Source organism: Hevea brasiliensis, chromosome 5 (assembly GCF_030052815.1).
Source record: "Hevea brasiliensis isolate MT/VB/25A 57/8 chromosome 5, ASM3005281v1, whole genome shotgun sequence".
Taxonomy (NCBI): domain Eukaryota; kingdom Viridiplantae; phylum Streptophyta; class Magnoliopsida; order Malpighiales; family Euphorbiaceae; genus Hevea; species Hevea brasiliensis.
This window is the reverse complement of record NC_079497.1, coordinates 802,856-923,403: the sequence shown is the minus strand read 5'-3', so window position 1 is coordinate 923,403 and position 120,548 is coordinate 802,856. Positions and strand designations below refer to the sequence as shown.

Here is a 120,548-nt window from a genome sequence, read left to right as displayed (position 1 = left end):
CATCAGAATGACCATGTGACCTCTGGCTATGGGTCTCAATCCAGTGCATTTAATATCACAGTTAAAATTATTATTAAAAAATTTAAATATATTTATTAAATTATATTTTAATTATAAAAATTTTAAATCCATTAAACAATATTTTTTAACATTACATAATGCTTTAAAAAAAAAAAAAAAAAAAACAACCTCTCAATCTTTAACCTTAATGTCCCTTTAATAAATTTTCTTGTTGAGAGGTTGAAATTCAATAAATTTTTATGAAGAAATTAATGAATTAAAATTCTTTTGCAGATATTTATTTGCATTAAGAAAATGACATGTGGAATCATCGACATAAATATTTTTTCTTATTTAAAAATAAAATGTGAGAGATAGATTGTGAATAATAAAATTATATTATAATAAGAAATTAATCATGACAAACCTTTTAAGATAATGCTTCTCTTTATCAACTTCCTAATTATACATTTGTAATCAAATATACACCTTCATGGCTTTATCATAAGGAGATAAAGAACAACAACAATTGATATGGCAGAAACCTTGAACAGAGAATTCAACATTGAGTATATTAGATATATTGATTAAAACATTTATTTAAAACCCCCAAAAAATATTTTACAGTAAAACACTGATTAAAAGGATATAAATCGAGTTTTATAATTTTTTTTTTTTTTAAAGATGTGAATCGAATTGGCCACAAGCCCAATTCCCCGATTTTGTCATTGTGCCAATTGGGTTGATTCGGATAAAACACTGTTCAGATTTAACTTAATGGTTTCAGTTCAAGTGAGTGGCAGAGTGGGCTTATTAATACTGTATTAAACGGGCCGTTTGGTGCTGGTAGATTTTATTCCGCTTACTGCGCAATTGCTTGGCCCATGGCCCATCAGCTCCATGGACCCCTAAAATCCAGCCCAAAGCAATTAAGGAAAGAGACACACGGGAATCCAGTTCCGTTAGCAGTCTCCTTTTACGTTCGGATGGTAATTTATAGAAGGAAAATCAGGCATTCTATTACCAGCGGAGAAGTATAGTATTCTTATCTGCTCGCTGCTTTCCATTCCAGCTCAATATTCTTCAGAGAAAACTCGATTCTCCTCACACAACCCGTCAAACCCATTCAGTTATTGTCCTTCATTTATCGTAGCTGCAGATCTTTGTCGACAGAGAGAGCGTCCGAGAGGTTTTTTCGCTACTAATTTACGAGCTTCGATCTTCTTTCTTAATAGGTTATGTTAATTCTACTGTTATAAAATCTTACTTTAAATATGAATTCCTCCTGAAAATTATTTCTGTAATTTATTATTCCAGGTAGAATCCCGATATAGGTATTTAGGCGATAGATTTGTGCAAAAGAAAAGGGTTTGAATGATATGGATTTTTGAGTAATGGGCATTTATTGATTTTTCGTTTAATTAGCTAAGAGAAGAATATGGGTCACCACCACCACCATCACCATCATGGAGATAGCCCATACGACGATCCCTTCTTGGCGTGTTGTTGCTGCCCTTACTTCCTTGTATCTTCCATTTTCAGCGGAGTTGGGAGATGCATATACGCAGCTTGTTACCCTTTCTTGCGGTGCTTCGGGTTGGACGAGATCGGACACCACCGCCGCCGCCACCACCACCACCACCACCACCATTTCAATTGATCTTTGTAAGTGCAGGGATTCATGAGTACAGTTTTTTCTTGTTTTCCATTTCCAGAATTCCTGTTGGAAAGGAAATTCCAAAAAATTTTCAGTGCATGCAAAAGAAGACTACGTACCATATCTTTCTATGCCACAAGTTAATTTGTGCAAGTGATGGATGTGTTTGGGTGGTCCAATTCCAAGATGAATTTTCATTTTTCTGGGTTTCATTTTGCAGCGTCTTTATTCATTCGTCCTTCTTGTGTGTTTTGCATTTATTTACTTAGAACCTGACATATCGCAGTCGACAACTTTTTATTGCTGCATTGAGCTTCACAACCTTTTATTTTTGAGGAAGTACGTGTATGGATAAATTTAAAATAATTATTTATTAATTATATAAAATATTTAAAATACTCAACATAAAGGATTATATTTATGTTCCTCACAACTGGCCTGTCGAAGTTGTCGGCTGGAATCTTCTTCACCCTGGCACCATGGTTATGGCCTATTTATTTCATCTCTTATAATTATAAAAATTTATTTTTTTATTGTAAAAAAATTATTTTTTTTATAAAAATAATATTATTTTTATATGTATAAAAAATATTCTATAATATTTCATTTATTAGAAATTAAAATACCTCCAAAAAAGTACACGCATTATGACCATGCACGTGTCCCTTCCCTTTAAATGCACGTGACATCCATGCCCTCGTACCTTATCAATAAATATTTTATTCCTTCCTATATACCAAAAAAAAAAAAAAAAAAAAGACCATAACCAACCAAATTAATTTTTTTTCTCCCCTCAACCCCTTTACAATTTCAAATTATATACAATTTTAATTTTTACAAATAAATTTAAATTAATATAAATATAAGAAAAATTTATGTTTATATTTAAATTCATATGAATTTTAAAATAATTCCCATTTATAAATACATAATTAAAATACAATACAAAATTTATCAATTCTTGCAAAATAATTTTATATAATAAATCTGATGTAGTATATAATTTTTTATTTATTAATAATTTATCTAATAATAATTAATAAATAATAAATTATTATTTTATTAATAAAATTTATAATTTTATAAATAATTTAATATTATTGTATTAAAATTTATAAATAATAATAATAAATAATAGAATTATTAATAATCAGGGTGTGGATAAGATAATCTTCAAGGTTATTTTATTCTTTTGTATTTCTATTTTAATGAATATACCTAATTGTTTATGGGCCAGTGATGAGAAAGCCCCATCATAGGTCCATGTCTATTAGCACTTTCCTGAAAAACACGTGGATTTCATGCGAAGGTATCTCTATCTTGGGTCCCACATAGGTCCATGTCTATGCAATCTGAGCCGTGAAAAATAGCTCGAAGATCTCCGATAAACCTGTGTGATGTGTTTTCTGGATCCGCGAGAATGGAAACAAAACAGTGTTATTAGTTATCGATTAGGACTTAATCAATAATTAAGGCTGTTTAAATCTTTCCCAGTACTGTTTCCAGGACCAGGAGACGGTGCCGTTAGTTACCTATATTCCACAAAAGAAGCCACCGCTTTATAGATTCCTGTACCTCCTAGAAATATAAAGCTATTTGAGCGCTTCCATGAGAAAATTCTGCTGAGACCCAGAGACTTAGAACCCAAGAAAAGGTTTTCCTGATCAAAATCTTCGTGTTTCCCATCTGGGTTTTTAAATTTTCGAGCTTTCGTCGATCAGAACGGCTCGCTTTGTTCAATTTGTTGTTTTCACCCATGTTTTTATTTTCAATTCTTAATCTATAAGTTTCCATTCCTATTTTTTACCAATTGACTATTTCACTACCCAGGTTTTTCGAGGCGGAGGTGTTAAATCTGGCCTTGGACCTTTTTTCTTCCAATCGGTTGTATTCGATCTGAAGCTAACTAGTATAGCGTAAAGATGAGGGAAAAGCTATGGTTTTTATTGTGTGTGTGGCTTTTGCTGTGTGGGTCTTGCTTGGGTAGGTTTGTGGTTGAGAAGAACAGCTTGAAAGTGACTGTTCCAGATTCAGTGAAGGGGGTGTATGAATGTGCAATTGGCAATTTTGGGGTTCCTCAGTATGGAGGGACTTTAGTTGGCACTGTGATTTATCCAAAAGCCAACCAGAAGGCCTGCAAGGGATTCGATGAGGTTGATATCTCCTTCAAATCGAAGCCTGGAGGTCTACCCATTTTTCTCCTTGCCGATCGAGGAGGTGAGCATCTCCAATTTTGTGTCTTTTAACGGTTTTATGCTTCACGTTTGGATCTTTCTTATTTTACATAGGGATGGATATGTCTGATTCTTTTGGGTGGCCTTAACTTTTTTTTTTTTTTTGGAATTTGCACTTTCTATGTCGTCTGTGCTGATGAGTTAATTTGCTAAGTGTTTGATTTGTGCTTTTTTGTTCTGTAATTAGTGTTACTGGTTTGTTTGATTTTGCGGCCATCTAGTTGACCTGCTTCAATTGCTCTTGTAACAAATATTCTAATAAATTTCCTAAAATTTTCAATTCTAAGAGGAAGTATGTAGCTAAATATTCTTGAACTTTAAATTTTAGTACTGATTTTCCCCCCTCATATTGTTATAGTGTTCATGAAATTTGGGGCCTTGATGTTCTCTTCTTAAATGTGAAATTTGTACTTCAATTGATATGCAAAGTACCTTAAGTACATGTTTAGATGGTGTAAGGAAAGTTGTAAGGTGATTTTGATGGAATTATGGTTCTAATAAATGTGATAAATGATTACCCAATGTAATATCATTACATTAATAGTTGCAATAGTAGCTGACTTATTATTGGTTATATTACAATGAAAATTTTCTTAGATATTATGAAAAATGCTAACATAGAAAAGTGTCTTAAAAATGTTTTGACAGCATGAATTAGTAGGAGAAAAAAGAAAGAGACAGAAAAGGGTTTGTTCTTTAAGTGCTATCTAGAATGACAATTCACCTTGTTTGTGGTATTCTTATTTTATTCTGCAAGGATAAGCAGCATCTTTTCATTAATAGATACAAATAGAGTGCAAAATTATCAAGTTTTGATAGGTATTAGTAATATTCGACTTCCATTTTGCCTTTTTGTTGGTCACATTAAATATAAGCAATCCCACTACATTAACATAGGAATAGAATGACTAACTCTATTATCACCTCATTTCTTTCTCTTTGACTAAATTGCAACATACCAAACATGACACAAATGTATGACCTTTCATCAATATGCGGGCTCAAGGCTGTCTTCTGTGGTTGATATTCCCAGGTCACCAACCATCTCTATTGTTTTTGGACATCCCTGGGAGTAATTAAATCCTTATTGCTTGCTTTCTAATGCAACTTCTCATTGCTGAAATATCTTTGTTTGTAGATTGTTACTTCACCCTGAAGGCCTGGAATGCACAAAATGGTGGAGCAGCAGCTATTCTGGTTTCAGATGACAAGAATGAACAATTGATTACAATGGACAACCCCGAAGAAGAAAATGCAGATGCTGATTATCTGCAAAAGATAAACATTCCGTCTGCTCTAATCAGCAAGTCCTTGGGAGACAGTATCAAGAAGGCTCTGTCCGGTGGGGAGATGGTTAACATAAATCTTGATTGGACGGAAGCTCTTCCACATCCTGATGAGCGTGTTGAATATGAGTTCTGGACAAATAGCAATGATGAGTGTGGGCCAAAGTGTGACAGCCAGATGGAGTTTGTCAGGAACTTCAAAGGTGCAGCTCAGATACTTGAGCAGAAGGGTTACACTCAATTCACCCCACACTATATAACATGGTATTGTCCGGAAGCATTCATTCTGAGCAAACAATGCAAATCCCAGTGCATAAACCATGGTAGGTACTGTGCTCCAGATCCTGAGCAGGACTTTAGTCGAGGATATGATGGAAAAGATGTTGTGGTTCAAAATCTACGTCAAGTTTGCTTCTTTAAAGTGGCCAACGAAAGCGGGAAGCCATGGCTCTGGTGGGATTATGTGACTGACTTTGCAATCCGTTGTCCAATGAAAGACAAGAGATACACCAAAGAATGTGCAGATCACGTAATTGAAGCTCTTGGTAGGTCACTAGTCCTATCATTTTGTGGAGGTTAATTTATCATTTAGGTAAATGTTGTGACAATATTTTTCTGCCTTTTTTTCTTTTTGGAAAGGGGGGCAAGGGGCGGGCTCCTTGTCATTTTCCCCAAAGATTTCCTATGATATGTTTATACCAGTTACTACTTTTTTTTTTTTAATTATTATTTTTGTGGCATTTTCATTTAGATTTTCAGACTTGTGTGATTACGGTGCTAAATATCCTTTGAGATCTCACCATGATCTTCTCTGCTCTGTTACTTGACTAATTTTTGAAATTTCACTGATACCATGGGGCCATGCATAATACTGTCATCATTTTGATACCTTGTTCATGTTACCTTGTTTCTTTTATTTCTTATTTTTAATCATTAATTTCAACCATTTGCCCTTGCTGATAGCTAACAATTTTTTTTCCTGATTTGTATTTGTGGGCTACAGTAATATCTGAAAATTGCATGATTTTCTCTTTTATCCAATGTTTGTTGCATTTTATTCTTGATAAGAAAGGTTCAGTTATTTGATTTTTTTACTGATTTATCGACTGCTGATCCCCAAATTTTTTGAATAAAGGCTTAGCTTAGTTGAGTTGAGTTGTATCGACTGCTGATGCATACTGTGACTGAACAAGATTCTGATTAGAATATAATATTTGTTTTTCGCATTTTACTTTAGGTGTTGACCTCAAGAAGATAGACAAATGTATAGGTGACACTGAGGCAGATGCGGAAAACCCAGTTCTTAAAGCTGAACAAGATTCCCAGGTTACACTTAGAAAATCTAATTGTTTCAAAATTATGTTGGCTTTCTTTGTTTCAATCCTTTTGGGTATTCTTTTTTTTTTTTTTTTTTTTTTAATAATATATATTTGGGTTTAATGATTCTGACATCAGATTGGAAAAGGCTCTCGTGGAGATGTGACTATACTGCCAACTCTTGTCATTAACAACAGACAGTATAGAGGTTTGAAGCAGATATATAAGCTGGTTAGCAATGTAATTGCATGAATTTGAATTTGTGATCTATCCTTATTGCTGGTTTCAGGCAAGTTGGATAAAGGAGCAGTTCTTAAGGCTATTTGTGCAGGTTTCCGAGAGACTACAGAGCCAGCCATATGTTTAAGTAAAGGTTATTATCTCCTGGATTTTGATCTTTCAATTGAGTTCAACTCCTGGATTTTGATCTGTTAATTGAGTTCAACTTCTGTAATATGTTTATATATATATATATATATATATATATATGGCTCTGTAGTCAGCAATTGATGACTAGCCCAGTGGGCTATTTCACTGTGGCATAGGATTTTCCTATCTTTTTTCCAACACAGCATAAGCATCATATTGCCGTGTATCCCTTTATATGTGACCTTTAAATTTGAAATGTTTGAGGTCAACTAACTATTAGAGAGGTCGCGAGATGTCACAGCTGATTTGTTGGATGGAAATTGTATAGATGGTTTTAATTGTTTCATTACGAATGATCATTTGTAGACATAGAAACCAATGAGTGTTTGGAGAACAATGGTGGGTGCTGGCAGGACAAGGCCGCTAACCTTACTGCATGCAAGGTATATAGATATATCAAAACTCTTGCATTTACTATGCTTGCGGTATGTCTTAATTCCAACTTTTTTGTTTTGGTTTGGGCCTAATGTGTTGTAGGATACTTTTCGGGGAAGAGTATGTGAATGTCCTGTGGTACAAGGAGTGAAGTTTGTTGGTGATGGTTATACCCATTGTGAAGGTAAATACATTTAATGCAGTTTTTAAGTTAAAAACCCATGAAACCTGGAAATCGCATAAACTGCAGGGAGTGAGAAGGCAAAAAGGTCTTTCTATACTAAACATGGTTATGGGTGTTTTTGAAATGGATTTTAAGGTTTTATCTGTTTGTTTTGGAAGTTAATACTCCAATTATGAATACAAGCATTAGCTGAACACTTTCGTATGAAGATTTTTTTTTTCTTTTAAAACACGTAGGAAACTACTGGTTTTAGCCGCTTTGTGATATGAATTTGTTAAGATAGAACTTGATAGGGCATTCTTTCTAACTCAACAGAAATCTCGAGTACATGGGTTAGCTATAAGTGTTACTGAAAGTTTTCAAGCTTTTACAATCACACCTACGTTTTAGAATCAAATACGTTTGTTTGCCGTACATCATGTTTTGCTTGTTTGATTCAACAGCTTCGGGTGCTTTACGTTGTGAAATTAACAATGGAGGATGCTGGAAGAAAACCCAAGATGGCAGGACATTTTCTGCTTGTGTTGTAAGTGGTCCAACTTGAATTTGATGTGCTCCTTTATAGCCCTTGCTTACCATTTTTAATTAATGATTTATATTGTTATTTTTGTGATTCACATTTAATAGGTTCTCTGATTTTTTTTAGGAGGATCATTCACAAGGTTGCAAGTGTCCTCCAGGATTCAAGGGTGATGGAGTCGACTCCTGCGAGGGTACTCTTTCCTCCACTTGGTTTCTATACTTCCTGTTGTAACCATCACACTCCTTGGTGTGAGAATTTCTGCAACAATCCAAATTACACACATTCTTTTGCATGCAAGTACTAGAACAGTTACAAAATTCATGTTTCAGGTTTTTGAAAACATGTTTCATATATGTGCGCATGGTTTCCTTCCAAAAGATGTGTTGGGCCTGCTCAATATTCATCTATAATTTCTTGACAAAAAAAAAAGGTTTAAATGTTCTGAGGAAGCATTACCTTTTTCTGGTTTTTTTAATTGTTCTGAGGAAGCATTACCTTTTTCTGGTTTTTTTAAATGTTCTTGCAGTTTTTAAATAGCACAAAAAGATTCTCAGCTATCTAGGAGCAGGACATAGGCTACTTGCATATCGCATGTAAATGTTGGTGAAATGACATAGATGATAAGATACTTTTTCATGGGAGTGTATATTGATTCACTTGAGATTTTCAACTCTTGGTGTGTTTCAGATGTGGATGAATGCAAAGAGAAGACGGCCTGCCAATGCCCAGAATGCAAATGCAAAAATACATGGGGCAGTTATGAGTGCAGCTGTGGTAGTGGTTTATTGTACATGCGAGAACATGACACTTGCATAAGTGAGTCTTCTCGGAGCAATTTCATCACTCTTGTTTGATAAATGATTATGGTGAACTCTTGCTGATAGAATTAATTGTTCCTTGTGCAACTAAAATTTTGCTAGACGCTAGTTGCCAATCTCGTGAATTTTTATCTTCGAGTTACCAATTCTTTTTTCATACTTGATGAATGATGTAATGGTAGGAAATAGATGATCCTCTATTAACTAAGCAAATGCACTTGGTTTATTTTGGAATTTTTTGTACTACAATTGCTCCTTACACCTGGCAGGCTGGCACCATTTATAAAATGAATATGCCATTTGAAAATATGGTTATCTCGAGTAGAACCCATCTTTAAGTGTTCTAATTTTAGGTTATGTTGGAGCTGGGGCTCCTTGTTTATTGGTCTGTTTGAGTTTTTGATGTTACTTGGTTATTGCTAATAAAAGTCTGTTGCTCTTGTGTTTGCCACACTGAATCTTTATCATGATAATTCAGGTAAAGATGCCAACACAGAGGTCAGCTGGAGCTTTGTTTGGATTATTATTCTTGGCTTGGCTGCTGCTGGAGTTGCTGGATATGCTATTTACAAGTACAGAATTCGGGTATGATACAACTTTTTAAAAACATTTCTAATTATTTGGCTGACATAGACGATCATAATGTTTGAACTGTCAACATTTTGATCAAATTAATGGCATGAAATCACGAAACAGAGTCCCACTCTTTTTTTCCTCTCTTATATATATATATATATATATATATATATATATATGATACTAAGGAGGAGTTGTTGAGAGACCAATTGGATCGAGTATAATTTGGTTATTGAGGGATTATTTATATGGAGACAAGTGAAGTGTTTTTGCTTGCCATAGTGTGACATCTATTGAGCGTGTAGCTGTGATAGTGAATTAGATTTGAGGCTAGCACTGAATCATTTTTGAAGGATTCTATTACCCCAGTTTTAGACCAGCAACTTAGATTGAATTTATGGGCAGACAACAGGTATTACTTAAATGTAGCTAACACCAATGAATTCATGGAACTATTTGTTTCTCCAGAGATACATGGATTCAGAGATACGGGCTATCATGGCACAGTACATGCCCTTGGACAATCAAGGAGAGATTCCTGTACATCACGCACACCGCGGGGACATCTGATAACAAGGATCATATATTCAAATTCTGAGGTGCTTTATCAGCTTATTTAATCGGTGATTGTAAGGTGTGTTAAGTTCAGTCGATGTTTTATCATGTAGCTTCTCTCATGCTTATATGTAAATTTAAGTTATATAGTGGCGCACATAATTCCAGGACCGCTGTAAAAATTTTCCATGGGATATTGTAAGATTACTTGGTTCTGCATTTGGACTACTTTTCTCACTTGCATTTCTTATTTGGATTCGTTTTACGCTTATAATTTTGTTAATTTAATCGTTTACCTTTCATTAAAGAAAACTAGACCAAGATAACTAAATTTTAAAGATGATGTTATTTGTTACCATGTTTGGATTATGGGGGAAAGGGGAGGCGTTTCTCTCGTGGAGATTTTGATAGGAGAAGATTTTTACTTTGTATTGTATGTTATGCTTGAGAAACTATTGAGTATGGTAAAAGGAAAGAGAAATATGAAATATGTATTTTTAGAAACTGATTCTGTTTATATTTATAAATTAAGTTTTTTTTTTTAATTTACTTTTATAATATCCTTTCATTCAAAATACTTGAAAACTATGACCAAGAACAGGAAGCTTCTGCATTTACTTCTTACTAATTAACACCAAGAACTGGATAAGCAACCTTGAAGAAATGAACACCTGTAGCATACAAGGGCAAAAACACCATCAATTTTAAGCCCGCATGCGGGAGAAATATCCATTGGATTATTCAATTCTTTTTCCATATCATCGTACTTGAAAACCCACTTCTGTACTCTAATGCTCCACAAACAAACCATCACCTCTGAAACTTCACTCTGTTCTTCACAGCTAACATAATCTAGAAGCCTTCATCTGGAGGAGGCATACAGATGTTAATTAGTTTATGCTGATATTATCGATTTGTTCAGAGCATGTTAGTGAATGCTAGTTCCGCAATTCTTGCCTTTTTCATACAGGAAGATAAAAAGAGTTGCTCTCTTTCCTTTTCCTGTTCTTTTATTTATTTATTTATTAGTTATTATTATTATTTGGTGGTGTGTGTTGTGTATTTGTGATGAAAGCTTACATTTTGTGTTCATATCTCTATGGGCACATGTCAATCCAACCAACCTGCAACAAATTCATCAATTTTCAGCTCCTTGTCCCATGTCTGATCCTTCGTTCTGCTTACCATTCACATTAATTCTATAAAGAAAGAATGCAACCATTGCGCCACTGCAAAGCACAACAAGTTATCAGATATACAAACTGACATATTATAAAACAAGCAGCTATTGTATAAATATGAGTAAGTTCTATTTAGAGAATAAAACATCCATCACAGACAATTCCTGCAATCTCAACCTTGAGTGCAAATTCTTTTAACTTCTAGCTCTTATCTCCCAATCTAAAACCTCCTGCATCTTTAGTCCTAATAGCTACTTTCACACTTGAAAATCCTACTATAAGCTAAACTTGCCATCAGCAATCCAAACACCAAGCAAGGATTTGCTGTTTGAAGGTAGTAAATTGACTACAAGAATGCAAAAATTAAGAAACATGAGAGAATTATAAACCTGATGACGGTTGAGAAAAAGGTCAAAATAGAAGCTTTCTGCCAAGAAAGAAAGAACTAGAGGTTAAAAGAAGATTAGTGTGCCTCAAATATATGATGTAGCGAAGGATACATGAATAATAGCATTTCTTGTGTAAGTGTTACCTGAAACAGCAATCTTATCTCCCTAAGAAAGATTAGGGCTGCTATTCCTGTGGGCAAAAGAAAACAGTAAGAAAACTTTCAGTCAAATATATAATAAAAGAAATAAATATCAATGAGATATAGAGATCACTGAAACAAATAAAAATATAATATCAATTCCAGCTTCAGTTTAGTTGAAAGTAGCAAGCATGATAATCAGTCTTAGGGCCAAGCATACAATTACCTAACTGTAGATGATAATCCACATATTCTGATAATCATGCAATGATCCTAAATAATATCCATTGTTTCATATGCACAAAGGAGTTCCAAGGGAAGAACATATACAGAAAATAGAAAAATACAGTTGGCCTGCCTCCATAACAGCAAAAAATTTTAAGATACATATACTGTGGATAAATACATAATAGACACTAAAGACCTATATAGAAAGAGCTAATTATGAGTTGTTTACTAGAACTATGCAAACACACTGTGATTGATGATTTAATGCTGAACATCATGTATTGGGAAGATGTGAAGAGATCAAAACATTTAATTCTATTTTTAAGGTCATTCTAAGCGTGAGTCAGAATTTTCAGAGGTGCTTCATGCATATTTCTCAACTAACACAACGTGTTAATAATATTAACCATCTTTTTAGCTGAAGACACATATAATCAAATGGAAAATGCAATCTATTCAAAACCTTATCACAATAAATTATTATAACAATATAACTGATAAAACCAGCCTATTCAACAAGAAAGCTAGTCATCAAAAAAGTATAAAATAGCACAAACATATTTCCCGTTTAAAGTTTTACAATAGAAACAAGCCATGTTCTGACCTGCCTGTCCTTTCACAACTGAAGTACATGGTTGTCCCTTTTTGTATGATCTCAAGCTCAATATGCTTAAAGTCAAAAGAGCACCACCAAGAATGACACCAAACCTAACAGCAGAAATGCTGCCCATCAACATAAAGGAAAGAAAGCCACCAACAGAAAGAAGCAAACCTGCAGAGCAAAAGCAATCCGTGAAAAACATTGAATTCATTTAACGGGGAAAAATTCATAGAATCATATATTTCTTTCATCTTCATGTTAACTGATGAGAAGCATCTAAACAGAAGAGCTTGGACATGTCTTTGAGGCTCAACCAGTTGGGTGCTCTGTAAGCTTTGCCCTACATCAGATATGTGGGAAGTGTAGTGACTTCTAATTCGTCACAACCGAGTAATCACAAATTAGCAAGACCAGTGTGATTAGATATTAGTGTAAGTTATTCATACCATAAGGTATTCCAAGATGGAAGTCATGAATTCCAGAAAAATCATTCAGATCATCAGTCGAGGAAGCAAACGTTTCCACAACCTCCTTCACTGGTTCAGGGGAATTCTGAGCAGCTATTGATAGGAATTCTTTACTCTCTTCGGTCACCTCCTTAGCTAGCACGGCCAGATCACTTTTAGCCTTGTCTGCTTTAATTTTCAACTGCTCCGATGTTTCTTTCAAAATAACCATTGCTTTCTTGGAGTATACGTCGTATGCTTCTTGAGACACACTTTGCATCTTCAAGGCTTGTTCTTTGAAAGAAGCTAGCGTCTCTTTCCAAACTTCTTGTGATTCTTCGGCTCCCAACTCATCACCATAGTTTTCCTTGTCCACTTCAATTTCTGAATGCTTCTAAAAATTTAATTCAAAAAAAAAAAAAAAGATAATCCTTTAATATGTTCTATACCCCTCAGAGAATTTGAAAACCGTATGAGGCAAAAAGGCCAAGTCTAGCTAAAAAGCTTATTCATATATTAAAATAACAAGTTCATTAAGCAAGAATGTTGCTTCCACACAAACGCAGTTCAAAGCCGAAACAATCCCCTTTACCCCAAAAGAATTTGATGAACTAAATGAAAATTTAAATCTGCCGATGTAATTTCAGCTGAATCCAAAAAAGGAAAAACACGCACAAAGAGTGCGGATGAGCACACAACATAAGTAAGAGCATACCGATTCTTCGTGGGAGGCAGCAAATGACACAATCGATCGGTTCAACGAATTCCTTCGCTGGAGAGAAGGAAAACCAATCCCAATCCCTAGGTCTTTAGGAGTAAAAACAGCAGGAACTTCAATCGCAACTCTGTAACCCCTAGGTTTAAGCAAACGTTCGAGCCTTAGAGACGAAGAAGGACACAAGGACTTTGAAGAAGATAAAGAAGCTCTCTTTGACTGCAAATAGCTAAGGTTTCGAGTAGCTAACAATTCCACTGCAACACTCATTCTGTTTCTTCTTCCAGAAAGAAAGCCGATGAGCAAGATGGGCAGACAACAGAAGCGATGCGAGGCGAAGCGCACGAGGGGAATGGAAGAGGGGCACGAGAGAGAGAGAGATAGAGCTTAGGGCTTAGCTTGGACACTTGACTCATTGCGCTCTTGCCTGAGAAGTGGAGAGGAAACTTGTGGTACTTTCTTGACACGTAACCAACAAGTTTATGCTGGCTGACCCACTGAATCCTCTTTGACGGGGAAGTTATGCCAAACTTGTTCGCTCTTGCTTACAATCATTAGACTTTATTCTCCCTTTATATTCACCTATTTAAAATATCATTAAAAAATTATATAAAAATATAATTCTCTGCATTTTGATTAAATAAGTATATAAAATAATAAATTTTAATTTATTTAATTTATACACTTTGATATAAATAAAAAAGATTTAAGCAAAAATTTTAAATCGGATGAATTGTAATTTCATGTAAAAATTTATAATTAATAAAGTAAAAATAGTAAATAAAATTATTTAAATTTTAAAAATTATAATTGAGATGAAGATTAAAAAAAATTGTTTATTTGCAATTAAATCATAAAATTTTATTAGATAAATTATTAATCACATATTAAAATAATATTAAATTATTTTATATAAAATCATAATTTCATTATATAATATATGCTATGATGATATGTGTGGAGTGTAGTTAGTTCCTTTGCTAAGTTTAACTTTTAAAATCAGTCTCATTTTACTTTCTTTTTTTTTTTTAAAAAAAAGTAAAATTATATCACAGTTTAATAAAAAAAAAATTGCATTTATTGGACTAGCCCATTCTTTTCCTGCAGCACTAAGATCCATTTTGCCTTTGTAGAGTTGCTTGTCTTTGGGCCAGTCTTCACCAGCCCAGCCCTTGTTTGAAGTGTTTACTTCCTTAGCTTGATGGCTAGATTTATCTATTCACTTGAATATTTTTATGAATAAATCAAAATGTGCACAAAGCTAACTCAGACATTATCATACTGTAAATACTACTTACAAATAAAATGTCCAAGTATCTCCAACAATACTAAATACTATATGTTATGTAAAGAACGAAGCAATGAGTTGTATTGTATAGATCTAGTCTAGGTTTATCCATTCTAAGCTGCTCTGAATCTTCTATATATATATATATATATATATATATATTAAATTAAACCAAAATCAAGTAAAACCATAGCCGAATAGTTAAGTTCTAGAGTTCATCCCCTGAGCAGATTCAAAATTCCAGACGGATGGCATGACCTACTTGGGGTAAGCTGGGCTGAGGACTTTTGAGGGTCTTAATTCGGATTAACCAGAAATTTAAATACAGCGGTGGAGCGCCATTTTAGTCACTCTGCAAACACATTTTCAATACATAAAAATTTTAAATCAAATCGATTATCGAAAAGAGAGATTATTAAGCTGTAATTAAACGAACTAAAGGCATTAATAAATATAACATTCACTGACAATAGAACTAGGAATGGGCGTTTATTTAATTTAAATTGAATAAATTAAGATAAATTATCTTAATTTAGTAATTTAAGTTGGTTTTTAAGATAATTCGATTATTTTATATTATAAAAATTTTAATTATTTTAGTTTAATTCGATTTTAAAGAAAAAAATTAATTGAATTGAATCGAATCGAATAATTTTATTATTTTTTAATTAATTTATTTTTGTAAAAAATTTATGAATTATATGTAATTATATATATAAATTATTTAATTTCATTGATTAATGTTTATTAAGTTCAAATCAAGATTAAAATCAGATCAAATAATTTAAAAATTAAATCTAAATTAAAAAATTAATTAAAAATTAAAATTAATCAATTTGAACTGAATCAAATCGAATCGAAATAAAATAATTTGATTTGATTTAATTTTTTAATCATTTTAATTTGACTCAATTTTTTTAAATATATAATTTAATTCGATTCGATTTAAATTGAATGCTCAACGTAACTCAAAATCTCAAAGTCGGATCTCAAAGTCATATCTCATCTCGGCGCAGCTTCAACTGGACAACAACTCGAAAACAAGTCCCTTTTCCTTGCTTATTTTTCATGCCATTTCTCCAACAAAACCATAATAATAATAATAATAATAATAATAATAAAGAGAAGAATTTGGCCACTGACCCAATGGAGGTGACAACTTCAACATGGGATTTGCCTGTTTTATTTTTTTCCTTCCGACATTTCACATTTGTTTTTGTTTTAATTACAGTATTGATTGTGTCTCCAAGTACGACACAGCAAGGGAATGGGGTGTGTGGTGCAGGAGTTGTCGTTTTACGTTCTTATAATAATATATCACTGTTTGTCCAACGCCCAAGTTTTCCCTCTTAATCTCGGGGAAAGTACAAAAGACCTAGTTTTGATTGAAGTCTGGAGGCTGAGAAAATTGTTTTTTCATAAAGTATTTAAAGATATGTAATTTTGACTTTTGACATCTCCATACGTCTGTTGAAATATTGTATTTAGAGGATTAAAATTATTTTTTTTTAATAAAAAATTATTTTAAATATTATTAAAAAAATTATTTTAATATTTTTATTATTAAATTTAATTTTTAAATTATTTTTTTAATATTATATAATTAATATATTTAAAAATTTATTTTTTTAACAGTAATTCTAATAATAATAATAATAATATCAAACAGCTCTTATATTTAAAATGATAATGAATTAAATATATATATATATATTTTTAATATTTTATTTGATTTAATTTAATTTAATTTAATTAATAATGTATTCACATAAATTACAAAAACACTTGAAATGAATATTATACTTAATCCAATACTTATTTTATAATAGATTGATCATAAATATTACAAGCAATAGAATCTAATTAAATTGAACTAATATAACTACGCCATATTTAATTAGAGTTATATAAATACATAATTTATATGAAAGTAATAGTAAATAAAAAGTTGATATTGGGTATGATTAGAGGAGATGTGAAATAGCAAATGTAATAAAGATTTTTCTTAGCTTAGCTGTTTCCATTTTGGTAATATGGCTTTTAAGCAAGAGTTTAGTAATTAGTTGTTGGTGCTTCAATTCATAATTATTGTTTATTAATCATCATTTTTCATTCTACCATGAGCACCACAACATCTAACTATATATAATTCACAATACATTTCTTAAGTTATTCTTTATATTTCTTTCAAGGTAAGATTTGTGACCATTTTATTTACCACACCCTATATTAATTTCAAAGAAATTTAAACTATTTTAGATGTATTAAAAAATATAAATATATAATTATTTTTTAAAAAATATTAATAATAAATTTCATATACATATATGAAAGATGATGTATTTATTTCAAAAACATTATTTCTGAACAAAAAATTATTCAATTTTTTAAGAATTTCCATCTTTAAAAATTATATATTACTACATTAAAACGTGCATTTAAAATAAACATAATAATTATTTTAACTACAAATTATAAAATATTTACAAGATGTGAAATTTAAATATATTTTAATTTTAAATCATTACCCATCTTGTACAACCATTTCATATAATAATAATAATAATAATAATAATAATAATAATAATAATAATAATAATAATAATAATAATAATACAGCCTTAGCTTTGAAGACAAAATGACATAATTGAAAAAAAGGGGTAATAATATAAATAATTTCCATTCTTTGCATTTTTTTAATTTTTCATTACAAAAATTCTTTAATATTAATCATACAAAATTTTAAAAAAATGACCATATAAATCATATTTTTTACATATAAAAATTATATTATTTATCAAATCTGCATAAAATCACAACGGAAATATTTTGAAAAAATTGAGAAATTACCAATATCACCAAACTATAATTTCAAAAAATATATAAATAAAATAGATATTATAAAATTATAATTATCCACTTTTATATATTAATTTTTAATACAATTATTTTTATATAAATATATAATTATATTATTTACATATTTGTTTTTATTAAATTATCATTTCATATAACATATTCACATAAAATTATGGTAATAAAAAAAATTTTAAGGGATTATTTAATATAATTAGAATATTAAATAATAGTATTTTTATATTAAACTGTTTATTAATATTTATATGAATAAAATAGTACTCCTTTAATAATATATTTATTTATCTAATTATCTATTTATATTATAAAACAAGGTAAAAAGTTGGCGCGTGGCACTTTTTAAGAGGAGTTTAGTTCGTTAATTAATTTGATTATATAATATTTTTAATTAATTATTTTAAATTTATATTAAAAAAATAAAATAATAAATTATATTAAATGACATTGATTTGTAATCTATTTATCTTTTATTTATTTATATTATAAGGTAGGTCAAATGTTTTTCTATTAATCACTCTGTGACAATTGCTAAGAAAAACTTGACTTGTTAATTAATATTAAAATATTAATTTTTAATAAAATATGTTAAGTTTATAATTTAAAAAATAAATAATAAATTATATTTAAATTGATAAAAATAAAATTTTAATAAAAAAAATTAAATTGATATGTAAATGTTAAAAGTAAATATTAAATGAGAGTATTATAGTTTTTGTTAAAAAGTAAAATATTAAAATTAAAATTAATATTATTATATTAATATATTAATTTTTAGTTATATTAAATGCATAATTTTAAAATAATAAACTATATTAAATGACAATTAATTTATAATTTATGATTAATATTTTATAAAGATGATAAAAAATAGAAAAAAAAGTATTAAAGGAGAGTGTTATAGTTATATATTATAAATTTTAATAATTAAATATAAAAATATTAAAAATAATTTTAATAAAAATTAAAATATTAAAATTTAAATTAAATATAAAAAATTAATTTTTATTAAATTTGCGCATGGACAAACATTAGCCAAGTTTCTCCATCATTCTTACGGGCAATCAACTAAAAATTGAGAGAAATGCCACCTGGACCACACATCGGATTCTCCTTTGACCAAGATAATAAATAAAAAGAAAAATCATAAAAAAGGAGACTCCCCAGTGTTGCTCTCTGCATCGCCGTTTAAAGAAAGGTTTTAAATGCTTGCTCTGCCACTTTACTCTTTAGTTCTTCCCTCTCGCCTACTGCTGCCACTGCTGCTTCTGCTACTACCCATTACCCTCTCCCATAGCCACATCTGCACTATTATCCTTCTTCTTATTCCTCTCTCTGATTCCATCATTAATGCTTCCTAGGGTTTCCAGTTTCTAAATTCTCTCTCGCTTCTTTTCTGGCGATTCCCCCGCCCTGATTCCTTCCCACGATCTCTGGATTCAACATGTTTGCAGTTTTTTATTTGAGAAAGTAAAGGGAAAGGGAAACTAATTGGTGGGTGTTGTAGGTATTCTCTTCTTTCACATTAATGTGAGTTTCTGTTGGAGATCAAGGAGTTCTGTAGTATCAGTGAGTATTTCCACTTTTTTTTTTTTTTTGACGTTTGAGGATTTTATTTTTCAAATGCGAAGGAGAAGAAAAAGAAACTGAAACAAACAGTTGAAAGAGGGAAGTGGGTTTCCTGTGGATTTTGTTTGTTTTCTTCCTTTGTTCCACAACAGTGAACTCATAGTCTTTTCGAATATATCTCTCTCGGGGTTGTTGGGCCTGCTAGAATTTTGATCTTCAATCATTTGTAACTCTTTTTTCAATCCTTTTCTAAAAATCTCTGTTTCGTGTCATCTTCTTGCCGGTCTGCTACTGCAGCAGCTTCGGCGCTCCACGATCTTCAGCTTTTGGCATTTGTTTGTACGGACACAAACTTTCTGCTCTCTCCCTCTCATTTATCCCGGAAATTAAAAAGTACAAAAATAAAAATACAGTTCTCTTCTCTACCTCTTTTAGTTGTAACCTCTGTATCAGTTTGCGTGTGAAGGTTCCTTTTTCTTGGTTGCGATTCTTTTGATACAACAAGCGTTTGTTGCCATCATGGGTTGTCCAAGCAGCTTTGCTTTTTTATGCCATGGCTATGGTATTTTTCCTCCAAGTGCTATATCTGCTTATTTGAATTCTTTCATGGAGGCCTTGCATTTTTGATTGGAAAATTTTGAAATTGAAATTCAAAATGCTATTCGACATCTGCTTTTTTCTTCTTTCAGTTCCTGTTTTTGTACAGTCTTTGGACCCAACATTCAACGATGATGTTCTTGGGTTGATAGTCTTCAAGGCCGGTCTTCAAGACCCAGAGTCTAAACTCGCGTCATGGAATGAAGATGATGAGAATCCCTGCAACTGGGTCGGTGTCAAGTGCGACCCTAAAACCCAGCGGGTTACCGAACTGGTTCTCGATGGCTTCTCTCTTTCTGGGCACATTGGCCGCGGCCTTCTACGCCTGCAGTTTCTTCAGATTCTGTCACTATCAAACAACAACTTCACTGGCACCATAAACCCTGATCTTGCTCAGCTTGGGGTTTTACAAGTTGTCGACTTGAGTCAGAACAATCTCTCAGGGTTGATCCCTGATGGATTTTTTAAGCAATGTGGATCCTTGAGATCGGTTTCATTTGCTAAGAATAACCTCACCGGGCAGATTCCTGAATCTTTGAGCTGGTGCACGTCATTGGCAGCAGTTAATTTCTCATCTAACCAGCTTTCTGGGGAGTTACCATCTGGATTATTTTTTTTGAGGGGGCTTCAATCCCTTGATTTATCTGATAATTTGCTTGAGGGAGAGATTCCCGAAGGGATCTCAAATTTGGCTTATTTGACAACCATTAATTTGCAGAAGAACAGATTCTCTGGGAAGCTTCCAGTGGATATTGGAGGTTGTTTGCTTTTGAAAGTGCTGGATTTTAGTGAGAATTCTCTGTCTGACCTCCTTCCAGAGTCATTGCGGAGGCTTAGGTCGTGCACTTCTCTTAGATTGCGAGGAAATTCATTTGCAGGAGAAGTTCCTGGTTGGATTGGCGAATTAACAAATCTCGATATTTTGGATCTTTCTGCCAATGAATTTATGGGTCGGATTCCAACTTCAATAGGAAATCTTAATATATTGAAGGAATTAAATCTGTCCAGGAACCATCTTACAGGAGGGTTGCCACAGCCGGTGACAAATTGTCTTAACCTTTTGGTTATCGATGTTAGCCAGAATCGATTGACAGGAATTCTTCCTCCGTGGATTTTGAAGATGGGCCTTAAAAGTGTATCACTTTCTGGGAATGGACACAGTAAGGGTGTGCAATATCCTTCAGTGGCCTCTTTGGCGAGCTCTCTTCAAGGTCTTAAGGTCTTGGACTTATCTTCAAATGTCTTATCTGGTGAAATTCCATCCGATGTTGGGGTAGTTAGCAGTTTGCTGGTCTTGAATATATCCAGAAACCGACTCTTTGGTTCTATCCCATCAAGCATAAGAGAATTGAAGATGATCCAAGTTCTTGATTTGAGTCATAATAAGCTAAAGGGAAGAATTCCTTCTGAAATTGGAGGAGCAGTTTCACTTGTTGAACTGAGGTTGGAAAAGAACTGCCTAACTGGGAATATTCCAACTCAAATAAAGAACTGCTCATCTCTAAAATCTTTGTAAGTCCTTTCTTGTTCACGTGATTTTTGCTCCGAAAAAAATTTTGTTTCATTGATTCTTTCTAGTGCTATTAAGTGTTTGATAAATTATTCTAAACAATTTCATTATCTTATTCTTCTCAAGTAATGCTTATGTGGCAATGGCATGTATACTTTGGGCAAAGACTGGAGATGGTTATATAGAGCATTTAACTTTGTCTGATGCCTGGGTTGTTCACAAATTCTTAAATTTATTATATGAACTGCTGAATTACAAAAGTTTTGTGTGTGCTCTAAGCTGAGTTAATTGCATTTTGGATTTGAACGCTTGTTGCTAAACTTTATTGTAGTAGGACTTGATTAAGAAGGTTTTTTTTTTTTTTTAATGCACTTTTGGGTGCATTTTTTAATCATACTGTTGGTATTGCTTGTTATTGTATTTGGAATGAATCTTGAATTGAAAAACGTAGTTCAGAAATTAGAGGCAATTTAAAATATTTATTCATTTTCGATATTTGTAAATTGTAACCTTAGTTAAATGGTTAAAAAGTTGAAAAAGAAAAGTGGAGGAATGTGGCATTAACAAAATCAGGTGCTATTGCATTGTTTTCTTTTATTCTTATTTTATGGATCAATGATATTATACTGATTGCAATCTCAATCCATAGTTTAGGGACCCTAACAAATTCTCTTTTTCTGCTTTTTTCTTGAATTGTTCAGAATTCTATCGCAGAACAACCTCACCGGTCCGGTTCCTGCAGCCATTGCAAACATAAGCAACCTCCAATATGTGGACTTATCTTTCAACCACCTCTCTGGAAGCTTGCCAAAGGAGCTGACAAATCTTTCCTACCTTGTATCCTTCAATGTTTCCCATAACAACCTGCAAGGTGAGCTGCCAGTTGGGGGTTTCTTCAACACCATTTCCCCTTCAGCTGTCTCTGGTAATCCATCTCTATGTGGTTCTGTTGTTAATCGTTCCTGTCCTTCTGTCCATCCAAAGCCCATTGTTCTGAACCCCAACTCTTCTGCCTCCTCCAATGGCTCTTCTTTAAATCACAATCATCGGAAAATCGCACTCAGCATCTCTTCTCTCATTGCTATTGGTGCAGCCGCTTTTATTGCCCTTGGCGTGGTAGCTGTGTCTCTCCTCAACATCCATGTACGATCTTCCATGACACCAACACCTGTTTCACTTGCTTTATCCGGTGGGGAAGATTTCAGTTGTTCCCCAACTACTGATCCAAACTATGGCAAACTTGTAATGTTTTCTGGGGACACGGATTTTGTTGCTGGTGCCCATGCATTACTCAACAAAGACTGTGAACTTGGTCGGGGTGGGTTTGGGGTTGTTTATCGAACGATACTTCGAGATGGGCGTTCAGTTGCCATAAAGAAGCTAACAGTTTCAAGTTTGATCAAGTCCCAAGATGAATTTGAGAGGGAAGTGAAGAGACTTGGGAAGATCAAGCACCATAATCTTGTGGCACTGGAAGGTTATTACTGGACTTCATCCTTGCAGCTCCTTATTTATGAATACATATCCAGTGGGAGTTTGTATAAGCATCTTCATGATGGACCCAGCTCAAACTGCCTGTCCTGGCGGCAGAGGTTCAACATAATTCTGGGGATGGCAAAAGGTTTGGCCCATTTGCATCATATGAACATAACTCACTACAATCTTAAATCAACCAACATTCTGATAGATGATACTGGTGAGCCAAAGGTTGGAGACTTTGGCCTGGCAAGGCTGTTGCCAACATTAGACCGTTGTATCCTAAGCAGCAAAATCCAAAGTGCATTAGGCTACATGGCTCCTGAATTTGCTTGTCGAACTGTGAAGATAACTGAGAAATGTGATGTTTATGGGTTTGGTATCTTAGTTTTGGAGGTGGTGACAGGTAAGAGACCAGTGGAATACATGGAGGATGATGTGGTGGTGCTATGTGACATGGTGAGGGGAGCTCTAGAGGATGGCAGGATGGAGGATTGTGTTGATGGAAGGCTTGGAGGAAAATTTCCAGCAGATGAGGCAATTCCAGTAATAAAACTTGGTTTAATATGTGCATCTCAAGTGCCATCAAATAGGCCAGACATGGAGGAAGTGGTCAATATTTTAGAGCTGATCCAATGTCCTGCAGGGGACCAAGAGGAGTTGGAATGAGTAAAGATACAAAAGTGTTTGTGCTCTCCGGCGAAGTAGAATCCGGTTTTGTTTGTTCAAAGAAGAAAAAAAATATATTGTTGAATTTACTTTTTTTATTCATTTTTTTCCTCAAATGCTTATTTGTTGTCATTGTAAGGGTGTTTCTCTTATTCTGCTTTTATCACAGTTTCCGGATTCTTTTTCACCGGTTGGATATGGAGCACTTGAAATATCGTATCAATGATATATATATATATATACTGGACTGAATCTGTCTTTGTTTTATTACAATGTCTGTTTCAAGTTTTATATTCCAGGTGGGTCTCTACATCTTATTGTTCAATTCAAACAAATGGAAAATCTCCAGTGTCTTGCCCAATCCCCACGTGAGGACTGAATTGATGGAAGTATAAGTTGACAATTAACATATAAACAATACATATATCAGCCAAGAAGTTAACAGCCTCAAAAATAATGAAGGGAAAGATTTTTATAAAAATGCCTGGGCATTTTCCTTTTCCTTGTTGGTTGGGGACCAATGACTTTAGGCAAGGAAATTAAAGGAGAATAAAAATAATAAGCTTAGGCTTAGCAACACCTCCAAGTTAATATCAGAAAGAGCACAAGGACTGACATTGACAAGCTATTCTCTTGCTTTATTTACCCTTCTAAGCTTGAATTTTGAGTAATACTTTTTGCTTTCTGTGAAATTTATTGCACACCCTTACGGCTTCTTATCATTTAAAACAAGAGTGATGCTCACACTTGTGTCTACAAAGTACACCAACTCATGCTAACAAGTGCTAATTATACTAGTAAAAGAAGGCGTCTTTCAAAGTTTACCAAAGAGATGGTGTCTTGTTTGCTATTATAATATAAGCAACCAATCTGTATGTGCGAGTAGGGTTAATTATTAAATCTTTGATGTTAAGTTTGGTCTAATCAAATGGCGTTGGACCCAAAGGGCAAAAGGGCACCGAATTAAAAATGAGTTTGGAGGATGGACATAATCAAAGCAAGTCACATGGGTGTCCTACAAAAAGCAACCATATATGCCCTTTTTAAGTGGAGATATTAGTGCATGGCAATCATGTTGTATTTTTGGAGTGGGAACTTTTCATTGCTTATTGCTTCTGCCTTTTGAAGGAAAAAACTTGACACCTTCTCCTCTAATAATGGATTAACAGTCAAGTAAGTGGAAGGTTCTGAAACCATAGAATGAATGTTCCTCTTTTATCATCTTTTTCCTTCGTCCTCCATTTAATTTAATCAATGATTTCTTCACTTCTTTCTCTTCTTATGTTTATGTAAAGGCCTTTTTTTTTATAATTTTTAAATTTTGCAAAGATTTATTATATTTTTAAATTTTGCAAAAATTTAAGGGAAAACTCAAAGATGAAAGTAATAAAATTTACCTGCATTTAGAAAATAAGCATGTACCATAAATGTATAGGCATCATTTGAACAACTTATATTGGTATAAAGAGGAAGAGTAAAGTGCAATATGCCAATTGTCAACCAAATGATCGAGGTTCCTCAGATGTGATGTCTTGTAATAATCAATTTTGAGTTTAAATTTTGATAAAAATCAAAGAAACTTAAAAAAAAAAAAAAGAATAATTATGTAATGAGTCTAAATATTGCAAATCCATCTTTGCATTATTATGATTTTTCAATGAGTTGTTTATTATTAGCATTTATGATCAATTTCTTCTTAATTTTAACTAGATAAATAAAACATTGTTAGGTTATTTTTTAAAACAAAAAAAAATGTATATAAATATTATATTTGCATCTAATATATTTTACATATATTATATAAAATATATATTATGTACATTTTTATCTAAAAAATTAATAATATATTAATATCTAATTTCAGATAAATTAGACACATATTTATATACAATAATGTTATATAAATGTGTATATATATATAAACGGAAATAAATAATAGATAAAATCATCTAAGATAAAACCATTTATTCGGGTTGGATAAGGCAAGTACCCATTGGGAAAAAAAAAAAAAAAGCTACAAAATAGTAGAATCAAAACAAATGAATTAGGGATGGCAAATGTTTCAAATCCTGATTCAATTTATTTATTTTTTTAATTTTATTCTGCCACAAATGAGCGGGAATGAAAAGAAAATCTCTCTAACTTGAATTTTTAAAATTAGTTTTGATAATAATATATTTATTAAAAAATAATTTATTTTTATGTATTTAAATACATAAATATTATAATATATATATATATATATATCATTAAAATTAAGTTTAAAATTTATATTTTTAATTTAAAATTTGTTTTTTAATAAATAAATTTATATTGTACAATAATAAATTAAAATCAAAAATAAATTCCATGGAAAACTCGCCCTGTTCTCACGCCTCCAATCTACGCCGTTGCTATTACTACAATAAATTATCAAAATAATCTAAACATTTTATCATTTACTTTTCGCGCTTGTTAGAATTAAGCCATGTTAGATCATATTCCAATTCGAAATTGCCGATTTCAATTCCAAGGTTAATCGAATTAAATACTTCAATCTATTTTTTATTCACTTCAATTTTAATCAAATTTAATAATTAAAGTTTTATTAATCCTCTAAGTCAATTCCAATCCCACACCAATGATTAGTTAGAACACTTGACGCCTCAAATTATTTTTTGGATTGAAGCATTATATATTGGTTACCTTCAAATTCAATGGGACGAAATGATGGTTATTTGAATAGTTAGCATTGTACCAAGCATTGTTAAATATTGAACGTTTTGCAGAAAAGGATGAATCAAGTTTTGACAATGGCATAAACTTTTTATCCGGGGTCCGATAGAGGGTGCAGTAGAAAACACAAATTTGGATAGAAACTGTTCTTTGATGCGACCCCAATTCATGGGAATTGCTGAAACCATAACCAATTATCAATGGGTGGAAGCAGACTAACCTGAGTGGGAAGCTAACATTTGGGTAGAGAAATGACAGCCACCTCTGCTTGCTTCCGCTTATGGGTCCCGAGTCCCAACCTTTATAGTGGAATTAAGTTCATACATCATCAAACCCCAGCATCCAACAAACAAAAAGAGATCAAAATCCTGTTTCAAGTGGCTTATGAATTGACCCTTGTATTTCACAAGCTGGCAGCCATCATATATGCGGGATAAGAAACCCAATTAACAATTTGTATTTCACAAAAAGCAGAAAGATACATCACCTCTGTTTTTCAGAAATGAAAACCTCTCTGGACTCGCTGTTACATGAAAACTACAAATGTTAGCATGACAAGAGTGAGAATGATTTACAACCAATATTTCATCACCTAAATTTCGTGTATCTATTCTTTTTCTTGTTTCTCCACCCTGTACCCTCATGGGTAGAAGTGTCTCCCCTTTTCAACTGCAGAAGTCCTAAGCATCCCAATCATTTTCCCATTCATCTTTCTTTTGTGACCTAGAAGTAAGGCCATTGGCTGAAATACTTCCTGAATGGCCTGCTGCTGGTGACTTCACTGCATTTTCCCCATCCCACTCATCATCCCAACCCTCATCCCAACCTTCTGCTGTTTCGACATTGTCTACGAAACTAGATTCTGGCAAACCCATCTCAAGTTCTTGATAAGGAATGCCATTCTGTTGTTTCCTCTTTCTAAGCAAGCACCAAGCTGAAATCCCTCCAAAAATTAACACTGTGAGAATTATGAAGTAGGCACCATTAATGGGAGTAACAAGTTTATCGTAAGAAGGCAGGTGCAAGAAAATGTTTCCCTTAGATTCTGGAAGATCAGTGTGTAGGACACATTCCCCATGTCCAGCTTTTAGTATCACTTCATTGCTGTTACCAACAGTTAAATTGATCTGAAAACAAATAGGAAACTCCGCTTGTAAAGGTGCCAACAAAGGTACTCATGAATTGCAAGTGGTGAAGTGCATGTACTACAATCTCATCTAAAGTGAGTATTTGAGTATCTACTTCTACTCTGCATGCATTGTTGCTGTCTGCAACTCCCCAGTCCACAAGAAAGTACCAGATATATATATAAACCTAAGAAGAAAAGGGCCCACCTCTAAACAAATATAATTCTTGTTATTTATTGATCAATAGCCTTTTCATTACATTGCAACACTCCAAGCCAGGGCCAGGATCTCCATGATCAAAATGTCAATCAACATTTTTGGTAGGAAAATAAAAAATTCTTCGTGTCCAAAATGTTCCCTAGTCCACCTGGCCACTCGCAATTTCTGCTAAATCCCTCAAATCAAATAAATATCGGTCATGGCTTTCTAGGTATTATTACTCAATTACACACATTAAGTTACTGGAGATCAGGAAGCCGCAAGACATTGCGAGTCCTCACTGACTTTTGAAACATGCACTTAACATCAACCAGAGGCAAGGTTCCTATGTTCCAATAGCCACAACTTCCAAACCTCATGCCATGCTATCATATATTTCATGAAAGTTCCACAAGGATTAAAGAAATATGACTAACAGAAATATGGTCCATACCTTTTTAGTTTGGTGTTTGGCTATTCTAAAGGAAGTATTATCAATAGGATTTGGAGCAGAAAGATCCACTTTCAGATTGCTTTCACCTTCATTCTGAACTAGAACCACAAATTTTTTGTGCCCTACAAAGGAGAAAAGAAATTGAGATGATTCGTTATGTGAAATGATGCATATTATAAATGTGTATGTTATAGGAACTTTTACATTCCTGAATAAAAACCTTTGGCAATTTTTCAATACTTTATTCATGCATATCATGAACATCAAATTTCACAACAGTTCAGGATATAGTTTGTGTGTGTGATTTTTTTTTTTTTCTACACTCTTCTAAAAATGATCTCTTCTCTAACAAAAAAATTGAACTCTCCTCTAACATAACATGAATAAAATTATCATAATAAATGGAATGTTTGCATATACTAATTGACTTTAAGAATTGATGCAAATGATCGACATGGATAGGATATCAATCCAGCAGTTGGTTTATTAATAACCTAGGCCTTGATCAGTACGGTTGCCCTTTTTTCTCTTGGTTTTATTGAAAATAAGAAATGGTCTTCAAAAAACAGATTTCTCGTTATCATTATCTGTTTTCTTCTTAGAACTTTTTTAATCATTTTTAAGTAAATACATAAATAATTAGAAAATAATATCAAAGAATTTAATAAATATATTTATGTGTAAATTAGTACATACTACATAAATCATTTTTAGGTAATGCATAATTGCATTAAATTATGTGTAAATTAGTACCTCCTAAACACTCATTTTAGTAGTACTAAGGTTAGTTATTTACCATCTACTTGGTTTTTTTTTTTTAAATTGATTAATATTAATGATGTATATAAATAATGAACTTAATATCCTTATTGGATATATTTATACTTATTATGCAATTGTGCATCTTAGTTTTAATTATATCTTTAAATATGTATTTATTTCATGAACTTTGCAAATTTTTCAAAAAAATTTGCGTGGCGACAAGCCGTTATCGTTATATTATGGTTATTACAGGCCCGTTTCCGTTACTCGCAGCCGCGATCGAGATTTAAAACCATGTATCCAATTGTAAAGGTTAAGTTTTGGGAAGAGAGGAGAGAAGAGTTCAAATCACACCCAAAGGTCACCATTATTGCTGAGCCCAAACTGAGGAGGCAGAAATTGTAACTGCATAAAAGAGAAATAGAAGGAAGGAAAATAAAAAGGAAAGGAAAATGAAAGAGAAACAAAAAGTGTCTTCAAGATTTGATAGGAAGAGAGAGAGAGCTTTACTTGAAATCAGCAAAGGAAAAGAGAAAGGCCATAATAAAAAGGGGGAAAAAGTCAACTACATGAAATAAGCAAAGATTTGTGAGTACTTATTTTTGTTTATGTTTTGAAAACATTTATGAAAAAAGGGTAAAGAAAAGAAACACAGCTAATCCAAACGAACAAATTGTGCCCTTTTTTCTTAATAAAAAAAAAAAAGAGAAACAGCAGTGATAATGAACACCCCTTAACTATCCATTTTCAATAAATACATCTCAGTAATAACAGCATAATTTTCCAAGTCAGACAGCTGTGAATGAAGTTCTTTCACAGCAAATGTTACTTTGCCAGTGCACAGTTAGGTGCCAGAAAAGCCAAAAAGGCAGATGAGTAAATGAGCAAACAATTGAAAATAAAAACACCTTTTTAAGCTTATTGATAAAAGATGGCTTATGAACCACTAAAGATATAATGGCACATGATTATCAAGAGATCAAGCATATGAATAGATAATTTCAATGAGCTTAATGTAAAAAATTTAACAATGAAAGTAGAGATGACTTTGCTTAAAAAATAAAGAAATGAGTCTCCTAGAAGGAATATGTCAATATGTATGTAGACCAAGATATGCTCGAGGCAAAGATTTTAACCATCAATGTCTGAAATAAAGAGAGGGATGGTCCTACAATCCAATGAATCCATAGAACTCCTTGCTCTATGGTGACACTAAACTCCTCTCACAGGAGATGATGTCCATCTCAGCCTAGTTGTCTAAGTACTATCACTTATCACGGAAATGTCAAACTATCCCATACTTATGAAAAAGTATTGATACTACAACCCCAAAAATGGTATTCACGGGTGAGTACCCGAGTAACTGACTTATGGAATCATGATTGGGGAGCCCGGATACTGCCCGAGCAATCTCACATAGCTCGAGATATACCCTATTACTCAGACAAATCATATTAAGATAAGGATTTCCAAGATACTTTCCATACAGACTTTAATGCTATCTGGACTTTGAGTCCCATTTTAACACCAACTCCTATTAGGAATAAGAGTTAATCTCAAAGCCTATATTTGGTTGACAGCTATGGTTATCTTAACTCATCAAAGAGGTTGCCAAACCAACCCGCCTGTATCGCAGGTCCAAGACCCGTGGAGTTGTGAGAACAGCATCAAGTATCCCATTTATATTTCCTAATCAATCATTGTATCGCCCTCATTTCACACAAGGGTCACGTTCACACCGTGAAAATTAACTCCTAAAGTTACCTGGTCTCGCCCTAAGGGTCTGTTTGGATAAAGGAGGGTGAGAGAGGGATAAATAAAGGTAAAGAGAGATAATTAATTATTTTACTCTTATTTTGAAAAGTGAGTTAACGGAAATAAGGGTAGGCCTTGCCCTCCCTTACCTCGCAAATCTCAAACATAATTGAGGTGTAGGGAGGGGTAAGAAGGGAGATAATATAGTTACGAATATTTTTATTTCTACACCTCTTAATTTTAACTCCTTCGCCGCTTCCCAAACATAAAAAAAAAAAAATGTTTCATCTCCTTACCTTTCCATTAATTCACTCAAACATAGAGATTTTTTTTTATTGTAACTCTTGTTAACCTTTCCCTTCCTTACCCTTACTTACACTTCTATTGTTTACCCTTCCCTCACCTCACCAAACAGACCCTAAGGGGCATGGGAATGAAATCCGCATGAGTCAAGGCGGCCTAAAATTTACTGTCTTCAGCCTATGAATAATGCATAGCACTTTCTCTACCACCAACTCTGTCAGAGGCTTGAATTACAAATCGCAACTAATGCCAACTTCACATAACCTTTTGATTAGTTTTGAAACAGATCACGGTCCTAATGAAAGCAGATATATTAATTCACATTAATACTTGAAACAAAAGCTGTTTCATTGAAAGAGAGGTGAAAATTACCAGTTTCAAAATGAAGAATGCAGGCAACCAATTTATTCTGATCCTTGCACCTTCTGGTCATCGCAGTACAATTTTGACCAACCTCAGACTGTGAATCCGTTTTATGGTCGTTTCTAGTTGTTGTTCCATTGTTTAGAGGATGCGGACCCGCCAACGAACCCTTTGAACCAGAATCAACCTTGTTAGAATCATCTGACCTTTGGATCCTTTGAGCTTGTCCCATTTGACGCCGTATTAAGAAGAGGATCTGGACTTGGCGATGGAGAAATCTTAAAAACAAACAAACAAACAAATGTAAAATATATGATTAAATCATCGTCTCTCTACAAAATAATTCAGATAGAAATTTACTTGATTGGTGCCAGAGCTACCCGTAGAAGCAACGGTTACGAATCTTCGAAACGTCGACAGCAATGAAGCATTGGAAACATCGGCAACAATAAAAACCGATAAAAATACTGCCACAATTCCATTCTTATCCATTCCAAAATACAATTCCAGCTCCGACCTTATGAAATCAAATCCTAAAATAAAAGCCCCAATCCATTGTCATAGAATTTTCTACAATCCAGATCCTATATCTCAATTAAACAAATAGAGCGGACAATGAAAACAATTTAGAATAGTTCTGGCAAAAGCTTAGATTTCACGCAGGGAAACAAGAGAAGAAGTACAGTACATTGAGATGAAGCAGCCAGACGCTTGAAGCTGCCTAAACACTGCTGCAAGCCTGTGTCAGCAAATCGAGAGTACCAATGGTGCATGGGCCGCTAGCCTTTCATATTTAGGGCCCGATGATGCCTCTCTGTTTTAAGATTTTTTTTTTTTATTTTACTTGTTATTATTATTTATTTATTTATTATTTTTTTTTTTTTTTTTGTCTAAGCTGTGTTTAATATATAATCGAGAAAAACACTTGGTGTGGTAACGAAAGGACCGAAAAACCACAATATCATATCTTCCTTTCTCTCTGGGTACCAATGCCGTCTCCATATACTCCGGCCCCCCAACATCTTCTTCAATCTCCTTCGCTTGGCAGCACTTTTTTATTTAACAACATCTGCAAAGTCAACTGCATCAAATTCCCAGGAAGAAGGCTTATTTCTCTTCCAAAATTATCATTATCCACTGCAAATCCTGCATTCCCAGAAGGGTTATCCCATTTGATTGACAAGAAAGAAATCGGCTTAGTTGAGAATTATAGTGGCCTGCCCATCAAAAAAGAAAAGCCTGAAACCAATAGATTGCAGGTGGAGAATTTCGTGGATGTAATTAGAGCATTACCCTGTAAAGAAAGAAATGATATTCTCAACGGTTTTACAAAAGATGACCAAAATTGGAACATATCGGACTTAAATGATTTTCTCATGGCTTTCCTCGTAGCTAATGAGCCTAACCTTGCCTTAAAACTGTATTATGATATATCCTCTCATGGTTTGGCACCAGATTCTTGCACATTTTCTATCATAATCAGGTGTCATTGCAAGATAAATGATGCTGATGAAGCTAAAAGGGTTTTAGACCGCATGCAAGAAAATGGGTTAAACCCAAATGTGGCTACTTTGACAACGTTGATCAATTCATTTTGCAAGAGGGGTAAATTACAGAAAGCTTTCGAAGTCCTTGAGGTCATGGAAAGAATTGGGTGCAGACCAACTGTGCAAATATACAATTGCTTGTTGAAAGGATTATGTTACGTGGGGAGGGTGGAGGAAGCATATGAACTGCTAGAAGATATCAAGAAATCTTCCTTAGAACCAGATATTTATTCATACACAGCTGTGATGGATGGTTTCTGCAAGGTAGGCAGATCAGATGAGGCAATGGAGCTGCTTAATGAAGCTCTGGAGATGGGATTGACACCAAGTGCTGTCACTTTTAACACTCTGTTTGAAGGTTATAGTAAAGAAGGGAGGCCACTCAAAGGAATTGGTGTGTTAAAGAAAATGAAACAGAGAAATTGCATGCCCGATTATATTAGCTATAGCACGTTACTACATGGTTTGTTGATATGGAGGAAAATCGGACAGCACTGCTAATATATAAGGAAATGGTGGGGAATGGTTTTGAGGTGGATGAGAGGTTAATGAACGGTCTCTTGAGGGGTTTGTGTAGAAAATTCTTGAAGGAAAAAGACCTACCAGAAGATGCCTATAAAGTGTTCGAGGAAATGAATAAAAGAGCATATATTATTGACCATAGCACATACAGTCTAGTGATCCAAGCTCTTTCCATGGGAAAGAAAGTGGATGATGCTCTGGCCAATTTGCACCAAATGATTAGATTTGGGCATATTCCAAGAGTTACCACCATGACTAGCGTAATTCGAGCATTTTGCGTGGAGGGAAAGTTCGACAAGGCGTTTCTGGTATTAGTTCTGATGTATGAAACTCATAAAATCCCTAGTAGAATCTCCCACGACCTCATGATTCGTGAATTGAATAGACAAGGAAGGTTTTTAGAAGCTTGTAATGTCTATGGTGCAGCGTTGGTTCGAGGCGTAGTTCCCATCAAGAAGCCCCGACAATAAGGAAATGCTTGACAACAATTATTTGCATTCATTCAATTGCCTTAATACTATCGAAGTTATCTTCATGCATAAATGAATTCTGTAATGGCATTAGTTGCTGTCTGCACTTCAAAAACACAACATAATTACAGTAGATCCGATATTAAATTTTCCATTTCCATATAGAATTCTTTTTTGCTGTGCCTGAAATGCAAAATAGCATTTCTTCCCACCATAAGAAGATCCATATGCCACTATGAAAATTTTCGGATGAATACATATGCTCAACTGATTTTCCTATTAAATATAGTTTACAACTCTACTCCAATAATGTAATTGACCCAAAAAACAAACTAACTAAATCCTACGCCCGGCTCATATATTGGCCAGTTCTTGTGTCTACCAAGATTTCATCACCAGCATTAATGAATAATGGAACATTAACTACAGCACCTGTGTCCAGAGTAACTGGTTTTGATCCACCTGCCACAAGTTTATCCTCCAATTGTAAGGCCAACGAGCAAAAGAAAGAAACATTAATTCATATATAACTCCACAACAATGACCGTATGCTGCATAAATGAGCCCTATTCCATTGGCATACATAATATTCCATTAAAGCACATGATGAGTGGGAAGACGTCAGTTTAGAGCTTTCTCTTCTTTTTCTTTTCTTTTTTTTTTTTTTCCTCTTTTTCAAACAAAATTTCATAAGAGAAAAAGAAGTGACCTTGTAATAGTTCTACCAGTGCATTAGCAGGTGTTTATTACAGTTAAAACCTGTGCTTAAGTGCACATCTGACTCCATAATGAGCAAGTTAATCAGGTTTTCAAATATGCTCTAATCTTGAGAACACATTTTATTCCATCCAGGTAAAGTTCAACACATAATCACGACCCTGCTTTACTTTTATGACTCTCCAAACAGTGATTAAATAAGCATTTGTGTCTAGAGAATACAATGGCGCCTTGAGTTTCCATAAATGAAGCCAAATGACATTACCTTGAGCAGTGTCACCTTTGAGGCCAGGATCAGCGCCAACTACAGTCAGCTTTACTGTGATTGGAAGTTCAAAATCAATAACCTGCAAGAACAAGAGCAAGCAGATTGCTAGGCATTAGCAGCATAGTAGTTTTCATTTTGACAAATGGATGCCAACCATGTATCAGTATCACAAGTATAATATCAAATGAATGTATTCCAAGAGCACACCTCTATGACCATGATAATTGCAAACACTTGTCAGTTTTCATTAAATGGTGATGCCACCATGTAAGCCACAACAGAGCATTATTTAGGGGGGAAAAATAATAATCATCTTTGTAAGCTCAAACTTCAGAAGACTCCCTAATGAAAGTTCTTAGATGTGATAATGCGTTTCTATATGAATGTAAAATGATTTAAGATACAGCAAAGTTAAAAGGAACTGAGAAATACTTTCCCCCTCCAAAATAGCAAATTACAGTCCATTCCCTCTTTCAGCCACTTTGTCTTATCTCCAACATCCGATTCATTGAGCCGAAATTCTTCATATGTATTCTGTAAAAAAGTCAAACAGGAAAAAACATGAGAAGGGAAAAAATATGAGAATTCGTTCAATACTCATTAATTGGGATTTGGGACTAGCTACCATTGGATTTTGACCTCAAGATTACTCACAAGTTATTCGTTGCTATCATTCAAGAATGATGGTTATAAGTTATAACTTATGATGTGCAGTACAATATATTCATCCAAATCCAAACGGTATCATAAAATCCTTTAGTAGTAGACAAAAATACAAGACTGTAATTCCGTAAAACAAATTATGTTGTACAGATGCTGAGCAATACCAGGTCCATGAAGACAAATTGAGCACCATCTTTGTATGTGAACTGCTTTGTCTCCTTAAATACATCTGCCTCCTCAAGCTGGAGAAACAACAGTAAAAAGTCATTGTTGTGAAAAAACTGAACAAACATCCTCTAACATGAGAACTATCCTTTGCAAGGTCTATTACAAGGAAATTCAATTAACATTTCACCAAATTAACAATAATTGTGCATAAAAAAAAAAGGGCAAAAATGATTTAACATATGGGAAATGCTACGTAAAGTGAGAAATATAGTACATCCATTTTTTATGTTCAAAAAAGAGATTACCGCACTTCCAGCACGAAAAGTTTTCTCAACAGTGTTTCCTGTTACATAATTCCGGATTTTGGTCCTGACAAATGCTGCTCCCTTTCCAGGTTTCACATGAAGAAATTCTACTCAATCCAACATCAACCACAATAGCAAAAAAATCAAAGATCTTTGTTAGCAAAAGGGAATTAATATTGTAAATGTATATGGAACATAAATGGAGAACTAAAATTTCTACTAAAATTGTAGATAAATCATAACAGCCACCTAACAAAAAATGAGCTAAAAGAAGAGGTAAATAAATAGGATAAAAACCTAAAAATACCTAAAACCCGCCAAGGAGCACCATCTACTTCGATGTTGGTACCCACTTTGATATCGTTGCTAGACAACGCGCAAATCCCTGAAACAACAAAAAGAATTACAATTAGCAATGCCCAAAACTTTGAATTTGAGGAAAAAAATGCTGGATGAGAATGATGAAAGATTGAAATCATTACTGGGAAAAGTGGGGCGCAAATGCGTTTTGGGGAAAATGGACATTGAGAGAATGGAGAGTTTAGATGAGATGGACAACGATGAGGTTGTTGCTGATGATAATGGTGAAGTTGGTAAGATGGAATAAGCAGAAGAGAGACTGATGGTTGAAGTTCCCGCCATATTTGTTCAGGAAGCAGGAAAATCGAAGAAATGAGCGGAGGAATTTTAATGCTACTCTCCTCAAATTTGAAGTGCCGGAGAATTCCTCTCCTTAGATAAGAGACGTTTTGGATTGGGCCTGAAGCTGCTTGTTCAGCTTGTGCTAGAGAAATTAGTCAGCGCAAAGGCCTCGAAGACAAAAAAAAAAAAAAAAAATGGTATTTTTGAGTAGGAAATTGAGAGATGAGACTGGAATCTGTTAATCATGTAGGTAAAAAAAAAAAAATTATTTTACAGGAAATATAAAATAATTGGATTAAAAATTGATTTTAAAGTTTTATCAATTATCTTTTAATATTAGTTTTACTTTAAGCATAATATTTTTATTTTAGAATCAATTAAAATATTATTATTTTAATATATATTACTTTTATCTCTTTATTTGTCCCTTCCTTAAATCTTCTTCTCTCCTCCCATCACTTTATTACATGAAATGAAATAGCTAATAATTATTGTTTAGACCCTTGTATTATTCCACAACTATCAACTATTTTAATGGAGATAGTGACTTAACCCATGTTGATTAATAAATTATAAGATAAGTTTCTCTAACGAGTGGCTTGGGATAATTAAGGAGTAATTAAATTATTTTAATCATTTATGTTATTATATAATCTTATCAAAATTAAGAGTGAATTACAATTGAATGTCAATGATTTATGGTAAAATTTTCTCATGATAAGTGAATCTTATAACAATAGATATGAATATTGGTTATATTAATTACAACGAAAATTTTCTTAAATATTATGAAAAATGTTATTAGAACACTCATTATTAAACCCTTATAATATTATGATAGTTAAACCAATAGACAATATAATCTATTTATTTATAATAATAATAATAATAATAATAATAATAATAATGGCATGGCACGAGTAGCATGACCAAATTGAAAGAAAATCTCATTAACCATTTATTTAAAAAAATATAAAAACAATCAATTTTCAGTAATTATAAAAGATAATACAGGAATATTGAATAATTTAACATGAAATTAGGTAAGGAGAATTTGCAAAAGATCTCTGGAATGATCATGAGAGGAGCAAACATTGATTAACAAAAGCTTGGGCAGAAAGAAAAATAATAAAAATGAATCCAATGATTAGGTAGCAACTATGAAAGAAAATAAAAGGTTAGGCAACGCATCAAAATATACCACTTGGGTGGCCCTGCCAGCGCCAGGGATTGCTATGGGCATGGCGTGACAAGACACCACTCTTATTTTTTTATATATATTTGTATAAGATATATATATATATATATATATTCTAGTTCTAAATTCCATCCAATTTCATATCAAGTCGTTGACCAACACAAAACATTGTTCTATCTCTTTAACTTAATGATAATTCATGAGTTATTATATGTAAACAAATTTTTCATATGGTATTTTATTATTTTTTTCCTTCCAAATTTAATTATTGATAAAACATTGATGCTTAATAATAATTGTTATTGAATAAATACGTTCATGTGTTTATATGATAATAATTATCATTTTAATAAATACAAATTAATATTATATATAAAATTAATTTAAAAAATAATTAATTATATCATATTGTATTTTTCTTAATATAATCCTTTTCTGAACTAACTTTACATGTTGAATCATATACGAGTTTGTTTTGAACCGAACATTCCCTTGGTAGCCTTTGTTTAAGTCAAGGGCCAATTGTTTCGCCACGATTAATTACAATAAACTAATAATTAAATACCAAACGCATCCAACACGCGTGCACGGACATGCCAAGTCACTTGCACATGCCAAGTCACTTGCCGGACATGACTAGTCAAGTCATTGGGCCCGTGGGTTAGCGTTTCCCGTTCAGCGTGGTATGTACGTACCGCAATCCTAGATCACCTAAAATCATCACCTCATAATATGATGTCATTAATTTTTTTTACTCTAATAAAATTAAAATTTTAATAAAAAATAAAGAATTATAGATGGAATTCATATTGAAGAAACTGGGGCGGATGTGGACCCTACCACGATTTAAATCGAATAAAAATCAATCCGATCAATGGTTTAAGGTCGGATGGCCAAAAGTTGGCAAAATTTCAGAGAAGTAAAATTTGTGTTCATTCTAATAATTTTGAAAATTAGTTTTAGTTTAGTTTCGATTTTAATTTAATTTAATAATAAAATTTTTATGTTCTAATTTAAAAAAAAGTAAATTATATTTAGCTTGAAATCAAACCAGTTAATATTAGTCAAATTCAATTTTAATATTAATCAATTTAATTTTAATTGATTTTTGATTTAATTTAATTAACTTAATTAAATTTTAATTGATATTGATTCATTTAATTGACTTAACTTAATTTTAATTCGATTCTATTTTATAACTATCTTATAATTTAAGGACTTGAATCACATAAAAATTAAAATTTCAAAAGGTAAAGTTTATTTTTTTTTAACTTTAAATTAAATCAAACTGAAATTTATGTTTACTTTTATAAATTTTTTCAAATAAATTGTTTCAAACTCTAATTGAAATAATCTCTGCACAAGATTTATACGGTCTGATTTCTATCTTTCTAATCATGAATCAAAATAATCAATTTTTATTAAAAATTGAGACTACATAAATGATGGGAGGGATTGTTGTAGACCTGGCTATAGGCTAATCTGGAATTGAAATTGGTTTGGTTTGAATCGAAATTGAAATAATTCAAAGCTAAATTCAATATAATTGATATTAAAGTAAATCAAAATCCATTAGTTTGATATTGGGTCAAACTGAATTTTAAAAAAATTAAAAAAAATATTAAATTTGATAAAATTGAAATCAAACCAAAACTGGAATTGATAAATTCTGAGAGATCAAAATCGATCTTCTGAACAAGAATGGCCGATTCAGGCCTAAAACCGGCCCTTGGTCAGGCGGTTGGGCTGGCATACCACCGCGAGGAACTCCACTATGGGTATTTTAGTAACTTCATGTCCAAACTCAGTTGCATGCGAAATGTGCTATTGGATAAAAAGTAGCGACTAGTGGCGCACTTTACGGTGCTGTCCTGCCGCCGTATCAATACTTTATCTCTAATTCTGTATTATTTAAAAAAAAAATAATTTGGTATATTTTCTGCCGTAATCCTATCCGATCACACTCGACAACCTTCGGTAAATAAAGCCCCTCTTTGATTTTTAATTGGCCCAAGTTTAATCTAACCAATCAAAAGGCAGCAGTGAGAGTTACACGCGTATAACAATTTAGATATTTAAATAAAAAATATATATATATATATATATATATTTATTTATTATATATATATATTTATTTATTTTGGTATTAAAAGGAAAAAATAAGGGGCGAGAATAAGAGAGTAGGTGGGAGAAAAGGAAGGTGGGGGAGTTCGCCGAGTCTTGAAGTATCATCGTGCATGCATTTTTATTGTCAAGTACCAAACTCTTTCTCTCACCTCCGGTAGACTGTTACTTTGCATGCACATGTTTCTGTTTTATCTTCTCTCGTTCGCTGATTTCTCTCTCCGGTAGCCGGAAACCGTCTCCTATACGGATCCAGGTACTCCACGGGCTTGATTTTCCAAGAATTTCTTTGATCAAAAGCTCAGTAGTTGAAGGTCAAAGGTAACTGATGCGAAGAAATCGAACATGGCGCCGTCTCTGTATAATAGTTATGGAAATTGCTGAAGTTGCCTTTCGTATTGTTTGAGAGATTGTGATGAGAGGTTGGCTTCTTTAATGCTCTTCTGGCTTTTATATATTAGTTTATATACTATATTTTGAGGAGTTGTACTGCTTTTTAGTTGATCAATTTACGAGTTAGATTTTATTGAAACGGGAACTGTTAGGGATTTGTTTTAATTTGGCGATTTGAATTGGCCTTTTCTGGAAATTCTAGAATTGATATTGAGATGGAGTCGAAGACTTGCATGAATGCATTATGCGGAGCCTCGACGTCGAGCGGGTGGAGAAAAGGTTGGCCTTTGCGATCTGGCGTATTCGCCAATCTCTGTGATAAGTGCGGGTAAATTTATTCCTTTTCTTCTATTCTTCGTTTTTTCCAATGCGTGAGTTACAGTAGACAATGGAGCCGTACCTTTATGAATGGCTGAGATGGTACGGGTTCTGCTGGAGTTTTTTCCTTCTGCTGATTTCGTCGTCGTCCATTTATTTATGGTTCCTTGATGTTATTATTCATAAACGGCTTGTATTTTCCAACCTTCTTTTTTTCGGTTTCTATGGAAATTTCACCGTGGCATTGTTGTTTTTGGGACATTACATCAATTTTATTTGCAAAGGAATTAGATTTGTGAAAATTTCGTTCCAAAAAAAAATTTGTGAGAAGAATTAATTCAAAGTAAGTGCCTGAAATTGTTTCGTGCCCAACTGGACAATGAAGTTGTTTCGTGCCCAAATGGACAATGAAGTTGTTTCGTAATACTTTAATGTACTGTATAGTTTTTTTCATCCTAAATCTTAAACTTTGTATGGTTTTGGGAGAGGTATGGCAACAACTAGAATCAGCCGTTAAGGCACAACAGTTATTAACTGTTAGTTATGAACTGATAAAGATAATGGGATGATGTGGCTTCACCATGGGAGGGAGTTGTGATCCATAATTTTAATTGGTGGATGTTTTATTATGACTGTAGGTCTGCATACGAGCTGTCAATTTTTTGTGACATGTTCCACTCAAAGGATTCTGGTTGGAGGGAGTGCGCTTCGTGTGGCAAGGTACATCCACAATTAACAATCTATTTCTCCATCCTCATCTCTCGTAGACTTCCCATACCTTCCACACTGAATGTAAGTAATTGAATTTGGCTCTGGCAGCGTCTTCATTGTGGATGTATTGCTTCCATATTTCTGCTTGAGCTACTTGATCATGGTGGCGGTGTAAACTGCATGAGCTGTACTAAAAGTTCAGGGGTTAACTCTGTAAGTTCAGATTACTTATATTCTGGTTCATCTTTTTCATTTTTAAAATTTTCACGTCTTCTAGTGATTTGTCTACCGCATGGTGTTTCTAATGGTTTCAAGTGACTTGTCCTTGATGCCTTTCATCTGTATGCATGTCTTTGTACTATAATTGTAACAAATGGAGTACCAATGTAAGAGTATAGTCTTTATAAACACCAACAACTAAAGCCTTAATTCCAAACTAATTGGGATCAGTTATATGAATTATTTTTCGCCATTCTACTCTGTTGACACCAGGTCCACCTCAACATCCTGTATAGTCTTTATAAAACAAATTAAAAAATTTGGGGTCAAAGATTGCTTATATTGGTCAACATTTTTCTTGTATCGGTTTATGAGACAAAATGGTTCTTTATGTGTATTAGATTTGTGCTAGACAATGCTTGAATTGGAAGCTTTTTAGTCTTCATTGTCAGAGTGGGTATATTTTAAGCATATAATAAAACATATTTACCCAGGTGATGGGGGATGAAAAAACTAATGGATTTAGCACGTCAAAAGTTGATGATATTTGTGAACAGTTTGCTGACCAGTTGGATGGAGAAAGGAAGCTTATGCAGTTCGGCCGCATTACTGAGGGTATTGGCACGAGACACTTGCTCCAATTACAGAATGAGGAGACAAGTGGGTCTTTTTGGCAAGTGAAACAGGACGATAATGCACCTCCCATGGGAGAAATTGGAAGTACAAGTTTCTCAAACTTTAACCGAGCATCAAATGGAGCAAAACCAGAGATTCATAAAACAACTATTGCGACAAAAGAATTATATGAATCACTGGCACAAACAAACTTGAGCATTACCCTAGGCTCACCTTTAGGGAATCCAAATCCCTTTCCTGCTGCTGTTGTTGATGAAAGGGTTCAAAATAAGGCATTGTCTCCACTCCAACAGGGGCCCAGGTCTCGCCATCTATTGCCCAAGCCTCCAAAGTCAGCCCTTGCTACAGGTTTAGAGTCCAATGCAGGCATGGTTTCACAGATACGTGTTGCTAGGCCACCTGCTGAAGGGCGGGGACGGAATCAGTTGCTTCCTCGTTATTGGCCAAGGATTACAGACCAAGAGTTGCAGCAAATATCTGCAGAGTATCCATCATTTTTTTTTTTTTTAAAGTAACAAGCCTATTAGTTTTTTGTTTGCAGAAGCATGCAATGAATGTTATACTTTTATGATTTCCTTGCCTATCTGTTTATTAGGATTGTTATATCCTTAACCATGCTATGATAAAGTTCAAATTCCACAATTGTGCCGTTGTTTGAAAAGGTTCTCAGTGCAAGTGATGCTGGTCGCATTGGTCGTTTAGTTCTCCCTAAAGCGTGTGCTGAAGTAAGTTTGTATAGTTTTTATTCTGTTGTTGAAATGAAATTCACGCCATTATATATCTTTGAAGTCTTTTTGTGAATGAGCCTTGCCGTATATTAGTAGAAACTTGAACTGCTGTGCAGGCTTATTTTCCTCCTATCTCACAACCAGAGGGCCTTCCTCTAAGGATTCAAGATGTGAAGGGGAAAGAGTGGGTGTTTCAGTTCAGATTTTGGCCTAATAATAACAGCAGAATGTACGTTTTGGAGGGTGTAACCCCCTGCATACAGTCCATGCAGTTGCAAGCTGGAGATACTGGTACTTTTAAATCCAACCACTCTGAAGATTCTGATTGTAATGGATATTTGATAAATTTACATGTCTTATGGACTATTCTCTTCTACTGGAGAATCCCTGTGTAGTTCATCTTGTTTTTGAAGTCTATTGCATTACTGTTACTTGTAAATTTGCTCCAAGAAACGTACCAACGTATTTCTGCCATTTTATGTAACTGCAAAAGAAAATACTGATATTTATGAAATAATCCATACATGAGAATATTTTAATTTCTTGTTCCTAGATTTTTACCAATCTATGAGTAGGACGTTATATCCCATGAACCTTTCTACCTCACAGCTCAGGTGTAGTGCTTAATTGTCATTAGTAATTTTGGGAAGTGGAGGTAGATTCAACATTATAACTCACACAGTTCTATCATCTCTGTTACAGTAACATTTAGCCGTATGGATCCAGAAGGAAAACTTGTTATGGGCTTCAGGAAAGCATCAAACAATATGGCAATGCAGGTACAAAAATGGAGTCAGTTTCATTATTCGTAAAATTGATCATATAATATTAATATGTAAATTATTAAATAAACAGGATATACCATCTGCCATTCCTAATGGTGTTCATTCAAGTGAAAGTTTCTTTTCGGGTGTTTTTGAGAACCTACCTATAGTAAGTGGTTACTCTGGCCTTCTTCAGTCAATAAAGGGGAGCACCGATACACATTTAAGTGCACTGTCCAAACATTTGCATTCAGCTAATGGTGATATTAACTGGCATAAATCTGAGAAGCATGAGGAAAGGACGAGGGAGAGCTTGCTGTTACCATCATTGCTGGTTCCTGAGAGAAAAAGAACAAGAAATATTGGGTCTAAAAGTAAGAGGCTTTTAATTGATAGCCTAGATGCTCTGGAGCTCAAACTCACATGGGACGAGGCACAAGATTTGCTCCGCCCACCATCAAGTGTCAAGCCTAGCATCATCACTATTGAGGATCATGATTTTGAAGAATATGAAGTGAGTAGTCATACATATAGAGAGAGTGATAGAGAGAGACAGACAAATACATAAGATAAATAAAAGACATTCATATATGCATATATTGTATGATATGTCTGAAGATGTTTTGGCTACATTCTGATGAGAAAAGGTCTCAAGAGATTCTTTTTCATGTATGGTTAGTGCATAACTTGATAGTATTATTATATTTCGCTTTACACAAAGGAGGACATGCTGAGCAAGCAGAACATGTATTGAATATCATCTAGCATATTTTGTATTGATTCTGAAAGAGTTTTTTTAATGGCAAGTCCATTACTGCCAAAAACATGTATTTAATGTTGGGGAATCATGGATTCACCCTCTTGTTCACAACTCACCTTCTAATGTGGACTTTTACACACACAGGCAGCACATCAGAAGAAGTAAAACGAGTTGATTCAGTCTTATGACTAGTGATCTTCCAAAACTTAATGAATTTTTTGATATATTTTTCTCATGTAGGAACCTCCAGTTTTTGGGAAGAGAACCATCTTTGCAGTTCGTTCAACTGGGTAAGACTAATCATCATTTACATTTTTAATTTTATTCTACGAAATAGTATACTTCTAGATATATTCAACTGTCCTTGTACAAGAATCTACCACCTGGATTGTAATGTATGTACTAGAATTCATGCACTATAGGGAAACTTATATTTTCTGGAATCTCTTTTTTAAACTCAATACCTCTTAAAGATTACCTTTTCCTGCCTACTGTCAGACTCAACTGCAAATCACTCTTATCCTGTCTTTGCTTTTTTACATGCAGTTCCCTCTGCCATTTTCATGTTGTTTGTTTCTTTCTTTACCTTGATGATATGCTGGATACCTTAGCAATAGAGAAGAGGCCAAAACAAACAAGAGTAGAAGTTAAATCATTTTTGTGGAAGGAAATCTACAATTTGTGTTCATTGCAATGTGCTAGTTTCTTTGTGGCATTGAACTTGTTAGTCCATATTTTACCTATGAAGAAATTCCTGTGATCATTTGCCTGAAGGATCTATTCCGCACAAATTACATTGTGTCTGAGATCTTTATTTGGACCTATGCTTATTCTAGTGCTCGTATAGTCAAGATTTAGGACTATAGCCTCTTCCTGCTTTTTTTTCCTCCCCAAGATGCAATATATCTCTGTTATAAGTTTAAGAAAATCCATCTAATATTGTTAAGCTTTATCATCAGGGGACAAGAGCAATGGGCTCAGTGTGATAGCTGCTGTAAGTGGCGAAGGCTGCCGGTTGATATTCTTCTTCCACCTAAGTGGACTTGTGTGGACAATGCTTGGGATCAAAGCAGGTAACTAACATGTTTTCCATAGCAATGTGTGTTTATGTTTTGGTCAGTAAACCACTCTCCCCATAAATCTATCAGTTAATGCTATTTTGTGTCTTTAGGTGTTCGTGTTCAGCTCCAGAAGAATTGACCCCAAGGGAATTGGAAAATCTTCTCAGACTCAGTAACGGTATGAATTATAATACTAGCATTGTCCCTGTTAACAGGAAGTTGCATGGCCATTGCAATGTAGAGTGTATTTATCATCAAAGGCTTTTATGATTGCATTAAATTTATAAACTATATTAGAGCTTATATCTAGAAGAGTTTAATATCATACTCGTACAACTTACTATGGTTCTGAAGACTTGCATTCTTCAGATGCTGTTTCGAAAGTTAGTGCTACAGTATCATGTCTGGTAATATGGATGTATGGTTGATTGTCTTGTGCAATATGATACCTTTGTGTTGCTACCTTGTTCTTCTACTTCATATTAGGTCTAGAAAAGGAAGAAGAGACCCTCTAAATTTGACTCTCATGTGCTTAAACACAAACCTAACTTTAAGATCTCTCTAGCACTTTGTATGATTTTTGCATTTGCCAACTTCATGTAGTGGCATTTTAATAAATTAGCTAATAATTAGTTGCACACAGAGGAACTTTATACAAGATAAATGCAGATGCATCAGTTTAGTGAATTGAATACAGAAGAATAGTCTATGCCAGTTTATGTCTTCCTATGAATTGGTGAATGCTTTTTAATTGTATTTATGCATTGTGAACCGGTAATCATAAATAATCACACGCTTTCTATTTTTTTGTGTAAGTTATGTTGCATGAATTTTCTTTTTTATAATATCATGGTCTTTCTTATAGATTTCAAGAAAAGGAGAATGACAAGTATTAATAGGCCATCCCAAGAAAACGAGCCCTCTGACCTGGATGCTTTAGCTAATGCTGCAATCCTTGGAGATGAGGGTGATCCAGGCACTACAGCAGTTGCTACCACAACCAAACACCCCAGGCACCGTCCTGGTTGCTCTTGCATTGTGTGCATTCAGCCCCCAAGTGGTAAGGGCAAGCACAAACCTACCTGCACATGTAATGTCTGCATGACAGTTAAGCGTCGTTTTAAGACCATGATGATGCGCAAGAAGAAGCGTCAATCAGAGCGTGAAGCAGAGATTGCCCAGAGGAATCAGCATGTGTCAGGTCCCAGAGATGAAGCAGAAGTGGAGAGCAGCTCTAAGCATGTGTCAACTCCCCAGGATCCTTCAGAGAATGAGGCTAGGTCAGCGAATGAGTTTGAGTCCAAAAGTCAAAGCAACAATCTTTCAAACAAAATGGTTGACACTGGGAAAGGACACATAGACTTAAATTGTGATCCTGATCGTGAAGAAGAATCACAAGTGGGGTTAAACCATATGAGCATGATGAGTCTTCTTCAAGTAGCAAGCCTTCCATTGGACACATATCTGAAGCAGAACGGTCTTACAAGCTTGGTATCTGAGCGACAAGGAAGTTCAGCATCACATGTGCCACCTCAACCGGGAGAGAGTGAAGGACAACTTCCTGAGGATTGTCAATTTGGTACAGTTGTCCAAGAGCAGGAGAAGCAGGAGAGTGCAGGTGAAGAGAACTATGGACCTGGACCAAAGCAAAGCCAAAATGACCCTGTATGAGGTTTTATTTTGTCTTCTTTTCGTTGTTTTTGTACAATTACAAGTTTCTGGGTCTTCTTCCAGTGGGATGGGCAACATTTTTGTTTCTTTTTAGTTTGAGGGTGCATGTCTTTATTCATTATATAATGTGTATAATACTGCATGATTTTTTTTTTTTTAATAATCTAGGTTCTAGAGGGGGAATTCATGTGAGTACTTTTGAGTTGCTAGGTATGATCATACGTAAGAAATATTTGAAGTATAGAGAACACTGAACCAGTAGTTGGCAATGTTTCATGTGATGTATATATAACTATAGTACTGCTCAGCTACTTGAACTCAAGTTTAGGCATTATACTCTTGTTACTCATGTTTTTAGTTCAAGGCAACTAAAAACCAGTTCCAGAATTTGGACTAGTCACCAAATAGAGTCTAAAATTGGCTATCTAGATGCTTAACTTGGGGATGATTTGTGGCTTTGAATTTGTTCATGTTGAACAGGAAAAATGATATGAAACCTTGGAAAAAAGCTATTGCTTTAGCCCAAAAAAAAAAAAAAAAGAACAGGCCAATTCAATGCATTTATTATGATAAATGAATTATGACATCTACCAAAGACTTCTTCTCTCTTTTAGAAATTCAATTTAATAAGCCAATTTTAAGTTAGACTGCAAATATGGCTTTATCTTAAAAAATACGAAAAAGTTAAAACGTGACAAGCTCTTTCAATGCCTTTGGAAGCTTTCGCTGAAGCACTTCCTCTAAATTCCCATAATTTTCACCAACATGGAGAAAGAATCCTGAACATTAACATCTCTTATTTCAACTTTCCTGACGTTATCTCTTTCGTTATTAGAAGAATCATTTAAATCCCACAATAATTATTCCAAGCATTCCTCCATGTGAAAAGTACGCTCAAATCCTAAATTCTTTAGTCAGTCAGTCCCAATTGAATCAAACCATTCAAAGCATTTCTTCATTTGAAATGTCAACTCTTAACTCCTGTGAGCTTGGTTTCACACAAATCATTTGAATTGAACCTCCGTCTTATTTTACCAACTGTTGTGTGCAAGCATGGAAAATAAAGCTTTTATACATAAATATGTACTGCCAAGAGTATGATTTCAATACAATCTGTTTGTTTCTCGGTAATAATGGCAATAGAATCCATCCACTAAGAAATTAGGAAAATAATATGTTAGTTTTTGTGTACTGTGTTAATATAAATATTCAATCTAATTAAATATAAACCTTTCATATTGAGATTAATATAAAATGGTCTGACTCTAAAATTAATGTTTTTATTAATTAGGTGGGAAGCAAATCCATTGATCAACAAAATTAATTATGGATCTCACAAGGCAAGCAGTATGGTTTTGCAACTGTTAGGATAGAACAAGATTTAAGATTTTCTAAAGTTTGGATGAACATAATTTATAATGTAAATTTAAAACCTACGACTCAGATTTTGGGTTGAAAGACAAGACGGTGTCCAATGGATGGTATAGAAATGCCACATCTACTTCAATGGTAGGTCAGGAATAGAGTCTGTTTTTGCCATATTAGCCATTTGAAGTATGCAAGCACCAATGGACAACCAAATCCAAAACAGCATTGGTATCTCGCTAAAAAGATCCTTTCTAGCAAGTAAATCAAGTTGATTTCATCTCCAAAGAATGTATGCAACGCACTCCCACCATAAGGTGAAACCACGCACAAACACAGTGATCATTTCATTTCGAATCAAAATCACCAAGAATAGCCAGTGGATTAATGACATTGTGGATTACAGGAAATTAATAAGCCCAGGTGGACCAGGCTTACACTATCTACAAAATACAATCCTCTCTTATCATCTTCAGGGATTCGAAGGTGGAAGAACCACAATTTTATCTTTTCTATATATTCTATTGAATCAACAAAAGCGTTGGGGAAAAAAAATGAAAAAATGCATATTGACAATCAAAATCCTTCAACACTAGCCCTTCGAACAGCTGAAGAAGACGATTTCCGGCTTTCCTGCAGTTCAAATTCCTCGAATGAGAGGGTTGAGGAACAGGCACGGGGAGGAAGAGACATTGGCAAAGCAGGCGGTCTTGTGGGTGAAACAGATGGCTGAGCTCTTGATGGTGGTGATGGTGAAAAACTTAACCTGGGTTGTGGGGTAATGATGCCATTAAGACTCGGTGACCTAGACATCTGTTTTCCAGCAACTGCTGCTGGCTCTTGCAATGGAAAGCGAGTGGAACATTTCATGTCTTGTATTACTTTAAGATGTTCGACAATAGTTCTCATAGTTGGTCTTTCCAATGGGTCCTTCTGAAGGCATCTGAGAGCGATATCAGCCAGTGTCCGGGCTGCCTTCACTGGGAAACGACCTTTTAGCTGAGGATCCATAATTAGTGACAATCGACAGTCATCAGCGAGGAAAGGCCGGCTCCACTTAACCAAGTTCCTCTCTTCCTTGGGATGGCGATTATCAAGATTCTTCCGGCCAGTAAGTAATTCAAGCAGAACAACTCCAAAACTCCATACATTGCTCTTTGGAGTCAACAGCCCTCTCTCCAGTGTCTCCAAAGAGAGATTTGCCACAGCCTGCATAACAAGTAAATACAATGGAACATAATTAACCTCTCAAAAACTGAAAACAATTACAGAAAAAAAAAAAAAAAAGGTCTGAGGAAAGCAACTAACAATTGCAAATTTAATTGAGATTATGCCACCCTATAATAAATTTTGAAGGTAGAAGAAACTGATATCAATTTATGTGGAGCAAGACTAAACATAAGGATGCAAGGCAAACAAACTTACCACTGAACTATTAGAGATCTCTGTCTCAGGAATTTGACCAACACAGCCATATCCTGATAGCTTTGCACTAAAATCTTTATCGATCTGTATGTTTCCAGTAGAGAATTCATTGTACATTGCCTGGAAAGACAAGGAAATGCACTCAGTGAACATGGTAAGTTCTCAATTAACTTCAACACTCATGAAAAAGTAACAAAGTTTGAGCATTGTTCTTTCAAGAAATTTTCCTTTGGAAATAATCTAAGGAATGAGTAGTCAATCACATTCTAGGGAAGGATGTGGCAGACACAGATTCCAATCATTGGAGGGGGAAAAAAATTAAAACGTTTAACACAATATTATCATCATTGGGGGAGCATTACCCCAGTCTATGACCAACATCCAACATTGTTTTATGCCTTGCATCATTATTCACTTCCGGGCATCTAAACCAACAGTGCAAATCAAAGTTGTAGTTACCTGGAAAGGCCCTTCTTCATGCAAGAAAGTAAGACCTTGTGCAGCACATAAAGCAATTTTCATTCTTGTATTCCAATCAATGGGAGGCCCATCTGATCTCCCATACAAAAGCCGATCCAAGCTTCCATGATAAAGCCTCTCGTAAACCAGCATCCTCTGCTCTGAAACATCACGTGCATGGTATCCAAGCAGTTTACACAGGTTTGGATGTCGCAAGGATGCAAGGGTATTAACCTCATTTATAAATTCCTTCAAACACTGGATGACCATAGACATAGTTAAACTTTATTGCCAGATTTGGAGACATCTAAAATATTTGAAAAGAAGACTATTCATGAATGGATACACACACAGATATACACGCTTGTACATATCTCTCTCAAAAACTCATATAGAAAAACCCAACTTGCAAGCAAATAAAGGAATGCAGTTGCCAGTTGCATTACTTTAGCAGAAATTCACATTGACAGGTCAGGAATGCATGAATTTGTCAAGAATATCTATAAAATGGAAAATTTATGTTCAGGAGTAAGTTAGATGCAATTCCAATCGAAAGTCCAAACAGCAGGATTAACCAATGGTAATATTATTTTTTTCTTGAATCCATGCTAATCTATAGCCAAAGTTATCTTTTCTAAGCATAGTAAAAAGGTATCAAATTTTTGCACATCTGTATAAGTCAGGAAGATTATAGTCTAGGAGACATTCTCAAAGTGTGAATCTATGAACTTATTTTAAAGCTTAATTACATCTCAGCAACCAAAAAAAAGGAAAGTTGACTCCAGACCATAAAGTAAACGCAGTTTCTCCTAACTTACCAGAGAGGATGAATGAAGGCGAGTAACACTGGCTTCAAACTTCTTTGAACTTGAAGATTCATCCCCAAAGGAAGCCCTGTATATAGTGGAAGAAAGACCTTCTGATACACATCGATCTGAAGAGAAACTGCGGCAAGCAGATACAATTTCTTCATATGAAAAGTTCCTTAGTGTTCCACTGTGTGTTCCACATGGTGGCAGTGGCAATGGCCCAGAAGCAAAGAGAGGGCCACTGCTATTTCCAGCTTTGAAACTACCAACAGGCTTCAGAGCAACAGCAGGAAGAGGAAGAGGCTGTGGACTTGGGTGGTCCCTTGTTAAACCAACTCTGCTCTTTGACTCTTCATGCTCATCATATTCAACTGCAGCAAGATCATCTTGTTCTGCAGCATCAAGGCTTTCTGGAGCTGACAATGCTCGTGCTCTACTGTTAGTTACTCTGTTATCTGGTTGAACAGGCTTCGCTCTTGTCCTAAAACTAGGGGGCGCTGACTGCAACGTCCGAGTTGGTATCTGGGGCTCAGGTAGTGTGGTTGGTGTTTGCTCCTTAGGACTGACACGCTTGATGGAAGCTGATGGCTCAGGCTTTTTCTTCTTGCTCTTCAAAACAGTGAAACACCCCATCTTACTACATACAATAATACTTCAAAAATGGAAGCGCCTCCAAACTTTCTGCCAAAAGAAAATGACAAGCATACATATTAATACAAGCTTAAACTCAGAGAATTTCAGTACTTCATTAATGCAGAGGCTCATGTGGAAAAGGACAATGTGTTTGGATTGAAAAATCTTAACGTTTAGAATAAAGTCACTGAATTGACAAATAACGTTGAAGCAAATTCCATATATAACAGTGACACTGAGTAACCCCAATTACCTCAAATACACAGACACACATTTGCAAATTGGCATCGTGAATTTGATATATCCAAAGAGGCGTAGACGGCTATAAATGGTTCAATAAACATTCAATCTTTTCAAATGAAGAACAAGTTAAATTTCGTAGTCGATCAATCAATTGGAAAAGCCAATTATATAGAAGTACACTTATAAAGGAAATAAGTTACTCGACAGATGATGTTAGAACAACTACTGATCACTCTTAAGGTCAAATTCCACCAAAATTTAAGTAATCCATGCACAATAAAATGTTAATGAAATTATCTACTACAAATTTCTTTCCCTAATCTACAATGCCAATTAATCAAACACATCTCCCACCAAATGACCCATGCTACTAAAATTACTAAATGATCGAAAACTGAATGGCATATTCAATAATGCGCTTTCAGAAGAAGACAAGAATCCCATAAAACAGCATCCCTTAACTGGACTAACAAAACCAACTCAGATCCAAAATCACCCAAATATTTCAAAACCAAAACCACACAATTCCAAACATCAGCCGATCAGCTGGTTTAATTTTCACATCATAAACTTCCACAAGCAGACAATACCCATTAGTAAAAATGGAATATTAGAGGGATTTAAAAACAAATCAAGCCAGCAAAAAAAAAAAGTTTGCGAACAAATCCTACAGTTCTCCTGAGATAATCCCCTCCAACAAAATTCTAATTCTAAAAAAGAAAAAGAAATCCGCCTCTAAATTTACAATAATTTCTTTCATCATTTCAAAAGCAAAATAATAATAATAATAATAATAATAATAATCATAACTGAGGAAAAACAAAAAACCTGTTCATGCAAAGTTTCACTTAGACGGAGACGAATAGAGGCAAAATGGCGAAATGGGAACGTGCGTCCTTGATTCGATGAGAGGAAACCACGAGAAAGGAAAAACCCTTAACAAGCCAAAGAAAGCAAATGAGAAAAAGCTGAAAGTAGTGTGTCGAATAGAGAGAGAGAGAGAGAGAAGCGAAAGGAATATTAGAATCGGCGAGAAGAAAGAGAGTGAAAGAATAATGAAACCCAATGAGGAGTGGTCAAACCTACCAAAACCCTGATTTAATTTAACAATTAATTTATGATTTTTTTTTTCTTAGCCTCAAAAAAAAAAGTGCCTCTTGCAATCTTTTCTGACACTTTTGCCCTTTGCTTCTTCCCTACTTAGAACCGGCCATTCAATTCAATTTCGGTGCAATAGTTTAAAATTATACTTCCTCTCCATTTTTATTTATATCTTTTAGAAATTTTTTATTTAAAATTATTTATCAATTTAGAATAAAAATGAATAATAATTAATTTTTTATTTTTATTTTTATTAAATATAATATCTATTTCTATAATTCTCTAAACCTCACCTTATAATCTCTTCTTTTTATTATGTGAAATAAGTATAATTTAATGAAATTAAAAAATATTTTATCATAAATATAAATAATTTAATTTTTTTAATCACTATAAAAAAAATTTTAAACAATAAATAAAATAAATAAATGAATAGAGAGAGTGTTAAATAGTATGCTCTCGTTTTAATTTTAATTTAATTTGATTTTAATTAAATTTAATAATTATAATTTTTAATTTTATTTTTTTAAAAAATACAATTTCAACTTAAAATTGAATTGAATAATTTTAATTCAATTTTAAAAAATTAATTTGATTTAATTTTAAATCTTAATTAAAAAATTTAATTTGATTATAAACTTAAATTGAAACTTATAAGTATGAGGTAAACCAACAAATCTCGTTAAAAAAATATGCTGTGGTCAAATAATTATGTTTTATTGAAAAAAATTAATTTAGTAATTTATTTTATGATCAAATTATAGATTTTTTTTAATGTAAAATTTTGTTATTAATAATCATAATTAGGGAAAACTCAAACTATTCACGGGTCAATAAACCTCCTTAATGCACTTAAAATAGGACCCATAATATTAAATAAAAAAAATCTGATGCAACCCTAATTTTAAAAACATTACAAAGAAAGTTCGGTAATTCGGACCATAAAAAAAAATATCACAAATTTTTCAACAATTAGTTAAGTAATAATCGGATAAAGAAAAACCAATTTAAATCATTTTTTAACAATCAAATTTGAATAAATTTTCAACAATAATCAACTATGAAAGGAAATCACAATTAATTATTTTAAATTAAAATTCATTTTTAAATGGGATTTAATTGTAAATAAAATTTAATTAGTTACTACTATTTTCATAATTTAATTATAGTCAACTCAACTCAACTCAACCAAACCTTTATCTCAAAAATTTAGGGTCCACTATATGGATTCACTTTTTTCACTCTAAATAATTTTGGGTTAAATTTTCAAAAATATATAATAATTATAAGTCATATTGTTAAAAACTTTTTTTTTTTTTCATTCATTGACTTGATAGCTGTGAATTAAGAACATAGGGGCATGCTTGCTAATAACAAAATAGTGGAATTATATTTTCCATTATGTATATTTTTATTCTAATTGATAAAATATTTTCCATTTTATATATATGTAAAAAAATTTCACCTCAATATTAATGGAAAAATTCCGTTATGTGGAAAAGAAAATGAGATAATCAAAATGTAAAAGAAGATGAATTTAATTAATCCAACACTACTAATTATTAATAAAAATATTTAACTCTAAAACTTTGATTGCTTAATAAATATTAGTTGTTGTATTAAATAATTTATTTTAAAATTTAAGGCTCTATTTATTTTATAAAAAATATATTTTTATATATATATTTTTAACTTTTAAAACATTTAAGAAATGAATATAGTTATTTTTAGAAAAAATATTATTTTTTATTTTTTAAATTTTAATAATATTATTAAAATGTAAAAATATTTATATAAATATAATATAAATATATATAATTAATGTAATACATAAATTGAGTGTTTATATAAAAAAAAAAAATTGAAGGGAGATTTTGGAAATAGTGGAGGGTAGATATGGAAAAGGGGGTTTATGAAGATCCAAGCCCATAATGGTAAATTAACGATGTACCTCCAATTTCAACGAAGAACGGCTGGCTTGAGGTGACAGCTCAATCAAAGTTTGGAAATTTATTATTTTAAATTTTAAAAGGCAGGGTCAAAGAGACCTATCGAGATTTGTCTTTGACTCTAAACTGGCACCGTCAGATTAGCTCTGGCCGCACCAACGGACGGTAAACATTTGTCCATTCAAAGCCTCATATATTAGGTAAGCAGTCTTTCACGCGCCAAGTACGCGTCTAAAGAATTTTCCAGCATCAGCAGACAATTTGGAATAGTGGGACCCAGTGGATTCCCACGGCACCCACCTAGCCCTTTGTACTGTTCATTAATTCCTTTTTCGATGAATGAAAAAACAATGCACTTATAATGAGCTCAAAAATATTAAAATTATTATAAAATTCAATTAAGACATCATATTTTACATAATTATAATTTAAATATTTATAAAATTACTAAATTTTACATAAATTCATATGAATTAAATAATATTTTAAAAATATAATGAAATTTAAATTGGATATAAATAATTTAAAATGAATTTTAATTAAATTTGAAAATATTGCAGGTATATCATAATCCACCAGTCAAGTCCCAATCAGAAGCAAATCTCTCACTGTCTCCTCTGTTGTGTACCTCCGAAGCTCAAAGCAGAACTCATTAAAAGGCGAAATCGGTTGGATTTCACTCGAATTTCTTCATTCTTCGCGTGTTTGATGTCGATGTTCAGTGTCTCATTGGAATGGATTTGATGATCTGCTGGTGTTTGTACTCCTCTGTGTCTCTGCATATTACTCCAAATTGCAAGGCATCGCATCAAAACCCTAAACCTTAATATTTCTTCCTTGCTCGCTGGGAAAACGACGCCAAAAGAACGAAGATCAATAAAGCCAATTAGTAATTTCACTTCGGTGTTATATGTTTGTTTTGTCTTTCAGAGATTGATTCTCTCTGCAAGTCAATTGGTCTTTTCAAATTTTCAATTGGGGTTGTTGTCCTCAGATTATTGTTCATGATTATGATGCCAGATACCTTCTGCTTTGCCTCTGTTTTTCATTACGTAAGCTTTTGTTTGTATTCCCGGAGTAGAATTCATCATTACAAATTTACAATCAACATGGCCAATTAACATGGCGGATCGGATGGCTGTATAGTAATGTACGGTAAAATTTTCAACTTATTAGGAATCTTGATAGTTATGAAAAATTTCTAAGCGCCTGGGTAGGTTTCTTGACTAAGTTTGATGACATTGATAACATTCAGCAGTTTTTTTTTTTTTTTTTTTTTTTTTAATCTTTTGGAAGGTAGCTAGTACACTCTGAAGATAAGTTACTTTGTGTTTGCCCCTTTTGAGCTTGTTTTCTTATTACTCTTCCGTAAGGGCTGGAAGGAGTCCTCTGTCATCATTAGTGGAGATAAGTGGAAAAAGGCAAGCTAGCTATTAAATTTGAGATCCATCAATTTTCAATTCAGTCGTTTTCTTTGGAAAACCTCTTCTTGGCTAGGGTTACTTGCAAAAAAAACAAAAAAAGAAAATCAATGTTTTGCTTAATTGTATCCTTACTATTTAAAAGTTGGCAATTTTGATATGTGGTTTGTGAATGACTCTACATTTTAGTTCTTTTTATTCTAAATTTATAAATTTTTCATTCACTTTAGTCACTAACATTTTGAATTAAATTGCTGTTTAGTCTCCAAAATTTTAAAATTTAATTGCACTTTAATCCGTGAATTTTTGTATTGTAAAGGTACACTAATCCCTCAAAAGCCTGTTATTATCCACTTAGGGAGCATTTGGTATAAGGTTAAAAAAATAAAGGTTAGGTGCCACTCCTATAAGTTTTAAAGAAGTAATTGTTAAAGAGGTACAAAATAATTAATGATGTAATAGTTAATGGTGTTTGATAGAATGGGATAAATAATTTATTGTTTAACAGTTAATAGTATGTTGGGGAAAAAAATTGGAAGGTGTCTTATTAGCATCTGTTAAGCCTTGTTAACCTAGTAAATTAATATTCCTTAATCTTTTCAAATATTATTTCCGTTAAGCAGTCTAGCTTACAGCTTAAGTTGGCTCAACATCTGAATCAATGATAATAGTATCCACATTCTTGACTGTTATTGCATCTGTGAGGTGGAAGCTTGTTTTAATCTTTATACTGGTCTTTAATACACTTTATTTTTCTAGCTAGACTACTCCTTTGTCCTTTATCAAGAGATTGTTTCATCTTTTTTCAAACAATCTAATCTTTATATAGAGACAAATGACACAACAGGCTTTCTACTTGATTATTGACCTTGAAAGACGTTCTACTTCCATTTATAGAATGAAAAACCCAAGATAGATATTATTGTTGCAGTCACATTTTTCAAGCCCTTATCACAGTGCTTATTGAAAAAATTTATTTGTGATTGCAGTGATACTATATAGTATCACTCTACCAATTGAATCTTGGGACAATACTGGTACTGTAATTAAGGGATTTGATCGTGACTTGAAGGTTCTTGCCTCTTGGGATCACCACTGGTATTGAAAACCTTTTCTTTCTATTTCTTTGGTTTATGCAGTTACAATTATTTTTTCCCTGTTCATTTGACCATGTGTGTTTTATAATTTCAAGGCCAATTTACATATGGGTATTTGCTGCCTTCTGATGCAGTGTTCAATGACTTGCTTTGTATTTCTCCATTACTTGATTAACTATTTTCCATCTCATCTTTTATCATGTTTGTTATTTGTTTTATCTAAAGTATATTCAGAAAATTATACAACTGTATTTCCATAATGTTGCTCAAGCTTAAATTTTGATGTTACTGGCATTCTACTCACTAAATTGGTCAATAACCATTGATAGAAGTTTAATGCTCAACTTATAATGGACTTGATACAAGTTTACATAGGATCCATGGTTGATGAATTTGATTAGGATTTGTATGGCTAGGAATTGCCACTTTTTATAGTTGGTCATACTTGACTGGGAAACGTGACCGATTGGTATTCTTTTTGTAATATTTTTATTTGCTTCCTCTTCTCTTCTTAGTATTGTGGTTCCAGAACATAACTGGTCAATTTCCAATCACTATGCTTGATAGCAAAGATTCAGGAGGAGAGAAGAATTGCAGAGGAAGTCATTGATCATCTGTTGCATTTAAAGGAGGGGGATGATCCATATTTGAGAGGCACTCTGCTGTAGGTGATGAGAATCATCCATAAATTTCTTGAAATCTAGTGATGAGAGTTCACGTAATGAACAGCTTTTACTCAATTGGAAAAAGCTTATGTTGTGACAGTATATTATTTTAGGGATGGGATGTTGTGCCAATCCCATAAACACAAGTGTCCTGAAATGATATCTGGGAAGCCTGATTTATTTGTGCTGGATAATGTGTTATTGACTTGAATCCCGGAAAGAATGATGTTTCACTCCATATTTCACTAGTATTAAATTGTTCAAGATATGTTCTTGAGTTAATTTTGATACGATTTATACCGCATAGGGGTTCTTGTTTACCTGAAAATGAGAAATGAACGAGAAAAACATATGGTATTCCAATTTGAAAATTCTATTTCTAATGGGGTTTCTACTATTTTAGCAAAGTACACATTATCTTAGATGATAGAAGCAATTCTCATCTTGTGAATAGAAGATTAAGTAAAAATAAAGTATTAAAAAAATTAAAATAATCATAGAAGACACCGATTTTAATTGAGGAATCAACATTCCATTTCTATTTGCGAGTAAAGTCATCATCAATACAAGTCTTCACAGTAATCCCCTACTATTCATTGGGCGAATGAGATTTTCTAGCAACCCAAATTACATGGTTCCAAAATTGACACCAACAGATTGTCAAAACCTTGTGAAGATTGCCTGGGAAAAAGTACCTTGTAAGCTAACTAGGGGCAGTGAACTTAAAATAAGGTAAACAAGAAGGTTTGAAAAAATACCTGGGAAAGCACATACAAGCACCCAGAAGAGGCAGCATAGTTCCATGCCTTCCAAACAACTTGGAAGACATAATCTTTACTCCTGTAATAAATATACTTGTCGAAAGGGAGCTTCACAGCACAAATCACCAGTACAATTGTCAAGAACAGCGGCAAAGTCTTGGCCTTTCCAGTTACATATTTCTTGAAAAATAAAGCCAGAAATGACATGATAAACAAACCATGAATGGTTATTCCCTTTTCATCCTTCTCAGAGATTGATTTTGATAACAACGCAAGACTTCCAAAGAACAATGATCCGATACAAATTGGCTCCTACAAACATTAAATCAAAAGCTTCACTATCATCCTTTGGATCTAAACCATTAGAAAAGAGTAGTCATACCTCATTTGAGGACCTTGTCGGTGGATCTGCAGGAACTTTGCTTTCTGGGTTTTGGAGAATTGAGGTTTTCTCTGGAGCAATTGCCCTTTTCTTAGCTGATGAAGTATTGAATTTTCGGAAAAATTTGAGGAACTTAGATTTCAGGGTGGTAGGTGGTTGCCTGGGAGTTGAATCAGTTTTCACTTGGAGAAGAAAAGCGTGGAGCCTGAGAAAGAGCGAGAATTTGAAGAATTTCGAAGTTGGATCAATTTTTGTTGCTTTGAATTTGAAATGGAATTTGCTAGCTCTGGCATTAATGTTGATTTTCCATGGTAGCTGCTTTCCTTTTCCTGCTTGCATTGTATCCAGAAAAATATGGGTACCCACTGGCCGTTGAAGCAGCGTGTGATGGGATTTTGGGGTTAATAACTTAGGGTTTTGTTGAGAAAAAGAGAAGGAAGTGACAAAAGTCAAAAGGTAAAGCAGCAATAATCACATTAATTTATAAGATTGATTCTTTTTTTTTTTTTTTTCCTTTAAAATCATTAAAGCCAATTTAATTTTATTATTGACATTTACTTTTCTCGGTAACAGATTTTAATAAGATTCAAACTAATCAGATTGAATTGAATTGAATGGATGAATTGAATTCTATTCAAACTGCCCAACTCCAAGCAAGGACATAGAAAGAAGTAACCTCAAACTAGATGAAGCCAACAGATCAAAGGCCATAGGTTTACAAATGAAGAGTTAGGTGTGTGCATTAAAAAGGGTGGGTGGGTGACTTACTGATTCTTAAGAGTGGTGGGTTTAGCAGGCTCTCGAAGGAAGGATTCAATCACCTAAACAAAAATGTTTCAATTCTTCTCTTTCAAGTCGGAATCAAGTATGTTCCAAAATTCATTGCCACCATTTCCAATTGGTCCATCTATGCCTTAAGGACACTTCACAATTTAATTAATAGATAAGGTCTTCCGTGGATGGTCCAATCCGAAAATTAATATGACATGACCCCTCCCTTGTCATCACTAATTAAAATTTCATTTTTTTTTTTACTTTAAATATCCCATTCTTAGATTAAATTATAACTTATTTTATAAAAAAAAAATTTCATTCAATTATGTGATGGAGTCCATAATTAATATTATTAATGGCAAAAATTTATGATTCATCCTTATGATATAAGATAATATGAAATTTATTTTATTGATATTATTGCTTTTTTTGGTAAAAAAAAAATCTGCTCCCATTTCCGTTTTTTAAAGTGATAATCTAAAACTTTTCTGAATTTGCAATTTGGCCTATAAATCTTTTTATCATTATACAACTTAGTCATCATCTAAAACAGAAAACTCAATTAGGACTTCCTCTGCGTTGTTGCAGTATTTCATCAACTTGGCCCTTCAACAACAACAGCAACACTAGCTTGCCGTCGGTCATCATTCTCCGGCTGTGGCCTAGCTGCACCTGAACCAGCCGCCGTGTGTTCAAGTAATGAAAGTCGGCAGTTGGGGCATGAGGAGTGTGACACAAGCCATGTGTCTATGCACCTCACATGGAACCTATGATTGCATTTAGGAAGCACCCGAACTTTTTCTCCATCAGCAAACTCCCCTAAGCAAATTGGGCACTCCGTTGCCGGGATATTCACTTCAGTGCCGTAAACCGCCACTGGAATCTGGCGCAAATGGCGTTTCTTGAGCCCTGTGGCGGCCAAACGAGCTGCAGCTTGCTCTGGTGTCTCGAGAGTAAACCTACGGCTACAACGCAAAGCGCAACGCAGAATAGAGTTCAATCCAAGCGCACCAATCAGCGCACACAACAAGACAGCCAATATGATCACCATGTTTGTGTCGAAATTTGTTTCCTTAATGTAGGAATCACCTGCTCTGTTCCCATTTGCCGGTGCCAAGCTTAGCTCTGTATCGAGCAGACGACGATGCATATTCACCATCTCTATCTCTGCTACAGTTGAAAGAGTTGCCCTTTTTCTTTTCTTTAACCGCTAACGGGCAAAGATTTTTGATGGGTTTTGAAGTAGTGAAGGGATTTCTGTTTCTCTTTTATGTTTGAATGGATTGCAGAGACAGAAATGTGGTGGTTTCTTTTGAGTTCAGAGAAATGTTGTAAAGATTCCAACTATAGAAAAAGATATTGAAAGAGCATCTTCTTTGTCTCAAAGATAAGGAGAAAAGCAAGAAAAGAAACGGTAAAGTTGATGTTTTGTGGGAACTGGGGGACCGTTTTCTCTGACAGGATTCTAGACTTTTTAATCAGATATATGGTCCTCTACTCCCTGCAAGCCAAAACCCAACAATTAGTAAAGCAATTGAGCTTGGTATTTGTAGATAATCTTATTCTTATCAGCTGATGAGCTTTTATCTTTGGAGGGGTGTCAAGTTGGCTAGAGACAGACAAAGATATTAATTATGATCGTTGGTGAGATATAAACTAAAAGATATTTATTGCAAAGTTTCAAAAAGAATTAAATTATATACCTACTTTGCCTACTTAATCATAATTAAGCAAGTGGGGTTCAAGGAAACTGGAAAACTTAGTACCAAGATCCCTTTAACTTACCCTTGCCCATTTGTAAGTCCAGCGTGGGTTGGACCAATTACAAGCTTGTTGCCTGTCTGATCTATATATGAGTTAAAGATTTAGAAGGGTTAGTGGGAAATTTGTTGCCACCGTCCCATTTGATCACTTGCGACTTTTGACATCCTTGAAGGGCAGATAAGTAGGATAATCATTAAGGGTTAAAAAGATCTACAAAAGATCTTTTTCTCTCAGCCTCAGGCCACTAAATATCGCCCAGCCTTTATCCCATCAAAGCTGAACTGATGCGACCCCTTTGATGGTGGCATTTAGATCAGAAGTTGCTCATCTTGCACCATTGCAACAACCTTTCCAATGATAGAATTAAATAGATTTATACTAAACATTTACATGCAGAAATGTTAAAAATATAAAATTATTTTTAAGGCGCTTACCTGTAAAATAAAGTTTAAAATTTAATGGTTTCTTGACACCAGACACTGTAGTATGCTGAGAAAGGTGTAAAGCGGTGATTCTCCAGGACACGTTGATGCGTGCAATTAGCTGGGTAATTTTGTACGCAATTGCCATGAGAAAGGAAACGTACGTCAGTGAAACTACTGGTCTTAATTTATGGAGTTAGCTACTCTAGGCAGTTAGAACTATCCCTTTGTATTCATTTTTAACCCTTGTTTCTTCGTTATAAATAATGACATTGGTCGCTCCAAAATAAAATGTATTATATGATTCATAACAGGAAGCATGTTATTTCATCTGTAAAAATGAGCCGTAAAAGCAAATTACCATAACCGCCTATTGATAAATAATAATAATAATAATAATAATAATAATAAATCTCATGTTTTGATAATTTTATCAAATTTTTTAAATCTTAGTAAAATTAGTCAAAATTTTAAAATATACAAAAATTTTATTTAAATTTTTGAAATTTTAAAAATTTCTTATAATTTTATCTAATTTTTTGACTTATTTTTCCATTTTATTTTATAGCTAATCCAACGTTATTAAAATCATTAACTATTTTTAAATTTCATTTTAATATTCATAATACATCAAAATTCTTAATCATTTAATCAAATTAGATAGTTTAGTCATGTACTCTCTCTTTATTATTATAAAATTTCATTATGGTCAATAATTATCAAAATAAAATTATAAAAGAGTTGATAAATATAATATTAAATTTTTAATAATATCTAAAATAAGTAAAAAAAATAAAAAATAAAATTTAATTAAAGAAAATTGAATAAAATTGTAATAACTTTTAAAATTTTACTATTTTTTATTAAGATTCATACGTTTGAATTAAATTGATAAAACGCGAAAATATTACGTGAAAATTTGGCTATTATAATGACATAAAAAAAAAATGCATTACTCAAGACATGTTGGCCCAAACTTCAAGGGTTGATGTCTGACTCCAACGGACAACGAAGAATGAAAAGGCCCAACCTTGCATAATGGAGAGGAACAGCCATTGTTTATTGTTGATTGATGAGTGTAGGCCCATGGCCACGTGTTGTCAGCTTCCCAATAGTTGTCAAAGTTGGATTGACTGAAACCGATTGATTCTGAATAAGAAATTGATTTTCTTAAATAACTATATTCAACTTGCTGAATTGGTAGAAGCCATCTCTTTGGCCAGTGGGAGATACAACAATCGTCCTTGAAACAGATTCTCAGGTCTTATTCTCTGCTCTAATTGCACTCTTGGAAGACATAAGGTGGGATATAAAGGCAACTGTTCAGGCCATCAAGGCTTCTTTTCCTTCGTACTCGCAGATCTCTTTGTCAAAGATTATTAAGAATGCAAATCAAGTAGCTGACTGCATTGCAAAGTTATGTTTGAAAGGAAATCTTCCTTGTAATTTGGTCTCGAATAGTCCGTCGGAATTACTGAGATTTTTGTACTCTGATATTTTTTTTTAGCTAATTTAATGCAATATTTGGCAGTTCAAAAAAAAAAAAAAAACTTGCTGAATTGGTCGGATAGCCATTTAACTAGTCAATTCTTCTAACCATTGGAGCAGCGTCTCACGGACTCTTGACACCTCCGAACAATGGTGTCATTAAAATTAATTTTGATGCCCCAATCAGCAGGAATCGGACTTAGCCATAGCGAGGAATCATCAAAGCCTCCCTAGTGGTTGGTCCTTCAAGGTGCATAAAAGCGTTTCCGATCTCCTTATTTTTGGGAGTCTTGCTTGCAGAGAAACAATTCTTTTAGCCAAAGCCAAAGGTTTTAGGAACATTGTGTTAGAAGGTGAGTCCCAAACAGTCATCAAATCTCTCCAGGGTGCGACTGGTCCTCTATCCATTCAGAGCATCATTTTAGATATCAAGTCTTTGTTAGTTGCCTTCAACACCCTCTCCTATTCCTTTGTCAAAAAGACTTGATTAAGCGGCTCATACTTTAGTTGTCCAAGCTCTCCATGATGCTTATTTATTTGGGGAAATGACCGTACAAGTGCATTTTAACAAATAAATTATTGAAAAAGTGTGCCATTTCAGTTATTTATCAAAACGGTGTAAAAATGAGTGACGTGGAAAGCGAGGCAGAAAAAAAGCTAGTATTAGTAGCATCCAAAGGGTGATTTCGTGAGTTGAACAACGGCCACAAGAAAATGCGAGTATGAATGGCGTCCTCGCACATAAAAACGCCAGTATAAATGGCATCCAAAACGTACAGTGCCAAAATGCCTCTAATAATGGCGTCCAAGCCCAGGACGCTACTATTAGTAATGTCTCAGGCGCCGCCACCCTTTATTTATATTTTTAAATATTTTTTATTTTATTTTTGTGAAATGTTGTATACATTATAAAAAAAATTATAGATAAAAAAATAGATTAATAGCTTATTAGTATTGTAAATATATGTATTTGAATTTAAATTTGTGAAAATATGTAATTTAATTTGTTTTTTAATACCCATTTATTTTTTAAATAGTAATATAACATTTGTAAAGTTTAATTATAATTATGATTATACATTGTTAAAAAAAATAGATTTACAGATAAAAAAATATTGTGTTAGAAAGATTAATGGCTTATTAATATATTGGAAAATTTTTAAATATTATGTAAAATATGTTGTCTTTATTGAATAAAAATATAAATATATAACATTTAAATCAGTATATTTTTTATGAAGAATATTTTTTTATTTTAAAATTTTAATATTTTAGTATGATAAATGAAAATTTTAATATTTAAATTTTTTATAACCAAATTAGGTACACTACATAATATGTTCTGCACGTGACTTTTAGTAGCGTTCTCATAAAACATTCGTACAAGTAAGAAGCAAATATTGTAGATATAAAAGGAAATTTGAAGATATGAATTGAGAGAAATATATAAAATAGCAGAACGTTTAAAACATGTAATATAATAAAATAAAAATAAAAGTAACAACATATTTAATATATTAAATAAGACAAGTATAAAAATAAGTCATGTGCCACAGCCAGGTCTCTTTATATGTCGCCTCGATCGAAGAACTCGATGTTGTCCCCCTTGTTCTTGATCCGGTGGATCACCATGTGCATCTTGGGGTTGGTTAGGTTCTCCTTGTTCTTGTCTTGATGATTCTCCTCATATAGCAGAATGCAAACAACTTTGTTCATAGTTTCCAAATAATCCCGCGCCAGAAGGAATATGGCCTAAGAAACCAGAATGATATGGTGCCAAGTATTGTTCTGAACCATATGCACCAAATGGATGGGAAATATAATGTGATGGGCCAATACTAGATGGTCTGCCAAATGGAGCAAACAAGCCACTAGATGGTGTTTGCGGCTGTTGACTCTCAATGAAGTCAAATGTGGTTCTGTTGTGCATGTGAGATTAGTATGACATCCATGTAGCTGTTGGGCCAGGGACTGATGGGCCAAACACCCAACCACTGTATTGTGTTGGGATACTTTCTGAATATGGTTGGAAGGACGGACCAGGATCAGACGGTGCAGGTGGCATGGGAAAAAGGATCAGAAGGATCAGGGCAATAGGGGTGGAATGCAACAGGTGGGGGCAAAACATCATGAGGCGGCGATTGTGGATGAACTGGCTGTTGTTGACGTCGAGCAGGACGTGATCGACGTCGTCTATGTGAAGCCTCAGGCTGCTCAACTGGTTGCTCCTCTTCTAATTCATCTATGAAAGTTGCTGCTTGAGGTGCAGGCTGAGGAGGAGGCATCTGACAAAGGCGACTTTTTTGCTCTAGAGCATTCATCATATTCCTCAGTGAACGCCTAACTTCCTCCACATTTTCAATTGATGGGTTCTGTAATTTTAGCAAACAATCCTCAATTCCATCCTCCTGTTAAAAAAAAAAACATATACGTAATAAATAAAATTTTATTGCACCAAATTATTTAATGAATAACAGTAATATGTGTTCGAAATTATTACCACAAAACCAATAGTAGCTCCAATAATTTAGATCTAACGTCTAGCAACTCAGCGATACCACTTCATAGATTCAAAATGATGGTGTAGTGATTGTACCATTTGTTGCCCTTGAATAATAAATTGTTGTCGCCTATTCCAACGATTAATGTAGGTGGCATGGTGGTGCTCCCAATTACTCTCACTCAATCGGAGAGTAATCTCGTGCAACTCGTCTGTTTGCATCGGTGGTCGTGGAATAGGTTGAACCAATCCAAACTGGCAAAGTACCCTATCAGGCTGGTGCCATTCAACAATATGAAAACAAACTAATGGCACCACTGCCTCAGATGGGACGGCCTTGAACACAAATTTCTGAAAGGTCATCCGACAATTCATCAGTATATGGTTCCCATGTATTCTGCAAGTTAATGGTCACAACACATTAAGTAAGGATAAATGTAAAGAAAAATATAAATGAATGTTTTAACTATAATTATGGAAGTGTAGTTTACATCTTGAGGGCGCATCCGGTCAAGGTTGTATCGGATTTGTGGTAGTACATGGGTTGTAACTTCAGTAATTTGTCGAGCCCGACTCCACCTGTTAGTTGAAAAGAAAAATTGAGATGTAATGCAATAAAAATGAAATGAAACCTTTCTTAATTGTTATTAAAATAAAAGCATAGGGACATACCTTGCAACTAGTGGTGCATCATCAGGTGCTGCTGGATCTCTTAATGATGGAGATATTATTTTAAATCTCTCCTAGGCCCAGATCTGCAACAGAAAAAGTGGCCCTGAAATCTCCTTTGTTTCAGTGACTGCAACACGACATAGCTCCCAGTAAAGAAAGGCTAAGCATGCTCCCCCCCAACTGTATGTTGCAGCTTCCCTCAAGTCTTCTAAAAGTGAAAGGAACATCAAGTTCACATGTGAGTTTGTTTTATCAGGAAAAATGGAATCGATGAGTCGCAATATAGAGGCTCGTGCATGGCATAAGACAGTTAAGTCATCTGCAAACTGTGGAATATCTCCAAACTCATCAGCTGACCATGATAATTTTAGTGTATGCCCTCTGATCATAGCCTGGGGTGGTCTAACGCCCAAAAACATCTCACAAACTGCTGGCCAGTCAGCCCTTGACCTCCCAGTAACTGGAGAACCATCAACTGGCAAACCAGAAATAATGCCTACATCTTGTAGAGTGATTGTAAACTCACCAATTGGCATCATGAATGTATGGGTCTCTGGTCGCCATCGCTCTACAAAGGCACTAATTAGGTGCTAGTCAAGAGTAGAGAATCCTAGTTGAGTAATTCTAATAAATCCAAAATCTGTTCGATGGGGAGCAATTCTGTTGTCAATATTAGCATGTAAGATATTCCCTTGCCTCCTACAGGTAAGCACTTCATGCTCAAGTGTACCATTCCAAATTGCTCTAGAACGGTGCTGTGACTGGAGACGAAGAAGTTATGGATCAATTGGACCTGGCATTATGTAATCTCTACTTTGTTGTTCTCTTGCCATACCTATTCATTATGGCAAATATACATTTAAAAATATAGAATTTCACAACTATATTAATGCATATATTTCTATTGCACAATGTTTCAAACATTTAACAAAGGAATTTTATAAACAAATATTTTACTTCATGCCTTAATTATAACAATTCAATGCATAGGTAATACAAACATAGATGCAAAATATAGTTTCATACATAAAGAAAATATGTACATATTGTTCATGATATTACAACTAACTAGGTTAGCCTAACTATTTTCTTCACCGGACATGATTTAATTAGTTCATCATAAAGGTCTTTGTCTAATTTATAATCGATTTTAGGTAACATAGGCTTCACTATACTATATCTGTTACTATAATGCATCTTTATACCAGTGGACTGACACATAGTCCTGTTGGCAACCCAAGTAGTATACTTTTTCATAAAGTGTTTAAGTAGTAGTAAATATGATGGGGTACGGTTCGCTTCCAATTTTCGCCATACACGATCGAGTGTATCCTTATCTTGAACAGAACTAAATGCTAACCTCAAAGCCAAATATCTAGATTTATCTGTTAATAGTTCTCCTTCCCATATAATTTGTTGAATTAGCCCGTTCACCCTTATCATATGCATCACAAGGCAAAGTAGGTAATCCCCTATGGTTGAGATTGTTATTTCCATAGGTAGATCAACCAAATTCTTAATCATAGCATGCACCCTTGCCTGCTGTGCTCGACTGACTATCCTTTTAGGAGTTTGCATTATACGAGCCATTATTTAATGTAACACGACTGCAACACGTAAATAAAAAAATAAATAAATTACTAACAGTCAATCAAAAACAAATACATCAAAAGTAAACAAATAATAATTAAAAATCCCTTACATTTATGTCACAATAAGAAATTATAAAGATTAAGTTCACATTGAATTGTACTATATCTAGCAACAAGGGGGTAAGCAACGAGGGAGATAATGTACAAAATCACGATCGTCATCGTCACTGAAATCAGAAATGTCATCATCCTCAATGTTTAAGATAGCTTCACCTATGCTATTAAATTCATCCATATTTCTGAATGTCATTCGTTGTTTGTGAAACACTTTCAGACGATTATTCATTATCTCATTCTCAACACACAATTGTGCTTTAACTTTCTGGATACCATCAGTTGAATTCCTTTCTATCTCAGCTGATCGAACCTTTGGGATGGGTAAATCATGAAATGTACAATACGCTTCCAATTCACAATGTATCTCCCATAATCTATCCCATTCATACTTTTCAGCAATTCTAACTTTTCCAAAATCTGAAATATTCCTTGAATGCTTACCTATAAATATATGATTTGTGAATCCCTGTTGTAAACATGCATAATACTTTTGGTTGACAAAAGCTCTTTTATGACCATACCATGTGCATCCATTAGGGTATGTATATTTATCCACAATATTTTTGTATGATTTTTTATTTGAAGTGTTTGGATGTCTCTCATGTGATGATACACAATTCATCTTCCTTTGCATTAATCCTGTTACATTTACACACATACAAAGAAAACATAATAATAAACAATTTGTGCCAAAAAATATGGAAATTACAAATAATGAGATGATTTGTTCAATACAACGTATTTTAAAAAATATATAAAATTAATTATTGATGGTTTGTCCCATAGAACAACTCTTTTTTTTTTGTGCCCTTGTTGAAGACAGAGTGAACATTTGATTTTAGACGTCTCTCCAACTTTTCCACTAACTGTCCAATCCATTTCATTCTTCCTTCTTGATGACTTTGGTCTTCCTCTCAGCCTTTTATGTGCTGGATCAGGTACTAGAATTGGATTATTGTTTGTCGGCCAATCATCATGATATCGTGGATGAACTTTCCACTCATAGGACTTAAGCGTTCGTTCCAATGTATAATAGTTTGAAATGTATTGTTCATAATCAATAGACATTGATTGGCATGCTGCAATCACATGGACACATGGAATTCGATACTCTTAAAACTTTCCACATGTGCATGTCCTTTCATCAAGTTTCACTATATACTTATTTCCAGATCCACCATTCCACACTTCAAATTCACCACAATCGCTGTTAAATAACCAGACATGAAGTGAGTTTGCTACATTTAAATTTTCAATTAAAACTTGATGACATGCTGGTGTAAATTTAAAGCCAAGTTATAGTTGCTCGTGGAACGCCATGCGGCGTGTGTTAAAATATTTGACACACTGGAAAAATATTTTCTCAACCATAACAGTTATTGGTAATGCACGGATCCCCTTTAGCATTCCATTTACCGACTCAACGATGTTAGTTGTCATCGAGCCATACCATTTCCCCCCATTATGAGAACGTGTCCATTTTTCCAATGGTATCTTTAAGGCCCATTCATATGTGTCTGAATGCTCGCTCTTGATTGCCTCCATGGCCTCATAAATTTCTTTTTCTGAATTTGATAGGCTGTGTAAAAAAACAATGTCAATTATTTATAGTACATAACATTGATAATTCAATGTTAGTGAAAAGAAGTAATAATCTTACACAACTAACCTGCTTTTCGGAGAGCTTCTTTCATGTAAGTATTTTTAAACTTCGTGTTATAATTACTGAGGATATGTCTTAAGCAGTATCGATGATGTCCATTAGGAGGCTGCCACCAATCTTGTTGCATTGCCTTTTTTATAGCAATATGCCTATCCGATATAACACAAATACCTTTCCGATTTATCACAAAAACCCTCAAACAAGACATAAATCAATCCCAATTCCTTATGTTTTCACAATCAACTATTGCCCATGCAATTAGGAAAATATGATTATTGCCATCTAGTGCTGTTGCACAAAATAAACACCCTTTATACTTTCCATATAAAAACGTTGAGTCTATGAAAATAACCAGTCTACAGTGCTTGAATCCTTCAATTGTTTGTTTATATGCTCAAAACATTCTATCAAAAATTCGATATTCGGGATTTAACTTATTATTAACAAAAAGAGGGTCATCTTCAATAAGAAACGAGCACTCAGGGTTATGTTTGCACAAGGCATTCATGAATTGCCGCAATCTTCCATAAGATTCCTCCCAACCACCAAAGATCTTAACAACTGCATCGTGTCTAGCCTTCCACGTCTTTCGATAACTCGGCATATATCCGACCTTCTCTTTAATTTTCGCTTGTAACACAGCTATTTTGACACTTGGTTATTCGCGTACTATAGCTTGGATGAACTAGGATATAAATCTACTATCCAATTGCACATGATCTTGTGATAGTGATAGATTAACACATGTATGGGGTCCATCATATCTGGTAATTTTCCATATGTCGCATCTCTACTTACAATTGCTCCTTGTATCTTTGCACCTGATGGCATATGTTCTACTCTTTTGTCTCATTTGTACAAAACTCATGCTGCCTCCGTAAATTATATTCTTTAGCAGCTTTTTGGATAACATGTCTAGAAGGGAATATCATTCCAACTTCAAACTCCATTGATGGATCCCACATTGACGTACATGGTGGTTTTGACCATGGATCAACAGTCGGTAATGAAAAATCTATTTCAGAGTAAGGTGGACGAGGGACAACAGACATTATTGGGTTCGCAATATGAGTGTTGTAGTACAAAAGCAAATCAAATACCATGTTAATTTCATGATCAGCATCATCAATTACGTTCGTGTTGTCACTGTCAATCCAATCCCCATTAGAATCATCTTCGGTCTCATCATCATTTGGACAATAATCAGTGTCAGTACATTTTGAATCGTTCTCCAATTGACTTTGACAATTTTATGCAGCATTTGATGGTCCCACTTCATCACCATTGCATACGGATGCATTCGGTCGAAAAATGTCAACATATAATTTAATCGATGACATTCCTCCAATTTGATCAATAAAATTAAACATAATGTTGACATCATCATCGTTAGCCAAACCCATGCACTCCCACTTGACAGAACCATCCCCTACAATGAGTTGTCTGAAACATATACTCGATATAAATTCACGTCCAGCTTTAAGGCCAGTTCCCCTGACCATTTTCATACCTAAATTATCAAAATCCATGCGTCTACAAATAGTAATGACTATTGATGAACCCCCACAATAGTCATAACCTTCATCATCCATAATAATATCTCCATCCCAATATACAGTAACAAAAGCTGAAATTGACATTTTCTGATTAAAGAACAAGCTCAATTACTTAAATGGCCTTCCAAAAAAATTATCATTAATAGTATTCACTAAACATCTAAAAAAACAAAAATGATCGAAATTAAGATCTAGTTTTGTTTAACATTATATTTGTTGCAACAAAAAATTTTACATTAATCGATCCAGTTCGATCCGGTTCGATGCGATTCAATTTTAGATTAAAACTCAAAATTTTCATAGTAGGTTTGAATCGCTACAACTACCAACATCAACAGTTGGCTTCACGAAAAGCATTCAATTATATTTGTTGGAAAACTAAATATGCAGTTCGATTTCAGATCACAACTCCAAATTTTCAAATATTTTTATTTAACTAACTAAAATATTATATCATACTTAGAATTTAATTAATATACAACTTATTTTGGACCATAATTTACTAACTTTTTTATGACAAAATATTACATTTTAATTAATATATCTATTACTATTTTTCAAAGCATTATGTAATTACTATATATATATATATATATATATATATATATATATATATATATATATATATATATATATATATTTAACTAATTATTTTTATTTAACTTATTACATTATTATGTGAAACTTAGAATTTAATTAATATATATATAAGGGTTATTTTCGACCTTAATTTATTTTATTTTTTATGAAAAATATTACATTTTAATTAATATAAATTTTATTTTCGGACATTTATTTATAATTTTTTAATTTTAACTTATTATAATTTCGCTCCTTAACTTTTTACTAATTTTTTGAAAATTAAATATTATTTTCGTTAAACTAACTTTTTTTTATTAAACTTATATTACTAATGTTGATTAAATTTATTGTCGTTGGTCCATAACTTTTATGAAATCATTTTATAATTTCTCAAAATTGTTTACTATTGTATATTTTAGATTTTTAATAACTTTTACTAATTATCAAACTATTTACTATATTTCTTTTATATATATATATATATATATATATATATATATTTATTATTAACATTACTTTCTATCATTTTTCATTTTTCGGCTAACGTATAAATTATATTTCTTTTTTACTCCTATGCATATAAAAATTACCCTATAGTCTAAATTATATATAAAAAAATTACATGCTAAAACAGATAAATATTTAAACAAATTAGCATATCTAAAATACTAAAATATAAGACACTAAATATAAGACACTAAAATATAACAAAAACATATAAAATATAACACATTAAAATAGATAAATTACACACTAAAACATTTAAAAAATATTTTTTATTAGCTTCATTCAAAAAAATTAGCATATTTCTATAAATAATGTACGATGTACCTGTTTGTAGTAATGCACAAAGTTTTTTTAGTCTCCTTCTGGTTGTTGGTCCACCATGATTCCCTTTTGGTTGCTGGTCCACCACTTGGATTCAACGAGCAACACTCCACACATGACAATGGAGAGGGACAATACAATGGAAAAGAGAGGGATGAGAGGAATGAGAGAATCACAGGGTTTCAGAGGGTAAGTGAGACAGATGATGAAGGTGAAAGCAGGCGGGAAATATGAAGTGCCTTAGGACGCGATTATGAGTAGCGTCCCAGGAGTAACGGTCGTCTCTGACATGAAGGGATGTGACACGAAAATTTTAATATTAGTAGCGTCCGAGCTGAGGATGCCACTATAAGAAGCGTCCCGACTGGCTGACGCGATGTCTCCCAAGCAAATCTTTGTCAAGCGGCCTCCAACACATTTGCATGCCACTTATAGTCGCATCCAGAGCTCGGCACGCTCGTATAAGAAGCATCCGGATGTACAGGCTCCCTCACCTCCTTTCGATAAATTAGTTGCTGATTACCTATTCTGCTATTTTTTTCTTTTGTTCAACACTAGTACGGTAAAAATACCTCTTTATTTGTTAATCCTGTGGAGCAAGTTTTCTTTATTTTTTCGTTGTTAAATTCAAGAAACAAAAAAAAAAAATTGTGGCACAATCACTTATTTTGCAGAAGGATAAGGGACTAAAGAGGAAATGAAGGAAAGGGCACAGAACCCAAAGCTGCATTAATTGTTATAAACAGATTAGCGTCATGCAGAGGACTGGACGAGAGAGAGAAAGTAAAAGGGAGCCTCATTTCAAAAATTTTAAGTTTGCAAGTCAATAAAAGAGAAAATTAAGCAGGGGAGTACACATCAATAACCCACAACACAGTTGTTGAGACAAAAGAGGGAGAGGATACTAATATGATTAATTCGTTGGACACTTGAGAATGGATGAAGGGTTTGATACTGATAGAGATGAACACTAAAGTATCTCTTCTCACTGTTATGATATCTCTATCATGTCTATGCGCTATATTCAATTTAGGGTTGGACCCTAATGGGTCCTTAATGCCCTTAGACTACATATTAAAATGACTTCATATATCGACGGTAGAAATATTAATATTAATTTATGACGTTATATGAATCAAAACAAAAATATCAATTAGTCATTTTTTAAAAAAAATTGAAAAGAAAAAATATTGATTATATTAATATTGTAAATAAAATGGACAAGTACCATATGCCAGCTATATATTTTTATGAGAGGAATTGAAATGTTGTGATTATGGAAAATAAAATGAAAGAAATCTTATAGAAATAGGAGTAAATTGAGATTTAAAATAAAATTTATATTATTAATAGAAAATTTGTGTGGTTTATTTTAAATTTTACGCTTTATTAATTAATTTCATTTGTCAGCTTCAACACTGACTAAATTTATGTTCCTGCATCTGTTGAATAGTTACATATATAGAAAATAAATGCATCAAACAAGCGAGAAGCTAAATGTTAAAAAGTAATCTTTTTATCAATGAGTTTTAGTTTAATAATGTTGATGTTATTTTCAGAATTTATTCTAAATTAACTTTTAAAATTGTTAGATATTCCATTTAAATTTCAATATGTAGATGCAAAAGGCAAGAACTTGGACCAAGCCATAATGATTTGATAGGTAATGATGTAGGAAGATATGCATACAATACAAAAAATACTCATCCTACCTATCTGTCTTACAGCAAAATACTAGATTAGTAGCTACCAATGCCTGAACGGCACTACAAAGTACAAACAGCAGGATCGATCAGAGACTTCCTCAAGATACTGTGCGAAAGCCTCGCTTATTCTCCGACTACATATAGTAGATTCTTCAAGATGGATCTATTTATATATCCTCACTTAACGCTGCAATGGCAAAATAACCAATTTCAGGAAATGTCAGAATCAAGAAATTTCTACTTAAAACGGATAATTATGGTTGTGTAGAACTATACATACATGTCACAGTTGGTGTTGGGGTCGATCTTGTAAGGAAGGTTGACGTGGCATTTGGCAGGGAGTCCGGCGGCCAGGCCAAGGTTGTAGCCTGTGTAAGGAACTCCACTGCTGCTGATTGCTGATTTCAAGCACTTGCATACGGCCTGGCGGTCAGGTGTTGTCTGTGCAGCGCTGTAAAGGGTCTTCATCCCAGTGCAGCACTGTCCAGGAACGTTCCCTCCTCCAAGAACGTAGCTTACGCATGGGGACAGGCTCCTCACCACCTGTCCACATGTTATTTCTGCTCTGGAGGCCTTGGGTGCACCCGCCACAAGGCTCACTAGCACCAAGCATACCAAATACTTAAGGACTCGAGAGTTTGCCATGATTTGATTACTTTATACCTATGACAAAAGAGAAGGCCATATGCAGAATGGGAGGGCTGAACCTTGGTGTTTATACAAGCAAAATCTCAGCATTAATAGGAAATAGTTACAGCACTGTTTGGTTGTTGAGCTGTAGTAAGTGTTGTTATGGGCCTTTGTTGTGCGCTATAAATGCCGTAGTTAATCTACCCATATTGTAATGCCTTCATCGTAGTCCGTACATTTTACTATTTAATGTCTATTCGGACAGTTAGTATATCTGAAACTACATTTAAATTATAGTGAAAAGACATAAATTAATAAAATAAATATTAAAAAAATATAAAAAAAATTTTGAGAAATAAAATAAAATTTAGAGAATTTGTTAATTGATATAAAATAATAAAAATAATCCAATGAGCACCATGAAGGACATTTTGATTATTTTACTCCTAGAGGTGAATTTTAACCTAAATATTAAATTAAAATTAAGAAATAAAATAATTAACATAAATTAAATTTATGAATTTGAATTTGAATTTGGAAAATGAGAAGAAAAAGAAGAAGAAAATAAAAGAAAATAAAAGAAAAGAAAGGAAATAGACTTATGAAATTTAAAAACAATAAAGTACACATAAATGTATATATATAAATACCCACAAGAGACAAAACCCCACCAACCATCTTTTTCTTCCTCTTCTCTCTCTCTCTTTGCCGTCTCCCTTGGTCTCTCCCTCCCCACCATTGTTATCAAGCTTAAAGCTTGATTTCCTCTTCATTTACCCATCAAAACTCATAGCTCTCTTCACAAATAATTATTCCCACTTCATAAGGAAGTTTTAGATACCCATTTGAAGAAGAGAAATTGAAGTTTGCAAGTTGGGTCATAAGGTAAGTGCAAAAATACCACTCCCTCTCTTCTTTAAATCTTGTAAGAATGATGTGATGAGTGAGTATTCCATGAAAATGAAAATAAATAAAAAGGAATTGAAGAAACCTAATTTTGGCAGCCATGAATCTTGTGAGATTTGTTATTTTTAAATGATGAAAAATAGTTTCATAAGGATGTTTGAATAGTTGATATGATAAGAAGTGTAAAAGAGTTCAGTTTGTGTAAATTGGGTGATTGGAATTAGGTTTTATGTATATGATGTGAGGACTTTATGTAAATGCTTGAAATTGACTTGGTTGAGTTGAGATTGTTGCTTATAGAAGTGCTATGCATGCCAATTGAAGTAAGGAAGATGGAGGAAATTGAAATTGGGAGTGCTTGTTTTCTGCGGGTTTTGGGTTTCAATGAGTCCAACATGAGTTTTGAACCATAACTGAAAATATGTGACTCCAATTAGTATCAGGCCAATTGGAGGTGAAACTAGACCCAAAATAGCCCATTTTCTATGAAGAAACTATGCCCAAATTCTATCCAAAACTTGACCTAAATACTGCCCAAATCCGGATTACACTGTACCAAACCCAGAAAATGACCAAATGAACAGAACAGTGCATGTTCATTTGGTCATAACCCCTGCTACACTGGTCCAAATGACCTGAATTTGATACCATTGGAAAGCTTAGATATAGGGCTATAATTTTCATGAAGACCACTAAACCCATAAATACCAAAAACCAAACCAAATTACTGGCCCAAGTTGGGTCACAAAACTGCCCAGAATTAGGTTTCCCAGAAACTGCTGGACCTAACCTCACCAGACCAGTTTTGGTAAAATGACCATAACTTGGTCTACAAGAACTCAAATGTTATGAAACCAGTGGCAAAATGTCCACAAGACATAGACCTACAAAATTGGTGTTTTCACCAAAACCCAGAAAACAAGAAAACTAGGTCAAACAGTTAGAATAAGTCACTATATCAAAACCTGCAATCTGACCAAACTTCACTTGACCCCAGAATAGTCTTTTAGTCATAACTCCCACTAGAAAAATTCAATTGAGATGAGCCATGCCTTTCCAGAAACCTAGGAAATAGGGCTACAACTTTGTTCTAGGAATTGTCCTCAAATTATGAATTTAAGAATCTCAAAAAGTAACCTGTAATCACTGTCCTGAACTGAGCCCCTGTTGGCACAGGGTACATGAACCTAGGTCAGATAATTGGCCATAAATAATTCCACAAAACTTGAAAAAAATTGTGATACAAATTTCTCAATGATCATAAGAAATAGGGCAATAATTTTTATGAAGATCACCATGCCTAAAAGTGACTGCAACCTGCTCCATTAATTAGGTAAAAATTTAAGTCCAAAAGCTGCCTAGTTAAGGAATCAGATTCTGGGAATGAGTCAGTTATAGTTATATGACCATAACTTGAGTTCTAAAAGTCAAATTGATATGATTCAAAAGGGAAAATAAAGATAAAATATAGAGGAACAACTTCCATGAAGGAAGTGTAGCCAAACAGTGGCTACAACCTGATCATATAGATAGGTAAAAATAAGATACAAAAACTAAAACTAAAGAAAGGTCCATGAGATAAATTATCTTATGGTAGGAATTTAACCATAACAAGCCATTAAATACTAAACCATATGAAATAGGTATGTGGAACCTACTTTTCCACCACAAGGTGACATGGAATTAGTTGATACATAAAATGTAAATTTACCTAAATGGTTTGCTAAACACACAAGTCATAGGAAAATACACTTGGAAACTATGTTTCCATCATATATAAAATAATAATACTATAAATATGTATAGTACATGACATAAAATAATGAGAGTGATAAATACATAAGTTATACGAATAAATACTTAGGACCTATGTTCCCATTATGATAACATGGAAATGGTATAAAACATAGGTAGTACATGAAGTGAAATAAAAATATGTTATGAACCCTTAATAGTACATAGCATGAAATAATAAAACTATAAGTGCTTAATAGTACTAATTTGCCCAAAGTATGCCTAGGCTTATATGTATATAGTTGGATCAATTGGTATACCAATTAGGGACCACAGATAGCAGTATTGCTTACAGAGCAAATCATGAACTGACAATATATATCTGATATGATTGTTCTACAGGCTATATGCCTACCCATTGGCCATTGTGTCTAACTTTATTTATGACTCTACAAGCCTGACAGCAGGTCTCATGCTCGACAACTAGCCTCGTGCCTGACAGACGTATACTGGACAGACATATGGCTGTCTAACCAGTATACATCCGTGCATCCAGCTTTTATAATTTGTTATAGGTTTCTTGGGCACTGATAAAAATTAATTAAGACTTAAAATATAATAAGTAATCATAAAAGATCCCGATAATGTTAATTGTTTTCAAAGAGCAATAAAAATGTAAAAGACCCAGAAATTATGATTTGCAGATATAAATTCAATTGTTTAATTATTGTTATTATAAATTATGCACCACTATGCGTTATGCTTAGCGCGTTGGTTTTCCATCGCATAGGTACTGAAGATCAGCAGCCGCCACAGTAGTGTTCGGACAGAGTTTCGACTAGATCTACCACCGACCTGAGTCACCTCATTAGTCTTTTGTATTTTGATAGGGCTCATGTATAGACTAGTATTTTGGTTCATTATGTCTAGTCATGATGTATTTCATTTTGGACTTGTAATTAAACTTGAGATTGAAATGAAAACTTGTAATTTATTATCTATGAATTTTCATATGAATGCAATAGATGATACTTCATTTTGAGATCTCATAAATAGTTCTGAATGATATGATAAAAGGGAATATGATATGGAAATGTGTGAAATGAATATGGACATGTTAACAGGTGATTAGTGGAAACCCGCCAGATGCTAATAAAACAAGGGAGGATCTGTCCGGGTCTCCACAGAAATAAGATATAAAAAAAAAAAATTTACACATAGAATACATATTTTAAATGACATCAAAAATTTATAATAGATATGATAAAACAAGATAGGGTGCTCTGACACCGAATGTGACACTTCTTGCTCGGCTATACAGTAAACGGGTAAGGGGCATCACACATATCTTTTTCTTTATGGATGTATTCTATGGAATAAGAAAGAAAAGATGTCCATGAGGACTTGATCTAATGGTAAACACTAAACAAGGTTGACGTTTTGGCCAAGAGGAGAGATCAACTCTTACCATAACTAACTTAACAATTATTATATTAAATATTTATACGATAAATTTATACATTCATTATATATATTTTAATTAATTTTACATAAATTTTAATATAAATATTTAACCTAACAATTATAAAACTCATACTAATTTGAGATTTAGCATGTATTAGATGTAACCTTATAACAATAATCTCATAAAAAAGAAAACAAGCTTGAGGAAAAAGAAATTAAGCAAAAAAAACGCGATTTCTGTTATCTTTCTTGATTTAGTTCCAAGCACAACTTATATACTCATACTCATCTATGACTAATGAAAACATAACCGTGTTCTAAGAGAGAACCTCAGCTTACTAACTAATACTACTTAAACCAAGCATAAAACTTCTGCTAATAGCTATATTTTTCATCCCCTCGCTCTCAAGTTGGAGATAGATAAAAATCAATCAATCCCAACTTAGAAGTCATCAAATGATATGTTAGGAGAAGATCGCAAGTGGCTTGGTAAAGATGTCAGCTAGTTGAAGCTAAGAAGAAACATGCTTTTGCGAGGTGAACGCAGCTTGCATTCGATCACAAACAATGTGGTAATCAATATTCAAGTGCTTGTTGCGTTTGTGCAAAACAAGGTTAAAAGCAATATGAATGGCTGCTTTTATTGTTGCAATGTAAAGGGATAGGGAGCTTAACTGGAACTTGCAAATCTCAAAGGATAAAAGAAATCCAATGAAAAAGCTAGTCTGGGACAAGAAATAAATTGGCTAAGATATTGAACAACGTACTGGTCTGGTGATATTGACATACAACAGCAAGTCAACAACCTATCAATTAATCTCTTATATGAATGTGGATCATCAAGCAATTCCCCAGTGTTAGGTCTCAAATGGAAACCCTGACGAAGGAAGAGGAGATAAAGTTGGTTTTTCATCAGACAAGCCAACATCTTGTATCAAATCAAGGATAAACTTCCTTCGACATATAAGAGTATCAATAGAAGAACATGCTACTTCAATGCCAAGAAAATACTTAGCGTAAACATTTAATTTTGAATTTTGCATCTAAAATAGTTTTAACTTGAGAGATAGCATTTTTGTCTATACAGGTGATAAGAACATCATCGGCCTAGAGTAATAATGCTAAAAAATAACCATTTAACTTTGATTAAAGAGAGAATGATCGTGTTTAGATTGAACAAAGCCTAACTGCTTCAAAAAAGCAATAAACTTGATGATCCGTTGGCGAAAAGCTTGCTTCAAATCATATAGACATGGGTTACGCAAACAAACTTCTCCTAGTTGTTGGAATAACCCGCAAGTAGTTGCATATAGACTTCCATTTCTGAGAAGTCATGGAGAAAGGCCTTATTTGTAACAACCCAATTTTTTAAATAAACATATTTTTATTAATTTTCTTTTATTGAACTAATAATTTATTGATATTTTATTCATGAATTTAAATTAATATTTACAATGGCAATTTTTATTAAATGGCTATTATTTTTACATGTATTATTATTTTTATCATTATTATTATTTATTTATATGACTAGTCTTAAACATCCATATTAAATGTTTAATAAAATATTATTTTATATTATTAACAATTGATTTAGTGGTCATTAAATTACTTATTATTATTATTATTATTGACATTGTTATTATAATCAATTTAAATATATTAAAGAAAGATTAGGGACCTATGTGAACAAACAAGAAAAGTTCATGGATTTCAATAAAATTAAAAGTTAAAAAAAAACCCAGAAAATTAAAAAACACAGCAGCAGCCCCCCCCTATTCCTCCTCTCCCGCGTCACCCCTCTCCCTCACTTTCTCCCTCTCGTTTTTTGGCCAACCGGCTAGCACTAGCACCGGTAGGACTACCCTACCGCAGGATGATGTCAGGCAATGGCAGCCACGGCAATAGGTGGCAGGGAGGAAGAGAGAGAGAGAGAGAGAAGAAAGCGAAGGAAAAGAAGAGAGAGAGAGAAATTCAGGCCGTTTTTTGGCCAATTCCGGCCACCAGAACCCAGCTCCATTTTCCGATTAGCCATGCCCGAAATGATGAAGTTTCAAGCGAAAATCGAAGAGAGAGAAAGAGGAGAGAGAAAGTAACAACAGTGGGCTTTCTAGCTATTTTCCCGACGATCCGACCAACGGATCGAAAATCCGAGACCACCAATGGACTTAGGACGGTAAAATCTTCGAGATAGGATCGATCCCGCTCCGATTGGATACTGTTTGAAAAAGACAATAATCGAACGGTCTAGATCGCTTGGTGAGATTTTTGAACTTTTTTTATTTCAAAAAATTTAAAAATAATTTAATGACAATTATTAACAAAATTTTGACTTAATTTAGGTGCAATCGGATCGATGATAGCTCACCGGCGTCGGGACCGCATTTTCAGTCAGATCCGACTGCCCAGTAGCCTGTCTCGGAACGTGGTCGATATTATAGTCAATCCTAGCGTTTTTAGATGTTCTGGACATGTTTCAGGTATCAGATTTGGCATAGGTAAATCCAAACTCTACATTGCTCAATTTTTGCCTTGTACTGGATTAGAATAAAATTCATAAAATATTCGTGGATGATCAGAAAATTACGATTCCTTCTACAATAGCCTTATAATATTGTTAAGGACTGCAAGACAAAATTTTAGAATTTTTAGGGCTCGTTTGAGTGTTTTGTGCAAAAAGGTTAATTTCAAGGAGTAAAACGTAAATTTTGATTTTGCGAGTTTTTGCTTGGATTGGAGGGCCCAGGAGGGGCCCTATGTTGTCGATGAGATGTGGGTTGAGATATGTGATTTTAGAAGTGTAATTTGAACCACTTTGCAGATAGGTTAGGTCCTAATTATAGGAAAAACTCTGTCGAATTTTCAGCATAAATTAGGATTACCTCTTTAAATTTATTTTTATTTGAATTAGCACTAATAAATTCACATAAAATTATGTAGGGGATCAGGGTCAACCATCTTCCTTCACCCAACCTCTACAGTCATGTTTGATGTACAGTGAGTAAAATATTAATTTTAATTATAATTTCAATATTATTATGTTCAAGCATGCCCATGCATCACTTAAAAATATGTATCTATGTAGTTAAACACTAGGCACATTTTACAATGCATTCTTAATTGATGAAGTGTCATGGTTATTGTTTATGATAATTTGGAGCAGTGTGCGTCCGTTGGCGTGTGTGTGGTGGGTGGCATTAGATATGGATAGGACAAGTAGACGTGAATTGAGAGACACTCGCTGAGACCCGGTCCTTTATGGATAAGTCAAGGTAGGCACGGATTAAGAGACACTCGCTGGCCCCCGCATTTGGTTCATTAAGTGAAAGTCCGGCTTGAGAGACACTTGCTAGCGGATGTTGGATTAAGAAAGCTGTATAGGGGATCAGCTCCCGTATATGTACAGTTTGAATATTATTGGGTGTGTGTGTGCTCCAAATCACTTTTTGTTGTTATAATGTGTCTTGTATGGATATGTATCATGGTGTTACATTTCACTGTTAGGACGCATTAGTTTTAGATAGCTATAGAAATTATACTTAGAATTGATATTTTACTCTCTGAGTTGAACGCTTACTCCTGTTCACCCTATTTTTTCAGGCTACAAGAGGAGACTTTTTTTAGAATAACCTGTTTCTTTCCTGACATGTTATCGATAATTACTTAATTGTATTATTATTCTCTAAATTTATAATTTAGAACTCCCCATGTACTAGCAGTAGCATTAATCTTATCAGGGACTATATGAATTTAAGTTTTTGTATTAATAAATCGAACATTTTTGATGATTTTTAAATAGTTTATAAATGATGTAACCGGGTTAAGCTGGACTCCCCTAATTTGAGTTTCTGATAATTATTGGGATAAGTTGACCCGAAAGAAAATTATAATATTTTAATTTAAATTATTTTTATATGCATGTTGGGCCTAAATTATGGGCTTGGTCATAGGTTTATGAACAATAAGGCTTACTATTGGCCTTAGAGGCTTTATGCCGGCCCAGGTCTTAGTGCCGGTCCGGCCTATAAGTTAGGTCGTGACATTATTAATATTTAATTGAAAACAGAAGCCAATTGTTAGCCGTGACTAAGCCAATAAAAATTTGGACTATTGCCAATTTATTTACAGGAGAAAATGAGAATTTATAATTAACCACTTAATATGGTTTTGTAACATTTGGCTAGCATAGCGCTTTATAGCTATCGACACCATATTTTGGCTGACCCCCGAAATCAGTAGACTTTGAAACCAATCCCCAACACCAAGTCTCCATGTCCCTCACTTCAGTACCGATCTCTCTTCAAAGAGACCAAACCAATGCCAAGTCCTCATGTCGTTCACTTCATTATCGATCTCTTTTCAAAAAGACTAAACCAATGCCAAGTCTCCATATCGTCCAATTCATTACCGATCTCTCAAACCAATTATCAAGTCTCCTGGCCAGTCAATCACATTTCTGATCTCTTGTTAAACGAAATCAAGCCAACATCAGGCCTTCGTGTCATCCAGTCTCATTTTTTATCTCCCTTTTTTTTTTATAAATTTTGTGAATAATCGTTTAATAAAATTAAGTTTCAATCCGGTTTAATGGTGCTTCTGATCTTAATTGTTCAAGTCAGGTTTCCAATTTTAATAATCTTAAGTTCCATTCGGTGTTTGTTCTCGGCTTAGGCCGATCTGATGCTTATAATGTTTTTCCGATCTCTCATACTTAGATTAATAATCGCTTTTAAGTTTGATGTTCTAACATGTTCAATCAATTAGGCGCTTGTACAACTTAGATGCTTTCCGATCTCGTCAAGTCATTAAACAAAAGAGAGAATTTCATTTCATTTAAAAAAAAATACAAGTCATTCGGCTGGAGGATCACCCCCAGCCTGTTCTACATTTCGCTCACTCTCTCTATCTCTCTCAGCTTCCTCCTCGCTCTCCTCTTCATCTTGGGGAGCCAAGTCGACCATCCAGGAAAAGTCCTCTTCATGATAACGATTCTTGAGCTCGGCCAAAAGATCCCCATGGGCGTTCACATAAGCACCGGCCTTCCTCGTCACTGCCTCTTCTTCTTTCACTCTAAGTTCTTCATTGAGGCGAGCGACATCAGTAGCTCGAAGGGCCCGAGCTTCTTCAAGAGCATGAGCCTGCTTAACCAATTTATCCTCATAGAATTTCATCCGCCCCTCAATTTCAGCTATATAGTCCCGGGCAGATGAAAATTGAGCTCGTGCGTAAGCAGCCTCCTGATTCACTTTTTGGATCTCCTGCCTTAAATGATGAGCCTTTTCTCTGATGGTATGCTGGTTCAACAAACTCTCCACACTCAAGCTCATCGTCTGGGCTAGGAGATCATCGATATTGCCCTGGGTCAGCCTGTGCCGATCCTCTTGGAGGCATATGGAAGCTCCCAGAACCTTTGCCAAACCCGGATTCTCCCGAACAGATCAGTTCTTCTCCAGGGAGTGAATCAGGACCTGACCGCTGCGGGAGAGGGTCCTCGAAGTGGGTTGGGAATGACCCCCTTCCGCACTCGAAGCAACTGGTGGAGGTGGTGGCGGCTCTTCATGTCGAGGAGGAGACCAAACCACTTCTATTTCAGGGATCGGCGGTCCCGAGGGTCGGGACGAGCCTCCCTGCATCTCTCCTGAATCATGCCTTGGCGTCTGTGAAGCCTCGGCGCATTTCATCTCCCTTACTTTCCTGGAGACCTCTCTCTTCTGTTTTCGGCTCTCTTTGAAAGCCTCGCCGCTCGCCATTCTTGCACAAAGAAAAAGTCAGTGAGTTCGCTAAGGCCCAGAGATCAGAGATATAGAAAGTACCGAGGCTGAGGTCAGAGAGCTGAAGCCCGCGTTCTTCACCGGTAACCAGCTGCATCATCCAATGATGCAGTTCGGCTGTCACCGCATCTAAACAGGAGAACTTCTGATTGGCCGCCTGATCCTTTAGCTCCATTACCATCGCGCCCTCTTCCCTACTCAGGGCGATGTGCTTCGGAAGTGATGGGCCCAGATGCAGCCAGCTACGTGGAAAACCCTCAAAACCGTTCGGAATCTTGCTCCTCAGAATAAAGAAGCGATTCTTCCAATTCTTTAGTGAGGAGGGCAGATCGTTAAAGAGCCCGCAATGCGGTTTCACCTGAAAGAATCAGTACTCATCGTCCTTTCGATGAGTTAGCCTATGTAGCTTAGCGAACACCTTCGCTGTAGGACTGAGTCCCTTAACTCGGCAGAGGCCTCTGAAGGCTACCAGGATCCGCCATGAGTTTTGGGCTATACATACTTGATGGAATTTCAGAACTTCCTTGAAGAAGTCATCAAGAGGGAACCGCAGCCCGGCTTTAATTGCTCTTCGTACATCATGATCATATCATTTTCTTCGAAGAAATGATCGGCTCAGAGATCGCCATGGCATCTGATAAGCTCGTATGAGTCAGTCCGAAGGTTGTATTCTTGGCTAATTATCTGCAGATCGATTTCTTGAAGGATTGACGGCAGCTCATCCACGAGAAGGCTTTCCCTCCCTGAGGAATGCGTTCGTCTTAAGTGTGCCGCTTAACCACGGGCTGAAACGGAGGTCGTAGGAGGTTCAGATCGCCCACTTAGTCCGACCACTTCAACTTCATCTTACGACCACGAGACATGAACGAAAGGGGGGCTTGCCGCTCTCTGACCCTCGGCGCCGCTCATTTTCAAAGAAAAGAGAAAATTTAACTAAAAGAAAAATCAAAACCCTTACCGGAGCGTGATCGGTGTCGGAAGAACTTGAAAAAATGAGAGAATTTTGGAATCGCTCGCGAGATGCTGAAAATGACATAAGGGAGCAACTGGTCGACTGACTTGAGATTGACACGATCGATGTTCTCGATCTAGATCGGTGAATTAGTCCGTTTCTCTCACTATCATCAGATGTAGTTATCATGATTTTCTGATCACCGGGGTCGTAAATTTTCAGCCGGGAGCTAAGAGAATAGTCGGAAAAAGGTCAAAAGCAGTCACCATGGCCAAAATGATACCGGAGAAATTTGAACGGAAGAAGAGAGAAATGGAAGGAGGAAAGAATGAATTGTGGGAAAAATTCCCCGATTGAGGCATATATATATGGGGGGGGGGTCTGAGCATTTATTGCTAGCGAAAAACGAAGCGAATGCCTCGGTAACCGAATGAATAAATGCTTTGACTGAATCAGCCCGGATAGAGGAGAAGATTCTGGAATGGAAGAGATCAGGAGAGGGGCCCGGCATGAGAGATCAAAAAAGGATCGTAATAGAAAGATCAGAAGGGACGGGAGATCGGAAAGCAAAGAGAGAATGAGACAACTTTCAATAACTGTTGTCATAATCAGAGCCTAGGTAGTTAAAGCGTTGCAGACGAGATCAAATATCCATCGCATGCCTCATTCGCAGAATCGCCCATATTACTGACAGGTGCCAGGACATGTCATGACAGTCCTGTACATCTCGATCTCCACCATTGATCTTACTTGTAAAGACAAGTCCGGAGCCCTTGGATCAAAGAGAATACGATAAGACTAGCGCCTTTTATTCCTAGCCCTCGGATCTCCCTTGACAAGAAGATTTTGAACCATTGGATTAGAAAAGAGAAAGGACGAATATTCTGAATAAGATCTCAGCCGTCCATTTTGATTCTCTCAGGCATCAGATCATGTCCTTTAAAATCCAAACCTTCCATCTCCATCAGAGGAAATCCTGACCCTTCCTTGGGAGCACCCATTCCCTATAAATACCTGCATACAATACTGTCAAAGGGAGGGAGAACAAAAAAGGGGTGGTGATTATAGTGGAAAGGCTCTGAAACTTGATTCAGTCTTGCTACTCTGCTATTTTTAAGCTTCCAAAATAGAGAAACTTCAGAAACCAGTTTTCTAAAGTATTCCCATTGAAGGAGTGTTGGACACTGAAACTCTTCATTTTCAGTTTGTTCATTACTCTGCGATACCATCTCTCAGTTTCAGTTTTGTCTCCAACATCTTTATGTCCACCTTTTATTCTCCAAGCTCAACCTCATTCCAACTCGATTACTGTCACTTCGGCTCGACTGCACTCTAACTTGGTATTCTTTATTTCAAGGCAAGCATTAGTCCTCAGACTATTAGCACGCAGCTCTACAATATTTGTGACTCCATAGTTAGTTCAATAGATTCAACTCCCCATAGGTGAGTGTCTAGACCGTTGCCTTATCTAGTGTTTGTTTTTATTTTCTTTGTTTTCATGGTCGTAATTTTCGTCAAATTTATATTATGTTAAAAAGCCCCACGTAGGTGGTTATTCTCTTGAGATTATCTTTTGATTCATCAGTTCATGATATTTATTTATTCTTATCCTTTATTACCTCCAAATGTAGATGTTTTGGTTACGGGTAACATATAAGTAGTTTAATAAAATACTGGTAGCTGCATCTTGACACGGGAGTTCCTTTAAAATAATAAAAGTTTGGATAACAAATCAGAGGGAAATTAAGAAGTCGAATCACTAAACTAGCTCTGAAGATAAGCTAGTATAGTGGGGGATCGAGGTAAGATCGGATCCCAAACTAGTAAATGAAAGAGATTGAATATTGCCTGTCAAAAGGTACTAGTAAGGCAATCATAAAAGAGATCGGTAAAAATTCAGTCTAATATTCCCTACCTAGTTATAAGGTATCTATGGGTTAAGCCTTGTTCGGGTTCCCAGCGTTTTGGATGCCAGAACCTTTAGTTTAAGGTTCTTACGATATACGATCGTAATTAAATTTTAAGAGGTCGGGGGAGAGTTCTTACCCGATCCTCGTTCAAACAAAAACAGGAGATCGGATGAGAGTTCTTATCCGATCCCCAATAAAATTTTAATAAATACTTAAAGAGATCGGAGGAGAGTTCTTATCCGATTCTCAATCAAAATTTTAATAAATACTTAAAGAGATCGGAAGAGAGTTCTTATCCGATTCTCAATCAAAATTTTAATAAATACTTAAAGAGATCGGAGGAGAGTTCTTATCCGAGATTCCTCACTCAAACATTAAACAGATTATCCCTAGAGATCGGGAGAGGTTTTTACCTGGATTCTCTCAAATCCAAACTAAAATAACACAATATGCAGAGTAACCCTCTAAACAAAAAAACCGCTACACAACACCAACTCACTAAGAGTCGTCTCATTTACTTATGTATCTGGGTAACCCGAAATAGTGAAAAATCAAATATTCCCTTTTATCAAAGGGATTGACATCATCATTCTAACCCCCTAACTTCCGATTTTAACTTATAAAGAGCATAATATTAAATCTGCTTACCCTCATGGAGGGACGAGGCGGGGTGCCTAACACCTTCCCCGCCCGTATACGGATCCCGAACCTAGAATCTCTATTTTCGAAGTGGTTTCTTTTAATTTATCTTTTTTTTTTGTGCACAAATGGTTTCATTTAATTTCTCTCAAAATTAAAGTGGCGACTCCTCACTCTTTCCCACTTCGGTGAGTGTTCGTCAAGGCGACGGCAAAATACCTTGCGACAATAACAATCAATTTAAGTAATTGAGTTCAGGTGCCATTTTTATCAAAAGCTGCCAATTCTTGATTCGATGACTCAATCCACTGAGAACTTGTTGATGCTTGAATGTCATCCGTGTGATATGGGAGATCTAACAAAATTATATATAGTACACCAAACAAGTAGCTAGATTAATAGTAGAAAATGTGGACATATATTAATGCACACAGCTATTTATAGGTTTCCACGTGATTTTAAATGTGATGTTATGGACTTACTGAATTTCTTGTCCTTTCTTCCTAAGTTATGGAGATCAGACGAGGTTGTCTCATAATGCTTCACCCTATGCACTAGCCTACCGTCTACCCGAAACTAAATATATAGTAATGCATCACATCTGCATCAGCTTAAACCATCACAATATGATTTCATACACATAAGACTAGTAATGAGGTGCAATAGCTTGAGGTTGCCATGCACTTGCCATGTGACTGCAATTTATTTGCCTTAATTTAGGTTGTATAGTGTATGTATATTGTTAATGTCCCATATCAATTTAAAATAGAGATAATATGTCTCTTATAAAATTTTAGATATTTATTTTACTTGAGTTAACTTTTAATAATGAGTTAAACTCGACTCATTTTTTAAAGATGGTATTAGTGCCTCTTTAATTGATATTGGACATGCTCTAAGTGTTTCATACTTTGGGTGTTCAACTCTGAACGTGCAAAAAATATGCTAATATCTCATATTAATTTGAAATGGGGTAACGTGTCTTTCTATGAAAGTATTTTACATATAATTATATGTGTACACAGATTTTATTATATACCTTTGTTCCAAGGGATTTTTGTTTGCATTCTAAATCTCTCTTGGTATTCCGAAATAAATTATAGAATGAAAATTTTGTTTTGTCTCATTCATAGTGCTAAAAATGAATTCATGAAATTTAATAGGGTTAATTAAGTTTGTAGAACTAGAGTTATCTATCGAGAGCACTTCTACTGTTCAATAGTAGAGTAATTCATTAATTTTGCTTTTTTAATTCCAAATGATATATAAACCCTAAACCTTTACAACCCTTCCCTTGGAGAAGGGTAGCTCTTCATCATTTGTCTTTAATTTAGGCTCTAATATCTTTTGTAACATAATGAAAAGAAGATATCCTATTATCAGAGTATTATTTTAAGTTGCATATAAAAAAAATGAGAATGCCACTAACAATCTTTATAAGGTAATATTATTATGAAAATTTTTTATTTAAATTTAGTCTAGTGTATATTAAAATATAATATATAATACTCAACTCAACTAAGCCTTTATCTCAAAAATTTAGAATCGGCTATATAGATTCGCTTTCTCCACTCTAAACGATTTTGGGTTAAATCCTCAGAAATGTGTAATGCTTCTAGGTCATGTTGTACTACTCTCCTTCAAGTCAATTTAGGTCTACCCTTTTTTTCTTTCTATCCACTAAACTAATGTGTTCTACTTGTCTAACTGGAACCTCCATATGCTTACGCTTCACATGACCAAACCACCTCAATATCCTTTCTCTCAACTTATCCTCAATTGGCACCACTCCTACCTTTTTTCTAATACTCTCATTATGGACTTTATCTAGTCTAGTATGGCCACTCATCCACCTTAACATTCTCATATCTGCAACTCTTATCTTAGACGCATATGACTCCTTCAGTGCCCAACACTCAGTACCACAGTAAAATTTTCCTATCAACTTATTGGGAATCTTGTGATCACATAAAACTCCTGTGGCACGTCTCCACTTCAACCATCCGGCTTTAATCCTATGACTAACATCCTCCTCACATCCTCCATCTACTTGAAGGACTGAGCCGAGATATTTAAAGTGATTACTTTGGGACAGTACCACTCCATCCAAACTAACTCCTTCCCTATCACCTGTTTGGCCTTCACTAAACTTGCAATGCATATATTCTATCTTCGTTCTACTTAATTTAAAGCCCTTTGACTCTAGAGTACTTCTCCAAAGCTCCAGCTTTTTATTGACTCCTTCTCGCGTCTCATTTATCAGAACAATATCATCTGCAAACATCATACACCAAGGAATACTCTCTTGTATATGTTTCGTCAATTCATCTAAAACTAATGTAAAAAGGTAAGGGCTTATAGCTGATCCTTGATGTAATCCAATTGAGATCGAAAAATCTCTTGTGTCCCCTACCACTGTGCACACAATAGTACTTGTTTCTTTATACATATCTTTCAACACTTGTATGTACCTAATAGATACCCTCTTTTGTTTTAACACACTCCATAAGACATCTCTTAGAACACTATCATAAGCCTTCTCCAAATCAATAAAAATCATGTGTAGATCTTTCTTTACATCTCTATATTTCTACATCAAGCTTCTAATGAGAAAGATCGCTTCCATAATTGAACGACCAGACATAAAGCCAAATTGATTGAGAGAGATAGAAGTATCATGACTTAGTCGATGCTTCACAACTCTCTCTCACAACTTCATAGTATGGCTCATGAGTTTAATTCCCCTATTATTTGAGCAACTCTGTATGTCTCTCTTATTTTAAAAATAGGTACTATAATACTCCTCCTCCATTCATTAGGCATTTTCTTTGAGTTTAGAATCTTATTAAATAATTTAGTTAACTATGCCACTCTCATATCTCCCAAATACTTTCACACTTCAATTGGTATTCCATCGAGTCCACAGGCTTTACCCACTTTCATTCTCTTAAGTGCTTCCTTTACTTCTAAAGGTCTAATCCTTCTAGTATAATTCGTATTCTTTTCTATTGTTCTATTGTTTATATTCAAGCTATTACCATTTTGATTATTATTAAAGAGATCATTAAAATAATTTCTCCATCTTTCTTTAATGTCCTTATCTTTCACCAACACTTTTCCTTCTTTATCCTTAATGCACCTAACTTGATTGAGATCTTGACATTTCCTTTCTCTCCTCCTTGCTAATCTATAAATATCTTTCTTCTCTTCTTTAGTTCCAAGTTTTTCATATAACTTTTCAAAGGCCTGTGCTCTTACTTGACTAACTGCCTTTTTTGCCTCTTTCTTTGCTATCTTGTACTCTTCATATGCCTCATTATTATCACATTTAGTTAATTTCTTATACCATTCTCTTTTTCTTTTCACTGCCTTTTGTACTTCCTCATTCCACCACCATCTCTCTTTTGAGGGTGATCCATGTCCTTTAGACTCTCTAAGTACTTTTCTAGCTACTTCTCTAATCTTTGATACCATCTGTATCCACATATCATTGGCCTCCATATCCAACTTCCATGCTTCAGACTCGAGAAGCTCATTTTTGAACTTCACTTGTTTTACTCCTTTGAATTCCCACCACTTTGTTTGAGCTATACTATTTCTTCTGAATTTACTTGAATTGTTCCTAAACTTGACATCCAAGACCACTAACCGATGTTGACTTGTTAACGCCTCTCCTGGAATGACCTTGCAATCCTTGCATAGAGCTCTATTTGTCTTCCTGGTTAAGAAGAAGTCAATTTGACTTCTATGTTGCCCACTTTTAAAAATCGCTAAATGTGACTCTCTTTTTATAAAGTAGGTATTTGCTAGTATTAGTTCGTATACCATAGCAAAATTCAGGATGCTTTTTCCCTCCTCATTTCGACTGCCAAAATCAAAACCTCCATGAACATTGTCATAACCTTGCCTATCACTTCCTACATGTCCATTCAAATCTCCACCAATGAAAACATTCTCTTCATTCGGTATGCTTTGCACTAAATCATCTATATCTTCCCAAAACCTTTGTTTACTCTCACTATCTAGTCCTATTTGTGGGGCATAAGCATTGACTACATTTATTGTTTCTCCTTCTAGTACTAGCTTTACTAGTATAATTCTATCTCCTACTCTTTTCACAGCTATTACAGCGTCTTTCAATATCCTGTCTATGATTATGCCCACTCTATTATTGTTTCTCTCCTTTCCAGTAAACCATAGTTTGTACCCTGAATTACCCTGCTTTTCTCTCCTACCCATTTAGTCTCTTGAATGCAAGCAATATTCACCATTCTCCTTTCCAAGGAATCCACAAGTTCTATTAATTTTCCTGTAAGTGATCCAATATTCCAAGTACTAACTCTGATCCTCCTCCTATCCTGTTCCTTTCTAATTGGTCTCCTTCTATGATATCTTCTATTATTTTTTATGCCTATCTTGTGTTCTGTTTCACTATCTGTTCTACTATCTGTCCTATGGACTAACTTCTTTACCCACACCCGTCCATGATGTGGGAACACTTGCTCACTTAACACCACACCGAGGCGCTGGTATGGCGCGTTGCTTTCAGTAAACGCCCTACACCCTTGCATATTTCTCACTACACTCGGACTCCGATGTAGCGCGTCGTAAGTAGAGGACACCCCAACGTTTAAAATATAATATATAATGAGATTAAATAAATAAAATTTGTATATTTATATTTTAAATAGAATTTTTTCCTCCCCATATCTGAATTTCAGCTAGCTACATACGCGAAATTCGTAGGGGCTAACCAAGGCATTATTGTCATAATTTTTTTTTTTCGAAAGAGATGATTAACTGATAACTAATCACACTGATTATTAATTGCACCGCTTGCATAGGAGCATGCCAAATTAAATAATGAATTAGTATTACAAATAAAATTACTGTAAAATATCTTAAATTTTAATATCAATGCAAATCTTATCTTTAATTTCTTTCAAAGAGTAAATATTAGCTAGTCATTTTTTTTTGTTTTTAATAATTTAATTATATTAAAAATATTAATTCAAAAGCTCTTAATTTAAAAAAAATTAGTCGATATATAATTTATATATAAAATTTTTTTTATCTATACATAATTTATTATAGATAAAAAATATAAAATATATAATAAAATTTATTTATTAAATATATAAATTTTATATAATCATACCTTAAATTTATAATAAATCGCGTCTAAATAAAAATTTTACTAAACATATATGAGTAATTCATCATTAATCAGCTTTTTTTTTTTTTCTCCTTCAGATCACTCTTTTGAAGGGTCAGTAGTGAGTTTCTCACTGGTGCATTGATTGTTGCCTCCAAATTTTCTTTATTTATTTTATTTTTTTAGTTTCTTTCTAATGAATTCTTATATTTATTTATTTATTGTAGTATTACAATTGGCTCTAATTTGACAGTTTAAAATATAAAAATATGTTTTATTAATTTTATAGTTTTTATCAACAAATTGTGAAATATTTTATAAATAAAAACAAATAATTATGTATATTGGATTCTCGTAATTGTGATTCAACGGGATTTGCGTGCAGAATTTTCTAAGAGCCATCATTACTGTGAATTTATCTTATAATAAAGTACATACATATAAGGAGTGCAGTTTCTACAGAAAAAATAGAATAAAGTAGCATGTATATATATTATATATATATATAAAAAGATAGACTTATATGGATCTCATCTATGACACAGGAGGCAGAAAGGGCCCAAAGACAGCCACACAAAAGAGACTAAACTGAAAAAATTACACTAGGTAAGAAGAAGGAGCCTCGCTAAAGTGGAGACAGAGACTCGTTCTCAACTGAACTACACACAGCTGATGAGCCTTTATTATTATTCTTCCCAAACTATACCATCTCTGGACCCAAAATCCCGCTCTATGCACCTCACTTGACGCTGCAAAACAAAACAAGTACCAAGCTTAATTTTGATTAGAACTGGGTTTTTTCAAAACTAATTTCAACTTCAAATTACATGTATACATGTAGACATAGCTACTTACGTGGCACAGTTTGTGGACAGGCTGATCTTGTAAGGAATGTTAACTCCGCATTTACCAGGGAGACCCGCTACGGTGGTGGGGTTAAGCCCCTTGACGCTGCCAGCAGCTGATTTCAAGCACTGACAAGCAGTTCGGCGGTCAGCGGTGGTTTTAGCAGCGTTGTTGATGGTCCTCACCCCATTACAGCATGTTGCCGGAGGGGTTGGCCCCGTAGTCTTGAGGTAACTAAGACATGGGACGAGAGCGCTTTGTACTTGACCACATGTTATAGCTTGTGCAGTCATTGGAGCTGCCACCAACATGCATAGAACAAGAAAGCTAACCATCTTAAGTGCGGCCATGATGATAATTGTAAAAGACACAACAATTTCTTGGTATATATGAAGGTTTTCAGTGTGGGTGAGTGTGAAGATTGCTGAGCAGGTGTTTATATAGACTCCTAGGACACTGTGAACGCGACGACCTATGGTAGAGGGTGATGCTTAATTAGGTGGGCGTTAAGCTTATTTAATGCATAATTGGTCGATAATTCTAGATTCAACACGCTCATTTCCCTTGTGGGCCAGATTATAATTTACCATGATTAGCATTTATCAGTAAGAAAAACTTGAATTTTTTGATTAGCAACATGATCGAAGGAATGGTAGACCACCTTTTCAATCGAAATTTCAATTAAATATAAAGTTTTTGTCAGTGCTAAGACTTGAAAGAGAAGTATCACATTTGAAATTCTAAGGTCAAAAAGCTGAAGTTTGAATGATGGAAAAATTTACCTTCTGGTTCAGTCGAAGAGATGCAAGTGAAGTCACTAATTCAATAAATTCGTTATTCTTGGTCTCCCTGAAGATTGATCTCTTTTCTGAATATGAACTCAACCTCAATCCATAATCATTAAAGAGATACATCCATCTCTCTGATGAGTTGCAAACCCAACGTTAGATCATCCTATTTTTGGAAACTTACTTATATGTTCCAAATACATGTTCTTATTGGTGTCAAAATATCATTTACTGATTTGAAGGTGCCTTCTTTTTTGGCAAGAAGGTGCATCATAAAAGGGCATGGCATAATTGATTTTGGAATTCATATATACACAGAAGAATGTGCATTATTATGAATACTAATTATAAAAGAAAAGTTTATTTTAAAAATACATAAAAAATTATTTATTATTAAAATTTTTATAAAATATTTTATAATTAATCACAATTACGTTAAATAGATTTAACATTATTTTGATAACAGGTAAGATATTAAAGTTGGAATTTTTTTTTATATGTGAAAAAAAAAAAAAAGCGATTTGTAATCTGTTAGCCAGCCACGTTTGTGTCAGGACTATATGTAAAAACTTTATTAAGATGTTAATGGCACTTGGAAGTTGGATTTCTATTCAAGTAGATTGCCGCCGCTAACCACACATCTGTTTCGCGCGAATTTATATTCCACGTGGCAAAACCAGCAAAGTCTTTTTATTCGTGCAAACCGTGACGTGCCCCAATCAAACAAAACCACGTGAGCAAGAGGTACATGTTTCAAATCGCAATGAGAACAGCCTTACAGAATTGCATGAGGATGAAAGGATCAATTATTAAATATATTATATTGAGATTTTTTTTTTATAAAAAAATAAATTAATTTTTGTAATATAAAGCGTGTGTCTCGCGCGTGATGTTGAAAAATAATATGAAATGGAAATGATATTAGAGTGTGGAAGGCGATAGAAGTCGGACACGGCAGCGCACAATAACAGACGTTACTTACTGCAATAAGCGGAGATGTGCTTACCTGCCAACTACTGGCAATTAATGGGTGCGGCAATGCCTACCCTACCTATTAATCCACTACCACCCAGGCGTCGGCTTCAAATTTCTATTTTCTTTTAAAGCGATGGATAGTCACCATTTAAATCTAATTTTACTGTATGAATAATATGTATTTAATTATTAAATTAAATCACATTAAATTTCTTTTAGAATTTTTTAAAAACTCCATGAAATCCGATTATAAATTGCCTCCCATTTTCTACTGTTTCACCTACTGCCTTGGTTATTATTTTATGTTCATTCATTCATGATCAGTTGAAAGAAGGTTTTTCAAAGACAACTATGTAGGGAGGACTCCCTCATTTTAACTCAAGCTCTACAAGGCTGTTCTCCACCTTTACAGATCAGAGGAATTATTGAAGATATTCTAAGCTTACGTGTTTAAAATGCATTTGAAGTCATTTTATTTTTTTTTAATAGAAACAAAGTGTGAATTTTTTTTTTTTTAATAATTGTTTTTCATATAATTTTATTTATTGAATATGAGAATAATAGTAAAATTTAATAATTTTTTTCTTCACTTTTCTTTTCATCAAAATATAAAAATAAATAAATTATTTTTTTCCTACAAAAAAAAATAATATTTATTTGTAATCGTATGACTTGAGTTACGTTTGTATCAGCATATCCTGGTAATACAATATCTTTGCCCCAAAAAAAAAAAAAAGAATTAAAATCAAAACAATGATCATGTCAAAATAAAAAATCAAAACAAGAATGGGTTTGGTGACCAGTGGTTCTGGCCACCGACATCTAAAATATGCATAATCCGGGCATAAAACCAACGGTCTCCAATTTCCGATCTACTTGAGGGAGATGAAACTGGGGATGGGTTGAAGTTGCAGTAATCAATAAAAGTAGGGTGATACGTGTCCTCAAATTGGAAAGAGTTCGGTGGGCGTCGACTGGTGCCGTGCGTCAGTCTTTATCAGCAATTTATTGCGTGGGACGACGATAATAGGTGCATAGATATCATGGCAGAAGTCCGCACAAGAGTAGAAAAGTGGTTCAGAGGCACATGCATGGGTGACTCGAGTTTCTCGAAAACTTGTTGTATTCCTTCGTGAATGAATAGTCTCAATGCCTCGAGCTTTTTCTGGCATGAAAGTGTACCATGAATTTGCAGGCCCCAGCATGCAGCAAAGTGTGACCACATCTTTCTTTCTTACCGCAATGGCTCCAACTTCATCCTGGTAAATTTTGATAATTATTATTAAATTTATCTAATTATAATATTATAATTTATTAATATTAAAATATAATATAAAATATCATCAATTTTTAAATTTTATATAATAAATTTTTTTAATATTTAATTATTAATTTTTTAATTAGATATTAACATAAATAATTTTAATATAAAATTTAATCATTTTTTTTTCTCAAATCATATGTAAATTAAAATATTTTTTTTCTCTATAAATATAATAATTTTTTTCATATGAAAAGAGAATAATTTTATATTTTGTATAAGAGAAAAGAGAGAAATATTAATTAAATATCATGTGAAAGTTATTCACATTAATTTTAAACTGAAAAATTAATAATTAAAAATGAAAGAGATTTTATTATATAAAATTTAAAAATTTAAAAAGTTTTATATTATATTTTTAAATTAAAAAATTATAATATTATAAAAGATTATTATTAAAATTTATCCAACTCCATCCATATGGCACATCCCGTGCGGCACTGTCATCTGTCGGTGCTCACTGCTTGAAAAGTAATCAACGAGAGTAACATTTGATTCCCAGGATGAGAGTCCAAGGCCTCTCATTTCGATTTTGATTTATTTAATTTTTAAATAAAATTTTTCATACTACAGCCCTAATAATTAGACTTATTACCGTTTGATTTAAAATTATATTGAAATTAAATCAACTTATTTTGAAATTAAAACTAATTAATCAAAATTCATTAAAGTTCGCCATGAATTCAACCATAACTAATTGGTTCGAACCCATTTTTTAGGCAAAATCTGATTTTTTACAAAGGAAAATTAACCATTAAATTTAATCAAAATTCAAACTAGGGGATCATGTAACCACCCCTACCTATTATTAATAATGCTAAACAAATTCTAAGTGGGTGAGGGTTACGTCAGACAACTACAGTTGCATTGAAACGACATCATTTTACAATTGATCTTCTCTTTCCATGCACACATCATCAAGGCTTTAATTTATAGAAAGTTGAGTAGAAGTAGCCATACCTATAAATTTTGGGGGAGAAAATTACGTACAATAACGCATGACGCACGTACTGCCTGCCCGCCTTTTTACCTACAAGTACTGCTCCTTTGAATTTTTCCACTATCAATATTATCATGCTAATATTTCTAGTTAGATTATATATATATATTATGTGCTACAACATAACATTTTTTTTTAGCAATTGTTATGTTATAAAAGAAATTATATATATATATCAATGAGCTTTAAAATTTAAATTAGTAAGTATTTTTTATAATTAGAATTAATAAAGATAATTTTGGTATATTAAAAAAATAGCAAGAGTAATTTTGGAATAATAAAATATCACTAAAATTTATCATTTAGGTAAATAATAAGACTTTGGTTCGAAAGGGCATCCCTTGCATTAAATAGAGTCCAACAACCAACTAAACAATCGTTTGAGCCATACATCGTTGTGTTCGCACTCCCAGTGCTTCTATATAAACACCAACCCTGCAGCCTTGATACTCACTCACACTCAAAAGCTTCAAATCCTTTTTAGATACGACAAAGAAAGAATATTATCTTTGCGATCATCGCCATGGCCGCTCTTAAGATGGTTAGCTTGCTTGTTCTATGCATGTTGGTGGCAGCTCCAATGACTGAACAAGCTATAACATGTGGTCAAGTAACAAGCGCCCTCACCCCATGTATTAGTTACCTCAGGACTGCCGGGCCAAACCCTCCGGCACAATGCTGCACTGGGGTGAAGACCGTCAACAGCGCTGCCAAAACCACCGCCGACCGCCAAGCGGCTTGTCAGTGCTTGAAATCAGCTGCTGGCATGATCAGTGGGCTCAACCTCAACACCGTAGAGGCTCTCCCTAGTAAATGCGGAGTTAACATTCCTTATAAGATCAGCCAGTCCACAAACTGTGCCACGTAAGTTGATATGATTATATATGTTAATTTGAAGTTGGAAAAAAGCTTAAGTTCTGATTAAAACTTGGTATGTACTTGTATTGCAGCGTCAAGTGAGGAAGATAGAGCAGCGATTTTCTGCCCCGAGATAGGATAGCTTGAGAAGAAGAAGAATAATAAAGGCTCACCAGTCAGCAGTGTCTGCGTAGTCCAGCTGGGAAAGGGATGGGTCTCCACTTTAGCGAGGCTCTTTCTTGTCCTTAATTAGTGTCGTCGTCTCTGTTTTCTTACTCTTTTTCTCCTTTGTGTTGCTGTCGTATTTGGGTCCTCTGCGTTCTACATGTTCTGTGTCGTATATTTATGAGATCGATCTATCCATATATGTTTATTTTCATCAATTTTCTTCTACATTTTAGTTGAAGAACTGACCCCATTATTAAAAATCTTCAAAAAAAAAAAAAAAAAAAAAAAACAATTGGCTAAACCTGAAACGAGCATAGAAAGAGATTTAAAGACTCCTTTACACAAACTGAAAATCTATGCAAGAAAAGAATTGGATGGCAAGTTTCCATTTAGATCATTCTTTGGTTTTTAAAACCGAAGGAATAGAGATGTAACCAGTATATGTCATAAAACAACAATGGTAATTAAGCAGAGAGAACAGCCATTTGTATGCTTTCTTTTCTTTTCTTTTCTTTTAGAACGAAATCTATTATTTTCTTGGAGGGAGCTTTAGAATTGATAAATGATAATGACAACATCCTACCCTGATAATTAATTGGGACCCCTATTGAGTAGTTACTGCTCGGCTAGTAGCTGAAAACCATACCACACACAGAAAGGAAGAAAAAACAATCTAGTACCAGATATAGGCAACACTAGCTATTCAGCAAGCCTAATTGAAAGTCCTGCAATGTCCGGTGTCCCTCTATGTTGCTAGTTACTACCATCAATACCTTCAGCAACCCATTCACTTCCTTCCTTTATGCATCTGCACAGCCACCACAACCTGAATGGCCTACTACACCACCACAATCTGATGCCTCTTAATGGCTTGATATTTAAAAAAGTTTCATCTTCAATTGGAAAAAAAGAGAAAAAAATTAAGCATGGATCCATGTAACATTGGCGTCGTATCCTCACCCAGTTCAAATCACTACCTGGTGAGTCCCATCCAACAACCACCATGTGTCTGGACCAGCATATATCGATCGGTCTTGCACGTACAATAAAACCCTTCTATTTTGTATCAATCAATTATATATATGAAATGTGGAAATTATTTTTTCTCTTTAACCCTTCATGCCATTTAACAATATGCATTTATGAATCTCCATATTTCATCTAAAAATTGTTAAATCTATTTAAATAAAAAGTAAATTTTGCATTAAATATGTACACTCATTTTTTTTAGCAAGGGCAATAATTCAATCCTCAAAATAAAATTTAAGGGGCTCAATTGCACTTTTTTTTTTTTAAGAGTACAGAGTTCACTAATGGGTTAATTAATTATTAAATATATTGAGAATATTAAAAAAAATAATATTTTCTTTCTCATAAAAAAATAAATATTTTCTATAATATAAAAAATGAGTTTCATATAATTATAAAATGATGCATATATACACTAGACTAGATGTATCTAATAATTTTTTACACATCAATAATTTTATTAGATTGAAAAGCTTTTGCTGTGGTGTAAGCTCCCTTAAGTTAACATTAATGACCAAACGATTTTTAGCACAGTTTAATGTTCATCATAAATAAAACTTTTATATGTTGATTTTTTTTTTTTTTTTTTTTTTTTTTACCTCTGCTGGCTACCGTAACTTTAGCTTTAGAATATTTATTCCTAAAGTGCAAACGAGTAAAGCTCAGGATATTATTTGATAAAAAAATTAAACCATAAATCTCTAAATATCAAAATGCAAAATCTTAAAATGAAAAGGATGTAATAGTTGATAAGTATGATGGATTAGCTTTCTGAAATAAGAAGTTTTGTTCTTGGAAGAATAATATTAATTACTTAATGTACCTCTTATATATCCGTTATAGTTATTTCGTATTCTGTTTTTTTTTTCTATGATTTTTAGCATGTTGTTGTAGCATTATAAATCGTATTGTAAGAATGAATTTAATTATCATTTAATTAAATATTTATTATAAAATTTGATTTATACTAATTTTGTACTTATTATTTTAATTAATTAATTATATATAAATCTAATAATAAATATTAAATCTAAAAATTATTAAACACAATTATCGTACAGTGAAGGGAACTAAAAAAAATTATTAAAAATCACATTCTGTGAAAAAAATATACTTAATGGCCTAAATGAACTTGCTCCCGTCCATTTTGCAAAGACTCTTTTTTCAAAAATTCTCTAATTCAAAACTTTTTCGATTTGGCTCATTGGTTTAGTTTGTCTTTCTGACTCAACCATAGATGGTTGAACAAATATGGTCGGAGGCAAACGAATTTGTAGTACATTAACCCTTTCAACCCATGTGAGAGGAAAGAGAGTATGAGACGAAGCAATAAGCATTAAATGTAGCCCAACTGCTTGCTGCTACAAAAGCACAAGGTATTAAATAGGTTATATGCATGCTCGCTCGCTCATTCGAAGGAATTTAAATCCTCATTAACTATGGCTCGCCTCTCTAGTAATCCACACATTAATGAAGATGTAAGCATCTACTATAACCATTTTGGTGGTTGAAATAAAGCCCTTAATTATGAGTACATATATCTTGATTTTGTTTGAAACTGCAATATATCCAAAATTTTTTAGAGAAAGAATTGAATCAAATTAAACAAAAATAATAGAGTTTAATTGATTATGTTTATTTCATATGGATGTTTTAATAAATTATATAAATAAATATATTTCTAAAATATTAAAATAATTAACCTTCTTTACACAATGGTTGGATGTTGAAGGATAGATTGAGCTTTGGGCTTCGTAGTTGAAGATTTTTGTTGTATTGGATCAGGCCACATCCTTCTCCCAATACGGTTCTTCTTCTCCTTCTCCTTCTTATGCTTAGTTCTTGTTGTTTAGTGTCCGTTATTTAATTTTGATTTAAATTTAAAAATCTTGAAGATTTGAAAACAGCTGATTGGCTTCGGCTATTCATTATTCGCTATAGATGTTGTAAACTCTTCTAGCTTTGATAAGTCATTACCTTCCCTACAGGACTTCTTGCTTGGTCGAGCGGCCAGCTTGTCAATGCCTACCCAATGAATTGTCAGCTAAACCAATATTGATCTTGCTCACATGTGCCCAACCGTCCAACTATTTGCTTATGTGTCACTCTCTCGTGATGATTGTTAGTAAGAGCATCGCACTGTTTTGGCATCGTCATCCGATATAGAGATTTAGAGTATTTTTATCTAGATCCGATTTATGTAAAATAATACACAAAGAAATAATTTTTCTTATACAAATTAAATTAATGGGGTTTCACTTTCACATGTAAATCAGGCCTAATCAACTAGCGTTGGACTAAAAGAAAGATTATAAGTGTTATGAATGATGCTAGAGAAGTGAAAGATATGTATTACTACAACTCCCATTATTCAAGTTTGCCTCTATCAAAGTCAATTAATTATCCCAAACTACTACTAATAATCGCTTTTGTATTATAGTTAACAATAATAATAAACCATAAGCCTAATTAATGAATGAAGATGATTAAAAGAATTGGATGTATGCATGCATTCATGCTTAATATGACCAAAAATCATCTCTGGTCGGCTTGTCCTAACGTGATGGCCGCTAACTCGCTTATCTTTCATAGAGAGCTATCTCGTGTCACCAATCCATGCACTCTCTTCTTGTATAAATAGTCACTGCCACCACCTATTTTCCTGCCATCCTCGAGCCTTGGCTCCCAATTCTCTCTTTTCATGAAAAAAGCAAGAATGCATGCAAATCTTATCATTTCTTCGCATACTAGTTGTGTTCAGCTTATGTCTTCATGGCACTCATGGAGACTACGACGTTGGTGGCTGGCAGAGTGCCCATGCTACATTCTATGGAGGCAGTGATGCTTCAGGCACAATGGTTAAGCAAGACAGTCGTTAATTACCAATTTCAACTTCATTTACTCATCTTTTTTTAAGCTCTTATATGAAATTGTATTTGGTGGGTGCCTGCAGGGGGGGCTTGTGGATATGGAAACTTGTACAGCCAGGGGTATGGAACACACACTGCAGCTCTAAGCACTGCCCTTTTTAACAATGGCTTCAGCTGTGGTGCCTGCTTTCAGATACGCTGCGACAATGATCCAAAGTGGTGCCTCTGTCGTACGATCACTGTCACAGTCATCAACTTCTGCCCACCAAATTATGCTCTGTCCAATGACAATGGTGGGTGGTGCAATCCCCCTCTCCAACATTTTGATTTGGCTGAGCCTTCTTTCTTGCAGATTGCTAAATATCGAGCTGGAATTGTTCCTGTACTCTTTAGAAGGTAATTTCACCATATAACTTAGTCGAGTCCAGGCTTTAAGTCAATTTGAAAACTTAAGCTCCATCACTTTTTAATTGAAGGTAAGGAAGAGAACAATCATGTACATGCTTCTGTAGAAGGGGTCCCTTTCAAAGTAACAAGTCAAAACTCCAGGCATAGATAAAGTTCCATGCTTTGAAGTTTTTAAATAAACTTGAAAATAACATTAGATTAGACCATACAATTCTCTTTCTTTGGCTTTGACTTGTGAACTATAAATTGTTGAGTTGTTTTCTGACAGGGTCCCATGTGTGAAGAAAGGAGGATTGAGGTTCACCATCAATGGTAATTCTGACTTCAACCTGGTCCTGATAACCAATGTGGGTGGAGCAGGGGATGTCCGGGCTGTGTCCATCAAGGGGTCTAGAACATGGTGGCAAAGTATGTCAAGAAACTGGGGACAAAATTGGCAGAGCAACTCATACCTCAATGGCCAAAGCCTCTCTTTTAGAGTTACGACCAGCGATGGCAGAACTGTCACCAGCTACGATGTTGTGCCTGCCAATTGGCAATTTGGACAAACTTTTGAAGGAGGTCAATTCTAATAATAACTTGTACATCGACGAAAATTTGCTTTTAATTGTAACAGAATACAAGGATATTTAGTAATATGGCTGTATGATGAGGTCGCCAAAAGGCACATAGGCTTTCAAGTGCCATGTAGCATGTACAAGTAAATTCCCAAGCTGGACAACAGAGTGGGATGGAATAAGGCAATTATGTTTATACTACAAATATAAAATGCACTTTGGAACGATGATTTCATATTTAATATGAACATCCTGCCATGATATTTACCAAGATCCTGGAATAGGCACGAAGCACCCACAAAAGACTATATCATTTCAGGTTATCACATGTAGAAGACTTAGTTGCTAAGTATTGCACTTTACGAGCTATGAAATGCAACTACAGTGTGGTGGGAAACACTGGGATGAAAAACAAACATGTGTCTCAACAAAAGAATTCTCTGTACTATAAATATATCAACAATCACAGTGAGAGGCAAACTATAAATTCTTTCATTACTTAACAACGATAAATTAAACTTCTCTACAAAATTCACAGATAACCAAGAAAACAGAATTGGCCTCTGAAATTGGGAGAAACCTCACACCAAAAAAACACCTACTTACACATCCTTCCAAGTCAGCTCTCAATAGTATTAGTGGTTTATGTGGATGGACGATAACATGAATCCATATGCATCAAAAGCATAGCCTCTACAACATAACATTGCGCATCATGATGCAAACCACAATTGTGAGCTCAGTAATTCAGCAACGAATATTTCACTCTCAAAACAATTTTACCTTTCTCCACACCAAGCTTTCCTCCAGTAACCAACCAATGGCCTGGAGGATCTTGTGGCCCCTTGCTCATCTCAGACATATCAACAAACTTTGCCAACTTCTTGCCCACAGTGTTTTCTATTGAACCTGAATTTGAGTCACCAGAGTTGTTATTATTTACAGAAGGTACTTTCTTTGACTTCTCATTTGGGGCATGATCCCATAGAGATCTTCGTATGTTGCAGCCAGGTAGTCTGGAATACAGAAGTTTCATGTATAAGACGTTTCTTGACCCAAAATCCCACACTCCAAGCTGAGCTCCTGTGACTATGCATACGCCAGAGAGATCACCTATAAAGCTTTCAGGGTTCTCAATTGGTGCAGTGCTTACATGAGAGAATTTCTTCCATTTAACTGGCTCAAACCATCGACTATCCTGCTCCTCAGGTCCCTGCCACTTGGGTGCACCAATTGAAACATGGGTGTCCCAGTACGGAAGAAGGATTTTAGGAAGGGATGCTAAGTGTTGAATATGGATACTTAGCCGATTCTGCTTAGCTCCTTCAAGAGATAATCGCATGCCTGTAGCAGGCTTACGTCCAACTGATATCTGCATCCAATGATTTGCCAAAATCAAAACCAAAGGATTAATAAAGTTTACTGACTACCTTAGTTGGTAAGCTTTCTTAGGTTATTTAATTTATACACCATACAATTGTGGCTACATAATTGACATCAGAATGACCTGTTACTAGCATGTCCTAAAATAGTTAAAACTTTAAACCAAGATATGTATTTATAATGTGGTATTGCAGATGCTACATCAAGTGCAGTGAATAATTTTAATTTCATTTAGGCAACCAAATGCTCACTGAATGATACAGAATAGGAAACCAGCCATTAAATTTTTACATATTTCAAATATTAACCATTTACAGAAAAATTCATAAGCCTTGGAGTTGTTAGAGGTAGAACCAACTCCAGGCTAATGAAATGTGAAAACTCAAGACAGGTGGATAAGGATGGAATAAAGTGGTGTTTTTTGGTCTTTCGATATGTTCTCTTATTTGCTTCTAGCCAAGTAGGATTGGTGCATCGTAAACAAATTTGTGAATAATAGATGGAGAGGTGCAGTCGCACACTGAACAACACCAGGGATATTTAAAAGGTATGCACTTAGGACATAGAGACCAGGAACCTTGCAATTTCATCCAGAAAGAATTAAGTTAATAAATCCAGATGAACAAGAGAGACGCTCAGTAAGTTGAACTCGAAAGAAGAACAATGAGTACAGCACTGCTTTTTGCAAAAATGTGGTAGCTAAGAAAGGAATTCTTTTCCTCATATCCTACGACTGAGCAATGGACCTTTCATCCAGCTAACCAACATGATATAAATAATTGTGCTAACTTTTGCTTGCATACCTGCTCCTGGCTTACATAAAGATTTGGTCCCATCATACTGAATTGCAGAGATGGGCAAACAGGTTCCTTTCTTTGGTGGCCCACAATATTTTCCTGTACAGGAGCCCATATACGAGGAATCTGAAACTCCAGAAAATATCTCAGCTCTTCAATCGGGGGCTTGTCTGTGAACAATTATTGAAAATTTCCAAGTCACAATCAGGAAGAATGCTTTAATATTAGTGAAACAGCACATAAGAGGGGAAGGATACAAATAAGCAGAGGTCTATGGATTCTTACATTCAAGGTATAGACCAACTGCACGAGTCAGATGCTCTTTTCCAGGTGCTCCATTAATGAGATCTGTTATAGGAACAAAAGTCATCTCAATGACATCCGGAGAACATTTCACAGTTCTTTCCCAGCGGGTGTGATTTTGTTCCAAATCATCTCCTCCCCTCCTCCGAAAAATGACTGTTACATCCTGTATTAATTAAAAAAAAATTTAGAACATGTTTATATTTAAGGCTCCATTTTTCAGGGATTAATGATGAGAAACTGTGTAAACAAAGTTAGGCCTGCCACTCCTGCAAATGCAAACTTGTTAGATGTATATTAAAATGAAATTCAATGCCACATTTTCCCCATGTTAGCAATCTACATCCAATTCTTTTCGACATATACCAAATTAAATTCATTATTACAATTAGTGATGTTGTTGTGGCAAAAAAATCATTGAAACTGAAATATTAGACTGAGCAAATGCAAAAAAGGGGACCATGATGGAATCAAATCCGTAAAGTAAATGCTTTCCCCCATGCTTCATTGATGCAATTAGATAACTCATACAGGACATCACATGAAGTCCAGATGGAGGGACTGGGTTCAGTCTAGCAGCTTGATATCTACTTATTGGCAACTAATACTTTAAGTTTACCATAAGCATTGATCTAGGCTGATATGATGGCAAGAATGAAAAACCTTCTATTCATAAAATAACACAACAGTTTCAAAAGGGGGAAAAAAGAGAAAAAATACATATCATCAAAATAGCGAAACAGCAATTCTAAGAATATAGATTTAATGACAGCTGCATACTTCTTTCCCAGTAAGATATGGAGCACTTGTGGGTTGTGGATATATTCCTTGGCTGTTAAATATGCCAGAGTCACCACCCTGCAAAATTCAAGAATAATCAACAATAGGCCAATGGCTATCAACAACAGAGAGCACCAATGAAGAAAAATAAATAAAGAAATATTCCAGAACTAGCCTTGTCCTTGATTTTCCTAGGACCTGAACTTGTATGACACTCTGTGTCAAAGAACCTCTGATTTCCAATATCGTGAACATAGTTTTTAATCTCCATGGTTGACAAAGGGGACGACTGATGTTGTTTAACATATATCATATCCTTACCACCAATAGTCACTGAAGTTATAACATGTGTTCCAAAATTTTCAATGAAGCTGTCAAAAACAGTAAGTTGTAATTAAGAAATCAAGCTGTGATGCCAATATTCTTCTTAAATAATGAAAATTCGTACCTTGCCAAGGATGAAGGGTCCCAACAATTTGGTACAGCCCGTTTAACATTTTCCTGCAACACTAATGGGGATTTCATAAGTTGCACACTTGCAAGTGGAAGATAAAATCCATCCATTGAGAGGGTCTTTGTTGCTGCAGCATCAATATGCTTTGAACCAGTAAAGCTAAATGCAGAATTGAAGCTACCAAGGGGAAAACCTCTAGATATATTAGCCTTTTCATTAAAGTACTCCACCATCTGCATTGGTCATCCAAAGAAGTAAATTAGAACAACCTTTTTTTTATTTGAAGTAAATTGAACAACTTTAAGTGATACAATTCATGTTTGACAGCTTCGAACATGAAAATACAATTATGTAATTCATTTAGCATTCAAATCTACAGCAGGAAATAAATAGAAATTACTATTACATTTCTGAAATTCTTTTTCTGTAGGAGAAAAACCCTTCATCACTTCAGTGGGTTCTTAAACATAATGACAAACAACCTGAGAGCAGTCAAACAACAAATCTGATTCTTTAACATTCAATTGAAACTCTTGACATTGTTCAGCACTGAATACTTCAAACATTCTAAGATTTAAAGTACTAGTCCTTTTGCAAAATGCTACATAAAATTTCTAACACAAGTATCTGCTGCATGTTCTATGGCGAAATAATAAATAGAAAATAAGAATTACCCAAGAAATCATCAAATAAGATGGCAAGGGCACATTTAATACCCAGGGATGCTAAATTGCGGGAAAATGTGATAGACAAGTTAAATTCCACTTATAGCAAGTTAACTCAAATAACAGATGATGTAAACGCATAGTAGCACGGTGAAAACAAACCAGGCCTAGCCTAGTTTCTTCATTTTTCAGCCTGGATTAAGCAGGAACTAGAAATCAAGTTTGAGTGGAGTTTGTGCTTGAAAAAAACCCCACTATTCTAAGTTAAGCCCCATTAGGAGATCAGTGTCAAGCTCAAGCAACTTCAGAGGCTTAGATAAGCTCGTTCATCTATTACATTTATGAAAATGTCTACTGCTTACTATTTAGAAAGTCTAAAACCTTGAATTCTAATCAAGATTTACCGCCACTGTAACCCAATTCTCAAACCTTCAATTCCAAACTCAGAGCTAGCAGGTTACCTCATCCACCGAAACCCCACAACACATTGCAAGAACTAAACTATAAAACTAATCCGCAAACACATTAAAACCCCAGATTATGCAGGCCTACAGCAAAACACAAATAACTGGACAATTGAAGAAAAGACACATAGCTTAGGTAGCATACTATACCTCATAGAAAGTGCAAACACCAGAACTCTGGCGACCCTTAGAAACCTGAGACTTGTTGATGTCTCTGGAAATATTGGGAAGTTCAATATCATCGTACAAATATAGATTTCTAGTATGTTCCTCGTCAATCTGGACCACCCTAGACCCCGCTAAACCTTTACAGTACAGCAACCTCGTATCGAAGTTCACATCGAATCCTCTCCCCAGAGCTTGCACCGAATTCATTGCCGTGTGCATAACCGCGGCATTCGCCGTTGCATTTCCAATTGCATTCTCCCCCATTTCTCATCAGTAAAAACTACTTGCGATTCCCGTCGATTTCCCTAAAATCCTAATTCCCAGTTACGATTATTCAACCTCATAGTTGACAGTCCCAATCCTGCTGCAATATCCCCTTATACTTTTGAATTATCAATTCAGGACGACGAGACTTGCTAAGAGATGAAACCCATATCCCAAAACCACATGTTTATACAGCGGTTTCCTTGGCAAAAGAAGAGTTGACTGAGAGAGAAAGCCTTTGAAGAAGATTCTGCATGATGAATTATATAATATAAAATCTGTATCTTCTCTGGATCTTGAACCCCATGGAAGATTATATAATCGTTCCCTTCTTTTTTTTCTACTGTTGTTCTCTCAAATCCTGGGTAAAGTCGTTTCTTTGTTTCTGTGTGAACCTTTACTTCGAGTACAGGCATTGACTTACAGTCTTCTTTTCGCATAAACGCAGTAGTGCGTACGTGTTGGTAATTTTTAATGTAAAAAAAGTAAAATACTAATATTCCAGGGGAAATTCCATGTGAGTTAGGTAGAAATGAAATCCAAATGCATGAAATTCCTAGAATTAATGGGATTCCCTTGGCCGCAACTATCCCGTATTAATAGCCAAGGGAGTTAGCTTGGCAGGAGCAATAATTGCACACGGTTGTATACATTCAGTTCATTCCAGTTCTGGGAGACCCATTTCAGAATAAATACAAAGTTTCTTTTTTTCATTTAAATATGATTAAAATTTAAACAAATACTACTCAAATATCATTATTATACCATTAAAAAATAGATATTAATATTTTTATTGTACTAATGTAAAAGTCAAAGGCGCTCATAGTTTCATTGGGTTAATTAACTCAACTACAAAGATTTGAAGGGGAAAAAAAGGAAGCAATATAAAGCCTCTTGTAACAAACTAAACATAAATAGCAAGGAACAAAATAAACTATTTTAAGCAATCTCACAGCAGTGAAATTTTCAAATTAAACTCCAGTTTTTTAAGCGATTTACTTTTAATGTGCTGGTAAATTTCTCTATCAAAACACAAGCATTAGCAAAGCAAACTGAAAATGGATATCAAGTTGTATGATAATAACTATGAAGGTAAAAAGGACACGGACATAAAAGATTTTTCTAAATCCACATTACAACAAGGCCAAGAGACAATGTAAGTACGCTATTCATCTTTTTATTTACTAACCAACTTTCCTCATCCACATCATTTTGCAACATTTCCTTCCTTTGCTAATTGTCATCATCTAATCAGTTAACCAAGTTCATTGATAATATGTATCTCTGGGACAACACAAATTTCTTTGAGCAGCAACAAAAACAAAATATTTCAAAACTTAAACCACTCATTGCGAATTTCTAGTCCTCTTGGCTGTGAACAGTTGGCGAAGGAAAGCAAACTTTCCTCTTGCACGAGCAGAAAACTCAGCCATGGTGCCATTGCTTGATGCCGCTGTCTCATGGGTATCAGATTCTGGCACAGATGTTGATGGTGCAGAAAGAGTGAAAAGGAATGCATTGAGCATACGGATGATCTGACTGAAACTGGGCCTCAAATTAGGGTCTTCGACCCAACATGACTGAATGATAAATGCAAGATCAGGGGATATGTCTTCCGGAAGACTAGGCCTCTCTTGCTGCATTCTCAAATGCGAAGAGTTTACAAATTATAAAACATACAACTTAGTTATGATAGCAATAGCACGTTATGTAGCTTCAGCAAGGATAACCCTTTAACAGTATGACCAAATGACACAAAAACAATATTATCTTTCTTTATATAAGACTGCAGTTGGCACAATTATCTTTCCATCTAAAGTTGCAAATCCCAAATTAAGCGAATATAAAACATAACTGCACATAGATATCTATACTAACTGGCAAATTTTTTTCACCTTAAAAGCAGCTGCGTAAGCAGCCTGCAAATTTGACATGCCTTCAAATGGCATGCGGTTGGTCAGCAACTCCCATAAGACGATTCCAAAACTGTAGACATCAACCTTGTTATTGTAATGCTTCTTCTCACCCTGCCGCAATGTCACAGTACTATACAACTGCAAAGCCATTGTTAGCAGAAGAGTTGAACAATGAAGCAGTAAATATTATATCCCTTACAATAAAATAAAGATAAAAAGAAAAATAACGGTGCTAAAATTTAATGTGTTTAGCCTGGCAATTTCACACCCATAAATCAAAGAACATCAGTGTTGTAACTTTGTTACATATTAGTGCTTTGAAGTGCAGTGCTATGTCAAAATGGGATTTCATGATCCCATTAGGCAAAATTGTAAACAAAGTTGTTGAAACAATAAATATTTGTTGTAAGGAAAAAAATGTGGTATATTTGTTTTAAAGATGAAATTTACGTAAAAAGCTTCCATTTAGATTCCCCCAAAGGGCTAATGAAGAATGAAAAATATGAACCCTTGCCAAAGTGGGATAGGAAAAGAACCATTAAGTAAAACAATTCAGTTAGGTAAGAAGTATGTTCATATTTGCCAGAAAATTACATAGTTGACATGCCTTTTGTAGTATTACATTCTTTAAGATATATATCAAAGCAATATATGCAAGTTCCATTACTCACATCAGGTCATAAATAAAACTAAAACAATCAAATTATGTAAGCACAAAGGCACAAACCTCAGGAGCCATCCAACGGTAAGTCCCAGTTTCAGCAGTCATCATTTCAGTGACAGATTCTTCTCTTGCAAGACCAAAATCTGCAAGCTTCACAGACTTCTGATTCGTGGTAAGCAACAAATTATCTGCATTAATAGTTAAATTTTGTAAATCAATGATGAAACATTGAAGATATGAGCATAAACTACATAGGAATGACATCTAGAAAATGGAATCCACTCTTCTTTTTCACTAGTACACACTTACATGAATCTTAACCATATTGTTAACCCCCAACTCTAACTGCAATGACCAATATTTATGACTACAAAATAAACCTAAACAGGAACTGAACTCAAGCACCTTAGCTGTGTCAATGAACTAATTGGATTATGCGTAGAATAGTATTTGAAAAATAAGATCAAAATGGCACAAGTATGACTTTTTCATCAACAATTACTAGTGCCGTACACAGTCAAATTCAGGGTATAGGTAGTTATAGAGATTGATGAGAAAAGTTGAAGGACTCTAGATAGGCTCTCTTCGATAATAGAAGAGAGTTAGACAAAATTAAAACATTACTGTGTCTCCTTGGGCAGAGATAAGATGCAGTCTGTAGGGTTCACAACCCCACCTGACTCCCATAATCTCCAAGGAATACCCATCTTCCCAGCACCTCTGGCCCTTAGATTGAAGTTCTAGATCCACCACTGATTGACCCCACAAGAATTATCAAAACCAAAGTTTCAAACTTTGGATTCTAAAAGTTGAAGCTTAAACGAGTAAAAAATTCGTTCAGAATCTTCTTAAAGTACCTGGTTTGAGATCTCTGTGTATAATCCCATTTGCATGCAGACAGTCCATGGCTCGAGCAATGTCAAGGGCAAAATTTAAAGCTACACGAAGCTCTAATAGTTTTGGACGAATGCTAATCAAATACTTGCGGAGTGACATCCCAGGTAATAGCTCAGTTACTATCACCATCAGTGGATCTTTACAAGCTCCAATAAACTGCATAGCCCATAAATACACTATGCAAAGTTAAATGGAAATAGATAGAATATATATGACAGATGCAATAAAGAGAAAATAGATACTCAACAATAACAACAATAGCAATAACATAATAATAATAATAATAATAACCGCATAAAGGAAATCTCACAGGCAAACAGTTAATTTCAATGCTCACCTTGACAAGATTTTCATGTTTTACTCGAGACATCATGTTAACTTCACGGGCAAAACGATTTTCCAGGGCAGCTCTTTCTTCTGAAGTGGTCCCTCGATTAAGCACTTTGACGGCAACAATCCGATCACCATACCTGGAAAAATATTTGACTGCACCTACATAACAAGGACACTAGCTGCCAGAAAAACTACTCTTGGACACTCGGTGCGAAGGCACGACTGCACATTTTATTCAATGGAACAGGATCTAGTAACAGTTTATACAACCAAACTTATACAAAATTTTAAGATGAAAAGCACACTTAAAAAATACAAATGTCATTTTACATGCCAATGTGGCTGATGAATCTCAATTACACATCAAATAAAATATATCGCCAACATTTATGAAGAATAACATATATTCTATAGTTCTTCATAGAATGGATATTCATATCAATTATCATATTTTTAAAAAAGGAAGGAAGATAATTGACAGTAAAAAAGAACTCAGTTTAAAATTAAAGCTTAATTAAGCTTGATTAATCATTGAACTACCATTACGTAACTGTATATACATAAACACACAAGTAGAGGACACTGACCTTCCTTCATAAACCTTTCCATGGGCTCCCTCGCCAATTTTGGAGCCGATAAACAATAATTTGGGGTCAACGAGCAGACTTTCATCAATCGACAGTTGAGGCGCCGTTATAGAACCATTTTGAGTGACTGCCGCCGGTTCTACCTCGACGGAACTCCGTAAAACAGGCTGCTGCTGCTCATTTTCTGCTTCTCGTCCTCTGTTCTTGTCACTGCAGCCGCTGCCGCCGCCGCCGCCACTCATGTTGCAAACTTAGCAGCCTCAAATTATTCCCGAATTCCTCATTTCTTTCCAGTCTCTTCCTCTTTTATTATCTCTCTATATTTCCACAATCAAAATCATAATCCTAAATTCCGCAAGGTGAACTAATAATCAGCATTTACTCATCAGACCAAAAAATTGATTCGTTTTGATATAGAGCTTTGCTTTCGCTATAAATTTCTGGCTGATTAATCCAGACTATAATTGAAAAATGAAGTCGGTTTCCTTCTCTTATTTTTTCAGGACTTGTCAGAATTTCGCTTAAGCTGGAAGCCTCCTCTTGCGTGAAGTTTATAGAAAAGGAAACCCTAAGAAATCAAAAGAGATGAAGCAAAAGCAACTACTTACAGTCGATACTAAAAAAATAAAATAAAAAAAAAAAAGCACTTGAAGTCGAGAACAACGTCGTCGTTTAAGCTATCAGAGAACTCAGTACCAAAAACCCAAGGATAGCTCCTTTCGTCTCTTCCTTTTCTTTATTCTTTTGGCGCCGTCCGAGAGGTAAAGAGGCGTTCCGATGAAGATATTCCGAGAATCTGTTCCGACGAGGTATGAAAGTCGGAGATAGAGAAAAAAAGAAGAAAAGGCGAGGAAAAGATAGGAAAAGGAGGAGGAGAGGGAGTGGTGTTAGGAAGAAATGTGAAGGGCCAATGAGAAAATGGCACGTGGAGAGAAGAGAATGAGGCCTTTGGAGTTCCATGGCATCAGCGATTTGGTCGTGGAGGGATTGGTTGGATGGAGCACTCACGCAGTGACAACGGCTGCGGCTCGGCTCTCTCTTTTCTTTCTGCCTCTCTTCCTTTCCTTCATTTTGCCCTCGTGCCCATTTAAAGAATCAAATTTTGCAGTCCCATTATTTTTATAAAAAAGAAAAAGAAAAAAAAAACTAAAATTTTCTTTATGTCCTTGCTCATTTGACTAGTGAAATATAATTTTTGAAAAAATTATAAAATTGATATTGTAAATAATTTTTAAAATACCAATGAACAAGTTAGTTAATGAAAAAGAATTTTATATTTTCTATTTAAATAATCATTATTTTTTAAATAGGATATTTATGAATAGTTTTAGAGGAAAATAATACCCCACTTGATCAGTAATTCAAAAGCAATGAAATGGGGAAAAATGTGTCTGTGTCAGAATTTGGATGCCAAAGGGTTGAAAGCTTTTGTTGGTTTACAAAGAAAAGGGAAAGCGACTCTAGCTTTTTCCATAAATATAAACATCACCACTCCTTTGGAAGATGCATTCATTCTGCCACGTGGCAAATAATGATGGGCCAAAGAGAAGAGACAAGCTGTGTTGGGACCAGATAGTCCCCCATCATCTATGTTCTAACTTTGAAATTCCATCACCTAGTTGTGCCTGGTGGATTTGTGACCCCACACTTCCCGTCTCCTTGTGATGAGGACTAGATGGAGAGGGGTGGAGAGGGTTATGATCCTCAGATGATCCGTGTGAAGGAACATTGTAAACGGTGCCTATGCCTCATCCTAAAAATTCCAATAATAAATAACGTGAAAAATATTGTCGCGAGAAAACCGTGCCCCTACTTATATTCTACGGTCAAAGTTAGAGATGTCGAAAAAAGCCATCATTTTTGAAAAATATTAGTGTTTTGAATATTATTAACCTATCAAAAATATGTATTATTAGAAAATAATTTAAAAATAAACATTATTTTAATATTAAAATATCAAAATAATTCATTATCATCTTAAGCTAGTCCTGATTTAGGCTTCAATTTGCAAAATAAGAAGCTAGATGATTGATTTTAGCATTTGTCCTATTGATTAAATTAGTATTTAATGTTAAGGATAATCTTAAATTGATTAGAGTTCTAAAGATTTAAAAATGCAATTTACTTGGACATGAGACACCAGACCCTTAAATAGGAGAAACAGTACCTTCCATGTCAATAATAGACACACCTAATAATTTGATGTCATGCTAAATTATCTTAATATCTCCTCACAAATGTAATTGCATTTAAAGTTAAAATTTTATTATTATTATTATTATGAAAGGATAAATGATTAATGTTATTATTATTACATTTAAACTATGATAATTAATTATGAGAGAAAACTCCATTTATTAAGATAAATTGACATGGAATCAAATTAATGGGTGAGTATACTGTTATTGTTATAGACATTGCCGACCTAAGAATTTGTCCTTAAATAGCCATTTGATAGGCATCGGAAATTATTGAAAATAATATATAAAATCTTGTTGAAAATGGAATATAATTTTGAAATTTTAGGCGTTTCTTATTATATTTAAAAAAATAATTTTGATAAATTTTGTATTGTCTTTGAGCGAGTATTATAATAATCGAGTCATACTTTTAAAATGGCCTAAATAGTCATTTGAATCATAATCATACATAAATTAGCTATATAATTTGAATCATCAGTAAGATTTGAGAACATGAGTGTCCAAACCTATTAATAATTAAAATAAAACTTTGAATGAGCATTTTAAATTTTTTTTATCGATTAACCTTTGTTTATTTTGTAAAAAAATGTATTTCTGTTAAATATTTTTCATATATTTTAACATTTTTTATCTAAAAAAATATGTTTACAGTAAATATTTTTTTAATTAAAATAAAAATTAATTCACCTTTAAAAAAAACAGCTTTCTCGCTTTTTTTATTTTATTAATCTTAATAAAATATAAAATTATTCGTATATAATACTAATTTAATATTATAAGTAAATATTTTTATATACAAAGTTACGTTGTAATTTTTTTATATTAATATTATTTATTATAATTACTGCATAATTATGTTTTTAATTGAATAATAATAATTATTATAATAATATAAAAGGTGGAGTCTGCGAGTCACGAGCTTCCACTTCGCTTTGGCATTTTAAAAGCAGAGAAGTGGTGAAGATGGGGCTCTGAGCTCTGACCTAAAAGAGAAAAAGGCTTGAAGGAGTTAATGGTTATCACTTCGGTGGGCGTTCCCATCTATTCAGCTCGGCTTGGCTAACTCTGTCAGACCCGCAGGTTTGGCCTCTGTACGGACGATTTGGCCATCAATCTCCTCAATAACTCATAACCAGACGTCTAGGTATATGATACGGTACGCCCGTGCGCACCTACATATATATATATATATATATAATATTTTATTTAAATTTTAAGTCTTAAATTTACTATAATCATAATAATTCAGATAAATAGTATCAATTTGATTTCAGTTTTTAATTGAATTAAGGAGATAATCAAGTTTTTTTAACAGAAAGATAATTAATTTTATTTTACCTAATTTGTAATTTAATATTATATTATTATCTTAAAAAATAGAAAAAAAAATCTAACACCTTAATTTAGTTTAAAAATTTATGTATAAAAATAAAATATATAACTGATTTTTGCCTTATAAAATATTTATCCATTTGCGTTCATAAATGAGGGTCCACAATTTGTATAAATTGGTACGTTGCGTGGAACCCATGAAACGACACCTTTAATTATAACGTGTTAAAAAAATATGGGTCCATTAACAGCAGCAACGAACGAGGCGTCGAAGGCTATGAAATGAAACAGTTCGGTTCCGTCGATGATATCGGCCACGTGTGTCGCAATAAGGCAGATGAGGACGTGGCTCTTTCTATCCCTATCTCTCTCTAGACTGCCGATGAGATAAGGTAGTTATTTTCTGGTAGCTTCCAAAACTGACTTTGGGGAGGGTTGGCTGGGGCCATCTAGTGGACGCCTAGTCCCCCCCAACTAACTTCTTTTAGATGTAGTAACAAGATGTACGCGCAAATTTTATACTTAATTTATTATATTTAATTGTTTATTTAAATTCTAATATTTTACATAAAAATAAATTTGATAATTTTTAAATAAAAAATTTTATAATCTTAATTAATTTTACTTAAATTTTAATATAAATATTTAATGTGTTAGCATAATTACAGCAATCAGCATGATTATAGGAGATTTGTGTAACATAATTACAGCAATCAGCATGATTATAGGAGATTTGTGTAGCATAATTATAGCAATTATTATTCTTGTCCAAATTAGTTCATATTCTCATGTATAAATAGATGTAATATCTCTGTAAATGAGACAAATACACAATCCTTTTCTTCATTACTTGTATTCTTTCTTCTAACATGGTATCGAGCCATAAAACTTTTATTTCTAGTTTTTGGGGTCTCTCTGCTCTCTCTACAAGTTCATTCTTTCATACCTATTATTATACCATTTTTTTCTCATCTTGTTATCAATGGAGAAATCGATATTTCAAAACCTATTGGTTCCAACTATAATCTTTGGGTTCAAGGAATGAAAAGTTTTTTGATAGGTCGCAGCTTTGGCGTATGGAGATATCACTACCGACAAGAGAGAACGATGAACCGATGCAAAATTCTTGAGGATTGGGATAGTAAAAATCATCGATCATCACCGTTTCGCAATACCTCTGTCTCGTCCATCCACATCCGGTTTGCTAATTATGACTCGCAAAAGAAATGGGATTTTTGGCTAATCGATATCGACTTGCCCACTATTATCGTTGTGGACTACTCTTCATAATCTGAAACAAGAAGCGAGTCAATCATGAATGATTTTCTTGCCAGTCCAACCTATTTGGAATCAAATATCTCGGGCCAAAATCGGTGAAGATCATCTTCATCTCATTCAAGTTCTAATGGCTCTTCGATCGAATATGAGGCCGCTCGCCCTCGCTACATCGAAATCCACTCCCATCATTGGAACCGCTATTCAAGAGATTATTTTTGAAGAGACTCGTCTCGGTTTGGATAAAACTCCTCAATTTGAAGTCGCTCTTGCAACTACTCGATCCTCACATCGTAATCGGCAATCAACTCTGTAAGAATTGTAATCAAATTGGTCATGCTTTTGCATATTGTCCTACCATAAAATGCGGATATTGTCATGGTTACGGTCATATTCTTGAACATTGTCCCACACGCCTCCAAGATCAAAGGAGGGCATTCTAAATTCAAGAATGTCTCAAAGCCTGGATCTTCCTCGAGGGCTCTCCGCCATCACCATGAGTGATCTTGAGGCACTATTCAAACAGTTATCTCTTCTAATTCTCCGCCATGTCCGCCACTCCGTAATTCTTATTGGCTTTTGACTGCATGTTGTAATCATATGACCACTAATCTTAAATTCTTGTCTATCTTCCTTACCACCAATCCATACCGCAAATGGTACTAAAATGAACATCACACAGGTCATGTGTCTACCTCAAATCTTCATCTCGACACCTATTATATCCCTAATTTGGCACTCAATCTTATTTGTTGGTCGGTTGTGTGAAAAAGGACTAAATGTTATTTTTCTCACCATGGTGTCAGGATCCACAAGATTCTTGGGGAGGGTCGCAGAGTGGGTCGATTATTTGAGCTTACATCTTTACATCTTCCTCAGAGATTTGTGTCTACAATCCCTAATTCCTCCAT

At 34.1% G+C, this 120,548-nt stretch overlaps 14 protein-coding genes and 2 long non-coding RNA genes across 33 annotated transcripts; 8 read left to right on the top strand and 8 right to left on the bottom strand.

The window, feature by feature from the left end:
- Nucleotides 1-970: 970 nt before the first annotated feature.
- On the top strand, nucleotides 971-1,876 carry LOC110670155 (uncharacterized). Of its 2 annotated transcripts, none has more exons than XR_002497839.2 (2): nucleotides 971-1,189; nucleotides 1,426-1,876. It is a non-coding gene; the product is annotated as an uncharacterized LOC110670155 (long non-coding RNA). The 2 variants fall into 2 exon arrangements; XR_002497840.2 differs by having other exon boundaries at nucleotides 971-1,235.
- A 1,272-nt stretch (nucleotides 1,877-3,148) lies between these two features.
- Nucleotides 3,149-10,191, top strand: LOC110670152 (vacuolar-sorting receptor 1). Its single transcript, XM_021832108.2, has 13 exons — nucleotides 3,149-3,311; nucleotides 3,488-3,874; nucleotides 5,030-5,722; nucleotides 6,415-6,503; nucleotides 6,633-6,702; nucleotides 6,784-6,867; nucleotides 7,230-7,306; nucleotides 7,401-7,482; nucleotides 7,926-8,008; nucleotides 8,129-8,195; nucleotides 8,693-8,821; nucleotides 9,302-9,408; nucleotides 9,868-10,191. The coding sequence occupies exons 2-13, from the start codon at nucleotides 3,580-3,582 to the stop codon at nucleotides 9,967-9,969; spliced, it is 1,878 nt and encodes a 625-aa protein (XP_021687800.2). The 5' UTR covers nucleotides 3,149-3,311; nucleotides 3,488-3,579; the 3' UTR covers nucleotides 9,970-10,191.
- A 349-nt stretch (nucleotides 10,192-10,540) lies between these two features.
- On the bottom strand, nucleotides 10,541-14,154 carry LOC110670154 (protein FATTY ACID EXPORT 3, chloroplastic). 4 transcript variants are annotated; one of them, XM_058146466.1, is made up of 7 exons: nucleotides 13,655-14,154; nucleotides 12,940-13,330; nucleotides 12,497-12,664; nucleotides 11,668-11,714; nucleotides 11,525-11,580; nucleotides 11,035-11,183; nucleotides 10,541-10,820 (listed from the first exon to the last, which is right to left on the bottom strand). In XM_058146466.1, exons 1-6 carry the CDS (start codon nucleotides 13,922-13,924, stop codon nucleotides 11,093-11,095), a joined length of 1,023 nt encoding a protein of 340 aa, XP_058002449.1. In that variant the 5' UTR covers nucleotides 13,925-14,154; the 3' UTR covers nucleotides 10,541-10,820; nucleotides 11,035-11,092. The 4 variants fall into 4 exon arrangements, with proteins under 4 accessions (XP_058002449.1, XP_021687802.2, XP_058002448.1 ...); XM_021832110.2 differs by having other exon boundaries at nucleotides 11,079-11,183; nucleotides 12,940-13,333; nucleotides 13,655-14,151; XM_058146465.1 differs by having other exon boundaries at nucleotides 12,940-13,333; nucleotides 13,655-14,149.
- A 4,842-nt stretch (nucleotides 14,155-18,996) lies between these two features.
- LOC110670173 (leucine-rich repeat receptor-like protein kinase PXC2) lies at nucleotides 18,997-23,904 on the top strand. 3 transcript variants are annotated; one of them, XM_058146464.1, is made up of 3 exons: nucleotides 18,997-21,494; nucleotides 22,194-22,363; nucleotides 22,586-23,904. In XM_058146464.1, the coding sequence occupies exons 1-3, from the start codon at nucleotides 20,041-20,043 to the stop codon at nucleotides 23,635-23,637; spliced, it is 2,676 nt and encodes an 891-aa protein (XP_058002447.1). In that variant the 5' UTR covers nucleotides 18,997-20,040; the 3' UTR covers nucleotides 23,638-23,904. The 3 variants fall into 3 exon arrangements, with proteins under 3 accessions (XP_058002447.1, XP_021687830.2, XP_021687829.2); XM_021832138.2 differs by having other exon boundaries at nucleotides 22,194-22,417; XM_021832137.2 differs by having other exon boundaries at nucleotides 18,998-21,494; nucleotides 22,194-23,904.
- A 2,873-nt stretch (nucleotides 23,905-26,777) lies between these two features.
- On the bottom strand, nucleotides 26,778-32,136 carry LOC110670180 (uncharacterized). Of its 4 annotated transcripts, none has more exons than XM_021832151.2 (5): nucleotides 32,003-32,136; nucleotides 31,675-31,898; nucleotides 31,324-31,592; nucleotides 28,132-28,253; nucleotides 26,778-27,479 (listed from the first exon to the last, which is right to left on the bottom strand). In XM_021832151.2, exons 3-5 carry the CDS (start codon nucleotides 31,544-31,546, stop codon nucleotides 27,033-27,035), a joined length of 792 nt encoding a protein of 263 aa, XP_021687843.2. In that variant the 5' UTR covers nucleotides 31,547-31,592; nucleotides 31,675-31,898; nucleotides 32,003-32,136; the 3' UTR covers nucleotides 26,778-27,032. The 4 variants fall into 4 exon arrangements, with proteins under 4 accessions (XP_021687843.2, XP_021687842.2, XP_021687844.2 ...); XM_021832150.2 differs by having other exon boundaries at nucleotides 31,675-31,831; nucleotides 32,003-32,135; XM_021832152.2 differs by having other exon boundaries at nucleotides 31,675-31,847; nucleotides 32,003-32,124.
- A 103-nt stretch (nucleotides 32,137-32,239) lies between these two features.
- On the top strand, nucleotides 32,240-34,008 carry LOC110670179 (pentatricopeptide repeat-containing protein At1g62680, mitochondrial). The gene is given in 2 exon segments (XM_021832149.2): nucleotides 32,240-33,348; nucleotides 33,351-34,008. Coding segments are annotated over 2 exon segments (1,548 nt in total). The 5' UTR covers nucleotides 32,240-32,303; the 3' UTR covers nucleotides 33,854-34,008.
- Nucleotides 33,979-36,732, bottom strand: LOC110670182 (uncharacterized). Its single transcript, XM_021832153.2, has 7 exons — nucleotides 36,457-36,732; nucleotides 36,282-36,359; nucleotides 35,975-36,081; nucleotides 35,666-35,743; nucleotides 35,271-35,372; nucleotides 34,836-34,917; nucleotides 33,979-34,315 (listed from the first exon to the last, which is right to left on the bottom strand). Exons 1-7 carry the CDS (start codon nucleotides 36,614-36,616, stop codon nucleotides 34,197-34,199), a joined length of 726 nt encoding a protein of 241 aa, XP_021687845.2. The 5' UTR covers nucleotides 36,617-36,732; the 3' UTR covers nucleotides 33,979-34,196.
- A 3,236-nt stretch (nucleotides 36,733-39,968) lies between these two features.
- On the top strand, nucleotides 39,969-47,533 carry LOC110670178 (B3 domain-containing transcription repressor VAL2). 4 transcript variants are annotated; one of them, XM_021832148.2, is made up of 14 exons: nucleotides 39,969-40,360; nucleotides 40,534-40,659; nucleotides 41,288-41,369; nucleotides 41,469-41,573; nucleotides 42,074-42,699; nucleotides 42,844-42,940; nucleotides 43,060-43,234; nucleotides 43,646-43,722; nucleotides 43,799-43,876; nucleotides 43,997-44,221; nucleotides 44,708-44,757; nucleotides 45,427-45,540; nucleotides 45,639-45,706; nucleotides 46,394-47,533. In XM_021832148.2, the coding sequence occupies exons 2-14, from the start codon at nucleotides 40,547-40,549 to the stop codon at nucleotides 47,197-47,199; spliced, it is 2,616 nt and encodes an 871-aa protein (XP_021687840.1). In that variant the 5' UTR covers nucleotides 39,969-40,360; nucleotides 40,534-40,546; the 3' UTR covers nucleotides 47,200-47,533. The 4 variants fall into 4 exon arrangements, with proteins under 4 accessions (XP_021687840.1, XP_021687839.1, XP_021687838.1 ...); XM_021832147.2 differs by lacking the exon at nucleotides 43,799-43,876 and having other exon boundaries at nucleotides 43,904-44,221; XM_021832146.2 differs by having other exon boundaries at nucleotides 39,970-40,360; nucleotides 42,137-42,699; nucleotides 43,799-44,221.
- A 1,394-nt stretch (nucleotides 47,534-48,927) lies between these two features.
- On the bottom strand, nucleotides 48,928-53,211 carry LOC110670191 (probable serine/threonine-protein kinase PBL1). The gene is made up of 5 exons (XM_021832161.2): nucleotides 52,962-53,211; nucleotides 51,267-51,938; nucleotides 50,449-50,706; nucleotides 49,990-50,109; nucleotides 48,928-49,773 (listed from the first exon to the last, which is right to left on the bottom strand). Exons 2-5 carry the CDS (start codon nucleotides 51,888-51,890, stop codon nucleotides 49,141-49,143), a joined length of 1,635 nt encoding a protein of 544 aa, XP_021687853.1. The 5' UTR covers nucleotides 51,891-51,938; nucleotides 52,962-53,211; the 3' UTR covers nucleotides 48,928-49,140.
- A 4,376-nt stretch (nucleotides 53,212-57,587) lies between these two features.
- LOC110670201 (uncharacterized) lies at nucleotides 57,588-58,648 on the top strand. Its single transcript, XR_002497849.2, has 2 exons — nucleotides 57,588-57,702; nucleotides 58,217-58,648. It is a non-coding gene; the product is annotated as an uncharacterized LOC110670201 (long non-coding RNA).
- A 228-nt stretch (nucleotides 58,649-58,876) lies between these two features.
- Nucleotides 58,877-61,908, bottom strand: LOC110670200 (RING-H2 finger protein ATL74). Of its 2 annotated transcripts, none has more exons than XM_058146461.1 (3): nucleotides 59,510-61,908; nucleotides 59,125-59,439; nucleotides 58,877-59,047 (listed from the first exon to the last, which is right to left on the bottom strand). In XM_058146461.1, exon 1 carries the CDS (start codon nucleotides 61,440-61,442, stop codon nucleotides 60,879-60,881), a length of 564 nt encoding a protein of 187 aa, XP_058002444.1. In that variant the 5' UTR covers nucleotides 61,443-61,908; the 3' UTR covers nucleotides 58,877-59,047; nucleotides 59,125-59,439; nucleotides 59,510-60,878. The 2 variants fall into 2 exon arrangements, with proteins under 2 accessions (XP_058002444.1, XP_021687866.2); XM_021832174.2 differs by having other exon boundaries at nucleotides 59,510-59,972.
- Nucleotides 61,909-75,103: 13,195 nt separating this feature from the next.
- LOC110670159 (non-specific lipid-transfer protein 1) lies at nucleotides 75,104-75,874 on the bottom strand. Its single transcript, XM_021832115.2, has 2 exons — nucleotides 75,454-75,874; nucleotides 75,104-75,360 (listed from the first exon to the last, which is right to left on the bottom strand). The coding sequence occupies exons 1-2, from the start codon at nucleotides 75,816-75,818 to the stop codon at nucleotides 75,351-75,353; spliced, it is 375 nt and encodes a 124-aa protein (XP_021687807.1). The 5' UTR covers nucleotides 75,819-75,874; the 3' UTR covers nucleotides 75,104-75,350.
- An 18,928-nt stretch (nucleotides 75,875-94,802) lies between these two features.
- Nucleotides 94,803-95,606, bottom strand: LOC110670144 (non-specific lipid-transfer protein 1). The gene is made up of 2 exons (XM_021832100.2): nucleotides 95,190-95,606; nucleotides 94,803-95,083 (listed from the first exon to the last, which is right to left on the bottom strand). Exons 1-2 carry the CDS (start codon nucleotides 95,528-95,530, stop codon nucleotides 95,074-95,076), a joined length of 351 nt encoding a protein of 116 aa, XP_021687792.1. The 5' UTR covers nucleotides 95,531-95,606; the 3' UTR covers nucleotides 94,803-95,073.
- A 4,098-nt stretch (nucleotides 95,607-99,704) lies between these two features.
- Nucleotides 99,705-100,505, top strand: LOC110670171 (non-specific lipid-transfer protein 1). Its single transcript, XM_021832135.2, has 2 exons — nucleotides 99,705-100,128; nucleotides 100,215-100,505. The coding sequence occupies exons 1-2, from the start codon at nucleotides 99,788-99,790 to the stop codon at nucleotides 100,222-100,224; spliced, it is 351 nt and encodes a 116-aa protein (XP_021687827.1). The 5' UTR covers nucleotides 99,705-99,787; the 3' UTR covers nucleotides 100,225-100,505.
- A 3,519-nt stretch (nucleotides 100,506-104,024) lies between these two features.
- LOC110670172 (expansin-A8) lies at nucleotides 104,025-105,492 on the top strand. The gene is made up of 3 exons (XM_021832136.2): nucleotides 104,025-104,177; nucleotides 104,272-104,585; nucleotides 104,866-105,492. Exons 1-3 carry the CDS (start codon nucleotides 104,040-104,042, stop codon nucleotides 105,167-105,169), a joined length of 756 nt encoding a protein of 251 aa, XP_021687828.1. The 5' UTR covers nucleotides 104,025-104,039; the 3' UTR covers nucleotides 105,170-105,492.
- Nucleotides 105,493-105,574: 82 nt separating this feature from the next.
- Nucleotides 105,575-115,887, bottom strand: LOC110670169 (MACPF domain-containing protein CAD1). 5 transcript variants are annotated; one of them, XM_058146457.1, is made up of 12 exons: nucleotides 115,494-115,887; nucleotides 114,830-115,397; nucleotides 114,247-114,379; nucleotides 113,870-114,065; nucleotides 113,076-113,200; nucleotides 112,328-112,486; nucleotides 108,866-109,104; nucleotides 108,593-108,788; nucleotides 108,418-108,495; nucleotides 107,620-107,803; nucleotides 107,341-107,504; nucleotides 105,575-106,526 (listed from the first exon to the last, which is right to left on the bottom strand). In XM_058146457.1, exons 2-12 carry the CDS (start codon nucleotides 115,069-115,071, stop codon nucleotides 105,894-105,896), a joined length of 2,349 nt encoding a protein of 782 aa, XP_058002440.1. In that variant the 5' UTR covers nucleotides 115,072-115,397; nucleotides 115,494-115,887; the 3' UTR covers nucleotides 105,575-105,893. The 5 variants fall into 5 exon arrangements, with proteins under 5 accessions (XP_058002440.1, XP_058002439.1, XP_058002441.1 ...); XM_058146456.1 differs by having other exon boundaries at nucleotides 115,526-115,887; XM_058146458.1 differs by lacking the exon at nucleotides 115,494-115,887 and having other exon boundaries at nucleotides 114,247-114,464; nucleotides 114,830-114,976.
- Nucleotides 115,888-120,548: the final 4,661 nt, after the last annotated feature.

What these genes read in the sequence shown, in the direction of transcription:
- LOC110670171 (XM_021832135.2), top strand. Translation starts at nt 99,788, where the DNA reads ATGGCCGCTCTTAAGATGGTTAGCTTGCTTGTTCTATGCATGTTGGTG.
- LOC110670182 (XM_021832153.2), bottom strand. Translation starts at nt 36,616, where the DNA reads ATGGCGGGAACTTCAACCATCAGTCTCTCTTCTGCTTATTCCATCTTA. An exon ending in TGCTCCTTGGCGGGTTTTAG is followed by an intron (nt 36,082 to 36,281) that starts GTATTTTTAGGT and finishes TGGATTGAGTAG; the next exon opens with AATTTCTTCATGTGAAACCT. An exon ending in CAAAGGTGACACTGCTCAAG is followed by an intron (nt 34,316 to 34,835) that starts GTAATGTCATTT and finishes AACTTGTGGCAG; the next exon opens with GTGGATCAAAACCAGTTACT.
- LOC110670191 (XM_021832161.2), bottom strand. Translation starts at nt 51,890, where the DNA reads ATGGGGTGTTTCACTGTTTTGAAGAGCAAGAAGAAAAAGCCTGAGCCA. An exon ending in GCCTTCATTCATCCTCTCTG is followed by an intron (nt 50,707 to 51,266) that starts GTAAGTTAGGAG and finishes ATGGTCATCCAG; the next exon opens with TGTTTGAAGGAATTTATAAA. An exon ending in ATGAAGAAGGGCCTTTCCAG is followed by an intron (nt 50,110 to 50,448) that starts GTAACTACAACT and finishes TTGTCTTTCCAG; the next exon opens with GCAATGTACAATGAATTCTC.
- LOC110670172 (XM_021832136.2), top strand. Translation starts at nt 104,040, where the DNA reads ATGCAAATCTTATCATTTCTTCGCATACTAGTTGTGTTCAGCTTATGT. An exon ending in GTGATGCTTCAGGCACAATG is followed by an intron (nt 104,178 to 104,271) that starts GTTAAGCAAGAC and finishes TGGGTGCCTGCA; the next exon opens with GGGGGGGCTTGTGGATATGG. An exon ending in GTTCCTGTACTCTTTAGAAG is followed by an intron (nt 104,586 to 104,865) that starts GTAATTTCACCA and finishes GTTTTCTGACAG; the next exon opens with GGTCCCATGTGTGAAGAAAG.
- LOC110670144 (XM_021832100.2), bottom strand. Translation starts at nt 95,530, where the DNA reads ATGGCCGCACTTAAGATGGTTAGCTTTCTTGTTCTATGCATGTTGGTG.
- LOC110670154 (XM_021832110.2), bottom strand. Translation starts at nt 13,924, where the DNA reads ATGAGTGTTGCAGTGGAATTGTTAGCTACTCGAAACCTTAGCTATTTG. An exon ending in CTGCCTCCCACGAAGAATCG is followed by an intron (nt 13,334 to 13,654) that starts GTATGCTCTTAC and finishes TTAAATTTTTAG; the next exon opens with AAGCATTCAGAAATTGAAGT. An exon ending in AGATAAGATTGCTGTTTCAG is followed by an intron (nt 11,581 to 11,667) that starts GTAACACTTACA and finishes TTTAACCTCTAG; the next exon opens with TTCTTTCTTTCTTGGCAGAA.
- LOC110670173 (XM_021832137.2), top strand. Translation starts at nt 20,041, where the DNA reads ATGCTATTCGACATCTGCTTTTTTCTTCTTTCAGTTCCTGTTTTTGTA. An exon ending in TGCTCATCTCTAAAATCTTT is followed by an intron (nt 21,495 to 22,193) that starts GTAAGTCCTTTC and finishes TGAATTGTTCAG; the next exon opens with AATTCTATCGCAGAACAACC.
- LOC110670152 (XM_021832108.2), top strand. Translation starts at nt 3,580, where the DNA reads ATGAGGGAAAAGCTATGGTTTTTATTGTGTGTGTGGCTTTTGCTGTGT. An exon ending in AGCCATATGTTTAAGTAAAG is followed by an intron (nt 6,868 to 7,229) that starts GTTATTATCTCC and finishes GATCATTTGTAG; the next exon opens with ACATAGAAACCAATGAGTGT. An exon ending in GGACATTTTCTGCTTGTGTT is followed by an intron (nt 8,009 to 8,128) that starts GTAAGTGGTCCA and finishes GATTTTTTTTAG; the next exon opens with GAGGATCATTCACAAGGTTG.
- LOC110670169 (XM_058146457.1), bottom strand. Translation starts at nt 115,071, where the DNA reads ATGAGTGGCGGCGGCGGCGGCAGCGGCTGCAGTGACAAGAACAGAGGA. An exon ending in AGTTGGTCTATACCTTGAAT is followed by an intron (nt 107,505 to 107,619) that starts GTAAGAATCCAT and finishes AATTGTTCACAG; the next exon opens with ACAAGCCCCCGATTGAAGAG. An exon ending in TTTATGTAAGCCAGGAGCAG is followed by an intron (nt 106,527 to 107,340) that starts GTATGCAAGCAA and finishes CATTGGATGCAG; the next exon opens with ATATCAGTTGGACGTAAGCC.
- LOC110670200 (XM_021832174.2), bottom strand. Translation starts at nt 59,848, where the DNA reads ATGCAAGCAGGAAAAGGAAAGCAGCTACCATGGAAAATCAACATTAAT. An exon ending in CGACAAGGTCCTCAAATGAG is followed by an intron (nt 59,440 to 59,509) that starts GTATGACTACTC and finishes TAATGTTTGTAG; the next exon opens with GAGCCAATTTGTATCGGATC. An exon ending in GCTTGTATGTGCTTTCCCAG is followed by an intron (nt 59,048 to 59,124) that starts GTATTTTTTCAA and finishes ACTTTTTCCCAG; the next exon opens with GCAATCTTCACAAGGTTTTG.
- LOC110670159 (XM_021832115.2), bottom strand. Translation starts at nt 75,818, where the DNA reads ATGGCAAACTCTCGAGTCCTTAAGTATTTGGTATGCTTGGTGCTAGTG.
- LOC110670180 (XM_021832151.2), bottom strand. Translation starts at nt 31,546, where the DNA reads ATGGGACAAGCTCAAAGGATCCAAAGGTCAGATGATTCTAACAAGGTT. An exon ending in CATTCTTCATTTTGAAACTG is followed by an intron (nt 28,254 to 31,323) that starts GTAATTTTCACC and finishes TCTCCTTTGTAG; the next exon opens with GGCACAAAAAATTTGTGGTT. An exon ending in CCAAACACCAAACTAAAAAG is followed by an intron (nt 27,480 to 28,131) that starts GTATGGACCATA and finishes ATTTGTTTTCAG; the next exon opens with ATCAATTTAACTGTTGGTAA.
- LOC110670178 (XM_021832144.2), top strand. Translation starts at nt 40,547, where the DNA reads ATGGAGTCGAAGACTTGCATGAATGCATTATGCGGAGCCTCGACGTCG. An exon ending in AATCTCTGTGATAAGTGCGG is followed by an intron (nt 40,660 to 41,287) that starts GTAAATTTATTC and finishes TTATGACTGTAG; the next exon opens with GTCTGCATACGAGCTGTCAA. An exon ending in GTTGCAAGCTGGAGATACTG is followed by an intron (nt 43,235 to 43,645) that starts GTACTTTTAAAT and finishes TCTCTGTTACAG; the next exon opens with TAACATTTAGCCGTATGGAT.